Raw genomic sequence first — 134,852 nt, 5'->3', positions numbered from 1 at the left:
ATCTGCAAAAACAAAGATAAAGGGACACACAACACATGGAAGAATACTTTGATCAGGAGTTTTTTTATATAGAACAACTACTAAATGAGGGACCATTTCAGTACGACACAGCTGATGACAGCATGGATGATGAATCTGAGGGGGACAGCAGTAAAGAGGAACAACAGGCAGAGGCACAGGCAACAAGTAGGAAGCAATTAACAGTGCAACAGAAACGCCAAATGGTTGATGACTATCTACTGAACATGCATGGTGGGGAATTACCCAGAGGGTTTTTGTCACAAATGGCAAGAAAATATGGCATTCACAGAAGCACATCACTGGGGGTCTGGCAGTTTGTAAAGCAAAGTATAGTATAAGGGAATGTGATTGATGTCAGAAGCAAAAAAAAACTAGGGAAAACTAATCCCAAACCTAGACTCATTTATGATGAGTACTTGTAGTCAGTGCCTTTATACAAAAGGACAACATAGAGGAGCTATGCAGCTGCTTTGAAAGTGTCACATGGATTTCTCCATAACTTGAAGAAAAAGGGCAGATTAAGAACACATACAAGCACCAACCATCCAACACTCACATCAAATCACAAAGTGGCTAGACTGAAGTGGCCATTAGGCCATATTCACCCTATTCCAGCAGTTGGGGATCCAACTTTCATGGATATGCAACAGGTTTATACACATAGATGAAAAATGATTCTATATGAACCCTAAAACAAGGAGGTTCTACCTGTTACCAAAGGAAGAAAACCCCTACATATGTCAGCAGCCCAAGAGATAAAAAATTAAAGCTATGTTCATGGGGATGATTGGCAAGCCCCTTTATGACATCTATGGCCATATGCTGCATGATGGGAAGTATGGAATTTTTCCATTTACTTACCAGCAAAGGGCTAAGAAGAAAAGCAAGAACAGAGATGCAGGGGTCATGGAGACAAAGGCTGTGTAGAGTGTGACCAAAGAAAAAATCAGGAAAAAGCTGATGAACAACATCATTCCAGCAATACACAGGCAATGGCATCCTATTCTGTCTAAGGGCATATTCATTCAATGGGACAATGCAAGGCCACATCAAATTCCAAGGGATGATGAATTCATTGCAGCATGTACATCTAATGGTTTCAACATTCAAATGGTGTTTCAACCAGCTCAATCTCCAGATTTGAATGTACCGGACCTTGGTCTATTCAAGGTCATTCAGTCCTTGCAATACCAGTCCTTTCCTACAACAATTGATGAACTAGTAGAGAAAGTGTATGAGGCTTATGAATGGCTTGATCCAATACCCAGCAAGTACACATAGATCACTTTGCAAGGAGTAATGAAAAAGATTTTAGAGAAAGAAGGGGGTAATAACTTCAATCCACCTCATATGGGCAAGAAAAGGTTGGACAACCTAGGTCTTCTTCCTGAGTTTTTGGAAGTTCAAAGGGGACTCATTTGGAAAGCAGTTGAGCACCTCAACACTCTTTTTATTCCAACTAATCAAAACAATGCAGACTACATGGAGACAGAGGTTGATGCAGACTAGGTACAACACCATCATTCAATGACAACATGACTTCCACAAATAACCAAATATGGACTCACAACTGGTTTTTGTGTTGAGTAAGCAACTGTTTTTTTTTGTTGATGCTTATAATGATTTGGTTATGTGTATTTTGGTAGATAAACTTTCTTATTTTCAGTCAGTCATGTAATGAATGATTAGGTTTAGTGAACATGTAAGTTTTTGAAGTGTAATGAATGAATATTAGGATGAATGTTGAAAAATGAATTCCATCAGGGAGGTTGCTTTTGTTTCAATGGCATGTTGTAGGTTGTTACCTCAGTAACAACAGTTAAAAGGCAGTTTTTGGAGCAAAACAAACCTACACATCCAACTCAAAGTGTGTCCCTTCATCATTTGGAATTTGTTCACACACAAAACACTTTATGGGGGACTCATACAGAAAGGCACGGGCACTGACTTGCAAGCACAACTAGGCAACATTTAAATGGGACTATACACAAACAACCATCCAACATAACCCATCATCCATCAACCATGCATTCCCTTGGCCATTCCAACACTACAAGCACCCACCAAATCCAACACAGACCATCCAACATAATCCATCAATTTCAATCCAGCATAATATAACCAAGCATACATAAACAAAAACCAGCAGTGTGCACAAACAACCATCCAACATAATCCAGCGTCATATACAGAAGAATACATGCATAATCCAACCTCCAAAACAACACAATCAAGCATCATAATCCAGCAACATTCAATTGTAGTAACTCACATGCACACACTTCACATGCGTTTCGACAATGATAAGCACCAACAACAACCATTTAAACAAGGCAAAGCTAACTAAAAACAACTAAAATCAAAATTAGGGTTTAGTAATAGTTACGCTGCAAGATCAGTTTGTGGGAGGGAAGTCATGAGGGTATTTGTCCCTTAGATAGGTCATGTAAATAGGGTCCCACTCATTGTAGTCCTCTGTAAACACAGATCTGGACCTTTTCCCCCCACTGGCGAAGCCAGAGGTGGCCGGAGCCGTTGGAGGGTCAGAGAAGACCGTAGTCACCTCCTCCGGGGAGTCAGGAACCTCCACAACCACCACTGGTTCCTTCTAGATCCCCTTCTTCGCTAGATCTGTCCTCGAACCCTCCGGGAATTCAGGAATCACCACAACCTCCTTCTCCTCTACGAATAAGGTAGCACCCTCCTTCTTTTCTTCATCACTCCCAGTGTACTCAACGAGTTTCGCTCCTATTTTTCCATGGGTGAATCTGGAAAAGGAGGAAGAGCACCGACGAACTGGTTTCAAGATCCCAGTTCCTCGCTGCAACTTGTACCGAGTAAACGAAGGCTCGGTGTGCCTCTCAGGGGTGAGGCGTTTAGGGGACTCGTTCAGATCTGGATTGTTACTCATTTTTCAGAGAGAGATGAAGAAATTGGAGTTAGAGTTTCGCAGAGAAAATGGGGAGAATAACAAACGGAGAAGTGGAGAGAGAAGAGGGGAGAGAGGAGGCGTTTGAATGAATTCTAGAGAATTCTTCTGAAGATGAATCAATCTGGGCTGCATCTTCAAGGCCAATTCAATGCAGTTCATTGAATGTGGTGGTTGGGAGATGAAAGATTACTGAGATAGGAGGGGAGGGGGTTATATTTTGGTGGGAATCATTAGGGTGAGTTAGATAGTTAGCATATAAGATAGTGTAATTAACAAATTGTAAACAAAGTTAAAAATTTTAAGTAAGGGTAAGGTTGACATTTTGCTGTAAAAAATTTACTAAAAGATGAAAGAAAAAATTTTGTTGCATATAATAGAGAGCACCCATTTATTGTAAATAGTGCAGATAATTGTGAGCGGGGAGAGTATAAATTTATGTATTTTTTGGAAAAAAAAGGGGGGGGGGGTACAATAATAAATTAAGAAAAATTGAAGTGGTTTAGCAGTGTAATACGAGTAGAACACAAGGCAAAGAGGAGAGGCATTTGCACTTTGTTCCGATTTCTGCATCTGAAAAGTGCCGCCTTCCCCAAATCGAAATACGAATATTTAGAGGAAAAGATTTGTTTACCAGAAATCGAATTCAGGTAATTTAAAGCTTTATTTGAAATTTCAGATTGGTTTTCAAAAAAAAATGAAATCAGATTTGGATAGCTAGTGAAATTGCATTTCAACAAATTCGCAGTTTGTTCATTTCTGATAGAATAACATTTACAGTATCGACTCTCTTTTAATTTGATTCTAGCCCTAGCTCATTAAATTTGAAGTTGGAAAATTGAATTGTGGTGTTGCTATTAGTTCCATAATACTCAATTCTGCAATCTTAGACTCCGAATCTCAGATCCTTCAATGTCTGTCCTGTAGATCGTGCTTACAATTGTCCTGTTGATATACAAATTCATAAACCTTTTTATAATTTTGCCTTGTTTTCCATGTACCAGCCGTGATGATTTTGCTATGCTGAAATCGGATTGTGCCTTTTTAAACCCCCATAAAATACAATACAATACAGTACATACATACATACAGCTTCAAGTCTCCATTACTAATCATGACTTGTCTGGAGTTGCAACCTGCTTCGTTGTCGTGTATTCTCAATACAGAAATTGGTGCTGTATTGGCTGTTATGAGAAGAAATGTCAGATGGGGTACTCGTTTTACTTCCGCTGATGATCAACAGGAGCACTCTCTCATTCACTCTCTTAAGGTACTTCGGAAGAAATTGTTCACGTGGCGTGATCACTGGCACATCATCGATCCTGTCATCTATCTCCGCCCTTTTCTAGATGTCATTCAATCTGAAGAAACTGGTGCTCCTATTACAAGTGTTGCTTTGTCGTCTGTTTATAAAATCTTAACTCTCGATATTTTTGATATGGATACCATTAATATCCAAGATACAATGCATTTCATTGTTGATGCGGTCACTAGCTGTCATTTTGAGGTTACCGATCCAGCGTCTGAAGAAGTTGTACTCATGAAGATTCTTCAGGTTCTTTTAGCTTGCACAAAATGTAAAGCTTCAGTTGCATTGAGTAATCAGCATGTTTGCAACATAGTGGAAACATGTTTTCGGGTTGTTCAGCAAACGGGCGCCAAGAGTGAGTTATTGCAGCGTATTGCTCGTCACTCAATGCATGAACTTGTCCGTTCAATTTTTGCACGCCTTCCAGAACTTGACAGCGTGTGTCATGAGCTGGATAGTGAGGGCAGCTTGATTAATCATCAGGTATTGAACCTCCTTTCTTCCACTTAGATGTTCTTTTGGAACACTTCAAAAGGCCTAGACATTTTATACTGAGAAACCTCACCTTATGTAAGTAATTAGTGGCTGTAGTTGCTTCATATCATTTTGTTTGGCAATAGTGGAACACTTCTAAAGGCTTGGACATTTTTTTTATTCCCAGAAATCTCACCTTATACAAGAAATATTTGGCTGTAGTTGCTTCATGTCATTATGTTTAGCAATAGATTTTATTTCTTCTACCATGTTGAAATTAGTGTAAGTTGTAATTTTCCCCTCTTTGCATTAACTACACTCCTTTTCTTCTGAATCTGTATTGACTTTGGCTATGTACATTATTATATATCCTTCACTGAAGACTATTTTAATTAGTATACAGTATAAGTTACTGGAGGGTTTAGAGTGCTTAAACAGAATAGTAATCCCAAAGTTTGAGTATCTTAGCTTGTTTTTTTTTTTTTCTGATCTTGAAAGTGAAAATAGAGCTTCTTTACACAAAGATGATTGACTCATGGCTTATGCCCATATCGAGCTTCATGAGGTGTTAAGACTTTCATAGCCATGTCTTGTGGTGTTCTTTGGCTCTGCCAAAAATTTCTTGGGAAATACTCTACTCTTGAGCAAACATCTAAGCATCTTCATTTAATTTAGATATGTATGCAAAATAATAAAATGCTTAATACTAGTTTACATGTGTTTTTAGATCAATGGCGCTGATATAATTTGCTGGCATTGTGCACTTGTTTTGTTCTGATGTCATCTGTTAACCTTGTGGAAATTTTATGTTGATATAGCTAGGGAGATTGATAGGCAGAAATGATAGGTAAATAAGATCTGATTCAAATTTTGTGGCTGTAATCAACAAGTTCTTAGTTGTAAAATGTAATGATCTACCATCTACCACATCAATAATGTCGTCTTGTGATTATTTTCCTCAACACCCCCCCCCCCACCCTCTACCACCCATACTATGAACTTAAAAAAAGAGAGATTCTTTCAGTAGCGTGATCCTTACCAGGTGGTGATTGTTACCCTATATTCCTGTTGCTCTTGAGTCTTGAACTTGTTTGAATTCTGTATACTGGAGGAGCATTTCAAATTCCTATGTTTAAACAAAAAGTATATGATTTTTTTAAATTTTTTTTATTTTTATTTTTAACATTGTGCAGATCCAGCAGGTTAATCATGATCCAATTCTTGGTAGTCCACAACCTGATTCTAATGATAACACTCCAAAATACAGTAGACTGTCTGTGACATGTTCTATTTCTAATTCTTCTACTCCCTTGGTCGATGGTCTAAGCAATGGAACCGCAACCATGGATGCAGAGCAATATGATTCACATCTCCAGAATCAGCAATTTGGAGTCCCATGTATGGTTGAGATACTTCAGTTTTTGTGCTCTTTGTTGAACATTATAGAGCATGCAGATATGAGTCGGAAATCCAACTCTTTGGCTTTTGATGAAGATGTACCCTTTTTTGCCTTGAGCTTGATTAATTCAGCCATTGAGCTGGGTGGAGCTTCATTCCAGAGGCACCCGAGTTTACTAAACTTGATTCAAGATAATCTATTCTGCCACCTGATGCAATTTGGCATGTCTATGAGTCCACTCATTCTTTCTATGGTTTGTAGCATTGTTCTTAATCTGTATCAGCACTTGCGTACTAAGTTGAAACTACAGTTGGAGGCTTTTTTTTCTTCTGTGATTTTGAGACTTGCACAGAGTAGATACGGAGCTTCATATCAGCAGCAGGAGGTTGCAATGGAGGCCCTTGTTGATTTTTGTAGGCAGAAAACATTTATTATGGAGATGTATGCTAACTTTGATTGTGATCTCACCTCTAAAAATGTATTTGAAGAGTTGATTAATTTGTTGTCAAAAAGTGCATTTCCAGTGAATACTCCACTCTCCTCAATGCATATCCTTGCTTTGGAAGGCTTGATTGCAGTGATCCAGGGAATGGCTGAGAGGGCTAGTGTTGAACATGTTGGCCTGGGTAACACTGGCATCACAGTTGAGGAGTATAAACCATTTTGGTTGTTCAAGTGTGATAGTTATGAGGAACCCTGTCATTGGGTGCCATTTCTTCGCCAAACGAAGTATATCAAGCGGCGGTTGATGGCTGGTGCTGATCATTTCAATCGTGACCCTAAGAAAGGGTTGGAGTTTCTTCAAAGTACGCATTTGCTACCTGGGAAACTTGATGCTCAAAGTGTTGCTTGTTTTCTAAGATATACTGCTGGGTTAGATAAGAATATTGTAGGAGATTTTCTGGGAAATCACGAGGAATTTAGTGTCCAGGTTCTTAATGAGTTTGCTCAGACTTTTGATTTTAAGGGAATGAGTATGGATACTGCTTTGCGGATCTTTTTGGAAACATTCAGACTCCCTGGAGAGGCGCAAAAGATACAGAGAGTGCTGGAGGCGTTCTCGGCAAGATACTATGAGCAGTCGCCACATATCTTAGCTAACAAGGATGCTGCACTTCTGCTTTCTTATTCAATTATATTGCTGAATACTGATCTGCACAATTCACAGGTGAAAAAGAAGATGACAGTGGAGGATTTTATACGGAATAATAGGCACATCAATGGTGGTAATGATCTCCCTCGAGAACTACTGTCTGAGCTATACAGATCAATCTGTAAGGATGAGATACGTATTACTCCAGAGCAAGGCTCTGGTTCTTGTGAAATGAGACAGAGCCATTGGATTGATCTGATGCAGAAGTCCCAAAATACATCCCCGTACATTGCAGCGGCTTATAAGCCGTATCTTGATGATGATATGTTTGCTATAGTAGCAGGCCCAACTGTTGCTGCTATCTCTGTCGTATTTGATCATGCAGAGGATGAGGATGTTTACCAACTTTGCACTGATGGCTTCTTAGCTGCTGCTAAGATTGCAGCATATCTACATCTTGATTCTGTGCTTGATGATATAGTCATCTCTCTTTGCAAGTTCACAACTCTCTTGAATCCATCATATTTAGAGGAGTTTCTGTTGGCATATAGTAATGACACAAGGGCTAGGATGTCAACAATTGCAGTATTTACTATTGCAAATAGTTATGGTGACTGTATTCGAACAGGCTGGCAAAACATACTGAACTGCATATTGCGATTTTATGAGTTTGGCTTTCTTTCTGCTTTTGCCGTCTGTGATGCTGCAGACGAACCTGTGTTCTCTGCTACCCCTGGACATGTAAAGCCTCTTGCAAATTCATCATCTTCGCCTCACATACAAACAAGTGTTGCTCCCAAGAAACCTTCTGGGCTGATGGGCCGCTTCAGTCAACTCCTATCCTTTGAGACTGAGGAGCCAATATCACAGCCTTCTGAAGAAGAACTTGCTGCTCAACAGTGCACCAAAGAGATAGTTCAGAAGTGTCAAATCAACAATATATTTACTGAGAGCAAATTTTTGCAAGCTGATTCCTTGATGCATCTGGTATGTGCAATTGTTGCGGCAGAGCAAATACAGACAGAAAGTGGCTATCCTGAGGATGAAGCAAATGCAACTTTTTGTCTCGATTTATTGATTGCTGTTACTCTGAACAACCGGGATAGGATCTCACTGCTATGGAAGTCTGTCTACGAGCACATCTCTAATATTGTTCAATCAACTATGGCTCCATGTGTTTTGGTGGAAAAGGCTGTTTTTGGGCTCCTGAGGATTTGTCAACGCTTACTCCCCTATAAAGAAGATTTAGTTGATGAACTGTTAAGGTCACTGCAGTTAGTTCTGAAGCTTGATGCTCGAGTTGCTGATGCTTACTGTGAACAAATTACACAGGAAGTTGGACAACTTGTGAAGACAAATGCCAATCGCATTAGATCACAAATAGGTTGGCGTATAATCCTGTCTCTTCTTGCAATTACAGCACGGCACCCAGAGGCTTCTGAAGCTGGATTTGAAACACTGTCGTTCATAATGAGTGAGGGAGCCCACCTCTTGCCTTCAAACTTTGTTCTTTGCATTGATGGAGCAAGGCAATTTGCAGAGTCTCGTGTGGGTGAAGTGGAGCGATCTGTTCATGCACTGGATCTGATGTCAGGATCATTGACTTGCCTGGTTAGGTGGGCACTTGAGAGCCAGGAAATTACAAATGAGGATGATGCTGCTATGCTCTTTCAGGATATTGGTGAGATGTGGTTTAGACTTGTGCAAGGATTGAAAAAGCTTTGTTTGGATGACCGAGAAGCAGTTCGGAATCATGCCCTTTTATCTCTCCAAAAATGCTTGAGTGGAGCACAAGATATCCATCTTTCACACAATGTGTGGTTGCAGTGTTTTGATGTGGTCATGTTTCCACTACTTACTGACGTTCTTGAAATTGCACTTGGGCAGTCTTCAAAAATGTACAGAAACATTGAAGCCATGCTAGTAGTTGCCATCAAGCTCCTATCTAAAGTGTTCTTACTATCATTTAATGAAGTTATGCAGCTACCAACATTCTGCGATCTGTGGATTACTGTTTTAAGCCAGATGGAAACTTATATGATGGTCAAAATTAGAGGGAAGAAGAGTGAGAAACTTCAGGAACTAGTTCCCGAGCTTCTCAAAAACTCTCTGCTTATAATGAAGACACGGGGAGTGCTTATACCAGGGACTGGATCTGGTGGAGATAGCTTATGGGAAATAACATGGTCACATGTGAATAAAATTGCACCATCCTTGCAAGCTGAAGTGTTTTCAGATGCAGATTTGGATAGAGGGCAGCATAATCAGATTAAGAAAGAAGCAATCCAGGGTTCTGCTTGTGTAGTTTCTACCCCAAGTAATCCTGTGGCTTTAGAAGGTTGATACGAGGACATACTCTCACATGGCATGGCCTGACAATGAATTTTTGGGGGCTACCAGTTTTGATTGATACTCAGTCATAGAGAAGATACGGAAACATTGTTCAAGATGTTCTCTTTGTGCTGAATTGTCGAACTGGTGTGCTCCATTAAATCACCTCAATTATGGTCAAAATACTATGATTTGAAGTTGGTAGTACAGATACAAAGATGGATCTTAAGGTCCAGTCACTTCTATTTTTGGTAACTGATAATCTTGTGGTTAGTATTCATTTAACTGTTCATTTCCTCAATTATACTTACTGTGTATATATAGGAGTTATAGGCAGGCACTGCAATTTCCATGCGGGCTTATCCTCCACAGATCACAGGCAATCAAGGATAGTAAACTACTGCCTTTATACTACCTCCGTTTCATATTATTTGCAACGATTAGACATTTTTCCTCTCTACTTTACGTCAAATCGTTGCAAATAATATGGAACGGAGGTATCATACTTGTCTCTTTGCAAGATCATAAAGTTGTATGGATGATTGTTTATTGGGTTCGTATTGCACATAGCTCAATGGTGATTTTTACTTTCCATTCTATGAATCTGAAATTTTACAGTACTTTAACTACTTTATTTGTTTACTGCGTTCGTATTGCACGTAGGTCAAAGTTAATCAATAATCTAATCTTGAATTTATCATAAAATTTATAATATAGTAATTTTATTTTTATTTTATTTTTTTATTAATAAAAATTATACGGAGTTTTATATCCTTCAAAAAATTTAACAAAATTGGTCACAGGCCATTTTCAGTGTTAGCTGTTAGTATTTATAGCCCCACCTCTGTTTTTATGGAAGGATTATTGTAATGGAAAATATAGGTTTAGACACTAAGACATTGAAATTTTGTGATCTTATGCAACTAATTTACTTGATAATTTTTCCTGTGATACCTCCTCACCATAGATAAGATCTGAAGATATTTGTAATGGAAAATATAGTAAAGGGCGTTGTAACTATCTATGGTGAGGAGGTATTATAGGCAGATTTAGAAATCTAGGGTGTGTTTAGTTTGGAGATATTCTCAACCTTTAGGAACTTTTGTCCTAGAGGCCTCTAGTAAACAATGGGACGCACATTCTAAATGAATTGGTTTTAAAATTAAAAGTATATATTGAAAAAAAAAAGACAATAATGTGGGCCCCAGTGTCATACATTGTCCCTTTTATATTCAGCCAAAAAGAAATCGGTAGCGCCAAATTTCTCATTTCTAAGTCTTCCCCCCAAATTCACAAATTTTTTGATTCTGAATTTTTTTTTCTATTTATTGCACACAATAATTGGATTTCCTCATAATCGGTAGCACCATAATAATTTGTTGAGCATTTCTTTCTCATAATTTGTTTTCCCATTGAATTCTTTATAAGTCATTTTTATTTTCTCAACTTCCCCCCCCCCCCCAACCAAAATTGGATTTGCTCTCTTTGGATTGCATTTTCTCGGATCTGGTACTTTGGTGAAATACTTGTGTGGTTGACCGAAGATGCTCAGTGTTGGTGGTTATAGTGGTGATGGTCGTAGTAATGAAGAGGTTAGTGCACTTTATATTTGTCAATTTCTTCCAGCTTTCTAATTATTTGTGGAATTATTGTGATGTAGAAATGGAATTATTTGTGGAAACATAAGCATTAATTAGTATTGTTGTTGAATATCAATTATTAGGTCGATATTGTTGATATAAGTAGTGGGGTTATTTGGTGAAATTATTAGCTTTAATTAGTAGTGTTGTTGAATAGCAATAATATGTGTTATTTTGTATCGTGTAATTAATGGTAGTGATATTTTATGTTGGAGTTAGAAATTCTGTAGTTAATGAAGTATATAGCATCTGGCGTGGAGGAGGCTGTTATACTGTAGTGTGAATTTGAGAATCATACCACTTATTGAATTGATTAAAATTTGTAGCATTATATACCAATTATTGATTAGTTGGTATGTGATAGTAATACCATTTTTGCCAATTACTGATTAGTTAGTATTCAATAGTAATATCAATTGTGCCAATTACTGATTAGTTGGTATTGACTATCTCTTAAAACCATTCAAAATAAGTCAATTTAAAAAGTCAAACAAAGTCAACCTGCAACTTGGAACCATTGTAGGCCCTTAAAACCATGCAATACTGAAAACATTTACGTTAGTCTCATTAGCATAATAAAAATAATAATATTCAAAGCAAATAAAACACTTCATATTCCTTTGAAAACTAAGCATGATTCGCTCTTCACTCATGCCCATCATGAAAATGCTTCATCACCTGAAAAGCTTCTCTGTACTTGTCCCCACTACTCACCATTAGAAATGAGTCGTCGTAGGGCCAAGGTAAAGACAAGGCCAAACAAACATACAACACACAATCAGCAATGCTGAGTACATAAGCGTAATAAAGTACACTATCATGCCTTTCATCCTATCATCACACAACTTACCTTGTTGCACCTGTAAACAAGCATACAAGACATTCAACACTTAACTAGACAAATACAAATGTTCATTTAATTTGATTACGCATCAAACGGGTTTCCAACCAAATCCCTGCCCCAAATAAATTGAGGTAAACTACATCAGGAGCTAACCGGGTAGGCAAATGTCACATGAAGTGACTGGACGTCCTGCGCATAAAATAAATAAAAAGGAAAATACAGCATCCTGTACTCCCAGTAGAAGTTATGGTTAAATATAAAACCCCATAACTCCCCCCCATATGTTCATACTCAAGGTATATACATTCCAAGAGTTTTGCTGCGTAATCTCTTTCACTTTATGTTGTTTACATATTATTATACTTGGTGATGACCAAATTAAACATTTAGTTTAATTAAACATGTCTTCAATCATGCTAATATTAAAAGTGTGGTTCATATCTAACATGCCAACATAATTAATTCCAATCACCAATTCATCATAAATAATTCATACATCACAAGTCATTCACCAACATCAATCATACAACAAATTCCAACCAACACCTATCATGATACTAACAAAGCCTAGCATGCTTCTACATATTCAAATAATTACCAAGTACTCTCAAAATCGCCATGACTAAATAAAACCATTCACTTGGAAACCTCCTGCAAACGAAAATTACAAAGAGGCATTAATACTTATTCCACACAAATTTTCAGCAATATATACACTCTTTAAGTCATTCATAAACCCTTTAAAACAAGCTAAAATTTAATTTAAAACTCCTACTTTTATTCCCAATTAATGGGTAATTAAAAATCCTTTCAAGAAACATAATTATAGCTTATATATAAAAATTCCAGCTTTATTAAATCATTTAAAATTGTTGTAATTGTGTTTTAAAACACTTATTTCAAAATTAAAATCACCCATAAAAAAGTGAATCGCTAAACATCGCCCGCAAATTACCATATAAAGCCCACAAATATGACTTGGTGTGACTTTATTGCCCTTTTCCTTTTAAAAAAAACACTCTCTACTTCTCTCTAAAAAAAATCAGAAATTCTACCTCTCTTAAAAAAATTAATTACGACAATGTCGAGGCGGCAAGGGAAAGAGGTGGCGGCGGCGACGGCGGAGGAAAGGCGGCGACCTGGTGGCAAGGTAATTATTTAATTATTTTTTTTAAACAAAAAAAAAAGGAAGACGGTGGCGCGTGGTGGGGCGTCAGGTCCGGCAGCCAAAGCCGGTGGGGTAACGTCTGGCTTGGAAGCCCAGCCACCGGAGCAGGCGTCCAAACCAGAAGCCAGCCCATTGGCTGTGGCGTCCAGGTCTGGCGCCTGTGCCAATGGGTGGGCGTCCAGTTCAGGCGCCTGCCCACTGGCTACGGCTGCCGGAGCTGGCGCCACCGCCAGTGGGTGGGCGTCCTGGCCAGGCGCCAGCTCCTTTTTTTTTTTTTTTTTTTTTTGTTTTTTTGTTTTTTTGTTTTTTGGTTTTGTTTTTTTTGGTTTTTTTTTTGTTTTTGTTTTTTCTGATTTTTTTTGTTTTTGTTTTTTTTTTTTTTGCAAAATTAGAAATTTAGTTTTATTTAAAATAATTTAGTTTTATGTCTAATTTTTTTTTGTTAATGTGTTTTATTTTTTTTAAAATATTTATCAACTTTATGTGTTTTTTTATAAATCGTGTATATTGTATTTTTATAAAATCAGATTTTTTTTTTTTTGTGTTTATGTTTTATTTTTTTTTTATGTTTGATGTATAAACATTTTTTATGCCTTAATTGATGTAGTATGTGGAAATTGTTTGTGTTAATGTGTAATTGTTTTTTTTATTTAAAATGTGTAATACATTAGGGTATTATGTGTGTATTTGTATATGTGTAATATATTTGTTTTTTATTTTTTATGTTTAATTATTTGAAATAATTTTTATTTTTTTTGGAAATCATAAATTTTGTAATATATTAGGGAATTATGTGTGTATTTGTGTATGTCGTATAATATTTTTCTATGTTTAATTAGTTGAAATAATTTGAAATTTTTGTTTTGTGTCCTATTTAGTTATCATGTCTTTGATTTTTTATAATCTTTATTAATTTTATGTTTATAAACATGACGATATGTTGGAAGTGTTGGTATTTTGTATCTGTAGGTAGTTATTTATTTTTCTAAAAAACTTTTGTATGTTTATATATTTTTAAATTTTTTGTAGAATTCACTGGGTCGTCATGGTGCGGGGAAGAATGTAGAGCTTCTTAGTAGAAGCTATTCAGTGGAGAGGTCGGGGCATAGACATGTTAGATCCCGTGGTATTTCGGCCTCGGCTCGTAGAGAACGGATCCACCGTCGGGATGAGGATGACGATGACGATGATGATGCTGAGGAGGGTGACCAGGGGGAGGAGCAGGAGGAGGGCGCATATGAGGATGAGGATGTGGACGATGGGAGTGGACCGTATGATGATTACGGACCATTCAGTCAGAGGGTTGATGACATGTACGAGACACATATGGTGGAGGTGCGTAAGGGTAGGGGTGGTAGGTTTGTTAGTAGATCTGGCACATCATCTGCGTCCACTGTATCTGGGGCAAGCAGGAAACGGTCGAGGGCCGTTAATGATTCTTGGGTTGTTAGGAGTGAGGTGCCCGGTGGGCCTGTTGACGGGAGTGTGATTCCTAGCTTTCTAGGACACATAGCTGCCCGTATTTGGGAGGACCAGGAGAGGCCTTCAGTTACGGGGTTGTTGAAATGTCATACCCGGGAAAAGACTTGTAGCTTTTTGCGTACATGGGCTGAGGCTTGGCCGGCGGAGAGCGAGATGTTCGAGCGACTGGAGGGCACTGGGGTGAATCACGTTCCTGCCACCATGCACGATAAGATTGACAGTACGCTGATCACGGCTTTCGTTAAGCGATGGCAGCCGGATACAAACTCTTTCCACCTTCCATTCGGTGAGATGACGATCATGTTACATGACGTCGAGGCCATTCTGGGGATTCGTGTTGAGGGTAAACGACTTTGTGCTGTGGCTGATGCGGATCAGGCAGATTTGCTGGCGGAGATGTTGGCGGTGGACAGGGCTGCACTGTACACCGAGGCGCTTGGTGTTTGGGAACACGGCGGTGTGAAGATCGCATCCGTGTTGCAGCGGTGTTTGTACCCCAGTGCACGTAGGACGCACGACGCACAGCTGGCTGCTTATGTTTTTCTACTCCTCGGATGTACCTTGTTTCCGGATAAGAGCGGCGGAAACAAGCTCAGGCCACACGACATAGTAGAGGCGTGTGACCCCGACAGTGTAGGCCAGTTTTCTTGGGGATCGGCTACGTTGGCGTATTTGTATCGCCAACTAGGATTTGCGAGTCGGGCTGACGCGGCAGGTATCACTGGGTGTCTGACTTTATTGCAGACCTGGATATACGAGTACTTTCCTGCATTGCGACCACATCGTGACCCGGTTCCTATTGATGAGGGGATGTCGCGTGCTTGTGCGTGGAGTCCGCGCTCGGAGAAGAAGTCCGTTGACCGCCTCCGATCGATACGGTTATTGCTGGACAGGCTGTCCCCCTTAGAGGTAACGTTTATAAATTGTTTCTACATTTTATTATATGCACATATTATATTCATGTTATTAAATTTTAAAACTATGTGCAGGTGAACTGGATGCCTTTCGGCCCGAACCCTAGTGTTAGGGTACCCAGGACCCTGTACACGGGACTCATTCAGTATCGTGAGATCGTCGAGGCGTACATGCCCCAGCGTTGTCTTCGTCAGCTTGGATTTGTCCAAGTTGTCTGATGAGTGACATTTATGTTACCCTTAGGGGTAGTGTATTGGTCTCTTTTCTCCTGTTTTTCTTAGGTTTTTCTACCTCTTTTCTCCTCTTATGGCTTCCTTTTTTTTTATGGATGAAAAGTATGCTTATTTGCGCTTGTTTTGATAATCTTTATGCATAATTTTATCATCCCCATGCTCTCGTGATCTTTGCTATCTTTTGCAGGTTCCATGGCGGTCCTAAGCACGGTAGGAGGCCCCTTGGCCAAGTATGGAGGCATGGACAAAGACAAGAGGAGAAAAAGGGAAGGAGAGGAAGCAAGAAGAGGAAGTTCAAGAGGAGGTGTGGCCGAACCTCTAAGAGGTTCGGTCGAACCAAGGTGTGGTCAAACTTTTGAAAAGTTCGACCGAACCTCCAAGGCAGTTTCAACCAAGTTTTCAGCATGTTTACAGGAGGGGTCGAACCAGGAAAGTTCGACCAAACAAGGATCAGGGAGGTTTGACCGAACCTACCCTGAGTTCGGCTGAACCTACCCTGAGTCCGATCGAACCTACCCAGAGTTCGGTCGGACCTTTTCCCGTTTCAGCTGACTTTTTGCGGAGCTTCCTAAGCAATTTTGTAAGGGGTATAAATAGTATTTTTTGCTCATTAAAGAAAAATATTTTTTCAGTTTAGAATAGATTTTAGGTTAGTTTTAGGTTTTAGAGAGATAAACTCTCAAAATTTTAGAGAGAGAAAGTGAGGAGCACAATGGTTTTCATGGATTTTGGATAATCAAATGAGGAATTTGAAGATCTCCACCTTATATCAATGAGCATTTCTTACTTTCTCTTCTCTTATTGCTTTATTTAGTTGCTTTCATTATGCTTGAGTAGTTTCCCTTCTACTAGGTGTTGAGTGAGGCTTTGTAATGATTATTTGAGTTATTTGAGATAAATTTGATGATAATTGTGTGATTAAATTGATTGAATTGATGTTGGCATGTTGTTTGTTTTAGATTGGATTGATCTCCCATGATAGCACACTTAATTGCATATTGGTTTTAGTTTGACAAGGGACTGTGAATTAGAATTGATATATTTGATTGCATTTTGGGTAATTTTCTTCTATGCACCTAGTCAATGAGGGATCTAGGCTAGGAATTTGAGAGATTACTTTTGAGTGTAGTTAATTCTCATTATAATTCTTTCTTTGCATGATTGATTATCAAATGGATTCTCATTAGCTTATTAATTGTTCTAAGTGGATCTTTTCCCCTAGTAGACTTTATCATACCTTGTTCTTTATATGTGTTTTAGTGTAGTTGTAGTGTCCTTTATCCGTAAATCGACTTCGGCATAACTTAGGCATTAGATTAAGAATAATCTAGTATTACCGTTCCTTGTGGTTCGACTCCGAACTTACCACTAGACTTGTTTAGGGGTTAGTTTTAGGATTTATAAATTTATTTGATTGAGTGTGGAATGTGCTACCGTTCTAACGCCCATCATTGTTCCTCCTCCCCCGGCATGCCCGATGAAGGCGGTCCGACCTGCATCGTCGAGGGACTACGTCGTGCAATGGCCAGATATCATGACTGGGACGTGGGACCAGTTTCCGATGGTAGCCCGCTTATGGACTGCGGAGTTGCAGCGGCCACCCTCTGGGGTTCCTCCCATGTGTGACCACTACTACATGGAATGGTTCAACCGGTATTCGCACCCGAGGTTGATCGCAGATCTCGACCATAGCGATGATGATTATGTGCCACCGCCTACTGCCATGGAAGCGGTATGTCTCATAAAATATTTATCGTTATTTTTTAATTAAGTTTTATATGTTGTTATTGTATTTCATCTTTTATTTTTTGTTGTATGCAGTGGATGGGAAAGATAATGCAGGACGTAGAGAAACTCTCTCTGGAGAAGGACAGCATGAGTGCAACAGTGAGAGCTGCTGTTGATAGTCTGGAACAAACCCTTGCGCATTGGGAGTCGGCGTCGAGGAGGGATTACTGATGGTTCTGTCATTTTATTTATAGAGCACTTTAAATATTATCGTTTTAATTTATTAAATTGGACATTATGTTTTAAGTTTGTAACATTTTAGATTGTTCTTTTAGCTTTCAACTTTGACATATTATCATTGCTGTTTTTAAATTTTGACATAACCGTTCGTGGATCCGCGCAACTTACCCATGCAACATATAGAATGCAGTAAGCAATATAATATAAAAAATTAATGTTCTCATTAAAAGAGCAACGTACAAATAAGGTTACATAGGAAGAATGTAAACATGAAAAACTAAAATGCAGCTAGGGTGTTCCATTCGTGGATCCGGTCATGATATAGCGCATCCCAACCCTCTACGCTCGCTGTGCGAATGGTGTACCACCGAGGTATAATTGGTGGCACTGGAAAATCGGATGACATGTCTAGTCGGATGAAATGTCTGTATGACGACCCAAGAAACGCAATAGCTACCTCTCTGACCGGTGTGGTGACAGTCTCACGCGAACGCCAAGGGAGAACCGTGGTACAAGGATAATAAGCTTGACTATGCAATCCCAGCCCGAAATGCATGACTGCGCACTTGTAAATGTTTGCAACGGCAAACAGATCTAGGGGCGCGTCAAAATAATGATTTTGACCGCAAGGTCCACCTCCCCACCGGATACGCCGCAGAGCGCCATCCAAGTCATCCTGGTACACATGACGATAAACATTTCGGTTAGAGGCAATTTCGTTGTACATCAACTGACGCACCAAACCGTAGTTGTCTTCGCCCATTTGAAAAACATCAGCCACGACCCGGAATCCGCAGTTATCATCTCCGACTACATCATTCCACCCTTCCAAGTACGGCATGATGATCGCAGGTATCCTGTCCTTGTACGGAAACTGATCAACATCGTTTCTTCCTATTCACCATATAATTAAACACAGTTAAGAAGGCAGGAGTAACCTTATAAACAATGTGCAATGTAAAAAACCAAAACGTACCAGTTCTCAGGGGCATATTCACAGACGATGAAGATTGACTACGACTAGATGACGATGTCCGACCACGAGCACGACCACGACCAAGACCACGGATATACTCAAACGCACTCCTGTTCCGCCGTTGCCGACCTCGAGGACGGTCAACTCCTTCGGGTTCCTCGAAATCTAAGGTAGACGTGTGGAACATGTCATGAAGTACATGAGTAGCGTCACGAATAATAGAAGGATGGCTGGAGGACACTCGGTCGTACATCGAACGAAACTGCTCCAACTCCTCCTATTCACGGTCGGCCGTTTGTGTATCTGCATGCTTACCAATAACGAGCGTCCGCCAGAATGAATGAACCTGATCAACATGTAACGACGCCCTTTCTTCTGTAATAACGCGGTGAATGGTGCATCGCAAGGTAATCCATGAGTTACTGAAATAGCACACCCGCACCGAGCATACACTTCGTCAGCCAAGTCCCTCATCCTGTTCAGCCCAGTGAGAATCAACCCCAAGCAGTAGTGCGACACACGACCATGGAGAATCTTAAATATGAAATGGCTATACATCGTACCATGTCGTCGTCTGGAGTCCTCTAGAGAGTTCCTGATGCCGTTCTTCTGAGTTTCAATTGACTTGTTAAGTCTATCGAACAGTGTATCCAAAGCAGCGGTCGATGAATCAATCCAGTCCTTGGTAGCTCTATGAGCGCTCTCAACTCTACATGTTGTAGTGTTCCCGAAATGAAGTACCTGGTTTGTCCAATATTTGACAAACTTTTCCCTGTGAGGGACCCATTGCTGCATCACATAGTCCACCAGTGCCGGACACCACTGGTACGAATCCCTGAAGTTAGCCAATTCTCGCTCGTACGCTTCCTCTGTGGTAGCCTGTAGGATCTTCCGCCACTTACCATTCACCAATCTCTCTGCCATTTCCAAATTCTTGTTGAAAAGGTTGTAGGCTTTCACTTTCACGCAGTTGTTGATGTGACATGTGCACAATAAGTGCTTCGATTCTGGAAACAGCTCTGCTATGGGGACAAAGAGACCTCCCTCACAGTCGCTGACGATGGCTGCTGGATGAACATTAGGCCCGATGTAGTTTCTCAGCTTCTCCAAGACCCAATAATAACTTGGAGCCGTCTCATCCTTGATGATTGCATGACCAATCAGAAAGTTCTGGTTCGTTGGAGTCATCCCCATGATCTCAACCAGTGGGAACTTGTACTTGTTTGTCTTGTACGTTGAGTCGATAAAAATCACAAATGGCAAGACTTGATCATATCAGCACAATCAGGATGCACAAGGAAAAGATGAGTCACCTCCGCTGTATCTTCATCAGAATCAAACCAGAACAGGTAACCACGTGATTGTGCCTGGTGTAGCAGCTGCTGTATAGGGTTCCTTCCCTCTGACCGTTCAAACCTGAGTTGCTGTCTGACGTTGTAGATGTGTCTTCGGTTTGGATGGTCTTCTGGAAATTTCTCTAACACAAATGCTAATATTTTTGCAGGCTTGACTTGAGCATCACTCATTTCTTTCACAACTAGTTTCGCAGCAGGACTTAAGCCGCTCAGCTGTCGATGACCCTCTTCATATACTATCATCTCATGGTTGTGATACCCCCATTTAGAGTAACCAATCACTTCCCAACCGTCACGACTCCGTAGTTGTCGAACCTTTACTCTGAACTCACACCCACAACCTTTCCGCTTTGTATCAAACCGAGTGGCTGTACGAAAATCTCTTCCTTCTCTTTTGCGATAACGGTCACATCTCAAAATGCGATCCATTCTACCATCCCCTTGAGATTTATGAGTTACTACTACCAAGAAAAATCCAGCTGCAATTGCAACCTGTTTTGCCCAATCAATCGCTTATTGAGCTTCTTCGAATGGACCATCATGTCCAAATATCCCACTGTAATCATTTCCGTCTCCACCATAATCCTGCATCAATTATATATTATAATAAATACATTTAACGGATAATACATTTAATTTCTATATTTACACAGAATTAACACAAAAAAAACATAATTATGTATAATATTATTCATACACATACACATACAAATTTTAAACACAATCATTTATAAAAGTCACATAAACAATTAAATATTTTGGTATACATTAACACAAATCTACTCACTACATACATAAACACATTAAATAATTAAACATAATTTTAAAAAAACACCGTTTTGAATTTTCAATTTGAAATAAATTAAAAACAGAAAAAAAAAAAAAAAAAAAAAAAAAAAAAAAACCATTTCCAATTTTTTTTTAATACAATTTCGAATTGTCAAACTTAATTTTTAAAAAAAACCTTTCTCAACAATCAAACTTAATTTTTAAAAAAACCCAATTCGAATTTTCAAACTAAATTTAAAAAAATACCATTTCGAATTTTCAAACTTAACTTTAAAAAACCCTATTTGAATTTTCAAAATTAATTTTAAAAAAACCCATTTCGAATTTTTTAAAAAAATCATTTTCGATTTTTTTAAAAAAAAAATAAAAATCAAAAAAATAAAAAAAATAAAAAACAACAACAAAATCAAAAAAGAAAAAAAAAAGAAAAAAAAAAATAGGTGCCGTCTGCCAGGGCCGCCACAGCCACTGGACGTCCATGCTACGGTTAGGGCGTCCATCCTAGGCGCCGGAGCCACTCCTACGGTAAACCGTGAATTTTAACGGTGACTTACCTCGTTTTCCGTCGACGACGACATACCTCTGGCGTCCCCCGCATCTCCGGCCTGCCCTCCGGTCTCCCCCGGCGAGCCAGTACAGCTCCACATTTTTTAAATCGAGATTTGTTCAATTTTAGAAAATGGGCATAATTGTCCCACCAAGTCATATTTGTGGGCTTTACATGGTAATTTGCGGGCGATGTTTAACAAATCCCATAAAAAATCAATATACATAAACTTAGAAACCTAGGGTCTATAATTTGGGGCTTTTTAATTCAATACCAAATCTGAAAATTTATACGCAAAATACTTATTATCAAACATCATAAAAATCATCACAAAACCTAAAAACAATAATTAGATCAAGGCTAGATTAGGATTAAAAACAAAAAGAATAATTTTTTTTTTATTGTTCGACCACCGGCGCACAACCACAAGGCCGGCTGCTGCCGCGCCCACCTGGTGGCTGCTGCTGCCGGCGAGTGCTTGTGGTGGTGGCCGCCGGCCGGTGGCCAGCCGTGGTGGTGGTCGGCGGTGGTGGTGTGTGTGTGGGTGGGGATGAACCAAAGAAAATAAAATAAAGGGGAAGGGGAAAAATTAATGGGAAAAGAAAATAAGAGGAGAGTGAGAGAGTTTAACTTTGGGTACTCTCCACCTTGGGCATATAATGGGTATTTGTACCCTCTCTCAATAACCCTCCTACTTAAAAAGTTAAAATTCCTTTACTACCCTTAATGATCTCTTTCCTATTCAAACTAGTATTTTGACTTTCCTTAAAAACTCATTGACTTTAAAATTTCCTTTTATAAAATAATATGCCCCAAACTTTAAATAATTAAAAATAAATTTTTAATTAAAATAATTCTTTTTAAATTAATGAAACACCATCAATAATTCATTTCAAACTATTTAAATACTTTAAGAAATACTTATTAAAATTAAAATACGTATAAAAAATACGGGGTATTACAGAAGATCAGCAAAGAGTCAGAATCCGCGATAAGCCATCGCTATGCGATATGCGTATCGCAGCGCGATATTTTTATCGCTCAGCGATACTTTTTGGAAGATAGAATCCTTAGGGAATTCGAATTCCAATCAAATTGGGTTAATCAATTCCCGTACGTATTCTAATTTTATCATTATTAAAATCATTGAAAAACAAGTGTTTTATCCGAAGTAAAATTCTTAAATCTTTATCTTTTCAAAAACAGGACAAGTTAGAACCTTATAAAAGCTAATAATATATTCTAAGGGATTTAGGAATGATATTTTAGGTTAATGGACCTTCCACATGGTCATTGGGTCGTAATTAAGGCTCGATTTAGGCCCAGTTTAGTATTTTAGCCATAACTTCTTCGTTATAACTCGGATTTGGGCTTATAATATATCGTTGGAAATCTCTGTTCAAACCCCATCTAACTACACAATTATTAGATCAGAATTATGGACCAAAATAAACTTGTTTGGACGTTTTCATAAAAAGGACACGAAATGAATGATTTTCAAAGACACGTAATGAATGATTTTGGGTAAAAACATTTAAGGAAAGGTTAGAAACGATTAAGGCTGAAGGGAAATTCACCGAGACTCTTCAACTCTTCACCTAACTCGTTAATCAAAGACGTAAAAGGTATTTATCACTGGGTTTGGTTTTTGGGGAGACACAATCAGGTTTGGTTTTTTAAAGAAATGTTTTTAAAAATAATATTTTATGTTCCTCCTTCCAACTCATAGCGCAAGTCTTCGAAAATTTTAAACCAAACCTATGTAACGGCAATTGCTATTGTTAATAATCCTTTATATTTATAGCAACGACAACAATTGTTGCGCATTTAATAGATACTTTACACAACGACCCTTGTCATTGCAAAAAATACATAACCTATACTACAACGACTTTTGTCGTTGCTAAACATAGTGACTATATAAATTCTAAGCCCTACTTTTTTCATAGAAAATTCAAGTTTATCTCTTTACCTGTTTTTGTAATCGGACTTGATAATAACTGGACACATGGTTTGAGTGGTCTATTTAAGGAGTGTGAAAAACGGGACATGTGGTGGTCGCAGAAAAGAGAGGCAGGTGAGTGAAACGATAAAAGCAAAGGAATCTTATCATACATATTACAGAGCGCAGAGATCAGATCTGGACACTTCTGTTGGAGAAATACATTTTACATCCAGTCCATACATACCCAGAGAAACGGAGAGAAAGAAGGATCAACTCCAGGATGCAGTACAACAACCTTGGGCGGTCTGGTTTGAAGGTGAGCCAGCTGTCGTACGGCGCATGGGTTAGCTTCGGCAACCAACTTGATGTGAAAGAAGCCAAGTCACTCCTCCAGTGCTGCCGCGATCACGGCGTAAACTTCTTCGACAACGCCGAGGTGTATGCCAATGGAAGAGCGGAGGAGATAATGGGTCAGGCAATTAGAGAACTCGGTTGGAAAAGATCAGACCTCGTCATATCAACAAAGATATTCTGGGGAGGAGCAGGGCCAAATGACAAGGGTCTTTCTCGGAAACATATAATTGAAGGTACAAAAGCATCTTTGAAGCGTCTTGATATGGATTATGTTGATTTGATATACTGTCATAGACCAGATTCATCAACACCCATTGAAGAGACTGTTAGGGCTATGAATTATGTTATTGATAAGGGTTATGCCTTTTACTGGGGTACCAGTGAATGGTCTTCTCAACAAATTACCGAGGCTTGGTCTGTTGCTCATCGTCTTGATTTGATTGGCCCTGTTGTTGAGCAGCCTGAGTACAATCTTCTTTCCAGGCATAAGGTTGAGTCTGAATATCTTCCTTTGTATTCCAACTATGGCATTGGTCTCACCACCTGGAGTCCCCTTGCTTCTGGTGTTCTCACTGGTAAATATAACAAGGGTACCATTCCTCCTGATAGTCGTTTCGCCCTCGATAATTACAAGGTATCCCCCAATTCATACTTCTTTTTATTCAACATACAGATAGATACTACAAGTTTTTCTTTTATCCCAACAACAAGATAGATTAATTACATTACGCTGTTAGGAGCCTTATTTTGTTCATACAGGTTTCAGAGTCTAAATCATCCTGATTTGAAACAATATCACAAAAATATAATTATGTCCATTAATATGATGATTTCCCTTACTTTTTCTAGGGTTCGTATTTGATAATCAGTCATTGGGATGTTAATTATCTAATCATTCTACCATCTATATAAATGATTTTTCTGAATAGCTTATTTATGTTTTTTTCCTTGTATTTGATGGTAGAATCTAGCAAGCAGGTCCTTGGTTGACGATGTCCTCAAAAAAGTCAATGGACTAAAACCAATTGCAGATGAATTAGGTGTAACCTTACCTCAACTAGCCATTGCTTGGTGTGCTGCAAATCCCAATGTCTCATCAGTTATTACTGGTGCAACCAAAGAATACCAGGTAAGCCTGCTTATTGTTTCTGGACATCTCTCCGTAGTCTCTACATTTGTTTACTTCTTTTCCTTGCTCATTATCAATGGTGAACCAAAAATATGAAGTAATTTTTTAAGTGCTAGTTTTAAAAAACATTCAGTATATCAGAATTCAAAATGATTTTGTCTTCAATTCATCAAAAACATGCAAGGCATCATATTTTCAGGGTAGGCAAATGATATGCGGTTTTTTCAATCTATGCTTCATGCTATATAAAGTTGACAAAACACATTAGTAAATAAACTTTACCAGTAAGAGTATGCGCAATGCTTTTAATGTGCAACTGTTGCGTACTTACATTTGCCACTAGTACGAAATTCTTTACTTTCTAAGCTTGCCACTCTACTCCAGCAATCAACATAAATTAAATTTTTAGTGAATTGAATTCTGCCATTGCAGGTTGAAGAAAATATGAAAGCTATCAGTGTAATTCCTATGCTTACAGCTCCAGTGATGGAGAAAATTGAGGCCATTGTTCAAAGCAAGCCTAAGCGTCCAGAAGCCTACAGATGAATGCGGATGCAAACTGTGCTTTCTATGGTTGTGCTTTTGGATGATGGCGCCATTACCTATTTCTTTCGTGATTGCTATAGCATTTTTACCTAGAACTTCAATTGGTATCGCTTAGTTTGTACCTACCACATATCTGATTTGATACCTAATTTGCTTTGGTTTGCTATGAATTTCATTAAATGCTACCTTGGGATCAACTTGTTTGCCATTGGTGCGTAGGTACTATAAAAGCAGAGGCTTTGAGGCCAAAACATGTTCCTGAGTTGTGTATGTTAGTCTTGTTGTGATTCATTGTTGTGATACAACCTGGTTATTTGCTATCAAATTCATGCATTGATGAAACTACATGAATATTTGAGTAATCATGGAAATCAGATAGAAAGCAATTTTTTAAGTCCAGATATTGCAGTATATTTTTATTTTAGCAACTCTCAGTCGCTCATACGTAGTTGCTTATACGTTCATATAAGTGTCAATTTTTCAACTTCTAGCAATTTCACAATAATTTTAGGTTTCTTAGAAAAATAGAGGGGTGAAGCTTTTGGAAGGATGCTTTACTATTTTGTAGGGCTGTTCTCCTCTGCGCCAGCTGACTGTGAGTAGGAAGTGAAACTAATACAATGAATTCAAAAGCATCAAACCCATATGACTAAAGAATGCCCATCAGAGGTTTAGACTTTATTCTTGATACTTGCTAGAAATAACACAAATAGTGGTTTTGAGTATCACTTATTACTTTACTAATAAAAAAAAGGTGGGGGGAGAGGGATGGGGATGGTGATCTTCTTTCTCTAGATTCATTCCCTCCCTCATCCTAAGATTATGAGAGTGGATCAGATCTCTTTCTTCATTCACGAAATAACACTTGTATATATTAAGCTCATAATGATACCTCGCAATTCAAAAAATCAAAAGTCTAATTCTTAAAAAAATGAAATAAAAGAGAGATGGAGTGATATAAAGGGTCGTGGTGGCAATGATCAAATAAAGGTGACAAGGCAAACTAGATGGTTTCAACCACCAAAATGGCACCTGACGGTCTCAAGGATAAATAGGAAGCTCTTGACCTTTTTTTTTTGTCCAAGCCAAAGTGAAAAATTATTAACGCCTTAAAATTGAAGGTTATAATTCACACTTTTGGATCAATTTTGGGAATTTATTTCCAAAAATCAATTGAACAAGTAGAGTGTTCCCTAGGTCTACTTATTGGCCTTAAAATTGAAGGCTATAGTTTGTGTGGAAATATAACAAATCTTTCATTAGGTCTACAAAGTCGCTAAATGATTAAGTTCAAATATGTGACTTTGTTGGAATTTTGTTGCATTAGTAGTTACGAATTGCAAAAGATGATTCCAGTCACAAACATAACATCTCGAGGGTTTAAAGGTCGGTCCAGATACAATCATTTTAGAACCAAATTACAATAAAAAGAAGCAAACACAGATGTACAGCTCCCAAACCAATTTGATTGGTTGCCCAAACCTTCCACTACATCACTAAGGAAATAACGGGCTAGAAAATTTTGGCTTTGGATAGAACTTTCAAATCTGAAATGTACAAGAACTAAGATACTACAGCGGCCTAGTGTCTCCAGTTTTTACTATTCTGTTGCCAAAACACAGCTTCTCTGTATAATATGATTAATATCTGAAGTCACACATCAGTACACACACATAATGTGGAAAATTGATGAGTTTAAGCATTTCAAGTAGCCTCCACATTCAAGCCATAGATGTATGGAGGGAAAGCATTCAAAGCAAAGAGCTGGAGCTTCATAGCCGAGTTTGTGGGTTAGAAATATAAGCGACAATATCAAATTACGAGGCCTACCCAAGCTCTGCACCAAAAATGAAAAAGAAGCTTAGTTAACACATTGCAAGCATAATACCCAGATGTCTGTCTTAAGTGTAATCTTACTTACACGAGCCAAAGATTTTAGATAAAAAGTGAGAGCACAAAAGGCATAGCGATACAGGTGACACCATCAGAAAGATGATAACAAAAAATTAGAAATGTAAGGAAAGTGTTTGATGGCCCATTATATTCCGTGTTTATCTATTGAAACATCTTTGAGATCAGTAGAGCAGAATTATTCAGCCTGGATCAAACTTGATTTCCTCAACAAATAGGAACATGAAAAAAAATATCACACAAAATTTTACTACACGTTTGTCTAAACACAAAAAAATGAGGAAGGCATGTACATTAGTGGACTTGATCCAGCTACCATAGTTTCACACGGTAGCAAATTGTAAAAACCCATCATATTCTTTACAAAATGCAAGCATTCAAAGAAAGAACAAAAAGGAAGATCAGACAAATTCATACCAAGTTCAAGCCACAGCCTATCATTAGAAGCTCCCAGCACCCACCCAAAGGACTGGGGAAAATGTGAACTTGGAAAGGATGTTGACTCAGATTATGGGCCTTAATCGAAGTGCCAAACAAAAACAAAACAGTTGGAAGCAGATTACTCACAAAGAACAACATACCAACTATATCACTAATAAGTATCTGAGAAATAAATCCTCCAAACCAGAACCAGCAAATATAGTTGAGTATCTATCACTGTCACACTTAAATTTAATCCCAAATATCAGAAAATGGAAACCATATGGATCAACAACAATAACCTTAGGGTCTAATAAGCTCCAGAGTCTTCTATTAAACTAATATTGCAGAAGTTACATGTATGTCAGATCAGCCGATTGGAGGCAAAAAAAAAAACAAATTCAGATGCTAAAAATATTTGGAAAAGCCAAATAATATTAGACCTTATAAGAGCTTATTTCAGTTGTCATTTGAACTTGGATAGCCCTTATTAACCCTGATCAGAAGTTCAGAAATTAGTTTTCCTGAACTTATCTAACCTTATTTGAACTTGCCAGAGCTTGCTTTTCAAGAAATAAATGAAAATAAGGTAAACTGGACTAGGCCTTAAGCCCTTAATAATGGCCCTAAATTCATAATAAATTCTGTTAAACATTACTCATTGAACCATTATAATCAAATCAAATAATGATCAACAGCCTAGAGCCAAGTTGAAATTTGATCGTCACAACAGCCATTAAATTGCACAATTGCATGTGGCTAGAATTTAGGGAGAACAGACTGAGTCCTTGTGGTGGGTTACTAATAAGTACACAAAAAGGCAACAGTACCGTTTAATCTTGGTCCATGGCTGTATGTTCATCAGTCTTGTTGACCAATCCAGCATCTTCTGACGGCACATTTGTCTCATTTTGGCCATCTGTAACAATCTTGTCATCCTGGGTAGCTGCATTGTTATTAATCTCTGTGTCAAAAATCTTCAAATCAGCAGGGAGTTGGCCGGACTTCAGTGCCTATAGAGGTAAAATGTTTAGTCACAGTGAATCATTAGAATGAGTAGCAAACAACTGTAAGGACCTAAATCTCCACCACCAGCACCAGCCCACAATAACATAGTTTAAATGAGGGAAAAAAAATGAAATGAAAATTTCAAGGTTCAAAGAAAATCTCTGAAACGAAAAGGAATAAATAATCATAACGACAAGCTAGTAACCTTTTCAAGCCTGGCAACTTCTTCAAGTGTTTGAGAATTCACAATAGCAGCCTGCACAAATTAAGAAAAATCAACATCAAGTCCCATAAACTCTGACACAGTTGTTATTGGATCACCCGATTTAAACTTCAATATCAACTCAATGACTAAAGCCACAAGTTTTAATCAGTAACCACTGAAATAACAGTCAAGACATGGGAGCAAACACATCAGTGAGTAGTTCTGGAAAAGCATAAGTTATTGAGTTGTACAGAAGATACCAGCTCATGTATGAATCATATCAAAAAATATTAACTTGCTTATAATAACTCCATTTTTAATTGATAATATCCTGATAAGCATCTCTAAGTATATAAGGATTCAGAAAATATATGTATTAGCTGAAATGTCTCATACAAAAGTAGATGTTTATGGCAAGCTGAGGAAATGCTACAGTACTTGATTTATGGATCTAGTGAAAAATAGTAGTTATCACTAACCTGAGAAAGAATAGATTCAATATCACTAACACTAATAATAAGAAGAGTGAGATGCCTACTCAGCCAAATTTAGGATGAAAGCTAATTAGCCTATCTTAGATTTCTGGTTAGACCATAAATACCCAATAATGGTCTACATTGCAGTAACATCTACCAACTGCATCAGTTATATCCAAAATTTCTCTTTTCTGACTAAGATAAAACATACGTAGGACACAGCCAGAGGCACTGCAATCCCTATTAAGCCATTTCATGGATTTCCTTTGTATTAAAAACTCCCAAATCATGCTCACCACATTCATTAAATGGTAAACATTGTGAAATTCATCCATTTAATGAACTCAAGCCAAGAGAATTTGAGAAATCATTACTCTTATTATCCCCTCGTTGACTAACTATGACCTCAGCCTTCACATTCCTTGCCTAGCTCCTGCCTGCAACCAATGTGGAGCAATGCAATTCGCAGAAAAATTTCGTATAATGTTATAACCAATAATGCTCACACACATTTCAGTCTTTTTTATTAGTACTATTTACTTTTTAAAATTTTCTTATTTAAAAATTTCTTTGCCAGCAATCTGTTCTTTAGCAAATTTAAGCAAAGTTAACAGAACATTTGTTTGTTTCGTATATCTTGTTTTGTTTGGTTTTTTTTTTTCAGCTTGGTCCGTAAATAGCTATTATATAATGCTCCCCTTCATAGCTAATTACTGAACCCTGCTATCCTTTATTCCTTCTAGTTCTCCTGATTCCAATATGGGCAATGAGTTCCAGAAGAAATTTGCAGCTGCTATTTCAAGTTAAAGTACTAATGCTGCAACAGTTTCCATTGTTTGTTTAAATTTACTTCAAAAATTATACTTCCTCATTTTTTTATTAAGTGCAACATGTCCCCTTGACATGCATTTTAAGGTGATTAAAAAGGTAAATGGACATTAACTAATATAATCTGAACACTGTTAAGAGAAACATGTTATGTTATTCGTGTTTAAGCTATTTAAGCTAATTTGTATGTTTACCTTTGTAGGCAAGAAAAATTTATATAATTGCCACATCGGATATTATACAGGTCAAAAGTCAAATTGTTGACTTAATGGTTATTTGACTGTTAATTTAAATTATTTAATTTGGGTGAAATTAATTTAATTTAATTTAATAGGTTTATTTTGAGGGTTAAAACTCAATAAATGGGTTAATTAATAATAGATGGGTCACGATTACCAAGTCAAAAGCCAAATACATCAAACCCTAACCCTAAGGGTGTCTCACTCTATAAATAGAGCTCTCTCTATTTCATTTGAGGGGAGGAAATAAGGAGAAACAGAGAAAACCTTAGCGCTCATTCTAAACCTCTCCAAAGAAAACCTCTCAAAACCTAGAGGAAGCACAACAAGCATTCGACGTGCCGTTCTACCCTAGAAGATCATCTGTGGAAAAGATCAAGCCTCGACAGCCCTCAACACAAAGAAAGGAAGAACATCAAAACATCAAGCACATCACAAGTTCATGCAATTCAACTTCTACATCGAATAGTCATTGATCGAGATCAAGCCTCGTCAGCCCTCAATCAAGAATTCGAGTCAAAGGTCTACATCAACAATAAGTCAAAATTCTGCATCAACTATATCTTCGATCGAGATCAAACCTCGACGGCCCTCAATCAAGTCAAGTCAACCCGTGAAACAAGTCAAAGCTAAAGTGGAGATCGAATCAGAGGAGCAAATTAGAGATTGTACCCAAAATTATCAAATCACTAAAGTTAACATTTTGTTTCAATTAATTTGAGTCTATATTTTGCAGATTTAAAATTTGTGTTTACAACCTTATCTAATCTCTTTCTTAAAATGCATTCTGCAAGGACATGTAACACTTTTTTATATAAATAAATAGAGGAAGTGTGCCTTTTACTCCCTCCATGTAACGGACCCGGTACAAGGAGCAACACTAGGAGACAAAATTAATTGATGAAACTAGGAGACAAATTAATTAAAGAAGCACTAGGGAGTGTGGCTGAAATCTGATACTCTTGAGCAGTAGAGGACAAACACTATTAATATTAGGTTATTTTGTAGTTTTGCTTGATTATAAAAGGGAATGAGATTTGTATTGTGGAATGAAAGAGAATGGTAACCTCAAGTTACTAAGAGAGTGATAACCTAAAGTAATCAAGAGAGTGATAGCCTAAAGCTATTAACCTATCACTTTTGTATCCAAATTTCTGCCATTATCAATCAAAGACTCAAGCTTTAATCTTTAAATTTCTTGTTCAATAGAACTTATAATCTGAAAATCCTAGTCTATTACACTCCACCCCTGAAAAGTTGGCATCTTCCACTATAGTTAAAAATTCTCTATTTGGTAAATATTTCTCTCCACTTACAATTAGGTCCACAAGAGCCATAAACACAAGTCCCACTATTTTCCAATTTTAATCTTAGGGGCATTAATGATACGATACAACTCGCAAGCTACTCGAGCTCGAGTTAGTATATATATGTAATAATAGGTGAAAGGCGCACCGAAGTGTGAGATGAATCAGCAGTAAGCCGTACAGCCACCACTCAAAGTCTACTCAAGGAGGGGGAAGAACCCTAGCTTGCAAGGGGATCAGCAACAAGCAGACAAAAGCAATCAGCATACCACTGAGATGAGTTCAACAAGGTGGGAAGGGGCGCTGTGACTGTGGTCAGCAAATGAAGTCAAATAGTAATTAAGATTTCAGTGCTTTTTGTAGTAAGCTTGTACTATATATAAAGAAGAAGGGCTTAGCCTTAATGTGATGTTGAGCATTGAGAAAATAGAAAAAGATTGATAACCTGAAGTTACCCCTTGAGAAGTTGAGAGTGAAAACCTCAAGTTATCTTGTTAACCTTTTGGCTGAAATCAAAGAAAGCTTAAACCTTTCTGCTATTTTTTGTCTCTTTTTCAATTCTTATTCTTACAAAAGTCAGTTCATTACAAAGCGATACATACCCTAGAGACTAGGTGCAAAGCTTAGGCCAAAGACGTGATCCTTAGCCATGCTCCTACGGTATTGATGCTTGCTGACTTGGGATCAAAGTAGGGTTTGTATTGTCAAACTTTTAGGAGACAGAAAGTAAAAGGAAAATCAGGAATGCCACGTGACTAGTGGCAGCCCAAAATCCTCCTCTGTACAAATATTCAAGTCGCACAAGCTTGCGAGGAGCTCAACTTGAATCAATTACACCACTCCCTAGTCCCTACCTAGTACCTACTCCTTTAAGGCATTCTATAGCTCCCACCATACGCCAGCCACCCTTAAGTAGCCTGCCCATCTTCCTATTTTCATTCGATTCACACACTTCCAAACCACCATCTTCCCTCATCTTAGCCATTACCAACTTCACCTGCCCAACACTCTTCACCAACCTAGATCTTTTTTGCTCTCTCTTCTTGCTCAATTCCCATGGTATTTTATTACCCTCACCGGTACATTCTCACTCTTTATCCTCCTTGTATAATTCTCATGGATTCTCTATTTCTCTTTTCCAGTGTATAAAGGTAAGTTAAAGTGCTAGAGGTGATGCACCAATATTTACCTAGGTGAGGCAATCTAAGAGAAGAGTTTGAAGCTCACATCAGTATTAATTTTTTTTTTTTAAAGAGCCACAAGGGCGTGCGATTTTCAATCAAGTAGGGAAAATCTAACCACTTGAGCTATCCCTTACTCTCTGAAGCTCACATCAATATATTTCACTCTAACTTTTTTTTAATATTTGTTTTAAAAAGAGCACCACTTCAATCAGGCATATCTAAGCTTGGCAAGACCCCTAAACCCCATTGCCTTAGTGTGCGTTGAGCTTTTATGTACATTGCTCCTTCCCAGGTACCAAATTCCAATCATGTAGCAATTTAAAATAATTGAGCAATTTTAAACTCCCTAACTTCAACAACGCAATTTCAGCCCAACAAACTTTGTTATGAGAGCACGGGAGGAGGAAGGTATAAGAAAATGGGCGAGAAAGGTCACCGGAGGATTAGGTTTTTGTAAGTTTCTTTTATACAAAAACAAAGAGGGAGAAAGTAATGAAAAATAAGCAGAAAAAAAAAATCAAAATATTGATAATAATAGACTGGTCAATTAAAATGTGGCATGTGCCTCTTCAATGGGTTTTATACATTCTATTAAGCAGTACCAAAAACCTTAAATTTTGGAACATATAAGATACAGTAGTAGTTGTTATTTCCAAAATATGACATACAGAATGCTGTTCTAGCCAAATTTTCCTATTTTTTTACATAATCTTCTTCATTTGCTTCTACCTTTATTACATTCTTTAATATCTTTAGAATGAAATGCAAGTCTATAACCTGATACACAGGTGTATATCCTGTATCCGAAACATAGAAACCCATATGACTTAAACATACTTGAATGCTTCATTTCTTTTCTTTATAATCCATTTTTTTTATGTGTCCACATCATGATTTATCAAGAATTTTTGCCCATTTTAGTGTGACCTACACTAAGCATATTTTTACTACATAACAATCAAAACAATAAAAGATTATTTTGTTGGTATGTCTTAAGATAAATCTACCAATACATTTACATTAAACATTATTAGCAACTTAGCAATCTACAACGAAGTATATATGCCATGTATTATGTATGCTATAGGCCCATCTTAGTTTAAATATTGTGAATACCCAACATTTTGTTCCCAGCTTGAAATGTCTAGATATTCAAGACGGTTTTACATAATGTATTGACTCTCACACACTTATCCCTAATGCCATTAAAATGTAGTAAAACATCATAGTATACTAAAGCAGGAAATTCAGCGTCATAGAGAAGCACAGAAATCTCATTATGGAGAGACAATAAAGGTCAAGCCCCTTAATATACCTTGATAGCTATGATTTGCTCTGGAGTGGGAGCTTTGGGTGCTTGTTCTTCTTTTGAAACTTCCTCGACAATGGGTGCCTCCTCAGATGTGACTGTCTTCACAACTTTTTTGGCCTCTTCTTCAGCTTCCTTGGATGAAAAGAGCTTATCTGCCTCTTCTCGTTCCTATATAGATGATAAAAACACCAAGTTAAGGATCTATAAAATACTACAGAGCATAAAAAAGTGTGATTGAAACAGATGTCCAGACTATTTACAAACTTACACATGAAAAAGGAAGCAGTGGAGGGGTTGTACTAAAAATCAATCATGTTTAAGACAGCTTAAACCTTAACACACACGCACTCCCATAAATACACACGCGCACGCGATTTATCACACCAAAAAAGGGTAAGAAATTTATTTCTAAAAAGATTGGACACGCACACAAGCAATTTGTCACACCAGGAAGGGTAAGAAATTTATTTCTGAAAAGATTGTAGGTAAGAACATATGAATGGGAAAAAAATAATAAAGCAATGCAAGTATCATACTGAAGTAACAACCATGCAAGGAAAAGGAGCTAGCAGAATAAAGAGAAGTGAACAAAGGGCAAAAGCGCCCTAGCAACACAACTTTATGGGGCAAAAGTGCCCTAGCAACACAAAAAAAGAAAAGCTACCTACTTAGAGCTGGTTTTAAAAGTTATGTAAATATTATCACAAGCTATGTCCTAATCTATCTTAATTCATATGTGATCCCTCTTTTTCTAATTCTTATTAGGCCACCTCACTCTCTTTTCTTTATTTTTTCACTATTCCTTAGCTTGATCTTTATAGCTGTGCTACTTGCAATGCAAAGGTTAACCCAAGGTCTCCAACTGTCTCTAACCACCTCATTATTGATTTACCTCTTCTTATATCTGCCCACAAACTCATAAACTTCAGTTCACTGCCTGCAGCATAACAAAGTGTCAAGAACTCCATAATTTGATTTCTTAACAGGGAACTTCTCATAATGAGCATGTATATAACCCTATTCTGGTCCGGTATGGAATGAACTTATAGTCATGGAATCGACTCGATCATCAGATTCTAGATTATAAGTTCATAACCCTAGCCCATTCTTGTTTTGGGCGGAACAGATCTACTAATTCTTTTATTCCAGTTAGCAAGAGGGATCTTGAACTAAGAAATAGACTCTAGAAGCTAAAAAAGGGTATCCTGAGCAATTGCAAAGATCGGGTTCTTTGATATTCCTGGTATAGTAGATGCTATCACACATACAATCATAATTTGATTTCTTAACAGGGTATTCTCTTGTCACATAGGACCCCTAATGTGTTCCTTTACCTCAACCACCCAACATATACCATGATTTATCATGTTTCCTTCGATTTCATTGTAGAATTGAGTGATAGAGATCAATAGTATCATTGAATCCCACTAAAACATGGCAATTGTCCTAAATCCCAATCCTGATTGAATTCTTTGTCACCTACAATCACCCAAACATTTAGTGTACATTCTGCCATTACTCACCCAACTTGAATCTCTTTTGACTTCAAATTCTAAGATTTCTAATTAACTGTTGGTACCCTTACTTGCACTACCCACTAACAAGATAATTTCTACAAATACATACAAAAAGGAAAATTCTCATGACTATCTTCATTAAGAATCCATCTCCAGACCGGAAAAAAATGGGAGGGGAGTAGGGGGAGTGGTAAGAATTACCCTAAATGCAACCCAATAACAAAATAATATATTGCTTTCTTTAGCCTCTTGATGTTCTCAAACTAGTCTTAAAACAAAACTTCCTAGACACTCATTAATATACTTTTCCCATATCTTAAAAAGTACCATGATGCATCCATTTCCCATAGTTAGTATATAGTGTGATTCATAAAGGATGGTGAAAAATTTTATGGCTTCAATAGTAAAAATCCTCAACACCAAACCAAAATTGACTAACACCAAACATTCTCTCTTCAAACTCTCCCATCATTTCATGCCATAAATTAGTTAATTGAAACTGGAAATCCTCAACTCTAATTATCTCCTTTGTTCTTGATTAGTTCTTGAAGACATGGTAAAATCAAGAACTACACCAACACTTAATCCTTGCATATAAACTTGTAGTCACGGGGCTTTCGTATGCCATAGTAGCATTTAGATTAGACATTGCTGTCTTTTGTCTAACTACTTGATATGTAAGCTAGTTTGGCATAACCAGTTCACACTTCCGCGCAAAACTACATCCATTTCAAGTACCAACCATGAGTCCACGACTCGTAATCAAACACACAATCTCAAAGATATGCAATAAGAGAAAGAACCCTATGCCGATAAAGTGGTAGCGATTGTTTCCTGCTTCTAAAAATCGTGGGGTTTAGAAAGTACAAATCGATATGTATGCTGCAAAACTTTGAAGTTGTACAAATCCGCCAGCACAAAAATCTTCAAAACTAATATGCTCAATCATAATTGCATGGCAAAATGTGAGAAAATGCATTTCACTACCTTTTGCTTCACCTTCTTGAAGTCCAGCACACGCAGTGATTTCAATTTGTATATCACGTACAAGCGGTAATTTGGCTTCTTAGTAATATTATTGTCCAGCAGGCTAAGAAATTTCAGCTTTGAAATTGATGCAAGTGGATCAATCTCAACCAAATTGACTAGTCGATTATTTGTAAGAACAAGTGTATGCAGTTTTGGCAGATATTCTGCAAATTCAAACATTTAAAATTTGTCAAAGATTCAAGCAAGATAATGGCAGTTGGCATAAATAAGATTTGAACACCCAACCTCCAAAATGAAGATGTAAGGAACTGTGTCACCTGAGCTCCCACCTCTTTCTCAAGCAAGTAGAATATAAGAGAAGGGTGAGAGTGAATGAGTCATCTCACCTCCTATGTTCGGATTTATGCGCGTAATCCTATTGTTGTTCAGTAACAAAGTTCCCAATCGGTTTAAATAAGGGAAGTTCTCGAGCTTTACAATCTCATTGTCTGACAAATCAATTGTGTCAAATTGATCCTGCACATCAGTGTTAAAAAATGAAAGCCAAATAAGTATTGTCCAAAGTATTCTCAATTAAGCAACAACGTATGACTACAAATGTGAGGACATAGCTGACACACCAGTAAAGCTATTCAACAAAATCAGCCGTTAAAAAACTGAACAGTGCACATTTTACCAGCTATAACTTATGTGAACATAACATAAGCTTTACTATTATATCACATCTGGAACTTTTAAAATAATGTAACAGACTAACAGTAGCTAGACTGCTCCATGAAAGCTTCACTACAATATTGCATCTGGAATTTTACAATAGTTTAAATAGTAGCCAGACTACTCCGGGACAGAAACAAGGTTCAAACAGTAATTTTTCCTGTCCCAAATCCTAAAGCAACTGGTTCATCAGAAAACCTAAAACAAATGTATACTTGTATAATAAAGCTTGCAATAACATGGAGGGGAGCATAACGCATGGATAAAATCATAGTTATGCATTCTCTCTGAACAGAAATTACCTCAGTTGCACCCAAGTTCTCTATATATGCAATCTTGTTTCCTGTGGAATAAAGGGGAAAGATAAGTAGATTGTAGTAATTGAAACATGAAAAAACGCTCCTGATGGATCTTTCCACAGCGAGGATAAAGATTTACAAACGGAATTAATGTCCACAATACGATTGATGTTCTGGAGCAAAATAATTATAGATAATAACAGCAGACTAGCATCATAGGCGACAAGATATGGTAGAGGACCAAAGATTACAACACGAGACTAGCATCAAAGGCAACAAGAGGGTAGAGGACCAAGGATTGCAAGACGAGACTAGCGTTGAAGGCAACAAGAGGATACAAAACAGTAAGTAGCCAAAAGACACCACCATCCATTGTTATGCTCCAATTAACTCTAACAAATAATTACACATAACATTGATATTCCATCAAACAGAAGTGTTGTTGATAAGCATTAAGCAAGCAAAGATAATTAAAAATTGCTTAACCTAATTGCTAAGTTATGGTAGAACGGGGAATTCCCTGCCTAAATGACATTGAAGCAGCACGCCATTGATTCGGGATTTTTTCAAATAGATAATCTGTAGAACGCTAACTTTGTGACATAAACACTCTCAATGATTCAGAGAATTACAAAAAATGATTGAGGAGACAAACCTCGAAGATCTAATTCTCGCTCTTTGATAGCATTAAAGAAATGAGGACTCTTCCAAATCAAATCTGCATTCAGCTTCACCATTTCTGGGTTTTAAAAGTGAAAGAGAAGAACAACAATGAAAATAGGGCTTAAATGGTGGCTATAGGGTTTATCACAAACGGTGCGGAGTTGCGGACCAATTTCTATCAGTCCCTGTGCTAACTGTGACTACTTTTCAGATTTTCTTTTTTGAATCAAGGAATTTCACGTTTACTTTTTTAGGGTAACATTTTCAATTTTTTTTTAAAATAAATATTAGTAGTACTAACTGGTTATTGGTGCAGTGGTCATTAAGGTTGCAATTAGTAGGAAAGATTGCGTGTTTGATCCCCCACAATAACAATTGGAAAGGGACTGTAAACTAACCACCCACAACTACTCCCCAAATCCGAATTAGCCCAAAGGTTGAACCGTTTAGAACACCAAAAAAAAAATACAGTTTAATAATCTTAATTTTGCCCGATTTACTTTAAATAATCTCAATTTTCACATGCGTCTTCTTTCTTCAAACCCAAATCGATCAACGAAAGTCAATGACCTCTTATTCTAGGTAACTTGACTAGAGCTGTCAATTCTAGTAAACGGGTCGGGTTAGTGTGGGTCAAGTCAACACGGGTCGGGTCAATTCGAGTTAACGTCGTAACCTATGCGAGTCGGATTTGAGTTGGGTCATGCTTGAGTCGGGTCACGTCGGATCATACATCTTATCGGGTTTGGGTTGGGTTAGGTCGGATCAATAACAGGTCAGGTTACATTCGGGTCGGGTTTAATTCGGGTTTTAACTGGTTAAAACAAGTTAGAGTCATTCTCGGGTTCGAGTCGGGTCAATAATTTGCAGGTTATAATCAGGTTAGGTCATTTTCAAGTCGGGTCATGTTCGGGTTCGGGTCTCAAATATTAGGTTGATTTGGATCTCGAGTTGATTTCAACTCGAGTTGTTTGGGGTAGAATTACCCCAGCCACGTGGCCCAATGGATGAGCGACACGTGGCACCTTTCCATTGGTCAGCAGGGCTCCAATCCCCTGCTGACACGTGTCCTAGGGACCCTAAATGGGGAACCAATGCTCCCCACTATAAATAGTGGAGAATCCTCATTAATGGGGCATTCAATTGGCATTGAATACAATCATAAAGACTTTTACACCAAAACCGAACAATCTTAATTGCGGAATTCTCCCATTACGCGAGAAGTAATTACTCTTTTACACACTTTCTTCCTCCCGTACATCACTGACTTGATCGTCGGAGGCGGAGCTCCACCCAACTGGAGTCTTCGTGATTTTGCAGGTACAGGCGGTCGAAGGGCATTCTTGGAATTGTAACTCTCCCGCAGGACACTTCAGAAAACCCCGAAACATTTGGCGCCGTCTGTGGGGAGAGTACTTCTGAGATGGCTTCTAACCCTGTACCACCGGATCAGGACAGGCGGCCATCGGCCGAGCCTGAGGTCCAGACGGACCATGAAAGCGGTGATAAGTATGGACTCGACACCTATGTGGCCCCAGACGGGTCCTTCAGAACCAAGCACACCCGTTCTAGGGATAAGAAGGAACAGGAAAACATCCAAGCTGCTCCAAGCAACCCAGCCGGCAACCCGGTTGGAGCTGCACAGGCGGCAGAGGGCTCTGCTCCCGTCACAAGGAACGAACTCATGACCTTCATGAATAGTTTCAAAGGCGAGATCCAGAACCTTATTCGATCAGCTACTCCCAAGAAGAGTCAGCCGGCCAAGAAGCCTTCTAACAAGAAGGCAATCAAAGACCGGGTCCCTACCCCTCATCCAAAGCCGAAGGAGGGGGAGGGCCTCAGGTTCGATCAAAACCAGCTCCGCTTCCCGCAAGCGGAACCCAGAAAACCCATCCGGCACTTGCAGTCGGATGGTTCAAAAAAGATATTCTCTGACGCCCGGACGTTTCTCCAAGAAAAGAGGAGTCTGGCGTCTGCATCGGCTTCAACGTCGACCTTTCCAAACAGTTTCCGTGACACCTCTAACAGGCGTTCGGGAACGAGTCTAGGGAGTCAGACGGGCGAACCATCCGCCCGGTCTGGACCCCAAGTGATCCAGCCTGGTCTTTTTGGTTCGCCGAATGGGCTGGGTGGATCCCCTTTTACCCAAACGGGTCCGTTTGGCAGAAATGTGCAGCAGTCGTTCCAACTCATGGATTGGCAGCAGCGCCTGCTGAATTTGGGAGAACAGCCCTCGGCGTTCTCCCCTGAGATAACCCAGGCGGCACAGCCGGCCAAGATCAAAAACGTGTTGGTAGGGGCCTATGATGGTACCTCCAACCCAGAAGATCATTTAATGGCTTATTCCAACCTCATGTACCTACAGGGGTTGGATGATGTCGTCTGGTGCCGATGTTTCCCGGCTACCCTGAAGGGCATTGCCCAATGGTGGTTTGGTAACTTACCAGCCGGCTGCATCAACAGCTTCAAGACCTTGGCGTACTTGTTTACGTCAAACTTCTCAATGAACATCCCGGCTAAAAAGACAAGCCTCGATCTGGGGGCAATACAGCAGGGTGACAAAGAAGGGCTCCAGTCGTATGTCAGGCGGTTCAATCTGATGAGGATTCAGATTCAAGGGCTGTCTGATGAAGTTGCTTACACAGACTTCTTTAAGGGTCTGAAGTATGGGTCAACCTTCAAGTTTGACCTCGTCCGGAAAAGGGTAGCCACCCTCCAAGAGGCATTAATGGAAGCTGAAGCCTACATACAGGCGACGGAGCTTTGTGCTGTAAAGCAGCCGTCGGATTTCAAAAAATCCGACAGAAGAGACAGCCGGCAATAACAACAACAACCGGCTAAAAAGGAAGAAAAGAAGAGAAAGGAGGTCTGGGCGGCAGACCGATCTGGTCAACCGGCTCAGAAGCTCAGACGGAAATCTGAACCGTGTGTTACCAAGTACGAGTTCACAAAGGACTGCTCCTCCATCCTCATGGAGATTAAGGACCGGATGTCTCTCGACAAGCCGGCTGTTATGAAAAGCCCCGTAGGCAGCCGGGACAAAAGCAAATACTGTCAGTACCATGAGGATGTTGGCCATGACACTAATGGTTGCTATAGCCTCAAGCGGCTATTAGACCGTCTGGCTGATGAAGGGGCTCTAAAGTCTTATCTGCCCAAAGCCAAGGGCAACACCCTGGCCAAGAAAGGGCAGGCGGCAAAAGTTGTTCTTGCCAATTCAGAAACGGATGGAGAGACAATCTTCACAATCGCAGGCGGCTTTGCCGGTGGGGGTCCCACTATCCGGGGCACCAAAGATAACATCAAGAAGCTGGTTAACTCAGTTGAGGAGACCCAGGCGTCGAAAGACATATTTCCCGAGGTCCTTATTTCTGAAAAGGACCGGGGCAAGGTCAGACGGCCTCACGATGACCCCATAGTCATCGAATGCAAGGTTGCCAATCAGAGAGTTGGCCGGATCTTAATATATACCGGGAGCTCGTCTGACCTAATCAGTTATCAGTGCTTGACCAAGCTCAAGTATAAATCCAGTAGCATGCACCAGGCGCCCCACCCGCTTGTTGGTTTTGGGGGAGGTTTAGTGCATCCGGTAGGGAGCATAGATCTTCCCATCCGGCTGGGTGAAAAGGGGGAAGGACGCCACATGGTGATCAAATTCCTGGTTGTAGAAGAGATAGCCGCCTACAACATGATTTTTGGCCGTCCGACCCTCAATGAGTCCAAGGCTGTCATCATTCCTTCCCTCATGCCTGTCAAATATTAAAAGGACGATGGTACAGTCGGTTCCCTAAGGGGGACCAGAGGACGGCTAGGGAGTGCTATCTCTCTAACGTCAGACCTACTATGGGGGCAGCCGGAGACGACAACCCCGTAGACCTTGATAACTGCGATGCAGCAGTCCCGGCTCCAAGGGCAGCCGGTAAGAAAAGAAAGGCGGGCCAGACGGATCCCGTCAAGCAAGAAAAATAGCAATCACTAGCCGGGGAAAGGTCAGATGATCAACGACCTCAGCCGGCTAGTGACTGCATTGATGTCGTCCTCGACGACAGCCGTCCTGACAGAGCTGTCAAGGTTGGGACGGTTGCTTATGAACGGTTGGGAGCAGACCTGCTCCAACTTCTAAGAGAATTCAAAGACATCTTTGCCTTTGAAGTGGAAGAGATGCCAGGCGTCAGCCCGGATCTAGCTGTCCACAAGCTTACCGTGGATCCTAAAAAGAAGCCGGTCAGGCAGAAAAAGAGGGATCACGGTGAAGAGAGATCTCAGGCGGCAGCAGCTGAGGTCAAAAAATTGTTAGATGTTGGGTTCATCCGGCAATGCTACTACCCGGATTGGGTAGCAAACGTTGTCCTCGTGAAAAAACCGAATGGTACCTGGCGGATGTGTGTAGACTACACAATCTGAACAGAGCATTCCTAAAGGACAGTTACCCGCTTCCAAAGATCGACAATCTGGTCGATTCTACAGCCGGTCATGCTCTGATGAGTTTCATGGATGCCTACAGCCGGTAAAGCAGCCGGTCATGCTCTGATATGTATCTAGCTGTCTCTGATCATGCCCTTAGTGCCGTTCTCCTCGCTGAGAGAGACGGTAATCAGCTCCCGGTGTATTTCATCAGCCATGTTCTTAAGAATGCTGAACTCCGGTACCCCATGATCGAAAAATTTGGGTTGGCCTTGTTCGTCGCAGTAAAACGGTTGAAGCCCTACTTTTTGGCTCACCCGGTGATTGTGTATACAGACCAGCCGCTCAAGCGCCCAATGACCACCATCGAGTCATCCGGTAGAATGATCAAGTGGGCTGTTGAAATACAGAGCCTCGAGATAACTTTTGAACCCAGGCGGGCAGTGAAAGGTCAGGCGTTTGCCGACTTCATTGTCGAGATGGCTAGGTCGGTGCAACCGGAAAATCCTGATCAGGTTTGGAAGTTATTCGTAGACGGTAGTTCTACGGTGAACGACTGTGGTGCAGGCGTCATATGTCATTCTCTAGAAGGGGATAAGTTTGAGTATGCACTACGGTTCCGGTTCCAAGCCTCTAATAATGAGGCGGAGTATGAAGCCCTACTAGCCAGTATACGCATGTGTAAGGCAGCAGGGGCAACAAAGATTGCCGCCTTCTCAGACTCTCAATTGATTGTTAGCCAGTACAATGGTGACTACGAGGCCACCCATCCTGCTATGATCAAATATCTGCAGGCGGTCAGAGAAGAGGCCGTGTCACTTGATGAATTTCATCTAAGTCAGGTGTCCCGGTCAGAGAATAATCGGGCGGATGCTCTTTCCAAATTGGCGTCATCCGCCTCCTGTGATGCACCTAGAACGGTTTTTTGGGAAGTCATTGAGAAGAGAAGCATTGATCATGACCCTATAGGTATCCTGGACCGAAGTGCCACCTGGATGGACCCCATCCGGGCTTACTTGGCAGACGGTACCTTACCGGATGACCCTTATGAAGCAATGGCGCTCAAGAAGCGTGCTCTGAGCTTTGTTATGCATCATGGAGAACTTCTCCGGAAGGGTTATCTGCAGCCGTTTCTAAAGTGTGTAACCCCTGAAAGGGGAAGAGAGGTTCTAGAGGATCTGCACGTGGGTTTTTGTGCCTCACACATAGGCGGCAGGTCCTTGGCAAGAAGAACCAGACGGCAGGGTTACTTTTGGCCCACTCTTGAGGCAGACGCCATGGATTTGGTGAAACGGTGTGACAAATGCCAAAAGTTTGCCCGGCTGATACATCGACCAGTAACTAACTTGACAGCCATCCATAGTCTGGTTCCGTTCGCAAAATGGGGCATGGATATTTTGGGTCCGTATACGCCTGCCTCAGGCGGTCGCCGATATATCTTGGTGGAAGTCGATTACTTCACCAAATGGGTTGAGGCAGAGGCGGTCAAGGGCATAAAAACAAAAGACGTGATCTCCTTCATTTGGAGAAATGTCATCACCCGTTTTGGGGTTCCAATGTCTATGGTCTTTGATAATGGACCTCAATTCGAAACGCCTGTCCTCAAGAGCTGGTTGGGAGACCAAGGAATCTCCCATTGTTTTGCATCCGTTGGCCTTCCTCAGGCAAACGGACAAGTTGAGGCCTTTAATAAGCTAATCTCAGACGGTATAAAAAAGAAGGTGGAAAGAGCCGGTGGACTATGGGCAGAGGAACTACCTCATGTCCTTTGGGCCATCAGGACCACTGAAAAAGGGGCAACCAGTGAAACCCCATTTCTTATGACATACGGCACTGAGGCGGTGCTCCCCATTGAACATTATGAGCCAACGCTTCGCATCATGATATATGATGAGGCGGCCAACTGGAAAGCCATGCGGCTTGCATTGGATGCTCTCCCAGAGCGAAGGGGCAACGCAGCCTTGCGTCATGAGATTTACCACCTGAGAATGACAAGAGCCTACAACAAGCGGGTTCACAAACGGCCCCTGAAAATAGGAGATTTTGTGCTTCGTAAAATGGAAGCAACCGGTAGGGCCAATGAATAAGGCAAATTAACCCAAAATTGGGAGGGACCCTACCGGATCCTTGAAGAAGTACGAGACGGCACATACCGCCTGGAAACACCAGACAGTAGAAAGCTGCCTAGAACTTGGAATGTAGATAATCTCAAAAAGTACTACTTCTAGAAATTGTATAGTTTTTGTATATTTTTGTATAATTAATGAGAAAGATTTACTACATATAGTGTTCACATGCGCCATGTCTTGTGCTTAACACAAGCGGCCCCCTTTACTTATTTCCCATGCGCCCTGTCTTGTGCCCAACACAAGCGGGCCCGAAAATTTAACGAACCAGCCGGTGACGCCCATTCGGGTGAATTCATCGAAGAGAACATCTCCCATTTGGGTGGAAAATTGTTCTAGTGATCAAAAATCAGGCGGTCCTACCCGCCTGAATGATCCATGGCACCAAAGAATTGTGGGTTAGCATTCCCAAACATGCAACCGGCCCCCTCTTTGGATCGAGTACCATCCAAGGCTGTTCTCAAAACAGACAGCCGGTACCTAACGTCCCGCCTAATCAACTAAGAGAAGGCAGGCAAACATTTGGGTTAGGTCAATAATTTTTGAAGGGTATTCTTGCAAAAACCCAACCGGCAAATCGTTAAAAACGGTTGGCACTTAACACTTAGCTAAAATCTTTAGCATTTGCGCTATAGCATATGGATAGCCGCCTGGCACCATTTCGTCTATGCCAGCCTCCTATCCAGGGGCAATCACCTACCCTAACCCCAACAAGTCATGCGGAAACACATTCATTCAAAAAGCATGCGGAAAAACATTCATGGTTGGACTTTTGAAAAAGACCAATACTCATGGTTGCTACCACCATAGTTTACACAAGGCAAAAAATAGAATTGCTTACAAAGACCCAGACGACAATGATACCGGCTGGGTTCTCTTGTCTACCCTCGCAAATTTCTTTGCCTACCCTCACAAATTTCTTTGCCTAGCTTGCGAAGACCCAGACGGCAGTGATACCGGCTGGGTTCTCTTGTCTACCCTCGCAAATTTCTTTGCCTAGCTTGCGAAGACACAGACGGCGGCGATGCCGGCTGGGTTTTCTTGGCTATCCTCGTAAAATTATCAAAGCAAGAAAGATGCGACATTCAAGACATTCAAAACAGCAAAAGGAAAAGAAGCAAATTCATCCAAAACCGGACCAACCGGTAGAAATATAGCAGAAATAACCGGCATGGGCGGTGAAAATGTTAAATTGTTTACAAGATAAACCGGCACAGCCGGTGAAAATATCAGTGCTCAAAATAAAAAACAATAGCAGAGTAATCCGACCCTTCCGACGCTATTACAAGATAATGCACGGCGCGCAGGCCGGGAGGTCGTTGCTACTCTACTTCCACTGTTACCCGGTCGCCCTGAGCCTGGCTCCCTTCCGGATGAGTTGGGTCGGTGTCGGGAACGGAGCCGGGAGCAACCTCATCCTCGACGGTCGCCTCCAAAGCAGTCGCTTCCGCCTGCATTCGTTGGAACTCAGCGTCCACCCATTGCTCATACGGTTCAGGCCCCAGCCGGCCCTCCTCTTCAGCCAGAATGGCCAGGTCTGCGTATTTGTAGGCGAGCTCCCAGACGTTATAGTCTGCACCCGGGTGGATGATGGAGAACGCCCTCTTCATTCTGTTTTGGCAGTCCTGCTCATTCTCCTCAATGAGCCGGCTCTGATCAGCCTCTAGGGTGGACTGGAAATTGCGCTGAGCCTCGGCAGCCTCCTTGACCAGGCGGTCATTCTCTAATTCCAGCCGTTTGTTGCTCTTCTCCGCCTAGTCGAGCTGCTTGAGGGGCTCTTCATGTTTTTTCAGCTCATCTTCAACGTTATCCAGGGTCGCCTGGAGGTTGTCCATTTTGAGCTTTTGCTCTGAGAGGGCCCATTGGAGGGACTTGACCTGATCCGCCTGTTGCATGATTATAGCTTTAGTTTCTAAGTCATGCACAATCATGGAATAGTGAGAAACGCTATGTGCGTCATCCGCAGAACGTTTGGCTCTTCTTACCTCTTCCTGTTTGCGGATGTAGGCCTTCTTAAGCCCCTCCACGCGGAGCAGTGCCTGCAACAACAACACAACCGGTATTAGTTAAAAGACCGGATGGGTATATTACAAATTATATGCCGGGTGGGTACTCAGTTACTTACATCGGCCAGGTCGACCATAACCCGGTCGTCATTGAAGGTATTGATTCCAGGAATCGCCTCCTTCTCGTCCTGGGGGACGGCTTTCAGCATGGCCCGGGCGTATTGAGCAGCGTCCGGCCAGTGTGGTGAGTTATCTGCACCAGAAACAGACGGTGAGAATGCTGCGTATGCCCCACCAACGGACAACCGGCTGATCGGAGAATCTCCCGGCTGCGAAGAGGAGTACGATTTTACCCGCATGGGTATGTCGAGTAATGTGAGATCGAAAGGGTTTGTACCTTTTTGGGAAGCCTTTTGGCTTCCAGCAGCAGATGGACCGGTTGCGGTCCTTATTGGAGTGGCCTCTAAGGCCTTCTCAGTGTTAGACCTGCCCGGGGTCTTTATTGATTTACCGCTGGTAGTAGCCTGGTCGGTAGAAGCAGTTCTCGGCACCTTGAGTGCCGGTTCTTCAACAGACGCCCTTTGCCGGATCTGTTTTTGTAAAGAACGGGGAATAACACCATCCTGAAACAAGACCACAAGAGGTTAGATGAATAACTAGCTAAAATTGCATCAAAGCCAACACAAAGAGAAGGTCAGGCGGGCTAACCTTTTTAGCCGCCTGAGCGGCAAGTTTCTTCTCCAGATTCTCCTTTCGGATATCTGAAGCCTTTTTTGCGGGTGTCTTGGCTGAGGGCAGCATCTTCTTAGCTTCTTCTGCAAAACGAAAGTACATCCGGTCAGAAATATGAATCTTACATTGCAATCAAGAGAAAAAGGTCAGCCGACAACAAATTAACCGCTAGGGTTCGTAACCTTTGGTCTTAAACATTCTACTAAGCCCACAGGCGGACAAGAAGCACTCGTCTTTGAAAAATTCGTGTTTGGGCACCCAATTCTTGGGTACCCTTATTATCTCTCCGGTTGAGAGAGAGGTAGAGGTCAACTCAAAAAATCTGGAGTCCAGAATGGCCCTCCTATCATTATCGGGAACTGGGGGCAGCCGGCACTTCTGCCCCATAAGCTCTGGTTTCCGGTTGTAGGTCCGGTACTCCCTGTTTTCCACCTCAGACGGGGCCTTGACCAGGTAGAACCGGTTCTTCCAGTCCGACCATTTAGACGGCTTGTCCAAGGTCATCATGTATTGGGGGTGAGTGGTCAGGGTGTACCAGGCCCTCCAGCCGCCTGGGCTCCGGCTTAGGTAGTGCATATGGGCAAACGCCTCCCAGCCGGGGTTGAGACCCTGCATCTCGCAGGCGGCGATGTACCCTAATATATTCACCCAATAATTCGGGGTGAGTTGCCAAACGCCTAAGCCATACACCCTAAGTATGGCCTTGATCGTGTTGTGAAGGGGGAAGCGGACGCCGGCTAGGAAAGCCGCCTCATAGCATCCAAACCAACCGTTAGCGTTGGGCTGGACATCTTCCCATACAACCGTCCTGAACTCCCCCGGTACGGTCATCTTGTATCCTTCACCAAGCGGCCGCCTGGTGATAAAGTCTTGTAGAGAAGACCGCATGAGGGCGCGGTCCTTCAAGGAGACGGCGATCATGAGAGGGTCGTTTCTGCTTTGCCACGAAGGCCTCTCCGCCTCCTCATTATCTTCTGACACGGTTAAGTAGCTGGAGCTACTACTTTCAACCCGACCGTCATCAGAGCCGGATGGGGAGTTGGGAGCATCATTGGCAGCTTCTGGCTGCTCAGCCTCCTCGGCCGGAGAGGTCTCCTCGTTGTAGGAGCCTAGAATGCTATCGCTTGGGGTGGCGGGGGTACCGCCGAATGGTTCTTTAACCTCCCCGTCTGGGCCTTGATTTTCAGGCGATAACTCGTTTGAGTCCCCGCCTCTGTAATTGGGGTCCATAGTTGTTCCCCTTATTCTGGTCATGGTGTCCTACACAGACACGGAGTCGGTCGATACAGGCGTTGAAAAGGGGAAATTCCAAAGATCAAAGGCGGCATCCAGTTCTAGACTCAGCCGTACTAATTGACCGGCTGAGTTCACAACTATGGTCCGGGTATGGGTATAAAGGGTCCATCTACCTATGGGACTTGTAAACAAAAATGCAAGCAAAAGACGCAAACGGAAATACATGGAAAAGCGAGAAAGAATAGAGACGGTACCTAAAGAAGAGTGTTGAAAACCTCAAGAAATTTCTTGGGGATGCTTGCGAAGACACAGACGGTTTGAATACCGGCTGGGTTCTCTGAGGTACCCTCTCGAAAAACTTTTGCTTGCTTGCTACTGCACAGGCGGTCTGAAAACCGGCTGCTCGTAAGCTATCAAATCTCCGTGTGCTCTGAATTTCAAGTACCAGATGCTCTCAAATGCCGGATGCTCTCAAAATTCAAGAAATTTCACGAAGTTTGTAAATGAGCTTTCGTGTGCTTCCTCCCCTATTTATTGGGTTTGTCCCGGAAGGCGAAGGGGCGCGACCCTTCCCCTTCTGCTTTTCCCTCTTCCTTCAGTTAGAATCTGAAGGGGTTTCAAAAAAAAATATATATATATATATATATATATATATTTATCTTTCGTCAGCTCTCTTCTCAGGTGCCACGTGGCACCTTGCCACGTCAGCACCTGAGAGGGGCAAATGTTTGGGGTAGAATTACCCCAACCACGTGGCCCAATGGCTGAGCGACACGTGGCACCTTGCCATTGGTCAGCAGGGCTCCAATCCCCTGCTGACACGTGTCTTAGGGACCCTAAATGGGGAACCAATGCTCCCCACTATAAATAGTGGAGAATCCTCATTAATGGGGCATTCAATTGGCATTGTATACAATCATAAAGACTTTTACACCAAAACCGAGCAATCTTAATTGCGGAATCCTCCCATTACGCGAGAAGTAATTACTCTTTTACGCACTTTCTTCCTCCCGTACATCACTGACTTGATCGTCGGAGGCGGAGCTCCACCCAACCAGAGTCTTTGTGATTTTGCAGGTACAGGCGGTCGAAGGGCATTCTTGAAATTGTAACTCTCCCGCAGGACACTTCAGAAAACCCCGAAACACGAGTCATATCGGGTCCGGGTACATTTTTCGGGGCATTTTGTTAACAGTTCATGTATTAACGTTCACAAAGCTAATAAATTTCAAGGCATTAACCTAAGTTATTATTTGCTCTAATTATTATTTAGCTAGTAAAAATGATTCAATCCTAATTCTTGGGTATCTCTTCCAAATCGAGCAAGGTCAAAATGATTAGAAAAAAATTAAGGAAATTAGTCAAGCAAATTAACGGAGAGCAAATAATATGCTAAGTTATTATTAGAATGGAAAATTTGGTTTTAATAATCCCAACTTTGACCAATTTTCTTTAAATAATCCCAACTTTTGATTATTCTTGTATAATCCCATCTTATATTGGTGTCTTCCTAAATTAATCCGAAGTGTTATTTTTGTTGATCCTTTTTGGGACTATTATGCATAACAAAAATAAAAGTTCAGATTATTGTAAGAAGATACCTATATAATTTGGGATTATTCCAGAAAAATCAAAAGTTGGGATTATATTTATAGAAAATCGGTCAAAGTTGAGATTATTAAAACCAATTTTTTCTATCAGAATAGGCCCCAAAAAGACTATATCTATGGCTATAATTGATTTTAGAATGATAATAGACAAGCTTATGCGGTTATGCCAATTAATATAATTTGGCTCTTAATGAAAGATTGAGAGTTGCTTATCATTAAGAGAATAACCGCATATGTACGATGCACATGCCTTCGTCAATCATCATAGGCTAAACTCTAGCTAACTATATGCGGATAATTATCAAGCTAATTATCTCCTTTGACTATATAACAATATATACGGCAATATAATAGGGAACTATAGCCTATAATTGAACTTCGGGTCACGTCGGGTCATACATCTTATCGGGTTTGGGTCGGGTTTAGGTCGGGTTACATTCGGGTCGTGTGAATAATAGGTCGGATTTTAGGGTCATTCTCGGATTCAAGTCGGGTTCAATTCAGGTCAATAATTTACGGATTATATTCAGGTCGGGTTATCTCCAGGTTCGGATCTCAAATACTCGGGTTAACTCGGGTCAAGGGTTGGTTTTAGGTCGGGTCATATCGGGTTCGGATCACCACTTTTTCGGGTTCAAACAGGTTGGTTAATAATCGGGTTCGGGTAAATTTTTCGGGTCGGGTCAGCTTTTGACAGCTCTAAACTTGACACTGTCAAGTTGTAATTGGTTCCAAAAAAAAAAAAATTCAATAAAAAAAAAAGAAAACAACCAAGCCAACACTAGCCCACAACCACTGGCGGTGGCCACTCACCCCAAACCACCCTTTCCCTAGCCCTAGCCCCAGCCCCCAAAACCTCCTAAGAAACCGCCCTACCCCTACGAAACTGGCCTCCTTTACCTCTCCCCACCCCCTAAACCAACCATAGCTAAAACCCTTGCGTCGAAACCGCCACCCATCAAACTCGAAACCACCTATAGCCAAAGCCCACGGCCCTGAAACCGTCCCCATCCCCTCCCCCCACCCTCGTAACCACCTGTAACACCAACCCCGACCCTCAAAAACACCTCCCCCACCCCCGAAACCATAAAAAACGCAGTCCCCTCCCTTTCTCTATCCTCCAATTGCCGGAATATGCAAACAAAGGGAATGAGGGGAGGGTTTTTGGTGCGGGGAGAGAGGTAGGAAAAGTGGGGTTGGGGGGTCGAAGAGGGCGGTTTGGGGGTGGAGTTTGCCAGTTGGCCGAGTTGGGGAAGGGTGGCCACCAGCGTTTGGTAGCTGGTGGCCTTTGGGTTTTTTTTTAATTGATTTATTTTTATTTTGGTGAACCAATTAGCACGCAACACGTGTCAATAAATTGTTTTAAAATTTAACCCTTTCTTCTGGTAACCGGTAATTCGGATTGAAGAAAATGTAGGTGAAAATTGGGATAATTGCTAAATAATAAAAAATTGGGATTATTTAAAGTAAATCGGGTAAAGTTGGAATTATTAAACTATATTTTTCTAAGAAAAAAAATACTAGTAGTAAAACTAGTTATGGTTAATCAACTTGATAAAAGGGTTTTTTTTTTTTTTTTTTTTTTTTTTTTTTAAAGAAAAGGGAAATTCTGAATGGTGTTGTTCAAGTTATTATTTTTCTCAATGGTAAACGTCAAAAAATCAAATTATCTTTGGTACTCATGTATTATTAGTATATATTAGCAATAGTATTAATGATATATTTTGGTTAAAATATTTAAATAGGGTTAGTTTTTTTTTTTTTTTTTTAACTTTTTTTCCCCCTTCCTCCATTAAATCCGGCCACCTCTCTTTCTCCTCCTTTTCCGACCACCCTCCCCCTTCTCATTCCCCTCCCTTTTCACTCCATTTTCCGACCAATCCTCTCCCAGTCCTCCCCTTTTTAACCACCCCTTCCCCATGAAACCCCCAACCCGAAACTAGCAACCCCAAACCCCCCGTCGACTGAAACCCGAAACCCACATCCACTAAAATCGACAATCCCCAGACCTCTATCCCTATACCCACAACCCTACGAAGCACCCTGGTACATCTCGACAATTCTCTCTTCTTTGACCACCAGCGAAATCAAAGCGTCGAAAACAAATCGTTCAAGTCGAAAATTCCACTGGCGAAACTGTTGATACTCAATTGATTGCGCATGATAAGGAGGTTTATGATATTGCATAGGGTGGTGCTGGGGTTTTTGCTTCGATTTCGGCTGATGGGTCTGTTAGGGTTTCGGTCGGGAGCAGGTTGGGGCTTGGCGGGCGGGGGTGGTGGGGGAAGAAGTGATGGGTGGTGATTGGGGATTTGTCGAGATCGACGAGGTAAACTGACGAGGTCGAGATCAACGAGGTTGTTGGGGATTTGTCGGCATTGGAGCTGAAATTTCAATGGGGGCTGGTGGTCCGTGCGGCGCCAGCGCCGGAGGGTATGGGCGCGGCCGGCGGTTTGGGAAGGGGGATTGAGGCTGGGCGTGGCTGGTGGCTGGGGGAAAGTGTGGTTGGTGGTTTTTTTTTTTTTTTATATTTTCTTAAAAATAATTTAATTGTTAAAAAAAAAGGAAAATCTGATTTTCAAGCATATATTAGTCATTTGACTTTAGTTAACTATGGTTAGGCTTATAATAATGTAGATTAATCTCATTAATGTCACTATTGAATTAATAACACAAATACGTAGTAGTTGATTACCAAAAATAATTTGATTTTTTGATGAGTGAGAAAAATAAAAACTTTAAGAGCACTGACAATTTTCAAAAAAAAAAAAACCTTGATAAAATGTCAATTGTCCCACTCCCCACTCCGGCCCTGGTCAGTTTAAAAATTTTACGGTGGACTGAAGTTTGAAGTTTGCAGGCATAACTGGGAGTGGATATTTGGTATTGCCGTATTGGTATTGGTATGGCAGGAGACACGTCTGCATCCACATTCACATCCGTGACTGATGCTCCCTTTTCCGGCCTCGTCATTTGCGTCTCTGGTCTTTCTAAAGGTCTTTTTTTTCTCCTCTTTCTTTGTTAATGGCCTCAGATAATGATAATAATCAAGTATGTTGAATTGACAGAAGCAAGGAAGCAAGTTATGGAAGCCACTGAAAGATTAGGCGGTAAATACAGCCCTAATCTGCACCCCAATTGCACGCACTTGCTGGTCCAGATATCCTTTTTTTTTTTTTTTTTCTGTTTTTGTTTTTCTACTTATTTGTTAATGAGAATTCACTACTCTTGCTTCTTCTTGACTCTTTCTTCACAGCCTTGAGGGACACAAATTTGAACATGCGTTGAACCATACTCATCTTTTTGTTGTTACTCTTGGATGGTTTATTGATTCCGTCAACAATCATGGTTATTCCTTCATTTCTCTGCTCTTTTTCTATTTTTATTCACAATTTCAACGTTCTAAACCATATTTTCTTCTACTTGTTTGTTTCAGTCAAGTTAGATGAATTACCCTATACTGTTTGCAGCATCCCCAGGGATAGGGATGCTTGTGTTTCGATAAGCCAGAACCAGAACCAGAACCGAAACCAATTCCGACATAACCAATTGCATTCTGGTTCTGGAGATATCAACAAAGTGTCTCATTTATTTGGCCACTCTATATACATTGACTTGGGTGTTTCTGCTCAACTCCGCTGTAAGGTATCTTTCACCTTTTTTGTTGCTTCTCTGCTCTTACCTTTATCAATATGTAGATAACTTGGCTACTATTGGATTACATTTGACTCACAGTATGACCCTTCAATAAGGGTTTATCATTCAGTTAGCTAGCTCCTTTTCGCCGCCTTCTGTGAGGAGAACACTCCTTGCACTATGAATACATAGCACTAAAGATGCAGTCTTTGCTCACTCCAAGCAATTATCTCTAACCAGCTTTCACCTTCTTAGTGTGATCCTCCTCTAAATGAGTTAGAAAATTAATCTTAAAATGTAAGATAAGTCTAATGGAATTTGGGCAGAGGGCCCCAAACCCCAAAATCCTGAAACAGCTTGCAAAAATATCTAACATGCATGTTGACATTTTCTCCTTCATGAACAGTTCAAATTCAAAATGAAATGCAGTATTACAATAGTCTTCAAAAGACCTAATCGATCCTGATTCCTCAAGTACGAGATGTATTTGCTTGATTTATGACTGAACAAAGAGGTAGTATGCTCTTGGAAAACCATTTTGTGCATGGAACCATGAACCGCAATTGGATGCAATTGGTTTTTGCTAGATCTAATCTTGGCATCACCTTGGTCCTTAGGAGTTGGTCGATGTGATACTTTTCACCATTATGTACTGTTTACAACCCATTTATCTTGAATTATGCTTACATATTCTTTTTTCTGCTTGTATTTCTGACTTATTTTGAAGCCTAAAACCTTCTATACCTTTTCATTTATCAAGTATATCATTACTGGCACAAATCAATTTTGGAAATACTATTTTTCATACCTTAATATCATTTTGGCTCATATCATGGGATGTGACTAAGTTTTACACTGGCTATCACGGGCCTACCATAACCCTCCTCCTTTATCCAGGCTTGGGACTGGCAGCGGGAGTTAATCATTTTTGGTTCATGTAGCCGACCCCACTTATGGGATAAAAGCTTTGATTGATTGATTGATAGATATTTTTCATATCTTAACTTCATTATCCTAGATCCCTACACATGCTTCTTTCATTCTTTTAGGAGAGGGAATTAATGTCTTCAGTGATCAATGTTAATGAACATATGCTGACATATTTTAGGTGGTTGACGTGGCTACTCGAGAAGGTGCCGTGCTTGTTGATCAATGGTTTGTTGGTTGTGGTGCAAGCTATGTTGTTTGTGAGGGGTCATCCATACAAATATATCTTGGACACTGTGATAACATTATTAGCGTATGTGTTGTTGCAGTTTAAATTGTGTATTTTCCGTTTTAAGGCTGTGTGTTACACATTTCTTGAAACCTAGGTATAGACTCATGTGCTAAATTGATTTCATGCAAAATATGTTACAGCCCATGTGGGTTCTGAAGACATCTAAAGAGAGATCTATGCAACGATTTGTTGGATTGTCTGCTGATCTGGCTAGATACGTGGGAGCGATGCTTGAAAACCTGCAACAAGTAACTGCAAGACAGGTAATTTATACCTTATAGCTGATTAATATATTGATGGAATTTTGATATGAACCATTCATTTTTAAGAAGCCATGGGTGCTGTGTTTATATTGTTTGTTACTGCATTGTACGAATTGATGGTGAATCAGGCTGTTAGCATAGTTAGTGAGGGGGCGGGGATTGTGGTGAAATCAGGCTGTACTAGTTCCTATCATATAATTGCTGTGACATGAGTATGTAGTACTCACACCTTATTCTGGACCCAACTGTAAACTTTCATAAATGACTTATTCTTATTTCTGACATTTTGACACACACACATACACACATTGTGTGACACTGGTAGTCGAGTTTAAGTAATATTGGTGGGGAAGAAACAGTAGGGTGAAAAATAAAAGTGCTTCCTTTACCCATTAGGGTATCTGTTTTGACAAGAAATGTGTTGTTTCTTTTAGTCAAGCTTTGCAAATATTTAACCACCTATAGATTACGATCGAATCTTGATAGCTTTCTTTGACTTTTTATGTGATTAATGGTTCGAATGTAGGAATTTAAATGTACTCACTATGATGGACTGTATTCAAGTGGGTAAGTAGGGGCAAATTAAAAGAGAAACAAAACTCTAAATCTAAATACACCTGAATCCAATTTTCAGTTGGTTTGGCACAAGGCAAACCACATTTGAATTCTGAATTGTTTCGACCTTTATAATAGGCACAATGTAAAGCTCACTTTACATGATCACCTATTAGATTGCAGTCACCCAAGTCCCAAACTGCCTTCCAAGAAAAGGATAGTGTCATCAATATGTTGCAAATGTGACACCTGAAATCTCTCTCCTTACCATACCCCCAGCCCCTCTTCAACAATCTCCCAAGAATTTTAATCACCAAAGTGAAGAGAAAAGGTGATAAAAGATCTTCCAAACTGCCTTTCAAGAAAAGGATAGTGTCATCAATATATTGCAAATGTGACACCCGAAATCTATCTCCCTGCCGTACCCCCCCCACCCCTGCCGCCGCCCACAAGCCCCTCTTCAGCAATCTCCCAAGAATATTAATCACCGAAGTGAAGAGAAGGTATTTGTCTAACACTTTATTTCCAGCAGTGGTGAATGGGGCTCAGAAATGAGACAGTAAGAACTCGCCTGAACGAGTCTCCATACTCTCCAATGCTTTTGTGATGATTTTGTATGCATTGACCAGAAATCCATTATTATGACTGAGCAATCCTTCTTAGGAATTGTAACAGTAATATATGCATTCATGCTCTTCCCAATCCCAGTTTATAAAACACAGCCAAAAAAGCCAGCAATTATCTTTGATCACATCCCAACTTGTATGGGGAAAAGCTATTAGATACTGTCTTTCATAATTGCATAATCATAAATAATGCTGAAGATGATCTTATGGATTTAATTTTATTTTTTGAAAAAAAAAACCCTACAATTGGAGCACGGAAAGCAAAGATATGCTTTATTAAAAATTATCACAAAAAATATCCATCAAGCTCGCAGACCCAGGTTGGTCCCTGTGAGTGTCTTTTTCGTGTTCCAAACAGAAAATGGCAATGTGAATCTCTGTGATGGAACTTTTTCATGTTATAAACGGCAGTATCCACATCTGTGCTACTTGGCTCATTTGACATATTGTTATTCTGAATTTTATATAGGAAGCTTGTAAGGAAAAGTGCAATGAGCACACTCCTATATGTGATAGACTAAGCCAAGAAGAAAGGATGCAGGCTGCGAACCTTGCAAAATGCAGTATTAGAAATCGGCGCGCCCGACGTCTGCAGGTGTGTAGAGTCTCAAACCTATTGTATTTATGGTGTTTATCACAATTCCTATTTTGGGCTAATTAGTGTGCATTTGTGGATATTTGACTTAGATTGAGGACAGGGGAGGGGGGGGGGTTGGTGTTTGGCTTATAGTTCTTATTCAAGGGGAGTTTGAGTCAGGTGATGCAGCAAAGGAGCTCGAAACATTAAATTTTTTGGTTCTCATAATTAAAATGTCTGATAGAAAGAGTGGGAGTAAATACATTTGTTTCTATTTTTTTGAATGTTTAAGTCAAATCGTGTTTAAGGCGTTTTTAAAACGAAGAGGAGTTTGGTTTAGCCCTACAAAAATAGTATAGTATGAGGAATATAGACATAAAAAAATCTTGTTGAAAACAATTCTACTTTCAAACTCTTTCTCATTCATCTAGTCTTATTCTCTCTTTATTTTACATATATTGACCTAATTTCCCTATTACTTCGAGGTTGCTAAGTTTCTATTTAAGGTCTTTTAGTATCCCGAGGGTCCCGGTACATATGGGAGCTGTATAGGTCCTATAGGATTTATAATCGGTTCTGAGTAGCAATAGTTGAGTATTTTTCCGTTGATGGCTTTCCCCCAACAAAATCTATTGAAAGTTGTGAGTAAGGTTTGGTTAGGTCCAGAGGCATCCAGCCACAGCCACCTCTAATTTGTTTAAACGTATGACAATCCATCTTTGAATCCAAATTTGGTTCAATAAGGCTCCAAGGCCTCCAACCCACAAAATTGAAATTCCTTTGCATCAAGCAAAATCTTAGATGGTCAGTTTATCAAATTTTGTAAAGACTTATAAGAGGGGTGCTGGTCTTTTGTATCCGCTTCTCTTGTTATTTCCAAATTTCTACAATTCACGATTCTTTTTTTTTTTTTTTTTTCTTTTTATATCAATAATTCTTTAAGTTTTCATTTTTGGATGCCTCCCAAGTTAGGAGTATACCATGATGGTAAGTTTTTTGTGTCCAATTTTATGACTTATCTCAGGCTAATGATATCGTAGTGTAGAATCTGTAGATACATGATTCGTTAAAAATGTTTCAATAATGCCTTTATAATTTTAGAAAGACGAATAGCTTTTGTGGCTCATATGCCTTCCTTTTGCATCTCATCACACTCATGGCTTTTTATCTCTGGAGAAAGTGTTTTGCTTCGCATCAGGGTTCATGGGCTTATAGTTCGCCCCTTTATTATATTATAGCTACTGCGGATGTGCTTTTTGGGGGTTATTGCAAACAAGAAGTTGTGGTTTGGATTTTGTGGCGTGTGGTGCATTTTTAGGAAAGGCTTCATGTATCGTCTCACTTCTAAGGAGCCATTTTTTTCTTTTCAAGACCCATATTACCATGCAATCTGCTTTGGGATAGAGTAACTGAAGGGGGCTTTTAAGAGATACTCAATCTTGATTTTCAAAGGAATTGGGACTATGTATGCAGCTCTTCTTATTGATTATACTCTGTCCTCTTGGTTGGTATACCCAATTTTTCTTTTTTTCTTTGATTATTTTTCTTCAGAGTTACTTGTAATTAGCATGATACATCTCTCAAAGTGATATGTTTGGCCTCTTAAGGTAGTTTTTGGTTGTGAAAACAAAATACCAGTATTCATTCTCTTCGGCTTATGCCTTGTTCATTTCCATTCTAAAACATTTTTAACAGGAAGGTGGTGAATGGCAAGGAAAAGTATTATGAAGGGTGGATTTTGTGTAAACAATAATAAAAGTGGTTTCTTGAAAAAGCTCTATTCAAAAGGTGGGCCTTAACATGAAATTCCTATTTGCGCGTCTTTTTTACTCTCTACTTTTTCAAGGCCATGATTTGGAGATCTGTTTGACATTCAAAACTTCGTGTATATGAAGAGAACAATGTTAGGTTTTTTAGCAGTATTTTTGGTAACAATGTGTTTTTTTTTTTTTTAGTCTTCCACAAACATGGATTTAGTTATCAAGTTACAGGAATACAGGGTATTATTTTTTGAGGTGACCTGAAAAGGCTTTGTTTTTGGTTGCAGTCGTGTCAAGTACCCTTGCGTCCAATCAACCCCAGCAGCCTTCTAGACTCAATCTGCTGGTCTATCTCTGAGCCAACTTCTAGGGCTTCTGTATATGCAGACTCTCTTACATCCAAAAATGACTTTGAGATGCAAAAATATGGGCTTTCTGTTGGAGGGGATCATGTTGAATCTGAAGCTTCATTCTCAAATTTATTACGACCACTTACCGAAAGGTTATTTAAACTAGCCCTTTCGATTTTATTTTGGATGATATCAGTCAACTTCCCCAAATCATTTTGGGACTAAGGCTTTGTTGTTGTTGTGCCACTCCATACCAGCATTTCCCAAACTGCATGAATTATTTTCCAGTGATACTCTAGTTGCTTTGTTAGTTAGCTTATATTGGACTAAAATCAAATGTCTAATCGGGTCCCTACTTGTGTGTTGCGAGTAGGTCCTCTCTCTCTCTCTCTCTCTCACACACACACACACACACACACACACACGCTCGTGCAAGCACTCACACGCAACACACATTTACTGTCACAAAGAGGTCAAGAAATTTTCTAATTTTGATTGTAGCAAAATGATGTTAAAGTTGTGCTGCAATAGTTACTGGTATACTGGAAATGTATGTTAGCAAGATGATGCAAGTTATAGTAGCTATTACTGAAAATCATAATGTAACATATTATGTTTTCATATGTAATTTTGATATAGAAATGTTCTTTAGTTAGAGTATTACTGGCCAAGGTTGCTTTTCATCTACTTTTAACAGCTTTTGTCATATGCTCTTTTGCAGTGAGGAAAATGAGTTAGTGTTTAAAAATCACTTCCTCACTATACTGTATCCAGTTGATAGGTTTGCTGAGTTGGGCCCTTCCTCAAGAACATATTTTAGTGATACAGGATTTACTTGTCTGCAGTTGCTGGAATTTATATATGCCTTCTACCAGGCAAGTATTGCTGCGTCTTTTTCGTCATTAGATTCTAGTCGTGATAGGAATATAGCAGCTCCACAATAAATCATACCTAGAAGCTTGATCATGTGTTCATTTACCATATGGTGGTGTTCAACTCTTTTTTTCTTTTTATGCTTGTTTCCTAAGTAATCCTCATCTTTTATTATGCTTTGGCCCTTCAATATCATTTATTGCATAGTTTTTACAGCTACCTTAAATACTCCATACGTACAAATTTTTAGGTGGCGGTGGTTGAATATCAGCCTTATCCTTGTATATTACCTTTTTTGAATGGGGACTTGTGACATTTTCTGTAGGAAAATATGTCCGATCGTGAAACAGAGGTTGCAATTCACACTGACTCAAGGCATGCTGACCATCTCCGATCAATTTATAGTAATGAGAGAACAGCAGACCTTGGTTGCATGATGTACAAGCGCATTGAATTTCTAGGAAGCCGGAAAAGTTTTGAAATGTTGAAGCGTGTAAGTGGGGATAACAACAGCAATGTCTATGAGCTTCTAATAAGAGAATAGGACATATATGTGTATTATAGTGCATGTTGGGACGGAGTAGTTTGAAGGAACTTGAAAGTGATTGTATTCATTTCCAATACCCCCATCCCCCAAAAGAAGGGTAAAAAATAGAACTGAACTACACAATTGTATGAACAAAAATAAGCAAAGGCTAGCAAGTTCATACTTTTGATGTACAGTACATGTACATTTATACAGTTGGTTCAACAAATTGGCAATGAGCAGGCATAATAAGCTCTGATCCAGAAAGTTAATTTGATTACAAGCATGACAGTTTATCCTGCCGCCTATTAATTTATAACGACCTTGGTTTCAGAGAGAATCTCTATAATTATGATCATGACTCTTAGTAAGGGTAATATGGCTATACATGTATGATGTTATCTCCATAGTGATCTATTGAACTGTAAGTGAGGCCGATGTATGGTTGTGTTCATGCTGTTGATGCATTTGGAGATTATGTTTGAATTAGCACATCGCAATGGGCATAAAATTTGCATGCTACATTTAAGTAAAACTACGCGAAACAAGGATTGAGCATATACTATAACAATTTCAACTAATTTGAATGAGTTCTATTTGATACATGTGAGAGACCTACTGGGAGAGGGGTTCAGAGCACTTCTTTTTGGCAGGCGGTTCCCGCAGGGGGGGGGGGGAGGGGTTGTTACAATATATTGGGCAACAGATAATACTGTCCATATCATCCAAAATATGTTGCTGCCACTAACCAAAATGATACATGCCTGCCGCCATTTTCTCCTCTCTTTACCTATCCACATTTTCATATCTTATGTTTTTGCCCCCCCTCCTTTTTTTTCCTTTGTTTTCTCCTGAATATGCACTAAATCTTTTTCTTCCCATGTACAGATGCACAAAAATGATGACTTAAAAGAGTGACAGATGACTTCTTGTGTGTCAACAACAAAAATCCTAATCATACACAAATTTTTACCCTAATTCAGTATAGCACAACACGAAGCATCCCTTGCTGCGGTTCACTGAACTCTAGACCCTCATCTTCAAGCAGGTAGCGCTGGACAGCAATAGGAAGTCTGGCAGGAGTACGACTTCCTCTGGTATGGTGTCCAGTTCCAACACATATATAAACATGTAACCGCTGCTCAGCCAGCCTTGCTGCATTCCTCAACACACTCAACTCCTGCTTCAGCACGTGAATAGCTTCACTCACATGGAGTCCATGCAGATCTATTACCTTTCCCTGGCATCTGCCACCACCCTGCTGATCTGGGCTAATCGGGTTTCTGCAGAATACCTTACTGAGGTCAGAAAACATAGGAAGATCAAACAAAAGCATAAAAGTGAAATGACCATGATACAAAAAATCAAAAAGCACATCGATTCCCCTGCCCAAAGAAACAAAAGGCTGAAAAAGAATCATAAATAGATACTGGTGACTCTCAGGCTCACAGCACAAAATTAGAACTGCAGCACTGTTGCATATCTCATATAAAAAAATTTGAAAGAAAAAAACTGGGAAGGTATCTGTATCTCCCCAGCCAGTTGGGCATTTGTTAATGACTAAGTTAAAGACCAATTTGCCAATTGATCATTCTGCATTAGAAGTGAAACAATATTAAGACAAGATACTCTTCATATAAACTTTCTTTAAATAGCTATGTCATAGCCTTGTCACCGCTCCAATTTTAACCAATCACCAAGCACTTCCACAAAAAACCTCATGCTAGATTAGCAGAGAAATCAATCCATTCAACAGCCAGTCGAAAAGAATTCATCACAACAAACCTCTGACGATATATAGATTCCTGTGCTTTGCTGTGAGCTGCTTTCATTTTCATATTGTGTAGCTGCCCGTTGACACTCAATTCCTTGGCTAATGCTTTGTTTCCCATTAGGTAAGCCTGACGAGCCTGAATAGACACGTTAGATAGACACACAAACCTTGATCAATAAAGATAGTGTATCATGACAATAATCAAGAAAAGAGTTAAAAGAAGTAACATTAGTGAAAACAGTGAGCAAAATTCTAGTGTTATTAGGTTTCAGCTAACACAAGGCCCTTAAACAACCTGCCCCACCCCGACAGTCCTATTCCTCACCCACTTCAGAAATGTTAAAAACGTGTTATTAGGTTTCAGCTAACAAAATAAGCAAGAGGAATGTTAAAAACAAATGATTTATCAACTTGAAAATAAGGTAGAGGCAGTAACCTTTTTTTATATACATATTTTGTTGTAGATTGAATCCTCTAATAATGACAGACGATAAAGCTTTCTAAAACTAGCCTATAAGCTCTAACAAATCCTAGACTGATAATTTGAAAACAAAGTGGCCACCTAGTTTTAGCTTACTCCTGCGCTGTTGATCCGACAACTAATCAATAATTTAGCCAAATGTTTCCATTCCCAACAACTGCCAGCCTCCCATAGGCCCATAATGACATTGAGATTCACACAAAGACTGCCCAAAGTTAGCACGGACATCTACAAAGTCCCAACAAAATAAAATAAAATATATGCATGCATCTATACTCAAGGATGCAGTTCTTAGACAAGACCGCATAGGAAGCATGTGGCAGAAATGTGCACAGCACAAGAACATTAATTTTATTTACAAGTCGCACCATATGGACAATTATCACTCCACATCCAACCGCATATGCCGATAATCATTGCATTACATAATTTAACACCAAACACATATTGCATTTACCTCACGACATCTCATTACACAATTAAAGGCTGATAAATTCTACTTCCTCCGTCCCAAATTAGTTGACACGTTTCTTTATCACATTTGCCAATGCATCAATCGAAATTATCATTAATTATACTATTGTAAAGTACTAAAAATTAAATTTTAATTAAATACACATTGAAATGGATCTAACAAAATCCCACATGATTATATTTATTCATATCTATGATTAGCAAATGGTAGTCAAAGTAAAGTTTATGAATAAGGTTAAAAGTTAAAACGTGCCAACTTATTTGGAACGGAGGAAGTATTATTTTCACTCTGTAGCAGTTGCCACATTAAGCACAAACTCCATACTCAAGAGACGCTAACCTAAGGGCAGGTAGAAAAATCAAATTCACATAACTTTACCCATACATATATACAATTGCTAAATTTCCAGCCAAACACGAGATAGATTGTCAAAGATTCTCGATATGCCAAAGTTCAGATATGAGAGATTTGGAGCACTAAATAAGGTCTCCAAGAATCAAGAGGGCAATGGCAAAGAAAAACTGCCTACTCATAAGCTTACCTGTTCAAAATACACGTTTCGTATACGTGCATGATCACGAGCTTCTTCACGGACTTCAGTATATAAATTGCCTGTAACATTGATCAGTGTTAATATTAGAAATTTACTTTGGACCCAAAAGGAATAAAAGAGTAGAAGGAAATACCAACTGCTTCTCCAGTCTCAAGCCAAACAGGAGCAGCTCGAGCAGAGCTACGGCCCTGCATCCTATCACTATAGGCACTTCTTCCAGCACCAGTATGATAAGAGCCTGAAAGAGCATGGGAGTTTCTACTTGAACCAACAGCAATATCAGCTGAACCACTTCTGTCGTACTTCCACAAGCAAGGATCCTGGGGTGATAACTTACGAACAGCTGAAGCAAAATCAGTGGCGCCTTTAGCACTTAAGGAAGAATTGGATCTAAACAAAAGCAGATTGTCCTTTTCAGAGGATCCATAAGAATTAACATTTTGCTGGAGTTCATCTCCAGTGTATTTCTGCAGATTGGTCTTATTGTCTGGAACAGGAAGTGCAGGAAAATCCATTGATGTCAGATTTGGAGCTGATAAGGTCTTCAAATTCATATTTTGATTAAAAGCTCCATCAACTTGAAGCTACAATGATAGGTAAAAAGTGCATCATAAATGTAGGAAAATATCACTAGATATCAAGCAATAGGATGGCACAAAACATAATGGAATAGAAAGCAACTACTAAACCAAAATGTTTACAGCTGAATAAAAGTAGTACAGCAGATTCCTTGTGGTGAGTGGTGTGATTCACACATAATCATAATGAAAACATGCTCTATTCCAATCGGGCCAAAGCTTATTTATTCTTGCGTATGCTTATTCTTTGTTCTGCTTCATTCTTACTGAAATTTGCAATATTGTCATTGCATTTTGGATGTAATATTCCAAGGCAAATTGCAAACAGGAATTTTGTTATCAAGTGTCATCAGAAAAATGAACATTGGTCAAACAATACTCAAAAAGAAAACAATGTAGCAATCACGCATATTAATACCACTTTCACCACTAAACATAGTAAAAGTATGAGCCAAATCTAACCAAACTATTAAGTTATAACCAGTAAAAGGGCCAACAGTTTTGGTACCTCAAAACAGGCAAATCTAAAATTCATTTTGGATCTGATAAAAAAAAGGTCTGATATGACTGTTGTACATCACATTTTTGTAACTAAAAAAAGAGCCAACGATTTTGATACATCGAAACAGGCAGATATAGAAATTATTTCTAGATCTGACTTTAACCATTAAAAGGCCATCAGTAATTTAGATAGGACATAGCTGTTGAAATGAAATTCAGATTTCACACAAGATCACTGAATTAAGGGCACAGAATCCCAATATGATTCACAACATAATTTCCAATTCCCACTTCATTTGACTTATCACAAATATGTAATAACAGACACATCCAAGTAAGCAAGGCCAAAACGACCCCCAATTATTGTATTTGGTAATGCTTGATAAAACAACTGAGTACCAATAAATAAAGGAATTGTTTACTTTGAGGTGAAGAATCAAGCATACCTCAAGTTGAGTTAGCATCTCAACTGTCAAATTCAGGTCACAGCCATTGGCAAAATATACCTCGGCCAGGCTTTCAGCAGCAAAACCTGGAAACTGTGACACGAGGAACTCAACAGGATTCATGTCATTGTTCTCTAGCATGGAAGTTTCAGTAGCTATATCATTAGGATTGGTGCGTCTTGTAGTTTCATCAAAAGAGTTCCCATCTCTGGCATTCCCAAAGTGATGGTCAGCGCTGAGAAGTTGCATTTCCCAAGGCTTACTGGTTCTCTGTAGATAACTAGTTGACGATGGATCATCTCCATATGCAGAAATAGGATACCCCATCTTATCACTAAGTGCAGCACCGTTTGTATGATGAGCAGTAAACTCGAGAGTTTCATTCATCTTGTAGGGACTACCCAAGGAGCCAGAAAACCTAATTGCATCAGTTGCGCTGCCACCAGCATGCAATGACAAGGCAGCAAGTGAAAGGCTGCCAAGTCCATGGTGGTCGTCCTCTCCAAGGACATTAAAGTCTGGAGTGATGTCATCAGGCAGCTGCTGCTGCCAGTACTGGCGGGCCTCTTCATCAGAATTAGTTGAAATAGAGGACTCTGATCGATCGAGGACCTGTTTACCAGAGGATCCAGAAGCAGGGAATTTGGCAGCTACGTCGATGTTGCTAGTAGTACCAGAGGAAGGCGTTCGAAGGGAAAAGGGAACAAATTCGGCAGCATTTGGATTAAGAGAGGTAGCCTTGGCCGGCGAAGTGAGGCTGGTTTGAGTGGTTGGAGAAACTTGTTTGGAAAAGCTCATTCTTTACGAATATGAAGTAAAAAAAAAAGACTTGCAAGTAGCGTAATTCCGAAAAGAAAAAAAGAAAATCAAGGGGGGAGCCTTTGTCAGAGACTACCCAAAACCTGTGCGAGGAACATGATCAATATCAATGGTTGACATTCAAAAGCATCAACAAAACTTTTAGAATTAGAAAGATTTACTCCATAATAGGAAAAAAAGACATGTTTGCAGAAGTGAATAAAAATCGCAAAACCCTAGAGAATTACGATATTGAATCGATGAAAAAGCTATTTACATGAATCAAAATAAGCAAGTTGAATGGATGAAATCGAAAAAGGAGATCTGAAGAAATTTGACAGCAAAAATCGATGAAATCACATCACACATGCTAATTAAAAAATTGAAAATAAAGTGATGCTGCAAGTAGTAGTTTATTGCAAAATTTAAAAAGAAAGAAGGCGATGAAATCGGAGAATTACCTTTACGAAAGTCGATGATGAAAGATAAGAGATGAAAGGGATCCATTCCAATTCCAAATCCAAATACAACAATCTTATCTCAAATTATACCAAGGAATTACAACAATCTTCAAATACCACAATTTTTTCAAGTTCAAGGCATCAAGAAAGGCTCTAAGCTGAGCCTGCAAACCCTTGGTTGCCACTCGATTTTATCACAACTCTCTCTCTTGTTTTACGACTACCACTACTCATTTTTTTTTTTTTTTTTTTTTTTTTTTAAGGGACACTACTCACTCTTTTTTCTTTCTTCTCTCTCTTCCCTTTTTTTTTCTACTCCTCCGTAATCTTCAGTTTTCATCGTTGGTACGCCAACACTTCATCGTTATCTTTTTTATTTTTTTATTATTATTAATACTTGTACTTAATTAATCAGCTTAGCACACAACATTGTCATTTCACAGCTGGACGGACAGGAGAGAGAGATAGCTTTCCTATCACTCGCTCCTCTTTTATGTGTAAACTCTACTCTCCGCATCCCTCTTCGTCTAATTTTGTATAAATGTGTAATTTGACGTTTATTATTTACTTCCTCTGTTTTTTACGGCTATATCTCTAATTATCAACATTATAAATTATAAATAGTAGATATTAATAAAATAAACATTGCGACGATTCAAACAAGATCTTACGTGACTATATTTTATCGTATTCATAAATCACAAAAGCGAGTCAAAGTGTAGTGTGTGAATAGTGTAAAAATCAAACGATGTCAACTAAAAAAACGGAAGAAATTTATGATTAAGTATTACAGTAATGACATAAATAAATATATAATAAACTTTATACGTTATCAAAATCTATAGTCAAAGTTAGTTTATAAATAGTGAACAAAAATATCTACAAGTATCAATAAATCAAAATTATATTAGTGATAAAAATATTTTATTCACTAAGACAATTCCAACAAGTACCTACAAGACTATTTTTTTTTTCTTTTTTGATAAGTTACTAACATTAGTCAAAGCCTCAAAACGGTTACTGATGTTATAGGAATAGAACTTTATTAGATCCAATACGATACTTTATATGGAGTATGTAATCCCATTGAATTCTCTCTTTTGTTTTTTTTTTTTTTCTCGAGTCAAGTCCCACCTAAAACAATGATGTTTTGATAAATTTTGTTATTCATATTGTAAACATCTATTAACTATTACTAAAACAAAACATTGTTGACGTCATCATTGTCCACTTGTCTCTCTCATAATAAATTTTTTCCCGCCTAAATGCAAGGATGATGTCATCTTTTTTTTGTTCTTTTTGGAGCTACTATATTTAACAATTTTGAAATTGAATATTGGGAGTTTCTACGTTACAACAACAGCCTATCAATTTATCCTAAAAAAAATGAAACAATTATTAATAGCACATTAATAAATGGACTCCTACATTAAAATATGTATTAGGCGACGTTGAACAGGTATTATATCATAATTTTGATGAAAATCTAAAATTTTAAATCAAATATCATATCATATCATATCATATCATATCATATCATATCACTAATAAATAAAGTCGGTCTCGCAATCAGGCCATGAAACAGCGACACTTGACGTTCCAGTTTTTCGCCAAGTGTCGCGCCATGTAGGAGACAAATATGTATTATTGTGACACATATGATGCTGGAAGCGATTCTTGGATAGATTTTTGTAAGATAAAATTGTTGTATAGAGTTTTATTATCACTATACTTCTAATATTTCATATATATACAAAATTAATCATAAAATTTTAATAAATATCGTATAACTCGGTTTTATTTCCATCATAAAATTCGTTTCAAAACGTTCTTTAAAATAAGATACATTTATTATATATTTGATTTTGTTAAAAAAATAATAGAGAATCAATAAAAAATAAGTTTTAATTCGTAAAAATAATTTTGGTTTGGTAAAAAGACTTTCGGTTCAATAAAAATAATTTAAGTTGAATAACAATAATTTCAAGTCAATAATAACATAGATATCTAGTTACAAACAACTCTATAAAAAGTACACTATTATATGATATCGTATGTCTAAATATCTTGCATTATCAAAATGGATTATATGTCCATATTTAACATTCAAACCAAAAGTTTATCCTAAAATTTTATCAACAAACTTGGCATCGCCGAGACATTGACACTTGGCATTCCAGTTTTTTGCCAAGTATTGAGCCACACACGTAGGCGACAAATAAATAGGATTGTGACACATATGAGGATAAGTAAGCGAATTTCGGATAGAATTTTTCAAGATAAAAATATTGTATAGAGTTTTATTATCAATATACTTCTAATATTTCATATATACAAAATTAGTCGTAACTTTTAATAAATATCTTATATCGGTTCTATTTCCATCATAAAAATCGTTTCTAAAAGTTCTTTAAAATAAGATTCATTTTTAATATAATTAATTTACTTAAGAAAATAATAGCGAATTAGTTAAAAAAATAATTGAAGTTCAATAAAAATAATTTCAAGTCAATAATAACATAGATATTCACAAACAAAACTATAAAAAATACACTTTTATTTAATTAAATAAGCGATATGACATCGTACGTCTAAATTTCCTACATTATCAAAAGGGATTGTAGGACCGTATTTAACATTCAAGCGAAAAAGTTTATACTGAAATTTTATCAACAATCTAGGCATCGCCCACGCACAAAACTAGTCACTAATAAATAAAGCCGGTCTCGCAGCCAGGCCACAAGATAGCGACACTTGGCATTTTAGTTTTTCCCCAAGTGTCGCGTCACGTAGTAGATAAATATGTATTATTGCGACACATATGATGCTAAGTAAGCGATTTTTGGATAGATTTTTTAAGATAATTGTAATCCCACGTATTTTTAAATATTTTAAAAATGAAATATTATTTTATTTATAATATTTATTAGTATTTTTCCAGAATTTAATTTTTAAATTATTAATTTGGGTCAAAAATTATTCTAGGCTAAATTATTTTATGAACCTATATCCTACAATCCATTATTATAAAAACAAAGTCTAACAACCCATTTGTTTATTTAATTGGCCCATTACTTTCATGAGGTCCAATTCTACCCTACAATTCTCTCCTATAAAGACCCCATGAATCCCCAAATTTTCCCCACACAAAAAGGTTAGTCTCATTTTCTTCCTCCTTTATTTCTTATTATTTTCATAAAGCTTATGTAATTGATTTTTGGGTTTTGGTTTTTATTGCTTAAATTAGTTTATTTAGTATTAAAATCATGTTTTTGATGTTTTAAACTAATAATTTATTTGTTGTTTTAATTTTCAGATTTTGTAATTTTAAACCTAGGGTTTTAATTTAGTTAAATTGGGATTTTAGGGATCTAATGATCAATTAATTTGAGGCTTTTGTTCCTATTGAATTTCTAATGATTAATTAAGCATAAAAACAAATTTTCAGTTTTCCGTTAATCAACTTATGATCTCCGTTCTTAATTTTTTTTAATCACGTTTAGATTCTAACTCGTTCGTTTTTTACAAAAAAAAAAAGTGTTTTTTGTGTGTAATCGACGTTTAAATGAAAACTCACTACCTATGGTAGTGAACACCACTCTTTTGTAGCCAAATTCAGCCTCTAAATATGGTTTTCAGACAGGTTTTGATTTTTAACGAAGGTTTAATGTTTAAAATAAATTTTCAGATTTTTATAAAGCTCTAAACTTGCTGTAAATTCATGAATAAGTATGTAATTCAAGGTTTTTGTGTAGGAAACATAAAGAACTATATAAAGGTTTTTAATTCTAGTAAAAAAGAAGGTTTTAAAGCGTTGTTCAATTGAATTTTGAAGGTTTTAAAATAAGTTAGTATTGCTGTAAATTATATTGCTTGGATATTGATTGAATTATTATTGTTTGGTTTAGGATAGGACTTTGTAGAAGGTGATTTATAGTTCCTAAAGTGGCCAACTAACTCGTTTACTCAAGGTACGTACAAGGATACGAAAACCTTGACTTTAGGAGCATGTTTAAGGACTTGGAAGACTTAGAATCATGTTAGGAAACTTGTAGATTGGATGAAATTGTTTGGTAGTGAGTTTGATTGATGATTAATGTGATGATTGGTTTGATTCATGTATGAAAATTGCGTATTGATTTTTCTTGTAAGTATTATTTATGCAATAACTTGCAAGATGGGCTTAGAGGCAAAGGTACATGAATGTATGGAATGAATTATTTTATTATTCGTTCATTATTATTGAAATGGAATGAGTAAAGGAAGATTTGAAGTCTTATAAGACGAGGTTGAGGATTGAGGTGCCTTATGCACTTAAGGTGTTTATACACCAAGGTAGTTAAAGGATTCAATACTAAATATTGTTTGTCACTAATAAATCAAGAATTGAATTGGAAATTTGAATTTGCTTGAATGATAAAGGTTGATTGGTTTAATTGTTTTGCATTGAGTCATCACCAAGTCCAAACTTGTAAATCACGTAAAGTGCAAGATGGATGAGCAATAAAACTCTGGATTTGTGCACATTTAGAGTATTGACAATTAGGGGTTTGGGTTCACGGGGTATTAGCCGTGTACTTTTTAGAGGTCGTCTGATCTACGAGTCTCTTGTTTTCAAATACTTTTTAAAACTATAAGGAGTTAGATGAGCTCTCATACTAGCTATGGCCACGGAGTCGCGCCCGTCTGCCATTGGATGTTTATTGATGTTTTTGAAATGAGGCATGGGGTTTTTTTTTTATTGATGTTCTGGAATGGAGCATGGGGAGACAACCTTGTCTATTGCTTAATCCAATCAATAAATGGAATGAAACGAATTATTTATTAATTAGTGAATTCTTAGTAATGTTAACAGTTGAGACATGTGCTTGAATAAATAATTAAATTGTGTGTGTCGAGTGTTTATTAGTACTATGCTAGGAATTCTTTGTTATATTTCGTAGCTTGTATGTACTCAGCGTTGCTGATTGCGTGCTTTTGTGTGTCTCTTTCCTGATCATGGCCTTCGCCTCTTCAATGACCCTGTAATGATCCAATTTTTACACTTGTAATATTGGGGAGCAGATTAATCACAGGTTTTTACATAATCAGTACTTGCATCAAAGTAGTGGGATTTTGAGTGGAGAGTTGGATAATTCCACAGTATATTTCATTTCATAAGTTTGGATTTTTTATTGGGTTTTGAATAAGGGCCTTAATGGTTCCGACTTGTAAGACTAAATTTCGTTTGATTTTTAGTTTTGAAACTTATTTATAACTGAGTTAGTTTTTCCGCTGCTAAATTCTGAACTAGCCTTAACGTTTGAACACGTGGCGGTAGCACATCAGTGTTTTTCTTGCGGGTTGTTAAAGGTCTTTACATGTTTTTAAAAAGAGAATTATTGGGGTATTACAAAGTGGTATCAGAGCCAGGTTAGATTTAATTACCACTAAAGCCAATTAGTATGTCTTAGGCGCCTAATTAATCGATTAAGGATTTTATATTTAAAAGTAAAAAATGATTTAAATTTAACCGTGTTTGAAATAATTGTTTTAAATGTTTATAAAGTGACTTTGAAACTTGAATTATTTATTTGGTGAGATTCAGGTAGGATTAGAAAGGGCATGCATGCATACTGAATATCTTGCATTTATTTAATTATTTTGCAAGTTGTTATTTAATAATTGCATGATTGTGTTCTAATTGATTTCCTCTATGATAAGCTTGTGGCAATCCTTTGAATGTTTGTTATGTTGGGATAACGTAGAGAGATGGATAAAAATCCAGTGAAGGTGACTCAGCATAACCAGGAATTAAAAATCGAGTACAACAGACTCTTGGGATGAGTGGACCTTACATCCAAACCAAAATGATGAAAGGGAGGTAACATACCAGCATTGGTACGAGTATAGAACAACTAGGATGAAAGACAGAAAGAAGGCCATTCGGAGGTTACTTAGTTAGTGTTAGAGGTTACTCATTTAGTATTACAAGAATTACTCGATCAGTTTTATAGGGGTTACTTTGTCCGACCAGATGGTGTGGCTAGCCATACAAAATGCATAGTTATTTAACTTACTTTAAAAATTATTAGAGAATCAGTAAAAATAATTTTAGTTTGGTAAAAATACTTTCAGTTCAGTGAAAATAATTTAAGTTCAATAAAATTAATTTCAAGTCATAGATATCTATTTACAAAAAAAACCTACAAAAAGTACACTGTCATATAAATATAAGCCATATGATATCGTATGTCTAAATATCCAACATTATCAGAACGAATTATTGACCGTATTTAACATTTAAGTAAAAATATTTAATCATAACTTTTAATAAATATCTTATAACTCGATACTATTTCATCTTAAAATTCGTTTTAAAAAGTTCTTTAAAATAAGATCCATTTATAATATATTTAATTTTTTTTACAAAAACAATAGAGAATCAGGGAAAATAAGTTTTAATCAGGAAAAATAATTTTAGTTTTGGTAAAAATAATTTCTGTTTAGTAAAAATAATTTTAATTCAATAAAATATAATTTTAATTCAGTATTTCTAAATATCCTGCAATATCAAAAGGGATTATATGACTGCATTCAACATTCAATCCAAAAAGTTTATCCTAAACTTTTATCAACCATCTGGGCATCGCCCAAGCATAATACTAGTATATATATAAAGGAGAGTTTTTTCCCGAGTTTTTAGAGAGCCACGTAGGATAAAAATTTCTAAACGCACCATGTAGGATTATAAATTTTAGTTATAACCAATTAAATATGAGACTTGTAAATTATTTTAAAATTAAATAATTCAAATGCCACATAAGCAAAATCAACGAAGGAGATTTTAAAGTTTAAATGAATTAAATATAAAATGTTATCTTATGAGATTAGGAATTTTAAGAGGAAATTCACAATTTATTTTGAAATAAGAATATTAAATGATAAATAAAATAATATTTTATCACATATATACAAAAAATATTTGTTTTGAAAAATCTAATATCATATTATCACTAATAAATAAAGCCGGTCTCGCAGCCAGACTACGAGACAACGACACTTGGCATTCCAGTTTTTTTGCCAAGTGTCGAGCTAAGGAAAATGCCAAGTGTCGAGCCAAGGAAGAGAATTTTGGATAGATTTTTTAAGATAACAATGTTTTATTATTGATATACTTCTAATATTGCACATATACAAAATTAATCATAACTTTAAATAAATATCCTATAACTCAGCTCTAATTCCATCATAAAATTTGTTTTAAATTCTTTAAAATAAGATCCACTTATAATATATTTAATTTATTTTTTTAAAAAAATAGAGAATCAATAAAAATAAGTTTTAATTAGTAAAAATATTTTTAGTTTGGTAATTAAATACTTTCAGTTCAGTAAAAATAATCAAAGTTCAATAAAAATAATTTTAAGTCAATAATAACATAGATATTTATTTACAAACAAAACTACAAAAAGTACAATTATTACATAAATAAGCGATATGATATTGTATGTCTAAATATTTAGCATTATCAAAAGGGATCATAAGACCGATTTTAACATTCAAACCAAAAAATTTATCAACAATCTGGGTATCGCCCGGTCACAAAACTAGTATATGTATATATAGGGGAGTTTTTTCCCAAGATTTTAGAAAGCCACCTAGGATTTTTATTTTTAAAAACTTATTAGAGCGCCATGTAGGATTAGTATTTTTAGAGCGTTGCTTATATGATTATACCACGTAGGACTGTTATTTTAAAGCGCCACGTAAGATTAAAATTAAAAATTTAAATTTATTATAAAAATTAAATACTATCTTTTTAAATTGAAAATTTTATCTAAGAGAAAAGAAACAATTTATTTTATTTCGTATTTATAAAAAAAATATTATTAAACTTAAAAAATGAAATTCACATTCAATTGATATTTAAAAAAAAAATTGGATTAGATAAAAGAAATAATGAAAATATGACAAGTGATTATAATAAAATATTTTATAAAAATATATTGATAAAAAAAATAAAATCACGTTAAATTACATAGAGGGGAGTTTTTTTCCCAATATTTTAGAGAGCCACCTATAATTTTGCTTTTTAAAAAATTATTAGAGCGCCATTTAGAGCGCTATGTATAGGATTATGCCACGTAGGATTGTTATTTTAAACCACCACATAAGATTAAATTTAAAATTTAAATTTATTATAAAAATAAAATACTATCTTTTTAAATTGGAACTTTTATATATAAAAAAACACTATTAAACTTTAAAAAAAATGAAATCACGGTTAATTAAAAAAATATTAGTTTTCTCTCTAAAAAAAACAGTTTTAAATTAAATACAAAAAATAAGAAAAAATCATTGAAATTAAAAATATACCCTTTCTCTTTTTCTTGGAAAAACAAAAAAAAAATGTTCATCATTTATCATTTAAATTGGTGAATGAAATTTTAAAGTTTAAATTAATAAATATTAAATATTATTTTTTGATATTAGGAATTTCATCCAAATATATAACGAATGAGTGAAAATTCACAATTTATTTTAATATAAATAAAATAAAAATATTAAATGATAGTATGATATACTATGTACAACAAATAAATAAGATAACAAATTTTATCACAAACATAAGAAAAAATATATAAGTTGTAAAAAAATACAAACAAACAGTGCATCGCACGAGGTTCATCTAGTACAAATAAACCGTGTATCGCACGGGCTTCATCTAGTCACCTTGTCACCTTTTTTTTTTTTTTTTTTCCTTCCTATTTGAACAAAATTATATGCAATTATATTTTAGTAAAACTTATGATAAGGTAATACTTGTACGAAGTAAATATCAACAATATATTACACAGTTAAGTTTTAATTTTATTTATTACTCTACTTGTTATACTATATGATCACAATCAAGGTACGGATAATACATAAATCATATTGTTGTTTCTATAAAAAATCAAAAACTATAACATGTTCCTTTACCACAGAATCATAGAATTGCAGACACTACACTAGCAATGACTCGTCACTGGAGCAGCTATCCTCATTTTCTCAGCACCATCATCATCATCACAAAGCTCTACCAAATGGTTGACTTACAGAATAGCCGCAGAAATCTTAAAATCCAATGTCACAATTACAAACACTTTTGATAGCTCATACAACAAAGAATATATAAATCACACTAGTAGTGTAGATCAAAATTGCCACAAGAGAGGGAGACCTATGATTGCTGCAATTGCTCTCACCAGTTGTCACCACATCATTAAATCATGTCAAGAAATAAAATAATTGCCACTCCGTCACAGGCTATCCTAGACCAGAAAATCTTTTACATCCTTGCATAGCCCAAAATGAAGCGATACTCTCCCCTCGAAAATCAATCAATACTGACCTACTGTTAGCAACTTGGAAGGTATATTTTGACAATGTTCAAGCCTCAGATGCTCTTTTTTTTTAAGATACCTTCAAATGATTGTCTGCTACACCAGGTCAACATCTGCTCCCACAAGCTGGATATCAAACCGGGATGTATACAAGAGAAAACTCCCTTTGTTTCTGCCTTAAAACTTCTTGATACTCTCTGTTCTACAAATGTACATTACAACACCATTCTTTAAATGATCCAAATCCCAAGGAATCATACAACAGATCCCAGAGACATCAAACTATTGTTGCTGTTCTTGAATTTTTAGGGGGACCATTTCACTTTCTTCTTGTTTCCCTCTGACTTTTGAAATCCGAAGTGGCAAATCCAATCTTCTCAGTCTCTCAGGCCAAATTCTGTTGAGTAATAGAGGCATAACAAATCAGACCACAAAATCATTAACAGGTATCAGCTAAATCCAAAAATTGTATTCTGAAAACAAAAATCCAGGGGGATGGGGATAGAATGATAGATTTAACTGCTGTCACAAGTTGCAGCTGTGCTACTTGAAAATCCACATATGGACATATGGTGACATTGATGAGGATATTATGTTACATTGTTATTAGCACTAAGTCTCTGAGTCTCCCCACCAAGCAAGAAGACAAAAGTGCCTAAGGGGTGAATATGACTACATCCAGATGTGTTTTGTACGCTTGGTGCAATTAGAAGTCCCCAAGTGGGTTTTTAGGCATCCTACTATCTGAATCAAATAGCTGTGTATACTACAGTCCAGTTCGGCGCACAATGAAGCATGCAACAAAAAGAGTGAAGGAGTTTTTAAGAGCCAAAATAGGACTGTAGCACTAAATGATTGGAATGGTCAAAAAAGCTAGATACAGAGGACAGCACCAAACATACATTTAAACTCGCTAGCTAAAATTCTAACATATTAATATTTCTAGCAGCAACTATGTTTATTAATCCAAATCTCCAATAACAAACAAAGGAATATTCACAGGTTATATGACTAAGATCAGCTAAATTATTCTGCTGGACTATTTAGCACTCTGCAATCAACATGTAAACTGTTTCTCTAAGCATAATATATATGTAGTTTTCCTTTACTTACAGATCCAATCTCTCATAAATAGCCCGCCTCACAGACGAGTTGAGACCATACGCAATTGAGTTGAAAAGGCCCTGACAATCAACCAAACAACAGAAGATGAATCTGATTCCGAATATCAATAAACTGCAACAAAATGGAGCATATACAACTAACAAGAGAACAAATAATCCCTCCATCCAGAAACAAACATTGTCCCAATCCTTTTTATATAAGAATATAACGTGGTTTTTCAAAAAGATTTTTTTTATAATAATGGCATATTATCAAATTCAATCATAAGTCATTACTATATTAGGAAAGGTGATTACTTATCCGGACATTCCATTATTTATAAGTATACTTGTAACTATTATTTCCGGACCATGAGACTCTTAAAAGTATAAACTGAGCCTACAATCTCAGAGTGTAGCATTCTTTAAAGTGAGGGGCCACCAAATATGGTTTTGACCTGTCTTGGATCCTACAACCTCATAGTGTAGCATCTTGTAAATTGAGGATCCACCTAGGCAACTAAATCTGGCTGAAAACAAAATAATCATAGAATAAAAAGACAAAAGAATGCTGGACATGAATCAAATGATCAAGACATGTGAAGAGTCAGCTTTATTGCCTGGTACAACATAGGATCAATGTAATTTGCACAAAAATAGCAAAACAGAAGAAGCATCCCCTTTGTTCCATCCAGTAAAATTATCAATAAGAACTTGAAATTACCATCAGTGCAGCAGTCCCCACATCAAGAAAAGAAAGCCAAAAGATTTTATGCCCTGGTTCAATCAGATCATGAATCCGATTTATCGTGCCAAAAGCCCATGAGCCAATAAGTATAAGAGGATAATAACCCCATCGATTTAAGGCCTAAAAACAAAGAAAATAAAGATTTCAGCCAGGGTTAGCAAGACCTTACAAAAATCAAATTCCAAAAATAAAAAGCAATCAGTCAATGACTCAATGGTCATTGGTAAGTATGTTCATGTAACCATCTAAATTCTTCATATAATATGGGCCTAAAGCTTCCTTTTGTAGTAACGAGCTACAGGCCCATAAGAAGTTGAGTAAGACAGCATAAAAGCCTCATAAAGAAACCATGATACTTAAGGTATAAGACAGGTGAGGCTACAAATAATAAAAATTAAAATTGGATTCAAAAATCAGCAAAGAGAAAAATTGATGTATAAATAGAAGCATAAAGCAGATGTGATAAACATGGAAGAACAGTTAATGACATGAATAATGCAATGCATCAGAGATTTAGGCAATTGCCAAAGAAGGTACAGCAAACTAAAACATACTCTCATGTCTGGCCTAGCATCAGATTGGTGTGCCCGGTCCGACATACCAGCTGCCATCTGAAATGATGAGGGATAGAGGGCATTTCAATATTCAGCCTTAGACTGATCAGTATGAGTGAGTTAATTGGTCTGTGCAATGAAATAACACTTTTATGCATGAGTCAGTACATACACGAGTTGCGTTTTTCAGCATGCGGATCACTTGAAGATATGTAAAACCATTGTAGAGAATCGCACCCCAAAGCGGAGCGTAGAATGTTCCGAAGTGGACAACCTGCGGATGAAGGCAGTCGAATTAACATCAAACACAAGCATTTAAGAAATGAGCCATCAACTGCATTTTATAGTAGCCAATATTCTGATTTGAAAACGCATAAAGACGAATACAAATAATTTAAAAAATCTCCCGAATCCTGACAGATAAGGACGAGAAAGGGAGAAGACCATGGCAATTTCAAGGAATTAATGTCTGTCAAATTACAATTACACTTATCTTCTTTCTCATTAGCTATTCGACTATTCCCCATTCACATGTCAAAAGCACGGAATGGTCACCAAAGGGAGTTCAATTCTTTTTTTTAAAGTAAATGCATTAGCTATGATACTTATGAAAAGAAATGTGGAAGTAAACATTCATAAATTAATTAAACTAAATTGCATTAAGGTCAGGAATCTAACAACTTAACAAGGTCCAGAACTATTTTAAATATATCACAGGATAACTAGAGGTATATGATTCTGTTCTTGCCTTTCCTGCACGGCCTGTTTGGGACCAACACCAAGCACGTATATGACTATGATGATTACCGATGGAGCGCATGATAGTCATGACCAGAGAAGTTCCTGAATGAATACAAAAGCACTCAATTCAATTAAAGACGAGGAAAAAAAAGATAAGCAGCATGACTCGCTGCCATGCCTGTAAGAAAACGAGATAAGAAGAATAGACTAAGGTCATGAAATGAAGAGAATGATGACAATGTAGAAGCGGACAGGGCATGACAACAGAAGATAGATCCTGAGACATGGAAAACATGCATACCCCATACATAGAGGTGGAAAACAGGCTCTAAATCTTCAACATCAGTCTTGTGTTGCACAACAGTACGATGAAGAGTAAAAGCTATAGTGGTTGTCCATAAAAAGGACGCGACGCAGAAGAAATGAGTGCTATAACCCTGAGCATAACAGAAGAACCCTGTAGATGGATCTCTACATAGAATGGGAAACGCTGTAATTAACACTGTGTATGTATATAGACATCACAACTAATCATAGAATTGAGTAAATGATTGAGCATTATAATGAATGATGCGATGAACAATTGGACATAACATACATACAAACATACCCAATAATATTGAAAAAACTGCAAAGCATGTCCTGCAATCAAAACCAAATTACAATGTAATCCAAATATACTTAAAAATGAATATTGAAGTTTGCAATCCAACTGTAAAAATGACCTAAAAATGCAATAGAGAGATACATAGCAGTGATTGTTAATTAAAAAAGAAAGGAAGAAGAACAAAGTGATAGAATGATTGGTAGGAGAGAGAAAGAGAGTTACAGAGAGAGCGAGATAAAAGACGAGCTTGAAAGAGAATTTGCGAAGGTCCTTGAAAAGAATGTAACAAAGGACAATGAAGCTAGATCCAATCAATGACAAACTTGAAGCAACCATGTTCACCGTCGCAAGTATTTCTCGATCGCCGCCGGACAAACTCCCAACACCACCACTACCTCCCGACGCCGCCATTTTCGCCTCTTCCTTCCAACGCCACCACTTGCCTTTGTCTGCTTTTCTTCTCCAGTTATTGGCTTCTTTTATGCTGTTTTTTAATACCTTTACTTTTTACGATGTAGCATCAAATGGTCGCTTTGGCCGAGTGGTTAAGGCGTGTGCCTGCTAAGTACATGGGGTTTCCCCGCGAGAGTTCGAATCTCTCAGGCGACGTTTTTTTTATTTTTTCCCTCTCCAAACAATTTGGATTTTTTTCCCCTCAATTAAACTAGGTTGGAAGTATAATCTTATCCAACAACAAATGCAAATTTAATCATGATCAACTCCAATTATGCAAAATGATCTATCCACACAAGAAAAATTAATAATTTTTAAATAATCCTTATGTACAACCTTCAAGAGAAAGGTCTCTTATCTTTTAGTGTGTACCCTTTAAAAAGAAAATAATAAATCGTTAGTCTCATTTGCTAGATTTTGGGTTTTTTTTTCCCCGTTTTCATAGTTGTTTATGTTATGCTCCCATTATTCTCACAAAATTATCAACATTTAAATTTATAATAATATTAAAGATTTTTTTTTTTGTAATAATATCATACTTCTTATATGCAATTCTAATAACCTATTATAGACAATAGGTTTATTGTTGAAATTATAGTAAGTAAGAGTTGATTAACAAAGTTAGTAAAATCACCTTTACTTCATTTTATTTGATGATAGAGTCAAGATTCCAAGCATTAACTTCTTTTTTTTAACTAAATTTTTGAATACTTACCCTCAAAATCTGATTCGCCTTCTACTCCCTAAATTAAAGTCTATCTTTTCTTACTTATTCTTCTTCATTAGCCAAATAGCACTAAATGGCAATATCGTTGGATCTGAGCTCTAAACATCCCACATAAACTATACATTTTCTTATGGCAAATCTTTCATTATTGTTTTGGATTGAAGTCACCTTCTAAAAAGAAGTAATACTATTCCCTTTTAAAATTGCATCCTATGCAATCAGCATAGCAAAAACTCTAAGCCACCTTTTCCTACGTTGTGACAAAACTATAGAAATTTGGTCTAACCCTCTAATAAAGAAAATAGATAGAACGCTTTGCTCAAAAAAAAAAAAAAAAAAAAAAAAAAAAGAATACACTATCCCTTCTCAATCACTTGTTGGCTCTATATATGTTGTATCTTAGGAAACACGAATTTACTTTAAGAAAATTTATTTTCCTTGTCTAGAGCATTTGAAAAGAATGAAATTCTATCGTTTTCTAAAACGAAACTATAGATTATTTTCGTGTTTACCATCGAGCGAATTTTGCGGCTATTGATTGAAAACAAAGAAGTCTCATCAATACCTTCTCTTCCTTGGGATCCCCTATTAAGAGATCTCACTCCCGTCATTTTACTCCACTATACAACTTCCTCTCCTCGTTTCTTGGAAGCTACCTCCTTCAAATTTCTCCAAACACAACTTCGACGAGTCAATCTACCATAATTCAGTAGCGACATAAATCATCATTAGAGGCAACAACGGTCTCATTAAGTCTACCACCTTAACTTAGTATTACCAAAGCCTTCATTGCAGAAGCTAATACTCTCCACCAAGGTATATTCTCATAGCTCTCTAACAAGGTATACGTAATATTCAAGTTGAGGGCAACAACCTTTTAGTTCTTAACTATGTCCAAGGTATATATGTTCCATTCTGTATGTGGTCCATTCCGTACGTGGGAGATCGAGCACATCATCCTCGATATTAGAGCACTACTTTCCCAATTTCATGGTTGAAGCATTCACCAATCACCATATATATCAAAGACGGGTGATTTAGTGAGCGATAATATAGATATTATGTAACACCCTAGAAATTTCTTTCCTTTAAAATACCTATTTTGCTCTTTTTAAAATACAAAATAGGAAAGTCTAAGACATTACCGCCACCGTGAAAACGGCTAAGACAATTATCAAAAACACACAACAGAAGACTCACTTTAAAAACCATTCAAAACAAGTTAACTTATAAAGTAAAACCAAACGAAAGTAAAGTTAAACCATAGTCAAACGAAGTCAATCTACAACTTGGAACTATTGTAGGCCCTTATCAAAACCCAAAACAAATATTAATACCTTTGTGTTAGTCTCACAAGCAAATATATAATAATCATAGCGAATAAACACATCATATTTGTAATACCCCGTATTTTTATACGTATTTTAATTTAAAATTATTATTATATGAAACATTTAAATAATTTGAAAGGAATTATTTATGGTATTTTATTAATTTAAAAAGATTTATTTTAATTAAAGGTCCATTTTTATTTATTTAATTGATTTGAAAATATTTTATTTTATTATTTAGAAATTTTGGGGCATATTATTTTATAAAAGGGAATTTAAAGTCAATTGTATTCAAAGAAAGTCAAATGACTAGTTTGAATAGGAGAAGAGATCATTAAGGGTAGAAAATGAATTTAAGGATATGAGGGTTTTGAGAGGGGGTATAAATACCCATCTTATGAGCAAGTTAGATCTTGCCCAAGGTGGAGAATACCCAAAGGTAAACTCTCTCTCCTCTTATTTCTCTCCCTTAATTTCCCCCCTCCCCTTTATGTTTTTTACACACCGACATGCACACACAAGTTAAGGGGAGAGAAAATAAGAGGAGAGAGAGAGTTTACTTTTGGGTATTTTTCACCTTGGGCAAGGTTTAACTTGCTCATGTGATGGGTATTTATACCCTATCTCAAACCCTCCTAGCTTAAATTTCCTCTTCTACCCTTAATGATTCCTTTTCCCATTCAAACTAGTCTTTGACTTTCCTTAAATTCTATTGACCTTAAAACTTCCTTTTATAAAATAGTATGCCCCAAAGTTTCTAAATAATAAAATAAAATATTTCCAAAATAATTAAATAAATAAAAATGAACCTTTAATTAAAATAAACCTTTTTAAATTAATAAAATACTATAAATAATTCATTTCGAATTATTTAAATACTTCATAAAATATTGATTTAATTTAAAATACGTATAAAAATACAGGGTATTACATATTATAATAAATTTAGTTTAATTCTCACAATGTATCTAGATGCACTATTAGAAATTTCCCTTGTAGAGGGTTTCCTAATGGTTTTTTTTATTTTTTATTTTATTTTTTATTTTTTTTTTTAAGTAACACACATGTGACTAAACCTGGGCACGGGCCGGGTTGGTCCGCGTGCCGCCCGGCACGGCCCGCCGTTCGGCGCAGCCCGGCACGGCCCGAAGTCAAGCACGGCACAGCACGAAGTTCAACTTCCGTGCCACGGGCCGTGCCACGGACACGGTTGAGAATTCCCAGGCACGGCCCGGCACGAGCACGGGCATGGCCCGCCGTGCTGGCCCGCAGGCACGACCCGCAGGCACGGCCCGCGGGCCAACGGCTATAAAACGGCTAGTTTTTTGCCAAAAATTCTATAAATACTCACCTCCATTTCATTCCCAAATCACAAAATCACAATCTCTTCTTCTTATCTCTTATATTCTCTAAATCTCTAATAATCCTTATTTTCTTAAATTCTCTAATTATTCTCTTAAATTCTCTAATTATTTTCCTAATATCGGAAAAAATTAAAAAGTTCGTAATCGTAATTAGTGGAGCGTTGAAGCACGGTTGTAAGATCTAAACTAATCTTAAATTTATTATTGTTTTATTGTTATTATTAGAATAATCTTGTTTAATTATTATTGTTGTTAATTGTTATTGTTGTTGTTATAATTGTTGTTATTAATTATTATTATTGTTACAATTGTTGTTATTATTTATTTTTGTTGTTATTGTTATTGTTATAGTTGTTGTTATTAATTAATATTATTGATATTTTTATTGTTAAAATTGTTGTTATTAATTATTATTATTATAGTTAACCACTTTTTATTAAAAAATTAATTGTTAATTATGGCATCGAACAACCCATCATCTAGGTCTAGGGGGAAAGGCCGACTTATCCGTAGTAGTAGTTCTAGGGAACCACCAAATACAACGAGCCCCCAAATTACGAGTCAAACCAATGACCCCAATTACTTCCCCCCGGGCTATGAGCCATATAATACGTCGGGATTTCCAGCACCACCACTAAACCAATTTCCACTACCACCATACCAATTTCCACCTAATTATATCGGTAATCAACAAAACTATTGTTCTAGCCAAGGTATCCAAGAAAGTACCCGAATTCCCTCCGGTTCTACCCCTTCTACTGCCACTCCCACTAGTCCCACTACTAACCATCACACACATCATGAATGGTTAACCGAAACTGAGATGCTACTTTTGAAAAACCGAAGGAGTGAGGTATGGCGTTATTTTGTCCTAAGTAAAGATGGTGAACAATGGGCAAAATGTAAAACATGTAATAGTGTATTCACGGCAGTTACCAAAAACGGGACGGGACACTTATCTAGACTCATGAAAGCTTGTGCAAAACCAGCTAGTGATCCAACCCAGCCCAAAATTTCCCAATTCCATCCATACGGCTTTACATACAACTATGAGAGGGATAGGGATGAACTAGGAAAAATGATAGTACACGCCGAACAACCTTTTCTTTTCTCGGAAAGTGACGCATTCAACACCTACATTAACAAAGCACTACAACCCCAACATAAAAGAATCTCTAGGAAAACCGTTCGTTCCGCCGCAATGAAAAATTTCCTAGAGTACAAAGTCCGGTTACAAGCCGAATTGAGTAACCTTAACTGTAGAGTATCTTTAACAGCCGATTCTTGGGATAGTGGTTATAAATATCACTATTTATGTGTGACTTGCCATTGGGTAGATGATCAATGGATGTTACAAAAAAGAATAATACATTTCAAAATGCTGGAATACCCACACACCGGCATTAACATTGCTCACCATTTAATGCAAGCAATAGACGAATACAACCTTCGAGATAAAATGATGTCTATGACTTTTGATAATGCAACCTCTATGACATACACAGCTAATCTTATCAAACAAAACTTAACCGATATACTATTAGACGGTGAAGCTCTTCATACTAGATGTGTTTGCCATGTACTTAACTTATGTGTACAGGATGGAGTTCGGGCAATTGGCCCATACTACAGCAAAATCAGAGATGCTATTATGTCTATTAATAGCTCTAACATGAGATACCAAGAATGGAAGAGTTTTCTAAAACAACAAAAGATAAGGGTAATAAAAATTAGAACCGATTGCCCAACTAGGTGGAATTCCACCTATGACATGTTAACAAAGGCAATTGAGTACAAGGGCCCGTTAACATTATTTTACAACCAAAAATTTCCACAAAATGCTTTGTATGATGATGATTGGAAAAACTGTGAAAGATATATGCAATTTTTACAGTTATTATATAACATGACGTATTGTTTTTCTACTGTTTACAATCCTTGTGCTCAAAACTTTCTTTCTAATGCATGCTTACTCGCCCAACTTTTCGCTGATCATCGCGATCAAAGTGATTATGATCAGTATCTTCCAGCAATGGAAAAAAAGTGGCGTAAATATTATAGTGAGATTCCTTTGATTTATATTTTTGCTTCCATATTAGATCCTAGGCAAAAGTATGAAAACACATTTATGTTAGTTGACATTTACTTTCAATGCATGTTTCTTGACGATGATGTAGAAAACTATAAGACTAATGTGAAGGATCAGTTTTTTGCTTTATATAGAGTCTATGAAGCCAAATATGGCACCGTTCCTCGCTCAGGGCCTTCCCAACCATCCAAAAACGTAAGTAAGAAGGCCAAACATTTATTTTCACAAGCTACTAACTTGATTTCAAGGTTTTCAGGTGATTCATCAATCAGGAGAACGCAAAGCGACGTCTCGGAGTTGCAGATGTACCTGAGTTACGACTTCACCAAAGGCATGGACGACGATGAGATAAACAGCCTCGACCTCCTTGCATGGTGGAAACAACAAAGCTCGAAGCATCCAACTTTGGCGGCAATGGCACGAGACATTCTTGCTATCCAAGTTTCCTCCGTCGCCTCCGAACGAGCTTTCAGCGCATCCGGAAGGGTTTTAGACGATAGAAGAACAAGTCTAAAACCCGAAACACTAGAAATGTGCGTGTGTTTCAAAGATTGGTTGGATGCGGAAAATCGCTCACAAGACCGTTCTTACGACCACAACGACAACGAAGAAGGAACCTCCGCTTCCGGTTCGGGTTCGGCTAGTTCCCAATCTATGCAACTAGCCGATGACCTTGAAGGCGAAGGCGAAGACGAAGACGAAGACGAAGACGAGCAAGAAGAAGGAGAAGAAGAATAGACAATTATTGTATATTGTACGATTTTAAAAATATCAATTTTATCATTTTCCAATTTTTGTTTAATACCATCATTGTATGATTTTTATCATTGTTATCATTGTACAATTTTCTCAACTCAAGTAATAATAATATAAAGTACGCATTATTCACATCCAAAGTCCAATTTGCCTTTTTTCCCCGTTTTGTTACAATTTGTAAATTCATATTAGAAAAAAATAAAATTATACCAATTACTAATAAATCATAAACATTAAATTTTAAAGTAATAGTATAAAGTAAATATATAAATATAAATATTGAATATACAAATTATAAAACATAAATATTCAACTTATAATTATAAAATTCATAACTTAATAACTTATAACTTATAAGTTATAAACTTATAAGTTACCTTATAAAACTTATAATTATAATTTTATAACTTATATACATTATAAACTTATTAATTTATAATGTTGTCATTAAAAAAAAAAAAAAAAAAAAAAAAAAATGAAAACTGCACCAGCCCGCGCAGGCCAGCCCGCAGGCCGGCACGTGGCCAGCACGGCATGAGCCCGCCAGGCACGAGGGCCGTGCCGTGCCGTGGGCTGGCCTGTGAAAATGGCCGGCACGGCACGGCACGAAATCCTGGGCCCGCCGGCACGACCGGCACGGCACGAACCAGCCCGTGGCCCGCCAGGCACGGCCCGCGGCGGCCCGGCACGGCACGGTGCCCAGGATTACATGTGACTATGTGAGTATATATTGAAAGAGAGACAACATAGTTGATAGTCAAACATTTGATTGAGTTTATAGCCGCAAATAAAATTGGATATAAGGTGCTTTTTTAGTTTTTATTTTTATTTTTTAAATCAAGCTAGGTATTAGTGTCATGAAAAATCAAGATATTAGCTCATGAACTCGAAGAAAACACTATTTACTTTGCATAGGGAGATCTAGTTAGATTTTGTCTTAATATTTTTCATTTAATTATCCCTACCTTTTAGATAGTTCAACCAGTATAAATAGTGTGCGGACACTTATACCCCTAAAAATAGTTGTTTACTTATTTGACCTCATTAATGCTAATTCTTAATGATAGTAGTGTGCACATATTTATATCCCTAAAAATATTTGTATACATATTGTGATAGAAGGTCAAATTAAAAAGGCTCCTGGGGTGTAGCTAGCTATGGCGCGTGTGATGCGCGTGTTAGTCACCGTAGTTATTAAATAAGTTTAATTGCATACTAAAGCCCTAATCTTTTCCTATTAAAATAATAATATTGAGTACAAATATTTCGTTTAATTTCAATTTTTTAAAGACGATTTCAATTCAATAAAAATCGTTCATTTTAAAGAAGAAATATACTTCCTTTGTTTCACATTATGTGTAACAATTGGTTATTTGTGTGAGAGGTTTTTTTAATCTCTCACACAAAGGTAGTAATAGAAAATCAATAAAAATAATTTCAATTCAACAAAGATAATATAAGTTTAGCAAAAATAAAGCGAAGAGACAAGACATAAGTGGAATTAGGAAAATGAAGTCAAAATTTAATAAAACTACAACTATGGAGTAGTAAAGTAAAACATACTACAGTAAAAAATGAGATTAGAGCAAATGAAAGCTTATTGAAATAAAGTCGGTAGTAATCTAAAAGAAATGGGGGATTTGGAGTTTTGATGTGTGAAAACGGTAGTAGGCGGTGGTAATGGGTTTGGTGAGATATGGAGTTGGATGTGTTGGAAGGAAGTAAGCACGAGGCTTGAATTTCCAAAAACAATAATAATAATAATAAAAAGAAAAGGAAGGAAAAGCACAAATACGATCGAGTGAAAAAAGTGGGGAAATTGGCAACATAATTCAAACTAACTAATTGGGTTTGAGGGTAACTTTGGGTGGCGTGTCTTCTTACTGTAATTGCAGTCACCCAACACCGCCATTATCAAAGATCAAGCAGCAGCTGAACCCTAATTTAACATCAACAGTTTGAATAATTGGGTAATTTACTCATCACTCTCTTTTCAATGATTACTATTTACTACTACTGCTACACTGGATAGTGGGTCAGTTTTCATGAATATCTTTCTGGATTTGTTAATCAGCAGGCAGCACCATGGGTTTACTTTGCAGCAGGCATCAACATTCCACTCAACCTGATCCTGAAAATGCCCAGGTTCTTTTTATTATTATTATTATTATTATTATTATTTATTAAACAATTCACTATTGCAATTTCACAATTGCAATTTCATCTTATAATTCCAGGCTACTGAGATCGAAAGAAGGATTGAGAGAGAAACTATTGCTGAAAAGCATATACAGAAGCTCCTTTTACTTGGTATGCTTCTCTCTCTCTTTTTTTTTTTACTATTAATTAAAAGCACCACATTCATTTCCTATTATTTTCCTTTTCAAGGTGCTGGAGAATCCGGTAAATCAACTATTTTCAAGCAGGTATCGTTATTCATTATTTCACTTGCTTCTGTGCTCATTCATCACCGCTACTACTAATGTCTTACACTAGGCTCTTCTCTCGCTTGCAGATTAAACTTCTGTTTCAGATGGGATTTGATCATGCTGAATTGAACAGCTATACACCCGTTATTCATGCCAATGTCTATCAGACTATCAAAGTATGCTATACTTGAACAAGGGTGTGTCGGTTGTTTCCCTTTTTGACATGCCTTTTTACTTCCTTACTATTTTCGTCTTCATTTTCGTTTCACTACAATTGCTGCATTTTTAATCATGTTACGCTTGTTTTGTTTTTGTTAGTTATTGATTGATGGCTCCAAGGAATTGGCTCTAAATGAAACCGACTCTTCAAAGTATACCTTGTCCACCGATAACAAGGTTAGACTTCACTTTTCCATAAGTGACAGGTTTGGCTTGAATGTCCAACGTGTTTTCCCATTTCTCTGATTTGCTAGACAGTCAACCAAGTTTTCTTGGACTGTTTTTTGTCCCCTATTGACTTTCTGAGGGATGGAACATTATCTTTGTCAAAATTTTAAAATATGTTTCTTCTGTTAGGAACTCGGAGACAAGCTTTCAGAAATTGGTGGCAGGTTGGACTATCCACAACTCACTAAAGAGCTTTCTGAGGAAATTGAAAAATTATGGAAAGATCCGGCTATTCAGGTTGTTATTGCATTTGGTTGTTTCAAGATGCTGGATCTGGTGGCACTTGTTTGTTTACCACATTATCAATAAATATGATTGTATTCTTCAACGAGTTCTACTCACTAGCATAATCTCTGTAGGAAACTCTTGCCCGCAGCAGTGAACTACAACTTCCAGACTGTACCGATTATTTTATGGAACACCTTAAAAGACTTTCTGATGCAGATTATATCCCTACAAAGGTGCGTGATGCTATTTATCACCTTTCATTTATCTTTTGGTGGTTGATTTAAGCAGAAAACATAATTAAACTTTTATCTTCAAATTTAGAGCACTTTTATGATTTACCCCAATGTGTAATCTAGCAATCACTAAAATTAGCGGACAATAGAACAACTGGGAGAAGCATATGAGGGATATCTCTAGTTCTGCATTTTTGCTCTTTACCCCTTATACTTGTAATGTTCCCTAGTAACTATTTATTTCCCGTCATTTATCTGCTTTTATACTTTTTACTGCACCTTTTGATTATGTATAATTCGTGCATAGCATTTTTTGTACATCATTATGACTGCATTCTATGTCCTTGCCAATGGCATTGTATATCCAGGAAGACGTTCTTTATGCCCGTGTCCGCACAACAGGGGTTGTTGAGATTCAGTTCAGGTAAACATTGTGCTGAAATGAATTATCTCTAGGTATTTTTGCATTTTCAGTTCAGTTAAACACAATAGTACTGCTTCTTTCTCCTTGTGACACGTCTCTGTTATCTTTCTTCGAGTATTCTAAAAACTCAAGAAATTGCTTTTAGGTAGTTCTGAACTTTAGTGATATTGAGGTTATCTCCAGTATCTGCAGGAGCTTGTGTCTAACTATTTTTTAATTTTAACTGTCCAGAAATTCACAATTTATAACACCTTTTTCTTCTCTCCGTTTAATTAAAAATTTCAAATTTACAGCCCAGTTGGAGAGAATAAGAAAAGTGGTGAGGTATACAGACTTTTTGATGTTGGAGGCCAAAGAAATGAGCGAAGGAAGTGGATCCATCTTTTTGAAGGTGTCACGGCTGTAATCTTTTGTGCTGCTATAAGCGAGTAAGATGTTCTTTTCTTGGTTTGTTAGTATTTTATTGTATGTTGGTGATGTACTGATGTTGTGTCTGTGTCCCATATTTTGGATGTTAACATCATCTATTGTGATGACATTGTAATTTAAATTTATAGGACTTGAAGGTTTCAGAGATCCAACAATTTAACCAAATTTCCTTTCAATTGAACTCTCTGTTTCTTTGGTGATTCTTGATTGATGAAGAGACTAATTAATTAGTGAAATGAAAGTGAAACTAATATGAACTTATGTTGGGTAGGATTGAAAGATTCAGAAGGTATCACCCTGTTCAAAAAAAAAAAAAATAGAATACAGAAAACCCCGGCCATAAGTTACTGAAAAACTAGAATCATTTTTCTTTGGATACAGGAATTCCACCAAGGACATTTAACCCTGCTGGACTCCTAATGCTTGCATTGAAGTACAAAAATCACTAATGTGAGAAAAACTCTCACATTCATCACGTACACCATATTCACCTCAGATTTTCAACTTGGCCCAAATCTGTGCTCTGCTGCTTGTTTTGGATTTTGATGAGTTATAAAAAATTACCTGTGGGTTCCAAGCAATAATTAATTAGGCCAATTCTTGCTCTATTGGTGCTCATTATAACAGTATATAATTCATCCATTATGCCGCTCAACACCCTCTGTAATTTTCTATTCTTCAAACTCAAAATGCATGCAGCAATATAAGTAAACTTCAAATCCTGTCAGAATTAATCTCCATGATTCAGTCCAGCTTGTTATGTGCGGAATTTTTATCTGAGGTCATGTTTAATGTAAAAAGATTTAAATTATTTGTGGCCATGTAATTGTCCGAACTATTTACAATAAACTCTGAGATGGACGACAAGGCTTCTTCCTGGCAACCATGATGCTGTAGTTATTTGTTGTTTTTTTTTGGCTTGTCATGCAATTATCCAAATCATCCATTTCTTCAAGGAAGGTGAAAACCTTAAGATCTGTCTATCTGTTGGGTGAATTCCGGTTCTTCATAGTCCCTATGATATCTCCTTTTAACCCTATTCATCATAAATCTAGACCGAGTAAAATCCTGCTGCACCTTTTTACTCAAGGATTTAGCAAATTATGAATTCTCTAATTCACTTTTGTTACACCTGTGTTTTTGCTAGGAAGTCACTGCCTGCCTTTAGCAACATGACCCTTTCTTCCATCACAATCTGATGCACAACTTCATTAGCCGAACCACCATCACTATTACCTCATCTACAAGCACCTACTGCCTCCTCTCCCCGCTGCTGTAACTGCAGTCATTCATCTCCCTGGCGCCTCCGTCCCTCACTCCACCATCATTGCAATGAGTCCACAACTACCACTACCCAAATTACTGAACCCCCCCTCCCCTCCCAATAAAAAAGATAAAAAATGTGGAAAGTGAAGTACAGAGAATGAACAGAAGATAATAAATAGCATTCTCCTTCACATTGAAACTGTCTACAAAACCAAATCATCCTAAAACTAAGCAACTAATGCTAGAAACGTGGACTTGTGGAGTAAGTGGCTAAGTTAATGTCCCTCTACTTTTATCCACTTCTCATTAATTGAACACATGCTTAATGACTTAATTAAAACAAATTAGACTAATGACTAAAAATAAGGAAACCAATAACCCACTAATTATAACTAAGTTGAAGCATTAGTTCATCACCTCCCCCCCCCCCTCCCCCTCTCCGGTAACCAGAAAAGTAAATTAAAATTGAAGTACAGAAAATGAACAGAAGAAATAAATTGCCTTATTTTCTTTGATCTTTGATCTAGATCATCAGTGGACATAGTGGTTGTTATTGGCCAATGGTGATCTAGAACTTTAGTGGTCAAATTTGACCCCGAATAACCTTTTTTGTGTAGGTGGAGAAGAGGGGGGATAGGTGGTGGGTGGAGGTGAAAAGAGAGGAATGGTGGTGTGGAGATAGATCAGTGTTGGAGAGGAAAGAACTATGAATTGGAGAGATGGATCAACGATGGTGGAGTTTGACCTTTAGAGATTGATTTACCTATGAGCTATGACACTATTCTAATCATTCCATACTTTTATGACTCTCGGGATTGGAGAGGAAAGAACTATGAATTGGAGAGATAGATCTGTGATGGTGAAGTTTGACTGTTGATTGATTTACCTGTGATACTATACTTATCATTTCATGCTATTTCGACTCTCTGAGTGGTTTAAACTTCATATCCTGTTTCATGCTATTTCGACTCTCTGAGTGGTTTAAACTTCATATCCTGTTTCATTTTCTTGATAGATGTTATATACTAAGACATGACCTGTACGGTTTTAAATTTTAACATTTTTAACTGATATCTGAGAATTTTTTTTTGGTGGCAAATTATGTACTCAGTTTGTGCTTACTCTATGAATCAGTTACGATCAAATGCTCTATGAGGATGAGAATAAGAATCGGATGGTTGAAACTAAGGAGCTCTTTGAGTGGGTCTTGAAGCAGCAATGCTTTGAGGTTTTCCTCTACTATTCTGGAATTATGGGGTACATAGTGTTTTCCTGGCAAGATTTAACTGTTGAATCCTTGCCCTTTTTTTGCAGAGAACGTCCATCATGTTGTTCCTGAACAAGTTCGATATATTTGAGAAGAAAGTTCAGAAAGTAAGGTCAATAAGCTCTTTGGCCTTGAGAATTTGTTGAATTAACTCCATATATTGAATGTCATTCTTTGATCAACAGGTTCCACTGAGTACATGCGAATGGTTCAAGGATTATCAATCAGTTACATCTGGAAAACAAGAGATTGAGCATGCCTATGAGTAAGCACTTCATGGCTAGTTGGCTACTGTCTGCTTTAGTTGTTATGGTTGGTGGAATTCATGAAGTTGCTCATCCATTTTTTTTTGGTTCCAACTCATATTTGTTTTTGGAATTCTGTAGAGAATTTCAGTGATTGGCAGAATATATGTTTGCAAAAGCTCTTGTTTGATGTTTGGTGCATTAAGCTATTAACAATGAGTTAGCTTTGTAGATCTGTGATATATGCTATAGCTTTTGTATTTGTTGGCTTACATCCACAATGCAAAGCAGGCAACTTCATGTTTAGATTCAATATTTTGATCACTGTATTATACTGTCAGGTTTGTTAAGAAGAAATTCGAGGAGCTCTATTACCAATGCACTGCCCCTGATCGTGTTGATCGAGTTTTCAAGATTTACAGAACAACCGCTCTAGACCAGAAGCTTGTGAAGAAGACTTTCAAACTGCTAGACGAGACTCTGAGAAGGAGAAACCTTGTTGAGGCAGGTTTGTTGTGATACAAAATGGCATTTCGGTGTGAGTTTGTTAATATACGTAGTATGTGGTTTTGGGGGGTGGGGAGCATATTTTAAGTGTGAAATTTAATTAATTAAAAGAGGGAGCAGAAAATTTTGACACCAAATTTTACTACTGTGTATTGTCTGTACACCACATTTCTTATTTAGATTACACTGCCACAAATTGAATTATCTGTTACATATTAATGTTGGCTGTCCTCCACTCTGTCGGAGCGCCAGAATACCTTGTAGCTAAATATTTCAATCAGAAGATTATTTACTGACAGCTAGGAATCTTACTGAAGTAAAATCATATGTTCCTGTATTCCTTAGTTGCCAAAAGTTACTATTTTGAAGTAAAGGACCATAGATTACTTCTGCATGCATTCGTGCTGAGTTAAAAACGTAGTCAAGTTTAACTTTCCAACTTTTCTAGCATCATGTGAGGTACAGACTGCTGCATTTGCTGAATGAGGTTAGTAGATTGGAAGGCAGAGGCTGGTTTGTCCTATTCTGTTAGCTTCATGTATTCATGTGGTTATATTTAGGTAAAGTGCTTATCAAAAGCAAGGAACACAAGATGTTTTTTGCATTGTATCCATGAGCTCATGACTACGTCATGGATTCCTAGTTGACAAATTGAACCAAGCAAGATAGTGCTTGAACAGACATCCAGTATCCTCTACCCACAAGCTTGCATTCATCTCTGCAGAAAGAGATGCGTGGGGGAATTTAGAGGCCCTTAAGCCGACTGGGATAAAACAACGGCAACGACCTGACACAAGAACTATCCAACCAAACCCAAAGTGACCTGAACTTGAATTCGAACTGGCACAGAAAAGCTGACCTAGAATGCTAGAGCGACCCAATCTGATTCGACCTGACAACCTGTGCACCCGATTTCACAACTCTACATTTGATGTCTTATTTAAGGTTTATGCTGTCTTGTTATACATAAGGGTTGTTGCTTATAAAGTCATCGAATTCATTTCAACACTGTTTATATTGAATAAGGTTTAAGGCACCACTACGAAGTTTTACTGGAAAAACCCTGTATATTATATACACCCACATTTAATGTGCCGAATTGATAGAGAGGAAGCACCGTAAAGATCAATTAATGAGGTTTTGGTTTAATACATTAAGAGTAGAACTGCTTACTTATGCCTATATAGAAATATAAGATAGGAGAAAAAGTTAGGAATTAACTTATGTAATAGAGACAATCCACTAAGACTGAGGTTTTGACTGCAAAAATTCAATGAAAAAAAACCTCAAGATACCCCCATCTGGCTGGGAAACTACCCAAAATAAAAGTACCCTTAGATTTTAAAAAATAAAATAAAAAAAGAACTAAAAAGCAACCTGAGTAGTCTAAAAACCCACTCATCTTAGTGATCTGTGTTTTGTTTCAACTCATTCATGTCTTCAAGCAGATAGAACTAGTTTATTAAGCTTCACCTTGTCTAAATAACATAGCATTGTAGCATTAGGCATAAAAATAACAAGCAGATGAATATTTACAAATAAAAATGACTTGTCTAAATTGTGGAATCAGGACTCAGGAGGGGTCCATCTTTTGTCGCTCTAACCACCAGGTACATTTTCTCACTCTACAATAGTCTTTATAGTTAACGTAAAATTGGCTAACGTTAACTACCCCCTTAATATCCGCAATGATTTGGTGAGACAAACTAAGGTGTTCGCTTTAAATGGAAGCAAAACTAGAACATCATTAGGAATTGTAATGTAAGGTCCCTAGACGGATTAGCCAGAAGTTTGCCATTGTTTGCTTATCTTAAAGGCAATTATCAGTTGTAATTACTGTCTATTGTTACTGCAGATAACGACAGCTCGGCAACAAACTTGATTTGAAGCACCTAATATGCTGTTTTCAGTCTTTTTTCCCCATTAGGTAGAAACTTAACAGTAGCTTAATCAATAAACATACACTGCTCATGAATTGGTTGAACAAATGTTTAAAAAATAGGCTCGTATTTCATGAACAAATTATGTTCAATAGTAGCACATAAGCAGCATGTGTTTGCTAACAGAACTCTGAAATTATAGTATGAATTGCTATTGAAATCTCCCTATAAAAAGTCATAGAATTTGTAGAAACAGGCCTTATGTCATATCTTCTAGTTTACCTTAAACTACAAGCAGCGGCTGTATAGACTCAGCAACGAGCTGCTCAATCAAGTTACAGATGTTTTTGAACGGCACTATAGATCCATACTTTTATATACAGACACAAATCACTTACAATTGTATGTTAGTATAATAATCATGGAGTACTCTGTATTAGAAAGTGGGAGGGGAAGGAGGGGCCTCCCAGACATCGAAGACATTTTCTTCACTGTGAAGGGCAAAGAGTCGATCCCCAGCGATGGAGAAGTCGCAAATAGGACCCCCATATCCACGCCTAAGCCTGGAGGTTAACACCCAATCAGGGCCTGAGAATACAGAAATGGAATCATTCATGGAAGAGAATAGCTGGGAGTTGTGAAAGGCGAGCTTAGGGTAGCAAGGCTCATCCTCTGCAAGTTGCATCCTCTTATTAGCTTTCATAACATTAACCAAGCGACTCCTAGAGCTCCACCTGACACTGGAAGCACAGCTTCTGAGGTCTATAAACCCCAAGTCCTCGAACTCGTTGACAACACATATGGAGCTCGCATCCTCCATGGCGATGGCATCTCTGACACGCTTGTCATCAACCAAAATTGGATTTGGGCCAGAAGCTCCAATGTCGGACCAGGACCAGACCATAGACTTGGCTCTGAAATCCAACAAGCTGATGTAACAGTTGTCCTTCCTAGGAAAAAGGGTGGCCACCAGGAGGCAGTTGGAGGCCGGGAGCCACTGCAGCCTGTCTGCATCCCCAAGAGACCATCCTAAAGGCTCGTAGAAGAAATCGACCTGCTGGCCCGTCTCCTGGTCCCACACCCCAATGCCGTACTCATTGCTTCTGCCCTTGCAGCTGGAGTAAATCATTTTGGAGTTAGAGTCAGAAGGGGTGAAAGCCAAGGCACCTGCAGTAAAGCTCTTGACTTGATTATCATGTTGGACTTGAAATTTATGACGTAGCTCTCCGTTAGAGGCGTTGAAGAGTCCCATACCACCGTCTCCACGACCGAGCCTCTCACAAGCGCTGACGACAACATGGTTAGCATCCAACCAACCAACGTCGTTGACAATCTGGTAGTCCAAATGCAGGGGAGGGTGCTCCTGAAGGGACCAATCATAGACATGGACCATGCAGCCATGAGCCACACAGCAGCCTCCGTCAGGGCCAGCACGAATGGCAGTGCCATCACCGGGAGCACGGCCGGTGACAGAGGTGGTGAGACGGAGGCAGTTTCCATCGAAGGGGCCCCACTTAGCGGCGCGGACATGGTCAGAGAGGCCGTAGAATTGGGCCTCCCTGAAAAGAAGCTTCTCCGGGAGATTAGGGGGGATGTAGAGCTCACCGGTACGGAGAAGGTCGAGGAGGACACGGAAGCATTGGGGGTTCCGATCAATGAAGATATCGGGTTTGGATTGAGAATTGAAATTGAGATTCCAATGATCATCAAAGAGAGCGCCGAAAAAGGAATTGCGGCCGGCATTAGCAAGCGTAGTAGAAGTAGTTTGGAAGATTTTACCGCCAACGTTGAAGGTAACAGTGTCTTTTGGGACCATTTCTTCTTTCTCTCTCTCTCCTATTAATCACAGGAATTGCCGATCTCAAAGTTATAAAATGAAGAAATGGATAGATAGTGATATGAAGCCAGAAATCTGTTTTGTGAATTTGAAAGAAAAGAGCAGAGGTTGAAAATTTCAAAATCATAAAATAGAATAGGAGTGGTTGGGTAAGTAATCCGTAGTCCGTAGCTTAATTAGTTTAGTGTTTGTTTTCTGCGCCTGCGATACTGCGCCTCTTACCTTTTTCCACGTTCTAGCCGCCTTTCCTTTCCTTTCCTCTCTCATAGGAGTAGGACCTAAACTTTTTTTTTTTTTTTTTTTTTTTTTTTTTTTTTTTTTTTACAAAAATACACAAAAAATTACTTGGTGATTAGTTAAATCTGTTTGGAGTTTTGCCTTCTAAGCAAGGCTATAATCTGTTTTTTGCTTTCATTTTCTTGTCTTTATTACACTTCTTGTTACATCTTGGGGGAGATTGTTTACAAACTACTTTAATAATAAGAGTTGTAAAGAGTAAGTTTCGTGATTTTGTCCCTCTTTTATTTATTTTTTTTATTTTTATATGTATATAGGGTTGAATTTATAGTAGAGAATGATCATGGAATAATATTTATGAAAATGACTTAATAAGGTAATATTTAATGGATAAACATAAAGAAAAATAAGACATCTTAATTAATTACTTTAAAATGAGATTTTGAGATGTGCTGATTCATTTTTTTTTTTAAAAATGAGCTTTCATAATATAACAAAATCTTGTTCTCAAAAAAAAAAAAAAAAAAAAAAACAAAATCTTGAGTATAACAGTGGTCAAAATCAACATGGATTAGATTAGACGACTAAATAATAAGACATATATAGACCTATTAAAAGTGTCAAAATAAGACATAAAAGAGGGGAAAGGGGTAAAATAATAATGTCAATCTCAATAATTGTACTACCTCTGATTACTTTTATATGCAACTTTAGAGTATTATTTAAGAGATATAAAATATTCCAAAGTTGCATATAAAAGTAATCGGAGGTAGTAATTATAATTAAGGGATAGTGCTTTAACAGTTGTTGCTCCTAATCCAAGATTATGGTGTGAATAAATAATAATGTAGATTAGTATTGAAGTTGGACCCCTCGAAGGAGGAAGAGCGTGTCGTGTGGGGCGTCTTCATAAAAAAATAGGTTTTACATATTCTTCGAGACCAGAAAACGACACCAACCCACAGACCAAATAATACTTATTATTCAAATAAATTAGAGTTTAGTATTTAGTCGACGACTTTCTTCATCTAATTCCACAGTCATGACTCATTCATCCCTTCATAAGCTACTAATGCTTTGGTCAACTCTTGTACACTAAACAATTACCATTTCAATTTTTCTTCCGTGATAAATGCAACCAATCTTCATCTTTCTACTTCAATTCTGTTATCAATTTGTCAATTCATATAACTAAGTTTGCAGCAATATAATATAAAATGAATATGAACTTCCTTATTACATTATTGTTACAATAATTACGGCTTCTATATACTTTTTTTTTAGAAAAAAGATTATACTTGTACATTGTGAAGGAATGTGGACCATAACCATAGTAACATTACATAATGTGTATTCTTATTTCTTAGAGTACATTGCAATGTGTGCTTTGTTGCATATAATTTGTACTATATTGTTTATTGAGAGTGATGTTCTGTTACCCTTTTAACTTTCATCTAGCTTCTTAATATGAATTGAATTATCTCTTATAAAGTTTTGGCTAATAAGATCTTTTGAAGAATTGAGTATTGCCATAATGAATATATTGCTTTTCCTCTAAAAATACTTGTTAGGAACAAAATTATGTCAATTTAAAAGATTAATTTCCAGTCACTATAACTTGTTAAAACACTAATGGTGTCAACATCACGAGTAGGAAAACAATCAAAACAATAATTTAATTATCATTGGTGATACTTATCCTTAGAATGATACTACCTATCTAGAGCAACAAGACAACGTAAGATAACTAACTTTTAAGCATGAGTTGAACTAAAAATCCTCTTGGATAAGTTTAGAGGCCTCCAGAATCTTCAAACTAGTCTCTTTGGTTAAAAGTAACTAGTAAGCCTCTAACTAGTAGGGGTACTTCCTCGCTAAAAGAAGGGGATTTTTTCCCCCAAATTGAGCTTTATTGGTAAATTATTTACCAAATTGGTCTCGTGGCAAAAATATTTCCCAAATTAAGCTTCTGGGGTGAAACGCTGTCTCGGACAGCGTTTTACACCCAGTTTTTTTTTAAAAAAAATTCAAGAAGTAAAACGCTGTCTCAGACAGCGTTTTACCTTGTTGACCTGTTGATATGTATTTTGGCAAAATATACTAAGTATATTTTGCCAAATTATACTGGAATATGTATATGGGCTTTAAAACGCTGCCTCAGTCAGCGTTTTACGTTAAAGCATAAAACGCTGCCTGGGGCAGCGTTTTTCTGCTAGACTGCATCACCAGCAGCATCTGCTAGACTGCATCACCAGCAGTTTCTGTAATCTGCTGCTGCCCCTACACATCACCCTCACCCAGCAGCATCAGCCTCAGCCCCACCATCAACCACCACCCCCACCACCATCAACCACCTCCCCCACCACCACCGGCCGCCACTCTCGACCACCCCTATGCAATGCAAAACATCCTAAACAACGCAAGGACATTCCCACCACCCCCATCATTAACCACCACCCCCACCACCATCAACCACCTCCCCCACCACCACCGGACGCCACTCTCAACCACCCATAAACTACCATAAAACACCCTAAACAAGGCAAGAGCATTCCCACCACCAGCCCCAACCTTTCCACCACTATCGACCACCACCGACAACCATGAAACAACCCCAACAGCATGATAACCATCGTGAAACAGCACTTTAAGTGCAGGAGACCAAATATATGCTGCTTGATACATATAACGGAGATAAAAGATATAGTTTCACCAACAAAAGTCAAATTCGGACAAATAAGGGAAATAAACTTCAAATTGTACAGAGAGTCATTTAGAAAACATTTCTTGTATTAATAATGTAAGCGTTATATACAACATTGTTAAATATCTGAGTACCACAAAAGGATCAACTAACTAATACTATCCGGACTCATGTATTGGAGTTAACTGATCTCCATTCTGTGTGTCCTCCGTCCGTCTACGAACACGCCTCGGACGCCTCGTGTAATGCTGAATGGTGGTGAATGGGTCTCGGGACGGTTGAGGAGTCAGCTGGCGAGATGATGAGTCATCCTGGCTGTGGCCGGGAGCGGTGTTATGGATGAAGTAAGCCTCTGCCTGTGTAGAGCCCGAAGTATGACCTCCACCACTACTCTGTCCGAAGTCGAACTGTGAATGGAAGGAGTTGGGGTCATGATCGTCCCTGGGGTGGACGAGATGGCCATGGCCATATCTCTGCAAGCTATGTATGCCCATATCTCGCACCCGCTCAACCTGGGCTCTGGTGGGTACGGCTGCTAAGGCATCTGAAAGTGCATCAACCATCGCACCCATATCCCCCGCCTGCAGTAATCATCCATGACTTAGTAATATGATATAGAATTTCAAATAATTTTGGAAAACAAGAAACTGAAAAAACTCACAAGTCCGCTGATAACATCATAAGCTGGATGGTAGTGCGTGGACGGTGGGGTGTAGGTAGGGTTGATGAAAAGGCGTGTAATCTGCCTGTACCATACCATGTAAGGATCACGCGGATCCATAACACCCTGAAACAGGTGACCGTCAACGATGGACTCCAACCGCTGGTCCCAAAGCTCAATGAATTGATGATGCTCCAGTGCCCAGTTTGTATCCAACTTTCCACGACGGTCAATGCCGTGGAGGCAAATACTAATGTCACAGGGGCATGGGGATAGGCTGGTGAAGTCCGAACTGTCGCAACACTCGGTCCGGTAGGTGGCTCTTCACGACCTCGAAACAGATCATGGGGGTCCTGGCAAGCCACTCAGCACGATGCTCGAGCAAGTGTTCCGACATGGCCTCTACCAACACAGCAGAATAGGGATCCCATGTCATCTGCAACAAGGATATAACGTAAATAGGTTAGGGCAATGCCAATAAACAGTATAAAGAGTAAACAAACGATTACAAATTTAGTGCAAGATTCCACCTGTTCATCCGTGAGTCGGTTGAGGGCGTCACAGTAGTAGAGAAGACCTCTCGTTGTATGCGCATGTGTCAGTCTGGGAACCACCCACCTGTGACAACAAATTATTTAAGAAGTTGTACTAGCTAATTATAACAAAATTTGAGTACACAAGTGTAATGTTACGAACCTACAACCGTATGCCTGATCGGGTTCAGGGAGCGGGGGAGCATCGTATGCTGCGTACTGATCGTCCTGGTCCAGCTGCCCTGGACGGTGAACAACAGGCCTACCTGGTCTCCCTACATGGATGTGCTCCCAAGCCCATAGCTGTTTTAAAAATAAAATAAAAGGTAAAGCATAAATAACGTCAAGTCATTATCAAACTAGACGGTGATTCTTGAACCTCATCTCGCATCGGTGACGGAGCCACGGTGTTTGATGTCGAAGGACCGGATTGGGCGAACATTGTCACACAGCCCCCCGCATGTGCAGGTGATGCTATATGAGGACTAAACGACATCTGAAATTGATCATCATGCAGCAAGCGACTGAAAGTTCCCATCCCATATTCATTCGATGGAATGTGGTTTGAAGGGCCTTGGAAGGACGCGGTGTTGTAATCAGAGACATATGTAGGATGTTGTTCTGCCCAAGTACTTTGTTGGGTACATATAGGCACTGTTTCTACATATATCTCATTGGGAACACCCTTCATTGTAACAATGCTTCTCAAAGCTTTTAAATGTTTGTTTGTGGAGACAGGTAACACTTGAACCCCATGCCCAGTCTCACACCTCATTTTAAGGTTCAGTTCAACATTCATTGGGTTTGAGCCGATACTACTGTGAACCTCATTCATCAGATCATTCACAGTCATGTTCGGTTCAAGTGTTATAAGTTCCATATTCCCTCCACTGTACTCAACATTTGATCCATCGCACATAATTTCACCTCCCCACCGGCATAACAACACTACATTTTGCGAAGCCATATTCTACATAACAACCATAACACATTTAAGGATAATCGAATTCTAAAACAACGTAAAAAACCCCTAATTTAACAATGCACATCATACATAGCTTTGATAATGGAAAGTTATATCAAATTTGAAGAACCTACATGTTTAGCTCATATGACAACAACGAGACAAGCCCATTCTCACTATCAACATTTTCATCACCAATTTAAATAACTCTTCGTACTGCATACAACTATCAACAAACTATTTTCATCACCAACTATCACATTGCAATCAACAATTTCGTCTACATTGTTCTTCAATAATGTACTATATTATCATCAACAATTATCAACAATTTCTCACATTTTCATTACTAATTAGCAACAAATTAATACACTCTACATTACATCACATTTTGCTACAACATACAAAAACTACCAAATATTCAATGTAAAATTACACTACGAATTTAGGGTTTACCTGGAATTAGAGAGTGAGTGAGTGAGAATGATAGTTGTAGGACCGGCGGCAGCGGCGGAAGGGGCGGCGACAACGGCGGTTGTTTCGGTGTTTGTGAGAATGAGGGTTGCTTTAGTGCGAGAAAGAGTGAAAAATTTGGTTGTGAGAGTGTGAAAAACGCCCAGAAACTGGGTTTATGCCCCGCAAGAAACGCTGCCTCAGGCAGCGTTTATGGCTGCATTTTATTCCTGAACAATAAACGCTGCCTCAGGCAGCGTTTCATTTAAACGTATAAACGCTGCCTGAGGCAGCGTTTTTAAGTATTGTGGTATTTTTCTTTTTAAATAAATTATGAAATACGAAGTTTGGCCAAAAAAAGTCAAACAAAGTAAAACGCTGTCTGAGACAGCGTTTTACTTCTTGAATTTTTTTTAAAAAAAAACTGGGTGTAAACGCGTTTCACCCCAGAAGTTTAGTTCGGGAAATACTTTTGCCACGAGACCAATTTGGTAAATAATTTCCCAATAAAACTCAATTTGGGAAAAAATCCAAGAGAAGGGGGGAGGGTTATATATTTTATGCTTGATCACAGGGGTAATATTTTTTTTAAAAAATTTGAGTATCTAATAAACCCTCGTATTCACTACGTACTACTATGTACTCCGTACAATACAACATCAAACAATTATGACATAGCACAACGAGACAGGAGTTAAGGTATTTAGTAAAGTTATCAAAATCGGAATTCCGCTTTGAATCGGAAGGGGCTATCATAATCAAATCGTAAAATCAAATTGTAGAATCGTAAGATTTTACGAGCATGCATAATCAAGACGTCCTATCCAAATTTAATGAAATATATTCAAATTATGAGTTTGAAACCTAAGTATTAATAGAAAATAGTTGTTTACCCATTAAACAACCAATAATTGACAACACAAATACATAATAACTTTGCAGGGATGTTTTAAACTTGTAAGGATTTCTCTAGTTAAGAGAAATATGTAAAATTGGGTAGAATCGTAAATCGAATCGTATAACATATATAAATCATAAAATCGTAAGATTCTAAGATTTAAATCGGGATTTTAATGACATAGGTATTTACACACATGCAATGACACAACATATATTGTTTGTTGAAAGACATTAGTTGCGTTAATGCGATATATTGTTGCCAAAGGTGGATGTTGATGGTTGATGGATGGATAAGTTGAACCAACACACTAAACACCTTTGCAGTTTCATCCGTGCAAGTGAAGCATAGAATGCAAACCAAGTAAACTAGACTAGTCCACTCAAAATTATCAGAGCAATTCAAACTCAACTGACATAAAATATGATACAAGATAACAAGACCCTCCCTTTTTATTGCAAGGTCACAATAAACAACAACAATAGCCAAAATCGATCTGAGAGGTAATCCTCTATTCCTCTCCACTCTGTTCCATTCTTCCAATTAACTCTTTTGAGTATCTCCAGCCGCGCCTGGGCTTGGGCTTGACTATCTAGCATTCAGGGCACACCACAAAAAAGTCCTCGGATGTTTATGTACAATGGAAGCTGTGCTAATACTCCGTATTCGGTTGGTTTACTTCATTCCATGAAATTAAATTTGTAGCTCCTTATTACTGTGATTCTTACATAACTAAGTTCTGTAGAAGTGAACAAGTCCACCTTTCCACACTCTTTCATATGTAAACCACATACCGGTCTAACTATTAAGCTTGTATGGGCAAACTTGCACTTCCCAAAAGTGAAGTTCAATTCCCACCTACTTAAACTTGTATCCTGTACATTTTACTTGTATTTAAGCAGTTCTTGTTGGACCGAACATGGTCCACAACAAGAAGAAAGCAAAATCAATGTAAAGGATTGATCTATAATAATGTTAGCAGCTTCAATAATCTCCCACTGACACTCCAATTGGGAAGAATAAATGTACGAAAACAATTATGTTAAACAAGAATGAACCACTCTTTGGATAAACACAACAAATTGTACGTATACTAGGGTCTTTAGACGAAAGCACCCAAGCTTTTCTAATATTGAAATTCCAAACTAACAATTCATCTCAATTTCATTTGAATGAGTATACTTGAAGCAAAGAACTTTAGCTTGAATGTAATGCAATAATGCTACAAACAAATTAAATGTATGCCCCAAGCTGTAAGCCTCCAATTGTTATGATATACCCTTAAAACATAGATGCCATAACAGCCTAGCACCGCCTGACCAATTAATAATTAAGATAAGCAAATTCAAAAACTACCAACATTGTGATTTTGTGATACGTAACTAGCTTAATTAGCAAAGTGTCATTGATTAAATTGGATACTCGATCTTTGTCGTTGTTAGTGTTGGGTGTGATGCCGCCACTACTGCTGCTGATGTTTTGTTAAAGATGGAATATGAAACAGATCGAGAGGGAGAACATGATGAAAAACAACAACTACGTACTACTCCTTATTTAATCACTCTCTATGGAGAAATCTCAAATGATAGTGACTACTGGAGGTTAATTATGCCTTGAAAGACGTCCACGTATGTTACGTCTTGAAAAAATGTCCACATACGCTACTACTTGAAAAACGTCTATGACGTTACGATTTGATTCTTGCCCCAAATTACAGATATCAAAAATCAATTAGCAATTGCTTAATTGATTATTGATGGTGGAAATTTGCACCCATCCTCTAGCAAAATCACCTTTTAGGTAGGTCAGCACGTCATAACAAATCATATTTTTTTCTTTTTCAAGTAAGATAATTTTTTTTTATGTATGGAGTTGTTATAAACTCGGCAAGTGGGGGCATGTATAGTAGGGATCGGAGTTGGGGGGTTTCAATTGTCAAACACTCAACCTAGTTGCACGAGTTGAATTTGACGATTGAGTTAAGTTTTATCAGGTTGGGTTGAAATGAAATAATATGACTGTAAATTAGTTAGATTGGGCGTTTAACAAGCTCCACTTTAAGTTAAAATAATTTGAATTGGTAAAACAAGTTAATATATGAGAAATATAAATTAGTCAAAATAAATATTGATATAATAATTTGATCTCAAGCTAATCTCGAGTTAGATTAAAACAAGTCATATAATTAGGTCATAGTAGTATAAAAAATTATTTGCATATAAAACAAATTATATAAAAAACTAAAAAAGCAAGTAAGGTGAAATCGGGTCACGAGGCGAAATAAGTTAGGTCATGGTTGGTTATATCTTAGGTTGAATTCATGTTTATTGCATGTCATAGTGTCTTAGACTTAGATGTGATCGGGTATGGGTTGACATTAAATTATATTTATTGTAAGTTAAATTGTATATGGTTGAGTCTAATATGATAGGGTTGATGGTAAGTTGGGTCGATTCGAGTAATTGGTTAACACCGGAGCAATATTGATTGATCAAGTAAGGAGGTTGTGGGGTTGGCCGGGGTCAAAAACAAGCTTATGTTATTTGTGGGCATTGCAAAAAGCGCCAAATCGGGAAAAGAAAACAAAAAGTTCCGTGGAGAAAGGGACGAATAACAAAAGAAAGTTGTTGAATTGATATTGTATTTGGTCTTATTGCCTGGCCTCTGGGAGAAGCGACAGCGATTGATATTTCTCGTAGGCATATTCTCATTTCGCATTTCCTTCCTCCATTTTCTCAAGGTTTCTTTCTTCTATTTTCACTCTTTGTTTTTCAAGGTTTTCTTTTCATTTTCCTCTTTATCTCATTAACCATTGCTTTACTTGCGGTACTTAGTTTACGATTATTCTCTTGTTTGGTTTATACTATTCCTTACAAAAAATGCATTTTCTGGGTATCTTCTATTTTCCCATTTTCAACATTATATTATGACTACTTCTTATATGGTTTCATACTTTCAGTTCATCTGTCTTAATCAATCTTGTTTCATTGATGTATTTTCTGATATTTATAATGCATTTGATTCCCAGGTTTGAGATTGAACACAAATCAATTAATATGTTGCCATTGCTTGGAATTTAATCTAAACACCCTTTTCATAAACCATTAATTTGATTGGTAATGATGATGGATCTTGATGGAGGTGGTGACCCTTATAATATGCTATTGAATGATCCCCTTCTTTCAATTGTTGACAACTCTCTTCATCACTCTAAATACCTTTTGGCTCCTGCTTCTGTTGCACTCAGAGAAGCCTTCACCTGCTTCTCTAAGTTTGCCGGTGCTTTCGTCCTTTTCTTTTCCGGCTCTTCACAAATTCAAACCAAATTTTCTGATACTAATCTTCCCAAACCTTCAAATTCAACTTCGTCTTTTGGACAACCCAAACACATTGCCCCCTCTACTAAGCCTTATCGTCGTCTGCCGGGTACTTCATCCTGCTTCAGATTCCCACATGAATCTTTTGCCGCGCTATTTGGTCATAAGATTTCAGCTTTTTCTCTCAGACATTTGCTTAGAGCAGCAGCTGATGATGTTAAACCATTTCCTGTGCTCTCGCTAGCTGCTGCCCTCATACCCCCACTTGATCACTTGTAAGTGATTCGTTCATTATCTGCCTGTATATATCAAATTATTGCATTTGCTTGATGTTAAGTTTTCCACTTCTTTTTCACTTGTTACTTGCGTCCTATTTTCAGTACTCCTAGCATGTTAGCTATACCACCTGAGGATGCTGATGCACAAATGTTGGGATCCATGGACAAAAACCCCTGCAATGTTCAGCATCATCGAGATTGTGTTGGTCATGCGTTTCCTGAATTTAAGTGGTTGAGAGATACAATTGAACCCAAAACTGGCATTCAGTTTCCTGGTGTTTTAAATAGCATAATAGCCAAGGATACTCAGTCCAATTTGTCATCAGAGGTACTTCTACTTTTAGTCTCAGGATTCTTAGTCTCTACTTTGAAATAGACTGTGGATTTAACATGAATTTCTATTTTTTACCATTGTATGGGAAAACTACTTGCTGTGAACACAAGGTTTTTTCTTTTTATCTATTTATTTGTATGCGAAAGCTGATGTCTTTCCCTTGAGTGCTTTGGAGTCATTTGTGCTCCCTTTTAGCTCCTACACTAGATTAATTTAGGAAATAAATCACATTATTTCCAGTATATTTTAGGCCCCAGGAATTTCTGATGCATCCTTTTCACCCCTTAAGGCCTATCTAGTGTATCCTTTATAAACCTGTGCTTTAGAATCCTTCGTGTGTGTGTGTTATTTATTGTCTTTTTTGCTGAGGTGAGATATGGAGTAAAACAAGGGTTTAACAATTTTTATCAGTATTTTGAAGAAGGATTTTGTCTCTTATGATATCACGGTTTGGTAATCTTGGACTTGTGCAAGATGCGAATGGGGTTGGCTGAGTTGATCACGACTTTGTGAAAGGGGAGTTGCGTATTTTGATAGGATTGTTGGGGGTGTGAACAGACAGAATGTTGTGATAGTAATGGAGATGAGAATATGACAATGTACTAGGAGATGATGTTTTATCAGTGTATGAGGCATCTGAGGTGACGGCACATTGTGGTGATGCTGAGGACGAGAGGATTATAGGTGAAAAATTACTTGTAGTGTACTGAGAAGTGAGAACTCATTGTATTGGGAGTTTACGGCTTATGGAAGATTTTTTTGTCTCTGACACAATTTTTTTTTTATTTTTAATCCCAGTAAGTTCATGTATCTATAGGCCAGGTCATTGTTGTGTGATTATGACACATTGCTTTGATTGTTTATTCTTTAAGAGCAAAAGAAGAATCTCGGTGTTTGGCATTGAACTTATTTAGTTATTTTTTCAAATATACCTGTACCTATGAGCCACACTATTCAAATCGTGTGTCTTGCCCAAACAGACAATGGAATGAGGCTGTTACACTTGCTATCCTGTGCAAATTATGTGTCTTCCACAAGCAAACCATGTTTGATTCTCCCTTTGACATGATCATGTCAAGTTATGCAAGAAGTATGTCTTTCTTTGTCTCCACTTTTATGTGCAATAACTATGATGATTCAGTAGGGGCTGTAGATATTGGCAGGGTCTGGGGAGGTTCAAGTGTTAGCAACTGTATACAGGATCATCTAGAAGAGGGTCTGCTTTGCCGATCTCATATTTGTTTCTTTTCTTCTGCTCTTTTGCCTAGTTGGCTCATTCTATGATTGTATCCAGAAATAAGGCTTGATGTAGGAACCATATGACAGCTTTGTGAATACTTTGGAGCCCTAGGAACTCACTATCCTGCTATGCCTGATAGGTGCTTGTTGGAACGGGATCTAGGATCATGACTCTCATCAGAATTAAATCGCTGAAGGTCTATGCTTTTGGTTTTTGTAAGTACTCTCACATCTAATGCTGCTTTGTTTATACTTTATAGTACTGTTGTTTTATTTATTTATTTTTTTAAAAATGATTGTCTGCTATGATCAAGCTCCATAATTTCCTTCTCTCTTTCTTTTTAGATGTCCATCCTTCTTCTCTCTGTCAGAAATTGGGCTCGAAATATGGTTCTGTTCCTGAAGTAGAACTCAAAGAACGCAATGATTTCTATGCAGACCTTCTTAGGTATAAGTATTGTTTTGCTAATGCATATTGTGCATGCAAGCTTTTGCTCTTATTTTATAATCCTGAGTTGTTTGCTTATTTTTTTAAAAATCGGAAGTACTGCCTCTATGTCGAGGTTTGTGTGCTGAGATGTTGGTGTACTTCTTATCCTTATTTGTGTAATCAATACTTCACCCTTTTTTTGTCCTACACTTTTGTGCATGAGGCTAAAGTCATAATAGCACTGTATAACCTTGTATTACTTTTTTAAAAAATTTGTATTTGGAATGAATGAGCTTTAGTAGGCAATTTTTCAATTATGGAATGCAACGGGTTAATGCTTTTCCTGTAAAAAAACCCCAGTTGTAGGTGGGAACTTCATAAGGCATTATATTGAACGGTGTGAATTATGTCCAGGAAGTATAATGTTAAATCTTCATATTATTATCATTACCATTTTTCTTTTTATGAGAAAACATTTTCTTGATCAGGCTCTAGCAGCTCTACTGATTTAAGTTTTCCAATCTAGTAGTAAGAGGGGCTTTATGAGCACTGTGATTGTATATGACTAATAAGATGAAGCAAAGGCATAATACATGTATTTAATGTACTCCAGTAATTTAGAGCAGTTACTATAGAGTATATATGGAAGCAAAGGCTCCATTACAGTTGGGGAACACACTCTTTTCTCACCATATTATCTGTTCTGTTGATTGGCTTGTACATTATTTACTCACTGCCATTCTTAGTTGATGATCATAACTTTATTGTTATTAAAATTTGTCCCTTTCTCTTTAATGGCACTCAAATAATCAATATATGCTAACATAAGTTGTGTGAATGATGCAGGGAAGATATTGGAATGACTGTTCGATTTGTGGTTAACTACAGTGGCATGAAAGTTAATACAGTCAAAGAGTAAGATTATTTAATGTCTTAGATTCTAGAATTTATCTTCTCATATTATTTATGTATAAAATTCAAATGTGTTTGAGGTTTGGTCTGTTTTTTTGTTTTTGATGTTGAATTGGGGTTTGGCATCATTGATGCACCAGGGATGTTGAGGCTTTGTTGGGTATGTAGAGATTTGTTTCACGTTGTTGTCTTTTGGGGACCATAAGTAATATATGTTTCATCATAACATTATCACTTACTAGCGGTCATGTAGATAGTTCTTTGTAAGGTAGCCATAAATGTCTGCATTTAGATTTTATCGCAGGTGTCATGACAGGATATGCTATCGTTGCTAAGGAGCCAGACTACATCATGATATGAATGTGGCCTATTAAACTTTCTGGGTCTTAATAACTGGGTCAATTTAGTGCTAAGTTGATTTGTCTTAAATGTATTTATCTAGTGACTTACTACTTAAGAATACATAGCCTGAAACATGTATTCAAAAAGTCAAAAGAGCTTGATCATGCTTGGTGAGTTGAGTATTGGTTGACAGGTGTTACCTATATGAGCTATTTGAAGTTAACACTGGATCCTAGCTAGATGATCAACACTCTAGCCAATTGAGTTGGTCTTGAATAGCTCATGAGCAAACTCTCATGGGTTTAGTTGTGGCAGCTGGGAGCTTCTTATGATTGTTCAGGTCAGGGCTTGTTATTTGCAGTTATGTAATTTGTAAATGAATTAAACAAACTATAATGGGTTGATCTATCATGTGACGGTTGTTCAATACATCATCGTGAATTGAGCCACGTTAATGGGTCTCTCACAGTGCAAACTCTCCCAGTATTATTGGGCCCGGGCCCCGGGTGGATGGGAGACAGTGGGTAATTGGGTATCTCTTTTGTTTTTCCCCTTATTTGTTATATGTACACTGAAACTCAGTTTTCTTTCCAAACATGTTTTGAGTTTCTATTCATAAGAGTATTGGTTTTGGTAAAGGGTCATAGGTGTTAGACCTGTTAGTAGGATGTCATATTGCTTGAGGATTTCATGCAGCTTTCATTATTTAGTGTATTTGGTTGGCGTAGAATAAATGAAGTTCTGAAGAGAAAGCTAGAGTTATGTTTAAAAGTTGTGAACTTCTTATCGTATAGGTTGTTGCTATGGACTGAGTCACTGAGCTAGTATGATTGTGAACAACTTGAACTTGGGAATAAATGCTGTGGTGGAATAATGTTGAAAAGCTCGTTGGACAAGTCAGCAAAACCTAAGATTGAGGTGCTCATATATATTAATGTTCATGAGTCACTTTTTAGTGTATTACACTTACTAATCATGACCTTTGACATTCTTTGATTTGCACTATTTATAAAGCCCAAGTGTCTATAAGAAATGAAGTGATAGATGAGGCCTCCTTTACTTAGTGATTGAAGCTGTCCATGGGTTACTCTAGTACATCAGTTGGAGGATAGGGTATGTTTTATAGAAGCAATCAGTGGCCTTTTGGCATTTACCTCCTTTTCATGCAGACAATATAGTTTAATTTGGATGTCTAACCCTGGGATGAGGGTTGGGACCATGAAAGTATGTGTCTTTTGCCTGGTTCACGTTAATCATGGGCTTTGCATTCCGAGGATAGGTCAGACTGGCACTAAGAATGGGGCCTAAATTACCTAGCAAAAAGAGAATTTGTTGGAAGCTAGGGTCTTTCACTTTACCATATTTTAGTTTGAACAGGTCTTTTTTGTGACTTTTTACTGCTCAAGAAATGAGTTTGAACTTGAATTGGTCAATTGGATGGTGCTGCACTCAGCTTACCTGCTGAAGAATTGAGATTTGGATAATATTTTTGATTTCTTCCATCTTATCCCCTTTGTTATGTTACATCTTTTAAAAAGAAGAGCAAAAACAAAAAAGGAAACACGATAGTATGACTAACAAAAGTATTGAAGTTAAGATTTCCTTCCTGCAATCACTGTCTTGTTACTGAGGAGACATGGAATTATATGTGTTTTGGATTGGCTGAGGTAATATGGTTTAATTGGGATACACTGGATTGCCCCTTTTACTCTTAGGGCCTCCCTGGTCAGCAACAAATAAGATTTTTTTGGCAATAATGAACTTTGTTAGGGAAAAGGGCATAAGATTTTGTGGCAGGTTCCTTTTTTTTTTTTTTTTTATATAATTTTTTTTTTTTTTTTTTTTTTTGGTGGATAGGTATGATTAATTTTTTCGTGTTCAGGATTCTTCTTTGGTTATCATATGAAACAGAGTGATTTATATGGCTCTCTTTGGACTCATCTTCATGGATTGTTACATATTGTTTATTCTTGACGCATTGAGTCATTATTTTTCCCTTAATTTATGATGGAAAATCTTCCATTTACTTTACTTCATTTTTCATTTGTTGATTGAAATATATATTTTTATTAACAAAGTCTGACTGATAGAAAAGGTTGCATACATCTAGATATCCTTAAACCTTGCATTAGCAGAATAGATAATGGGTGGGGGGTTAATTTGCACATCTAGTTGCTATACATTCTTCTTCCCATTTAACCTCTATCTGCAATGAAAAACAAACTTACTCAAGATATGCTTTTTAAAGATCATAATGCCTGGCCATTGTCCCAGACTTTTATTTGTCATCATTGTCTACTTACCAGATGGGAAAATGACCTTTTCTCTATCCCCTGAGTGGCCCATTTATCTCATTGGTAGCTTGTTGCTTCTTCAATCCGCCCATGGTCAAATTTGCCTGACCTAAAATCAGGCTATGCTTGGCTGCTCAAGTCCATCACTTTATTTCTTTATCTTGAAGCAATCATCTTAACCTGTCTTGCCAACAACCCACACCTAAGACAGGAAAAATGTTAAAATTGCCTGCTAGCGCATTCTGTTTGACACTTTAATCCAACTTGCTTAGTCTGTGACATGCTTACCGATGAGTTGAATTAGCTGTTTGTTTAATCTTACCTGGTCTCATTTTACTTCTATACCCTCCGCCTTGCAGTGCTATTGAGAAATCTCTTCGGGCTCGTTTAGCTAAGGTAATGAATTCATCATTCCTTATGCGTATTCCTTTATACTACCCTTTATTCTTAACTGCCTGTATTGATTTTTGCTTTTCTTCTGTCCATGCTTAACAGACAAATCCGGAGACTGATTTCAAATGCATCTCAACATTTGGTTCTTGTTTCACAAAAGATATTCCATTGCCAGCAGTAAGTAGCCATAAAGGATTGAGATTTTTTTATGTTTAGATTTCTTCACGTCTTATTTTTCCAGTTTATACCTCAGGGTACTATAATTGACTTCAGAAGAACTGCTGACGGGCATCTGATTACCGAAAGTGAGTAATTGTGTTGGATCCAGCTATGTTGAAAAATATTTTATGACTAATACTGGCGATATTGTTATGCAGTTGGAGGCAACCAAATTGGTGCAGTGCAAAGTAGGGAGTTGTGTAGTAAGTGGTTTCTTCTGTATCCCTTGCCTTTCCTTTTTGTTAAGTGCAAATCAAATTATATACATATTACATGTGAGTTCAAGTGTTTGGGGGGGGGGGGGGTGGTTGCTACCTCCGTCAATCATGCAAGTCCTTCTGTGAAGATTCCACCCAGCTCACATTTGTTTAAAAGAATGGGGGTTTGGGTCAGACCATGAAAGATGATTACCAGTACTTGGTGCTTGCTTTGACTGAACTAGAACTGGTGCAATATTCCATCTATTATGCATCATTCCTCGTTTTGTTCCCCCAAATCAGAAAGTGTGGCAATCATGTTTGAGGTTCTTACGTGGAAATTTTCTGTGCAGGAGCATTTTTTGACATGTACATTGGAGAAGTTCCTGTCTCAGAGCAAACAAAAGAAGAGATTGGAAGAAATGTTGCTACTATTATGAGAAGGTGCTAAGCTGATTACTCTTCTGGATTATTAGGAGCCTAAGCCAAGGGTTTCCTGTGCTGCTTGACCCTGCCTATTACAAAGGATCCTTAAGTGGCTTGTCTTCATATTGATATTATGTTATCAGTCTACCAGAGTTAATCCTCCAGTTCATGAGGCTTCTGGCTTCCATGTTTGGCGTGTGGTCAATTAGTCAGCTATGCCAAGTGCCAAACATGTGCTGTATAGTGTTCAGTTATATACGTAGAGGGGAAACATGATGAAGCTAATGATGTATACAGTAGTAGGAAAACTTTTTAAATCTAGTTTTAAGATCACAAATTGCATATCTGCTCTTAAGTTATTTGATAGGGAGAAGATTGTTTGTGTTTTGTTTCCTCTTCCGGAGTTGCCTGAGCTGCTGGAAGTTATTGGACAGCGACTGTTATTTTTCTTCCAAAAGTACAATGAAATGAAGATATATGTCTGGCTATACAATATACTTGTTAATTGTCGCATGTTAGCTTCTGTTATTGAAGAGACTTGAAGGGGAAATGAGCTCCATGTCTCCACCTTCCCCCCCTTCCCCTTTCCCTCTCTTTTCCTGTCTTAAACTCCAAACAAATTGTTAATTTCATGCTTATTGCTTAATAATGCATGACAAACATTGGCAGCACGTACACTTTATAACTGAACTTCTAGGTGTTAATACTGATTGCACATTACAAATCCAAGTATGGTTAGTAGTAATGTCAAAATTATATATTGATCAATAGGCATAATAGCCCACTAACATAAATAAACACGATTTCAAATGATGCAATGTAAAAAGAATGAAAGTTTCAAATTCAAATAATTCAAAGCATGTCTAGTCACTTGAATTTTTTTTCAATGAGAAAGACAGAATTCTAGCCAAACATCAACCCCTTACAGTTTTTTTAATCCGGTATTTACGAAATAGGTATTAGATAAACACGGAGTAATTATTTTATTTATCTTTTTTTACGGTAATTAGCTGATATTCTTTTTTGTTAGTTGATATTCATAAGTACTACAGTAAGTAATTAAAATTTTCATGATAAGAAGTTATTAAAATTTAAAACAGAGTATACAATTGCCTTACAAAAAAACGGAGTATTACTTGACGAGTTGACGTTAGAAACGGAGTATTGACAAAAAAAAAAAAAAAAAAAAAAACAAAAATTATATATTGGAGCTTTTGAAGTGCTTCCCTGTCTATCTCTCCACCATTGAAGGGCTTGTGAGGTTTCTCTCTTCCATTGAAGCAGCTATTCAGGTATTACAATTTTCTTAATCATCGTATACCAGTTTCGCAATCTAGTGTAATCGTTATGTTTTTCTCAATTTAGGGTTCTTTTATGTTGGATTGATTATAGAACTATGTACTGTATTAATTAAAATTTAATTACTACTCGAAGAATTTAGTTTGATAAATGAGTCAAATTTTATTGCAAAATCCTTGAATGTTAGGACGGAACGGGCCTGGGATCAAAATAAAATCTGAATTTGTCATGATAGTTGAGATTTTGAGAGGAAAAAAGGGAACTTTGTTGATCTGGGTATGGCCTTTTCAGATTCTGCTACTAGTAATCAACAGCTTCTTCATCTTTCTTACAAAGAATGTCTTTGAGTTTTGCATCAATGTTGCTGCTTTTTCTCCATTTCTACTTTTTTTATTTTTTTTATTTTTTTTATTTATTTTTTATTTTTTATTAATCTGCGTTTTTCTTCGGGTCTTGAGGGAAGGTGGTAATGGTGGGGTGTAACGATTTCTTAAATTATTTTGATGATGTCTCACTGTGTTGGTCTAGTGCCCACTAGCAAGATTTGGTGTTGTCAAGAGACACATACTGCATTCCTCAGCCTTTTCTTGATTTCGATATTTACTTTAACCATGTGTACTATTCATGGATTTTGATTTTTCTTTTTCTGTTGTGATGCATAATGACTGAGCTTTCTTTATTTGTTGTAATTGTTGTATTTTGGGTAGGGCTACGCAAGGAGCTAAGGATTTGGGTTACATTGTGAGTTTCTATTTTTTCATGTATTTTGGAAATAATGTGGCTTTGTTCTTAGTCACAGATACCAAAGATGATTAAGATTTGGTTGATTCTTGAAATTTATTGTATTGGGCTAGCAAACCATTGTTGTGTGCAAATTTGTTGCTTGCATTGGGTCATCATTTGAACAACTATGCCGCTGTTCAGATTGATGATGTCCTTTAGATGATGCAGGAAATGGAAGCAATTCCCGTTGAATCAAAAAACGAAACGGCTTCAGTTTCTGCTCCACAAGCTGAGCCAGTAGATCATGGTAAGACTATATGCCTGCATTCCTTAGGTTGGTTTTTTTATTTACTAGAGATCTTGATAAACCTGTATCATTTTGCTAGAAATCAAAGCTCGAGTGGATGCTGTGTGGCAGAAGATGAATAAAGGAGTATCTGCGAATACACTAAACTCCATTGTAAACAAACGTACTCCAAATGGAAATAAAACTCCACAGACAGATAAAGCTTCCAATGTATGGTGTTTTTGGTAGTGCTGATCTTAAATCTTCAGGGAATAAACTGATTAATACCTTATTATTTTGGTCTTCTTTGTAGAATTGGATGTCATTATTGGGTTTGGGACCAAAAAAACCAGAAGAGGCTAATAAGGCATCCTCAGAAAGGAAGCGCTCCGCTACTGCACAGAGTGCACACAATGGAACCAGTGATGAGGCCAAGAAGCTTGCTGCTACTGCTCTTGCTGCTGCCAGAGATGCTGCTGTTGCTGCCTCTGCATCAAACAGGGGAAAAGTTGAGGTAATTAGTAATTACATGATAACTGGTTACCTTTTCTTTTTCTCATGTTTGATTTAGTATTTTGTGTCATCATTTCTATTGTACTGTATTAGTTCTCCTAGGCCCTTTTCTTTTTTTTTTTTTTTTTTTTTTTTTTGGGGGGGGGGGGGGGATAGCAGGAAAGAGGGAATCTTTCTGGCTATTGTGTTTTCTTTTCATAAAATGCAGACTATTTGTGCTTTACGCTTGAAATTTTCAGCTTCTTAGAGCACTTTTTTTTTTCAGTTGGTCGTTGATGGGAAATTTACATTACAGTTAAATGTTTGGAGCATATTTTATTGGACAATAAGGGCTGTTGGATCTTGAGCTGTGAACTTTTTGTTCTATTTCAGGTCACTGAGTTTCTAGACTTTGCTGGTGAAGAGATTGAGGTGAAGAAGATGGTTGACCCCAGCTCAAAAGAAGCAGCTGAAAGGGCTAAGGTAGAAGCAGGGCCATCTTCTGCTGTGGATTCTGTACTGGAACAAATAAAGAAGAAACCAAAGCTTAGTCTTCTTGATAAGACCAAAAAGGACTGGGGAGAATTCAAAGGAGAAAATAAGGATTATGAGGAAGAGTTAGATGCCTACAAGAAAAGTTCAAATCAATATTTAGACAAGGTCTCCTTCCTAAATAGGGCAGATTACCGGGAATTTGAAAGGGAGAGAGATGTTCGACTTGCACAACAGGCAAAGAGGAAGCCAGATATGCGAGAGGGTCCCTAGTTGTTTATATACGTGCAATTCTATAAAATTTTATGCTATTGCGGTTTGTGGATGTCCTCGCTTACAATTGTGGGTGAAAGGTTCCTGATCATTAAGTAAGCTAGCTTTGTATCAATTTCTAATTTTAGGATAGTGTCAATGCAATGAGGCTGAAATTAAACGAGAATGAGCTTTGTGGGAGATGTATGTGATTTGTGATTCTTTGATTGAACAAATGTACCCCAAATTTTCATTCAGATGGAGTGAAGTTAGAAAAAGGTTGACTATGTGCTGTTGTTATTTAATTGTGCATATCTCTTAAAACTCAGTAATTAAAATGAAAATGCAATAGGAACTACCTGGATATGTACTTTGTTGTTTTATTGTACGACTATGACTAGTTAGGATCATCTCATGTGCCTCAGTGCCTGTAAAGGCTGTAATGAAAGAAGTCCCCTATTAATGAGGAAATCAGTAAGCAACACATGATAAACTTGCTCAGGAATGCTTTTTAATACTTTTTAAATATAGATTTATACGTCGATACTCCGTACTTTCAACGATTAATAATAAGGAGTCACTTAAGTTTATAAGTTAGTAACAAAGTTTGAATATTATGAGGTGGCCTATCATTCAAGATTTGAGGGAGTAGTTAATGAAAAAAGAAAATACTAGTCAGTATATTTGTTTTGATACAATAACCCAAAATATGGTTTGATCTGAAAACATACGGAGTAGATTGGTAATCTAAAGACCATCTTCAATGGCGAGACTTGAGGAAGTTTTTTTAGGAGAAAGAGAGAGAGTATTTTTTATAAAGTATACCAATAAGTTGGTGTCTAAACTTAGCAACTCCAAAAGAAAGTTGCTAAGTTTAGATACCTGATGGGCGTTAGAACGGTCGCACATTCCACACCCATTCAAACACATTTATAAGCAAACACCTCACAAACCAAGCACAATGATAAGTAAAAGTTCGGTCCACAAGGAACAGGGTATAATTGCTAAAGATCTTAACACTCAAGCTAATTCGAAGTCTTTTGTTGAAAGGGGTGTTCGTCAAGTAGACAGCAAACTATTGTTCTAAATCAAGTAATTAAAAGCTCTAGGGAATGACATCCACTCAACCATGACAATTAGACAAATTGGGAGTAAAAGAGACAAGAAATAGCAAGGACTATTTGTAAGACCAACCTCATGCAATTAGGAAAACAACTCACATTACTAAACTTAGATCCCTCATTAGTTTAGCGATAAGAGATACGTAATCAAATTGCAATAAGTAATGACATACTTAATCTACATTTCCAAGTCAAACTAAGCATAACATGCCATGAAGCTCCTAATTCAAGGGTAGCTAATCCTATCATGAAGAACTAACAAGCAATCTCATACAATCAATTTAATCACAAATCAAACATCAATATTTCTCCCAAATTTACTTAACTAACCATTAGGTTGAGCTTCACCCAACCCCTAGCAAAGAGGACTACTCATAACTCATTTCAAGTGACATGCAAACCAAGATTAGGGTTCTAACTAGTTCCATAATTGGGGGGAAGTGATTAACTAATGATAGAACTAACATCCAACAACAAATTATCAAGAACTAAAGAGATTTAAATGACATGCAATAACAAAATGAAATCAGAAATTAAATAGAGAAAAGTGAAAGAAGTTACTAATTGAAGCTTCAAATGTTGAATCTTGAGAATAATCTTTGAAACTTGCTATTACAATGATTAATTTGAGGATTTCTAACCTAAAATACCAAAGATGATTGTTCCAAACTAAGAGAAAGTTGCCAAGAACTATGCTACTGCTCTCTGTTTTAAAATGAATTAAAGGGGGTTAGAAAGAGGGGAAAAGATTACAAAACCGGGTTAAAATCACCACAATAAGTGGTCAAATAAACCACTTATCAATACTCAAATTTGAGTCTCATTTGACAAAAAGTATGGGCCCTTATCAATATAATAATATATTTTGTAATTTATTTAAGTTTTGATTTTTTTTTTTTTTTTGAAAAACATACAATTAGTATACTTTAGAGAGTCTCACCATTGAGAAATTAGATTTCACATGAGTTGCTAAATTGATAAATGGGTTGGGTATCAAAAAACAACTCATTTTGTATTTCAATAACCCGGAAACATTGTCCAATGTGTAAACACAAAAGTACTCAGTAGTAGTTTGGAAACCTTAGGAATAGGGAGAGTGAGTTAGTTAAGTCCATAAAAAGGAAAGGAAAGAAAGAAATTGGCAATTGGGTGTGGGTAGTGTGGTATATAGCGGAAGTAGAAGCGTGAGGGTGATCCCATATCATATTCCTGCAGTCGGTAGAGCATAAGAAGAAATCCGGGTTTATTATTAATAACTACTCGTACTGCTACTGTATTTAGTAAGTAAAATAAAAAAGAGTGGGTTTTATTTATTTATAGTAAATTAAATTAAATTGGAGCTCCAGATTACGCCACCCACACGAGTGATTGAAAGTGGCGAGTGCGGCGGCGGTGGCGGTGGGAATGGGTGTGTTCTGATATCAATCAGATATTCCGATGAAAGGCGGTGGCGCAAATGGAGCAGCGGTGTCGCATTCGACGAAGCGACGATGGAAAGGGTTCGTAATAGCAGTAATGGGCCTTGTCATTCTATCAATGCTCGTTCCTCTCGTGTTTCTCCTCGGTTTTCACAATGCTTTCCACTCTTCTTCTGCTTCTCTTTCTGGATCTGGTTCGTTTTCCAAACTTAGATCTGCCTCTGCCTTCAATCACTTCAGATCCTACCTTTGATTAATCTGCTCATCTTTCTCTTTGCAGAATTTCCGTCTCAACAACAGTCTTCTTCTTCTCAGGTAATAACAACGAACAAACAAACTACTTTTAATTTTATTAATTAAGGGCTCATACTAATACTAATACTAATGCTAATCAATTGTTGTTTGCAGCATGATGGTGTTGCTCTTGGAGCTTATCTATCCCACAACCCCAACCCCAACCCCAACCCCAACCACACCATGGATCAGGTATATAATATATATTCCATGTGTTTCACCAGTTGAACCGCAATTAACCGTCTTTACCTACATACACCATTAATAAAACCGCAAGTTTTGTTTTGTTTTTGTTTTTTTTTTTAATAAAGTTTACTTCTAGCTTGTTTGTACTCAGTACTCTCAACAACCTCTAGGCCCTAAGGAGTTTTGAACACTATAAAAACATCCATTCTTGTAGTTATGTTTGCACTTCGGAGTTCAGATTGTTTGACAAATGACAGGGTTTATGGCTCACTTGGAGGCTAGTTGTTTGATCAACCTAAGTAACTCTTTTGAGTTATCTGGTAATGAATTTATTGGAAGAGCTTCTTGGGTTCAATAAGTTGACTTTGGAACAAATCAGATGGCATATGCTCTCAAATTTTACACTTTATAATAACCAATAGCTAGTATCTACTAGTCAATTATACCATACATTTCTATTGAATCAAGTTTAGTACAGTTTAACTCTTACATGTAGTTTGGTTAATCATTCTATATCAAGGAGGGCCGCAGTTGTATCAGGCGTTATTTTTTAATATCCATTTAAGCTACAACATATTATCTCCAATTTTATTTTACCTCTAATTTAGATAGGTTGCTTGCTGAAGTTTGATAACCTTTACATTTTGCAATTATCAAGGAGAACCTCTTTTTAATTTCTTTTTTTCAAATTTTATAGTTCTAGTAAGAATGACATATATAGATCTTAGTCTATGGCTTGTTTTTTCTGGAATCTTCTGATTGAAGTTTACTGCCCTACTGCATGCCTTATAATTGTTTTTCCTGTAGCTCTATTGGCATACTTAATTTCTCATCATTTATAATATTATGCTCCTCAATACATATATGAACACCTGGTTTTATGTAGTATTTGGTGTTACTTTTTGCAGCATGAAGAGACAAGACATATCGAAGATCTTATAGAGAGATTGGCACCTACACTTCCAAAGGTTCATTACTTCATTACACAATGTTTTAATGGTTAAGACTCATCTTGCATTTTTAAATTGGAGATAGCACTAATACCTTTTGGTTTCCATTACAATGTGCAACATAGTGATTCTTTAAGTGAAATGCTTTGCAATGGCTAGGGTGCTTCATATTTTTATTGTCTTTACTTTTCATATGTTCAATGTGATCCTCTTGTCTTTTTCTTGTTTTGTTGTGGGGGGGAGGAGGGGGGGGGAAGAGGGGAGGTGTGATGTGATCACCATAGTTGCTACTTCTTTTATTTGAGTCACCTCGCTACCTGTGCAATCAATAAAAAAGGGACTTCTGCTACATGATTAATTAAGGTGCTTAAGAGGTCTACAAGTGAATCTTGAGATATTATGAGAATGGAACTCCTAGTTTCAATTTTTTTTTTTTTTTTGGGTTTTACTGCCAAGTTTTGGATCAGACTTTCTTACATTACATGCTCTTTAAACTGTTAATTATTGAAGACCTTTGAAGTGATTTGTTTTGGAGTCTTCATCCGGAGGTGAATTTGAAGCAGTAAATTATTAGCTTTTAAGAGGCGGGAGAAATACATGCTTGTGTTGTACACCTTTGAAGAATGAATCAATGGCTCATAGGCAATGGATGATAATTGGGCATAACCTATTCAAGTTAAGTAGATGCTGGCTTCCAATATGACTATGATAGGATAGGGTCGGAGGGAGAAATGGAGTGAGAGACTACAAAAGTGAGCCAACTCTAGAGAGAAGGAAAGAAATCAATTTGATCACCCCTAAGAAGCAATTGCACCTATCTGACTTAAGGTTAGGGCAGTGAGAGATAGCTGCAACTCTGCAAGCACAGAATCTCGCTATATAAATGGGAAGCCCATCCTCGTAGGATTGAAGAAGAGATACTATTAGATACCCATGGCAAATTTCCTTTAGCTCTTGAGAAAGACAATCTACGGACTGGATTATTAGGGTCAGTCATCTGCTATGTTTCTTTTGTCTATGTGCTGATTTTGAATTTCAAGCAAGTAGACTGCTTAAAGTTGGTGTGTATCATTTGATAAGTAAAGTTTGTAAGACTTGCCATGTGAAATTGATTGAAGAAATCAAATGTGTTTAGTTATTTTGAAGTCAAGTGAAAATGCCTCTAATGTTCTAAATATGTAGACGAAGTCCAGTACACTTCTATGCATTTGGACTGGTGTAATGTTTTAATCAATTATTTTGATATAAAATTATACTACTCTGATACTTATTGAACCTCAAAGAAAATCCTTTGACATTGCATTTATGAAAATTGTTTGGCAGTATGTATGGTCAATATTTTTTGTAAATTTATATTTGAGGGGTGTGGAGTGGAGGAGGGTATTCAGGGTAGGTAAATAAAGCTTTAGAAAAGCCTTTTTCGAGAGCTCTTCATGATGGTTTTTTGTAAGTTAACGATATTTCCTTGTGGACAAGCTATGTTTCTTTTTTTTTTTCTTTGGTTTGAAGCCCGGGGTAGGGAGTCTGGAGGGGGGGATACCAATTACTAAGCAGTGAGTTTTGGCTTAAAAGGCTACCTGAATTGTGCGTTTTAGCAATCATATGAGGGAATGTTAACATCTGTAGTTGGATCCTAAAGTTCTACTACCCAGCTCATGATTTTAGCTTGGATTTAATTGTGTAAGGGTGCAACCACTTTCCCAGGCAATGCAGTGGTTTGTGGCTGTTGTACGTAATGGGATAAGGGATGTGATGATAAATGGAATTAAGAGGATTGTAAAGGGCAGGAGATTAATATTGTCTGTATACTTCCTCTTGAGAATTGGGCAGTGTTTATCTGTATACTTCTGTCTCTTTTTCTTACCATTTGTGGGTAGTGTAATTCCTCTTCACTTTGAGGATTTTGAGTGCTCAATGCTGTTTTGGTCTTTTAATTTTCTTATAATTAATTAAACCTTTTCATGAATATTTCTTAATAATTTTTTACTCGGAAATAGAATACATGTGTTTACAAGAAGCAAAATTAATCTGATTTTAATAAATAGTGGATGTAGGTTGCAGATGTTATGAGAATGGAGGGTTTCTTAATCAGATAGATGTCAGGCCTTCACCTACTGCTTCTATTCTCACATACCTTTTCCTGTATCTAATCTTATCTGATAAGTGTGGATCAAGCATACTAATCTTTACTGCCAGCCCTCTTGATAAAAGCAAGGCTCTTCTTAAGTTGAATGTGTGTAGTTTGTTAGATTAGACAAACCAGTGCTGTTCTAAAATTATGGGGTGCCTTAGCAAATTATTTTATTGGCCCCTAATATTTGAAAGAAGCAACGGATTATATTTAATATATGCAATAAATTTAAAAAAAAAAATGAGGATGTGAAGTATGGGAAAATATAACCCTACTATTTCCTCCTTTTCTTTTTAGTTGCATAGTGCATCACTTTCCTAAAACGGAAGTGTTAAATTAGTTGCATCTCTCTCTATCTCTCTCCTATCACATGGGTCCATTTTTTTTTTATTCTCTGATTCTCTCTATCTCCCTCATCTCCAAATATCGCCTATGAATTCGCAATTTGCAAAGTGATGCAACTAAAAAAATCAGAGGAAGTATTTTTTTTATGGCCGAAAAAGTAATTTTTAACTTAATTTGAACGTCATAATTTATTTCTATTGAAATAAGAAAGAAGCTTTTGGTGGGATTCAAACTCTTACCTCGTTCGTGGAATGCAAATATGAGTACCAACTGCACTTGGTTGTTATTGATGTATGATAATCAAGCATAATTTGAAATATTTCGTATTAAAAATTGGCTCTTTCCTATTTTTGGGCCCTCGTTATTTCGGGGCATGTGCAATAGGGCTCTTTGCCAACCCTATTCAATGCTTTGAGACAAACGTACTACTTTCAAGTTTTAATATGCCTTTTTGGTCCGTGGTTCTCCCAATGGGGGTGGAGGGGTTAGGGAATTCAGTAACTTCGGTAGGTTTGATCCCAGAATATATGGTGATATTGAGGAGATATATGGTGGGATGTACAGCGACTTTTACAGGTGGCCTTTTTGGGTAGAGAAGTATTTGTCGGGATGTAGGGTGGTTTTTCTGGGGATTGGAGTAACTTGTCCATCGTAAATGTGTATCAGTGTATAGCCATTTCATAAGAGGAATTACGTTTGCTCAAAAGCTCTGGATGAAGCCAGAGGGTGGTAGGTAAATCTTAGGAATTTACTTTATCCAAATGATAATCTCAAGTTAAGTCTCGTTTTTAAGTCAAGTGGTTTACATGGTGCTGGGAATGCGCTGCTTAAGGATATGTCACTTTCTTACATTTTCAAAAATTGGCAAATTGCTGATCGTTGATTATTTTGGAGGATTCTTATCTACTTCATTTGTAATCTTTTATGAAGTATCAGCATCTTTCTTCAAGAATGTGCTCTGTGGACATTGTTTGTTTGGACTTGAACTCATTAAACTCTTTGCCTAGGGCGTCTTGTTTATCTTTTGTCAAGCTGAACTTTTCATTGCCTCTGCTGGGTCCTTGGTCTGAGTGATGCAAGTCTCTGGGCGAAATTCAAATGAAATTTGTCTGAGAATGCTAATGTAGCTTGTCTGAAATTACAAATTCCACTTGTTAGTTGAAGTACTACTATCCTGCATTCAATCAATCAACTTGATCTTGGTGCTTTTTTTAGTGGGCTGTGGGCTAATATCAATGAAGCTTGTCTAAGAGAATCTAACTGCAAATGCCACTTGTTGGTCAAAGTGAATCAGTCTTGTATGAATGGCTGACTTGAGTTAGGTGCTTTTAATTGCCAATATGTGAATTCTTGATCTGGATATGGGTTTCGGTGTGGATCTTTACGTGAAGCAATGTACCAGTCTAAGATATAAATTATCCTGTTGTGTCTGTGGTTAGTGTTTAATCTATGTCACTTACAATATACTTTTCGAGTATCAGGAGCGTGTTGGAAAACAAGATCATGAAATATCTGCCCAAGATGGATTAAATCGACCCATCACCAAAGCTCCTATGCATGTTTATCAACCTAAAGGAAGCCCTGGTATATAAATATTTTAATATGATGTCAAAGTCCTTAATTCTTTTGAAAAAAGATTATGTACCCTTTTGTTTATCTACAGGGCATCGTGTGGAGACTGATGTCCGTGAAGCCTCTCTAGAAAGAAAAGTATGCCAATATCTGTATATACTTTCCATAATTTGTATTAATTTAATTAGTTTTTGTTTTTCTTGTAGAATTTTTTTCAATGGTTAATAGTAGTCACCCAGCCGCCATCAATATTAATTAAAAAAATCTTAGCAGAGTGTCAACATCAGCAAACCCATTGAAGTGCGTCCGCTAGCAAAAGGTGATGAAAGTGAAATTCCATGTGAATTGAGGTTTGGGAGCTATTGCATTTGGCGTCGTGAGCATAAGGAAGATATGATGGACTCTATGGTGAAAAAGTTAAAGGATCGGCTATTTGTTGCTCGCGCATACTTCCCGAGCATTGCCAAGCTTCCTGTGCATGAGAACTTGTCAAGGGAGTTGAAGCAAAATATACAAGATTTTGAGCGTATATTTAGTGAAGCTTCTACGGATGCTGATCTTCCCCTACAGTGAGTATTTGACCATCTTAAATTACCTCTACTTCCCTTCACACAACCCCCTTTCCGCTGTTGCCTGCAATGATTGCTCAAAATATTTTTTCTTCTCTTTTGTATCCTTATGATAGCATCTTTATAAGATTAAATGTACGAAATACATTTAATTTTGGTGTATGTGTCAATCAGTGTTGAGGATAAGCTGCGAAAAATGGAAACTGCAATAGCTAGAGCCAAATCAGTTCCTGTGGATTGCAACAATGTGGACAAGAAATTTAGGCAACTTGTTGATCTAACTGAAGATGAAGCTAATTTCCACACGAAGCAAAGTGCCTTTCTTTATCAACTTGCTGTCCAGACAATGCCAAAATCTCTACATTGCCTGTCCATGAGATTAACTGTTGAGTATTTCCACACTTCCTCTGAGGTTCTGGAAGATTCAGTGACAGAGAACTATATAGATCCAAAATTGTATCATTATGTTATCTTCTCCAATAACATATTAGCATCTTCTATTGCAATTAATTCCACAGTTGTACATGCTAAAGTAATTTCTCTTCTCATATGTTTATTTTATTCATTTCAAATCGTACTATCTTTTTTATTTGTTTTGATGTTTACAACGGACTTCTTTTCAGGAGAGTAAGAAGCTGGTTTTTCATGTCCTGACAGACAGACAGAATTTTTATGCTATGAAGCTATGGTTTGTCAGAAATATGTTCAAGAAAGCCTCAATTCAAGTATTGAATATTGAAGAGTACAATATAATACCCGGTTCCTCGTTACCCGAGGAAACTCGTATTACCTTTCAATCTCACAAGTTTCCAAAGATGCATTATGAGACGCAATATGTTTCCCTATTTTCTCATGCACACTATTTCCTTCCGGAAATATTTAAAAATTTGGACAAAATTGTTGTTCTTGATGATGATGTTGTTGTTCAGCAAGACTTGTCAGCATTATGGAGAATCAACATGGGAGGGATGGTCAATGGTGCTGCTGAGAATTGTGCAGTAAGGTTGGGTCAGCTGGAGAATTATCTAGGTAGAACCAATTTCAACAGAAATTCTTGTGCCTGGATGTCTGGATTGAACGTGATTGACTTGGCTAGGTGGAGGGACCTTAATCTTACTGGAACATTCAGAAGAATGGTAGAAGAGGTGAGTTTATTTTCTTTTACCTGAACACTTTCTTTTGTTATGTTTGAGCATTGTTGGGATAGGGGTCTTCTGATCTGAAATTGACATTTGTATGTATTAGAGCATGAAAGAAGCATGTGTGCTGGTGTGCTTGCCCCTCTTCCTTTTTAGTGTGGGTCCGAAATGAAGGGGATGTGCTTGCCCCTCTTCCTTTTTTGTGTGGGTCCGAAATGAAGGGGATTTTAGGTTTTCATTTTGAGTCTCCCTGTTGTGAGACATTTTATCTAATCATCTTTCTTGTCTTATCATCCTTGTTTAACTGAAAAATTCTACTTTTTCTTTATGTATGTATGATTTCTCTACTTGCCATTCCATATTTCCATGGGGTAGGCAGTAGGCTCCTTTGTAGTGCACTGGAATCTGGATTGGGTTGAATTCTTTTTCCAGTTTTCCTCTCTATGCCTGGAAATATTTCCACGCTTCCATTGTTTTTGTTCAACCTTTTTGGCTTCCATGTTCCATAGTAGGAAAGCTTTATTAAAAGAGGTAGCGTCGTATCTGCAGCTATATACTTGTGTTTTTGAGCCAGTAATTACTTACTGATCCTTTCCAATTTACAGCTTACAATGAAAAGTAGACAGCATGAAGCTACTGCATCCAAGGCTAGCTTGCTTACATTTCAGGACCAGGTTTATGCGCTTGATGATACGTGGGTTTTGTCAGGTTTGGGTCATGATTATGGCCTCAATCTACAATTTATCAAAAAAAATTCAGTGTTGCATTATAATGGGAACATGAAACCTTGGCTTGAGCTAGGCATTCCTAAATACAGAAGTTTATGGTTTAAGTTTTTGAACCGAGAGGATCAATTTTTAAGTGATTGCAATGTCATTCCTTAAAGGTTACAGTATTCTTTTGCCTTAGTTGAGGATTTAGAAGAATCCTTTGCTGCTATGACTTCCAAGTTCCAACATGCAGCTGCGACTCTTGTGATGGGCTTGTTGGCATGCTATATTCTTTCATAGTTGAAAAGACATGAAATATCAATGATTCTTTCAAGCAACAGAAGAGCTCCTTGTTGATCAAAGAGAGAGAAAAGCTCTGTATCAACACAAATTGCCGGGATTAATGACTTGGGACATGCTTAGCTTATGATTTCAGGGATCCCGGGGACATCAAGGGAATAGGTATATATCTTCTTTTTAGGCAGGTTTCGAGTGATAGAAGGTAAATCACATCCAATCCAATGGATTGCTATCCTGAGCAGATGTGTCCTGTGTGTATGTCTTAGTGTTAATTTAAGTGATGGGTGGACTAAGATAACCCCTTTGTTCACTATCATTTTTATCTGTTTGGATTTTGAATGTTGCTCCCCTGATTCATTCTCCATTGTTTGACTTGTTATCAATTAATTTTTCAGTTGGCGTTCTTTTTAGAAGCAAGAGTTGGATTGTTGTTAATAGTTTTATAATATTATTATCTTCCTCCCAACTTAATTACTTATTCCATATTCACGGTTGATGTTTCAATTTTTTTATCATAATATCTTTCACTAATATGTTAGATAAAAATATCATCACATGCGATCTTTATTTGTTACTCCTTGTGTTTTCTTTTGCTCTTTCAATTATTATATGGATAAGCAAAAATCAATTGGTGGCCAAAGGAATCTGTTTTGACATTGATAAGCAAACCTTTTTTTTAAAATTAATCATTAATAGGGGAAAAAGGGGAGAAATTTATATTTGTAATTGACTCCCGCTGTTAATACGATGGCTTTGAATTTTTTATACTGGTAATTGATATTATGCATGCAGTCGGTTTATTTGGATTTCAAATACTACCTCCGTTTTTTATTATCTGCAACAACCGTACCGGTTGCGGAGGCCAAGGTAAAAGTTCCTAAGCATGATTATTGAAATACAAGGGCATGTACTTGAGCACTAATCCAATTAAAAAATAAAAAACAAAAATTTATCAAACCACTAAAACCCAGAATCACCACCACCACCGAATCCACCGTAAACCACCACCACCGAGCCCACCGTAAACCACCACCCAGCCACACCACCGCGACGAACCCAGTCACCACCACCACCACAAACCCAGACCAACGCCACCCCACGAACCCAACCCACGCCACCCCTGCAAAACAACCCGCGCCATCCAGCCACCACCACGAACCAGACCCACGCTACCCCACGACACCAAACCCACACAGCCACCACCACGAACCAAACCCACGCCACCCCACGAAACCAAACCCACAAACTAGACGAACCCACCCCAAAACCACCACCTCCAACCGGAAAAATCTAACACCATGAATCCCGCCCCTGAAAAAACCAACCCAAAGATACAAATGAAAAACCATTACCTTCTCTATCATCAATTAAAACTTTATTTGGTCAAATTTAACCATTAAAATTCTAGATCTAGAATTTTCATGGTTAAATTTGACCATAAAACCTTCAAATTTGAGCTTTAGTGACAAGACTGAAATAAAAGGAGAAGGAAGAGAGAGAAAGCGGAGACGACGATGACGACAAGCATGACACTTATAGGGCGACTTCCGGCGAAGGTGGTGGTTGAATTTGAGGGGAGATGAACAAAGAGAGGGGGAATTTATGGGTAGATGTAGATAGAGTGGAGATCGGTACGGTGGTAGTAGTGGTGGTGGTGGTGGACTGGTGGAAGGTGATGGTTGAAGGAGATGGTGAGAAATAAGTGAGAATGAAAATACAAGGGTTGATTGGGGTTTTGGGGTTATTAATCATAGTTAGATTGTAGGTTAGAATATAATCAGTTTTTTTAAGGGTAATATGATAATTTTACCATTACTAAACTTACTATAAAAGGAAAAAAAAAAACTTGTTGCAAATAATATGAAACACCCACTTTTAGTAATTGTTGCAAATAATAAAAAACGGAGGAAGTAATATTTTCCTAATTTAAACTAGGATTTTTTAACATAAACAGACAAACCTTTGGTCGGTTCTCCCATATTGGACAAACCTAAAAATCTGCCCATATTAGACAGAAGTTTGCATTTTTTCTCCCAAAATGGACCAAGCAGGTCACCATACCTGTTATACCAGGTAAAAGTCCACTTGTCATTAAATTATTGGTCAAGTTTTTATTTTTTTATTTTTTTTTAATTTTTAAATTTTCATAAATTTTACAAAAAAAAAAAAAAAAAACCAAAACCACCCCACTGCCAGCCAGCCCCCACAACAAAGAACAACCACAACATCACCACCAAACGCCAGCAACACCTCCAAGCATAGCACCACCACCGCCTCTCCATAACCACCATAACAGCCACCACGTGATCCCCACCTAACCTCCACCACGAACTCCCAACCCTACATACCCCCTCCCACCAGACCACTTGGCCACTACTTGACCCCATACACCGAACACCACCTGACCCACCATATAACCCCCCCTCCCCCCGACAAAATCACACGTTTGCGCTGTCCAACCCCAGCTGACCTCGCAACCCAACTCCGGCGACCCATATAAACTCCACCCCTTAACCGGAAACTCGATCATCCCCACCACTAGCTCGACACCACATCCCAAAAACCTCTTTCATTTAGCAACCACTTACACCGAAAACCCACACCACCTCTCAGGTCTTAACTCCACCATCTCGCCACTCCACTCCATCAATCACTTTAAAACAACCAAAACAGGTATTTGAACATTGAAATTCGAACACAAATGAGATTAATCTTCATTGAGGGGTGAATTGTGGTATAGGAGGGTGGTTTCGAGAAGGTGGTTTAGGGTTCGAGGGTGGCGTCGTCGGCGCCGGGGGTGGGTTGGGCGCTGGCAGCCGTCAGACGGAGGGAGGAGGAGTGGCTGACAATGGGGTCAGGGAAGGAGTGGTTGGCAGTGGATTAGGGGTTAGAGTTTTTTTTTTATAATTTTTTTTTTATTTTAGAGGTATGTTGACTTGAATAACCGGTTGCCTGTAAACTCAGTCCATTATGCGCAAAAAATGGCAAACTTCTGTCCAATATGGGCAGATTTATAGGTTTGTCCATTTTGGGAGAATCGGCCAAAGGTTAGTCTATTTACGTTAAAAAATCCTTTAAACTATCCTATTTCAATAGGAATACTCTTAATAAGATAAAAAATCTCTCGAGATTGTGTCTTGTTCCCCAAGGAATTCGGATTATATATATATATCATTAACGGCTTTCAAATTATTAGTTTATCTATCATACGCTGTTTTCATTAATGAAAAATAAAAATAAAAAACCTTCGTTAAAACGTAGCTCAAACAATGGTGAATCTAACATTTTTTATAAGTGTGTTCAAATAACATAAAGAGTTATATTAAAATTATATATATATATATATATATATATATATATATATATATATATATATGAAATTATATTGCACATCGTTGACACATATGAAATTATGTGTATTGATACAAGATAGATGTTAAATTACTCATACTTTTTATATTATCTTTCTCATATTAAATAATTCAATCTTAAATAAATCATCTGTTTGGGGTCCAAATAACTTGTATTTGGGCCCAGTCCACAAATGAAAATAAACAAAGCCCAATAGGCAAGGTCCAATCCTCTGGCCCATGTGCCAAGTCAAGCCAACAAAGCCCAGTCAAATGGCAGCCCATTTGACTCCTCAAGCCCACTCCATTCAATTGGAGCAAGGTATAAAAGCTCACACTTATGCAAATTCACATTCATTCACTCATATTTCCTCAAGCAACTAAACTCTCTTGCATAGCTTTTCTCTCACCATTTGACAATTGTACTGACTTTGGCATCGGAGGAGCCTTCCTCGGCACAACCCCCGAGGCCAGTTTACGTTTGTTTAGCTGTGCAGGAAATCCCCAGTTCGGTCATCACTCGAATTGGGCTTCGTCTCCACTCATCCAAAGGACCTGCCGAAGGTCCCATTGTTTTTACCGAAACAATTTGGCGCCGTCTGTGGGGACTCTTACAAAAATTCAGCCAAAAATCTCATACCAATCTTAGCCAACCCAAAACATGACTAAGAGTGGCAAAAGCTCCAAAAAAGCAAAAAAGATGGGTCTAATTACGGTGAGGACCGGTAGAACACCCTCACCGTCGCCTGAGCCATCGGCCTCTAACTCTCCAAGGGGAGAAAATCTGCACGAGGGATCTTCCTCTCGGCGAGTTCAACGAACTAGGAACTCGCCGAAAGAGAGCGACGCTCATAAAGATAGCTCTCCACAGAGCATGCATTCAACCCCTCCCACCGTTCCTTCAACTAAGGAGGTGGCGAGGGCAGTGGCTGTCTGCATGGAATTCATGAAAGCCCTGGGCGGACGCCTGCCATCCGTGCATACTACTCCTCCTTCACCCCCGCCGAAGCCGGAAAGCCGAAAAAGGAAACTGGACTCGGGTGGGGAAGGACGGATTCCACTCTCCAAGGGAGAGGTAAGCGGAGGAGCCGAAAGCCTGGCCAAGACAGGACGGGAACGACGAGGGGACTCTGGTCACTTTGAAAATTCCCAAGTCCGAAACTCAAAGGACAATCCAAGCAGCCACAACGCTTCTCGCCGAAGCGTTTACGAGCGCATAGGGGAAAGGGAGAAGGACGTTTATAGCCGTCTCACCTATCCCGAGGGCTCTCGCCCAAAACTGTCACGCGGAGGGACACCCCTCACTTCCACCTCTCTAAGAGGGAGAAGTGAGGTTCCTTCGGAAAGGCAGAGGGGAAAGGCCGTGATGGTTCCTACCAGTTCGCCTTTCCAGAGGTGGATACTAGAGGAACATGTGCCGACAGTTAAAATTTCGGCACACATCACTTACGATGGTACTTCGGATCCGAAGGATCACATAGCTTCTTACGAGGGGCATATGTACCTTAACCCCAGGTCCGAAGCTACCTGGTGCAAATACTTCCCTACAACCCTAAAAGGTGTTGCCCAGTCATGGATCACCAAAGGGATGAAGGAAGGCTCTATAACAGGCTGGAATGATCTGGCCAACAAGTTCAAGAGCAAGTTTTCCATGGCTAACCGCCGAGAGAAAACCACTGCAGAGCTTATGGGCCTGCAGCAAGCGGAAGACGAAAGTCTCCGAGATTACTTGACTCGCTTCAGCAACGAGTCCTCCAGAATCACAAGTCTGGACCAAAGCCTAGCCGTATTCGCACTACGGAATGGCTTGCAAGCTGGAAAATTTCTGGATTTCATGGTCATGCATCCTCCGCAGACCTTGGAAGAGGCCCTCGATGCCTCGGATAAATTCATCCGAGCCGAAGAATGGAACAAGGCAAAGCTGCAATCTCAATCAGGGCTTGCCAAGCCAAAAGGGCAGCCAGCCGAAGTTCCAGGGTCGAGGAAAGGGAAGGCGAAAGCCTCAAAACCTCCCTCGGCCACTGAGCCGAAAAAAGATAAGGTTCCCTATCTGGGAAAATTTGAATCTTACACCCCTCTCACCTTACCACGTACTAAGATCTTTAGTGCGACGAGGGAGGAGGGAAGATTCAAGAAGCCGAAGCCACCTCCTTCTTGGCATCAGAAGAAGGGGAAAAATCATTGGTGCGAGTTCCATGAATCCCGTGGACATCGCACCGAGGATTGACTCCAGCTGAAGGACCAGATTGAAGAACTGGTCTAGAAAGGATACT

General features: G+C 37.8%; 11 protein-coding genes and 1 non-coding gene across 21 annotated transcripts; 8 read left to right on the top strand and 4 right to left on the bottom strand.

Moving 5' to 3' along the window:
* Positions 1–3,422: 3,422 nt before the first annotated feature.
* On the top strand, positions 3,423–10,166 carry LOC110726932 (ARF guanine-nucleotide exchange factor GNOM-like). Its single transcript, XM_021906476.1, has 3 exons — positions 3,423–3,600; positions 3,955–4,742; positions 5,927–10,166. Exons 2-3 carry the CDS (start codon positions 4,065–4,067, stop codon positions 9,566–9,568), a joined length of 4,320 nt encoding a protein of 1,439 aa, XP_021762168.1. The 5' UTR covers positions 3,423–3,600; positions 3,955–4,064; the 3' UTR covers positions 9,569–10,166.
* A 13,325-nt stretch (positions 10,167–23,491) lies between these two features.
* LOC110726931 (probable voltage-gated potassium channel subunit beta) lies at positions 23,492–25,841 on the top strand. The gene is made up of 3 exons (XM_021906474.1): positions 23,492–24,406; positions 24,737–24,901; positions 25,334–25,841. The coding sequence occupies exons 1-3, from the start codon at positions 23,699–23,701 to the stop codon at positions 25,445–25,447; spliced, it is 987 nt and encodes a 328-aa protein (XP_021762166.1). The 5' UTR covers positions 23,492–23,698; the 3' UTR covers positions 25,448–25,841.
* Positions 25,842–26,750: 909 nt separating this feature from the next.
* Positions 26,751–38,788, bottom strand: LOC110726930 (U2 small nuclear ribonucleoprotein A'-like). Its single transcript, XM_021906473.1, has 8 exons — positions 38,513–38,788; positions 37,861–37,901; positions 37,231–37,360; positions 36,842–37,047; positions 34,341–34,505; positions 28,992–29,042; positions 28,609–28,791; positions 26,751–27,284 (listed from the first exon to the last, which is right to left on the bottom strand). The coding sequence occupies exons 1-7, from the start codon at positions 38,592–38,594 to the stop codon at positions 28,612–28,614; spliced, it is 855 nt and encodes a 284-aa protein (XP_021762165.1). The 5' UTR covers positions 38,595–38,788; the 3' UTR covers positions 26,751–27,284; positions 28,609–28,611.
* A 13,458-nt stretch (positions 38,789–52,246) lies between these two features.
* On the top strand, positions 52,247–61,331 carry LOC110726928. Of its 4 annotated transcripts, XM_021906470.1 has the most exons (11): positions 52,247–53,138; positions 53,495–53,630; positions 53,703–53,794; positions 53,889–53,982; positions 54,071–54,279; positions 55,379–55,510; positions 55,630–55,752; positions 57,403–57,528; positions 59,558–59,772; positions 60,342–60,495; positions 60,819–61,331. In XM_021906470.1, the coding sequence occupies exons 2-11, from the start codon at positions 53,540–53,542 to the stop codon at positions 61,035–61,037; spliced, it is 1,455 nt and encodes a 484-aa protein (XP_021762162.1). In that variant the 5' UTR covers positions 52,247–53,138; positions 53,495–53,539; the 3' UTR covers positions 61,038–61,331. The 4 variants fall into 4 exon arrangements, with proteins under 4 accessions (XP_021762162.1, XP_021762161.1, XP_021762163.1 ...); XM_021906469.1 differs by lacking the exon at positions 52,247–53,138 and having other exon boundaries at positions 53,145–53,630; XM_021906471.1 differs by lacking the exons at positions 52,247–53,138; positions 57,403–57,528 and having other exon boundaries at positions 53,145–53,630.
* Positions 61,332–61,570: 239 nt separating this feature from the next.
* Positions 61,571–67,517, bottom strand: LOC110726927 (polyadenylate-binding protein-interacting protein 7-like). Its single transcript, XM_021906468.1, has 6 exons — positions 67,087–67,517; positions 65,828–66,729; positions 64,436–64,886; positions 64,291–64,361; positions 62,805–62,929; positions 61,571–62,302 (listed from the first exon to the last, which is right to left on the bottom strand). Exons 2-6 carry the CDS (start codon positions 66,623–66,625, stop codon positions 61,999–62,001), a joined length of 1,749 nt encoding a protein of 582 aa, XP_021762160.1. The 5' UTR covers positions 66,626–66,729; positions 67,087–67,517; the 3' UTR covers positions 61,571–61,998.
* Positions 67,518–75,921: 8,404 nt separating this feature from the next.
* Positions 75,922–81,008, bottom strand: LOC110726926 (G-protein coupled receptor 1-like). The gene is made up of 9 exons (XM_021906467.1): positions 80,430–81,008; positions 80,211–80,242; positions 79,902–80,071; positions 79,608–79,702; positions 79,032–79,133; positions 78,860–78,916; positions 78,282–78,425; positions 77,568–77,638; positions 75,922–76,851 (listed from the first exon to the last, which is right to left on the bottom strand). The coding sequence occupies exons 1-9, from the start codon at positions 80,616–80,618 to the stop codon at positions 76,737–76,739; spliced, it is 975 nt and encodes a 324-aa protein (XP_021762159.1). The 5' UTR covers positions 80,619–81,008; the 3' UTR covers positions 75,922–76,736.
* TRNAS-GCU lies at positions 80,735–80,816 on the top strand. The gene has a single exon. It is a non-coding gene; the product is annotated as a tRNA-Ser (tRNA).
* A 7,479-nt stretch (positions 81,009–88,487) lies between the features above and the next one.
* Positions 88,488–94,739, top strand: LOC110726925 (guanine nucleotide-binding protein alpha-1 subunit-like). Of its 2 annotated transcripts, none has more exons than XM_021906466.1 (14): positions 88,488–88,897; positions 89,005–89,072; positions 89,165–89,237; positions 89,316–89,353; positions 89,443–89,532; positions 89,675–89,752; positions 89,933–90,040; positions 90,163–90,264; positions 90,633–90,688; positions 90,982–91,116; positions 93,518–93,611; positions 93,698–93,757; positions 93,836–93,915; positions 94,237–94,739. In XM_021906466.1, the coding sequence occupies exons 2-14, from the start codon at positions 89,013–89,015 to the stop codon at positions 94,412–94,414; spliced, it is 1,152 nt and encodes a 383-aa protein (XP_021762158.1). In that variant the 5' UTR covers positions 88,488–88,897; positions 89,005–89,012; the 3' UTR covers positions 94,415–94,739. The 2 variants fall into 2 exon arrangements, with proteins under 2 accessions (XP_021762158.1, XP_021762157.1); XM_021906465.1 differs by having other exon boundaries at positions 89,002–89,072.
* Positions 94,740–96,473: 1,734 nt separating this feature from the next.
* On the bottom strand, positions 96,474–98,434 carry LOC110726924 (BTB/POZ domain-containing protein At2g24240-like). The gene has a single exon (XM_021906464.1). The coding sequence runs from the start codon at positions 98,096–98,098 to the stop codon at positions 96,719–96,721; it is 1,380 nt and encodes a 459-aa protein (XP_021762156.1). The 5' UTR covers positions 98,099–98,434; the 3' UTR covers positions 96,474–96,718.
* An 8,353-nt stretch (positions 98,435–106,787) lies between these two features.
* On the top strand, positions 106,788–115,447 carry LOC110726923 (fatty-acid-binding protein 2-like). Of its 3 annotated transcripts, none has more exons than XM_021906459.1 (11): positions 106,788–107,309; positions 107,598–108,161; positions 108,267–108,492; positions 109,878–109,953; positions 110,083–110,185; positions 111,014–111,082; positions 114,075–114,111; positions 114,211–114,285; positions 114,362–114,413; positions 114,486–114,530; positions 114,878–115,447. In XM_021906459.1, the coding sequence occupies exons 2-11, from the start codon at positions 107,689–107,691 to the stop codon at positions 114,973–114,975; spliced, it is 1,254 nt and encodes a 417-aa protein (XP_021762151.1). In that variant the 5' UTR covers positions 106,788–107,309; positions 107,598–107,688; the 3' UTR covers positions 114,976–115,447. The 3 variants fall into 3 exon arrangements, with proteins under 3 accessions (XP_021762151.1, XP_021762153.1, XP_021762152.1); XM_021906461.1 differs by lacking the exon at positions 106,788–107,309 and adding an exon at positions 107,314–107,345; XM_021906460.1 differs by lacking the exon at positions 106,788–107,309 and adding an exon at positions 107,343–107,461.
* A 613-nt stretch (positions 115,448–116,060) lies between these two features.
* LOC110726922 (craniofacial development protein 1-like) lies at positions 116,061–118,781 on the top strand. 3 transcript variants are annotated; one of them, XM_021906456.1, is made up of 6 exons: positions 116,061–116,242; positions 116,957–116,990; positions 117,192–117,279; positions 117,359–117,489; positions 117,572–117,772; positions 118,144–118,781. In XM_021906456.1, the coding sequence occupies exons 3-6, from the start codon at positions 117,192–117,194 to the stop codon at positions 118,513–118,515; spliced, it is 792 nt and encodes a 263-aa protein (XP_021762148.1). In that variant the 5' UTR covers positions 116,061–116,242; positions 116,957–116,990; the 3' UTR covers positions 118,516–118,781. The 3 variants fall into 3 exon arrangements, with proteins under 3 accessions (XP_021762148.1, XP_021762149.1, XP_021762150.1); XM_021906457.1 differs by having other exon boundaries at positions 116,062–116,242; positions 117,201–117,279; XM_021906458.1 differs by lacking the exon at positions 116,957–116,990 and having other exon boundaries at positions 116,062–116,242; positions 117,201–117,279.
* Positions 118,782–120,747: 1,966 nt separating this feature from the next.
* Positions 120,748–129,712, top strand: LOC110726921 (probable galacturonosyltransferase 7). 2 transcript variants are annotated; one of them, XM_021906454.1, is made up of 10 exons: positions 120,748–121,227; positions 121,314–121,348; positions 121,442–121,519; positions 122,422–122,481; positions 126,421–126,523; positions 126,603–126,649; positions 126,782–127,080; positions 127,255–127,612; positions 127,704–128,225; positions 128,825–129,712. In XM_021906454.1, the coding sequence occupies exons 1-10, from the start codon at positions 121,053–121,055 to the stop codon at positions 129,101–129,103; spliced, it is 1,956 nt and encodes a 651-aa protein (XP_021762146.1). In that variant the 5' UTR covers positions 120,748–121,052; the 3' UTR covers positions 129,104–129,712. The 2 variants fall into 2 exon arrangements, with proteins under 2 accessions (XP_021762146.1, XP_021762147.1); XM_021906455.1 differs by having other exon boundaries at positions 120,749–121,227; positions 126,785–127,080.
* Positions 129,713–134,852: the final 5,140 nt, after the last annotated feature.

Source organism: Chenopodium quinoa, unplaced genomic scaffold, assembly GCF_001683475.1.
Source record: "Chenopodium quinoa cultivar QQ74 unplaced genomic scaffold, ASM168347v1, whole genome shotgun sequence".
Lineage (NCBI taxonomy): Eukaryota > Viridiplantae > Streptophyta > Magnoliopsida > Caryophyllales > Amaranthaceae > Chenopodium > Chenopodium quinoa.
The sequence above is the reverse complement of the archived record's forward strand: the minus strand, read 5'-3'. Positions and strand labels throughout refer to the sequence as shown.

Bases quoted from the DNA above. Each gene is read 5' to 3' on its own strand.
- LOC110726930 (XM_021906473.1), bottom strand. From the start codon at position 38,594: ATGGTGAAGCTGAATGCAGATTTGATTTGGAAGAGTCCTCATTTCTTT. The intron at 37,902-38,512 runs GTTTGTCTCCTC...TTTATTCCACAG, and splicing joins GCGAGAATTAGATCTTCGAG to GAAACAAGATTGCATATATA. The intron at 28,792-28,991 runs GTTACTAGCTTG...TTACCTCTATAG, and splicing joins AAGTTGCCAGGCTTGAAAAG to GCACTGAAGTCCGGCCAACT.
- LOC110726926 (XM_021906467.1), bottom strand. From the start codon at position 80,618: ATGGCGGCGTCGGGAGGTAGTGGTGGTGTTGGGAGTTTGTCCGGCGGC. The intron at 79,703-79,901 runs GTATGCATGTTT...GTATTCATTCAG, and splicing joins TTTCCACCTCTATGTATGGG to GAACTTCTCTGGTCATGACT. The intron at 78,917-79,031 runs GTATGTACTGAC...TCATCATTTCAG, and splicing joins TGCTGAAAAACGCAACTCGT to ATGGCAGCTGGTATGTCGGA.
- LOC110726925 (XM_021906466.1), top strand. From the start codon at position 89,013: ATGGGTTTACTTTGCAGCAGGCATCAACATTCCACTCAACCTGATCCT. The intron at 89,073-89,164 runs GTTCTTTTTATT...TTATAATTCCAG, and splicing joins CTGATCCTGAAAATGCCCAG to GCTACTGAGATCGAAAGAAG. The intron at 90,041-90,162 runs GTTGTTATTGCA...TAATCTCTGTAG, and splicing joins GGAAAGATCCGGCTATTCAG to GAAACTCTTGCCCGCAGCAG.
- LOC110726924 (XM_021906464.1), bottom strand. From the start codon at position 98,098: ATGGTCCCAAAAGACACTGTTACCTTCAACGTTGGCGGTAAAATCTTC.
- LOC110726923 (XM_021906459.1), top strand. From the start codon at position 107,689: ATGATGATGGATCTTGATGGAGGTGGTGACCCTTATAATATGCTATTG. The intron at 110,186-111,013 runs GTATAAGTATTG...TGAATGATGCAG, and splicing joins TTCTATGCAGACCTTCTTAG to GGAAGATATTGGAATGACTG. The intron at 114,414-114,485 runs GTGAGTAATTGT...ATTGTTATGCAG, and splicing joins CGGGCATCTGATTACCGAAA to TTGGAGGCAACCAAATTGGT.
- LOC110726928 (XM_021906470.1), top strand. From the start codon at position 53,540: ATGGCAGGAGACACGTCTGCATCCACATTCACATCCGTGACTGATGCT. The intron at 57,529-59,557 runs GTGTGTAGAGTC...TTTTGGTTGCAG, and splicing joins GGCGCGCCCGACGTCTGCAG to TCGTGTCAAGTACCCTTGCG. The intron at 60,496-60,818 runs GCAAGTATTGCT...CATTTTCTGTAG, and splicing joins TTATATATGCCTTCTACCAG to GAAAATATGTCCGATCGTGA.
- LOC110726931 (XM_021906474.1), top strand. From the start codon at position 23,699: ATGCAGTACAACAACCTTGGGCGGTCTGGTTTGAAGGTGAGCCAGCTG. The intron at 24,407-24,736 runs GTATCCCCCAAT...ATTTGATGGTAG, and splicing joins TCGCCCTCGATAATTACAAG to AATCTAGCAAGCAGGTCCTT. The intron at 24,902-25,333 runs GTAAGCCTGCTT...CTGCCATTGCAG, and splicing joins GTGCAACCAAAGAATACCAG to GTTGAAGAAAATATGAAAGC.
- LOC110726932 (XM_021906476.1), top strand. From the start codon at position 4,065: ATGACTTGTCTGGAGTTGCAACCTGCTTCGTTGTCGTGTATTCTCAAT. The intron at 4,743-5,926 runs GTATTGAACCTC...AACATTGTGCAG, and splicing joins GCAGCTTGATTAATCATCAG to ATCCAGCAGGTTAATCATGA.
- LOC110726921 (XM_021906454.1), top strand. From the start codon at position 121,053: ATGAAAGGCGGTGGCGCAAATGGAGCAGCGGTGTCGCATTCGACGAAG. The intron at 126,650-126,781 runs GTATGCCAATAT...AAAAAATCTTAG, and splicing joins AAGCCTCTCTAGAAAGAAAA to CAGAGTGTCAACATCAGCAA. The intron at 128,226-128,824 runs GTGAGTTTATTT...TCCAATTTACAG, and splicing joins TCAGAAGAATGGTAGAAGAG to CTTACAATGAAAAGTAGACA.
- LOC110726927 (XM_021906468.1), bottom strand. From the start codon at position 66,625: ATGAGCTTTTCCAAACAAGTTTCTCCAACCACTCAAACCAGCCTCACT. The intron at 64,362-64,435 runs GTATTTCCTTCT...TCAATGTTACAG, and splicing joins TGAGACTGGAGAAGCAGTTG to GCAATTTATATACTGAAGTC. The intron at 62,303-62,804 runs GTTTGTTGTGAT...GGTATTCTGCAG, and splicing joins GAATCTATATATCGTCAGAG to AAACCCGATTAGCCCAGATC.
- LOC110726922 (XM_021906456.1), top strand. From the start codon at position 117,192: ATGATGCAGGAAATGGAAGCAATTCCCGTTGAATCAAAAAACGAAACG. The intron at 117,280-117,358 runs GTAAGACTATAT...TCATTTTGCTAG, and splicing joins AGCTGAGCCAGTAGATCATG to AAATCAAAGCTCGAGTGGAT. The intron at 117,773-118,143 runs GTAATTAGTAAT...GTTCTATTTCAG, and splicing joins CAAACAGGGGAAAAGTTGAG to GTCACTGAGTTTCTAGACTT.